General features: G+C 40.0%; 6 protein-coding genes across 7 annotated transcripts in view; 4 read left to right on the plus strand and 2 right to left on the minus strand.

The window, feature by feature from the left end:
• The window catches only part of LOC130924566 (mucin-2-like), a 14,645-nt gene extending 9,331 nt beyond the window's left edge, over positions 1–5,314 (plus strand). Inside the window, exon 5 of the mRNA XM_057851228.1 lies at positions 1,697–5,314. Within this exon, the coding sequence (XP_057707211.1) occupies positions 1,697–4,891 (3,195 nt within the window). The 3' untranslated portion in view covers positions 4,892–5,314. The remainder of the gene's footprint in view (positions 1–1,696) is intronic.
• Positions 5,315–25,587: 20,273 nt separating this feature from the next.
• On the plus strand, positions 25,588–29,079 carry LOC130922942 (zinc finger protein OZF-like). Its single transcript, XM_057848234.1, has 2 exons — positions 25,588–25,967; positions 27,689–29,079. Exons 1-2 carry the CDS (start codon positions 25,874–25,876, stop codon positions 28,918–28,920), a joined length of 1,326 nt encoding a protein of 441 aa, XP_057704217.1. The 5' UTR covers positions 25,588–25,873; the 3' UTR covers positions 28,921–29,079.
• Positions 29,080–38,317: 9,238 nt separating this feature from the next.
• On the minus strand, positions 38,318–53,049 carry LOC130916263 (zinc finger protein 771-like). Its single transcript, XM_057836893.1, has 4 exons — positions 52,835–53,049; positions 50,300–50,779; positions 44,904–45,014; positions 38,318–40,368 (listed from the first exon to the last, which is right to left on the minus strand). The coding sequence occupies exons 1-4, from the start codon at positions 52,932–52,934 to the stop codon at positions 39,449–39,451; spliced, it is 1,611 nt and encodes a 536-aa protein (XP_057692876.1). The 5' UTR covers positions 52,935–53,049; the 3' UTR covers positions 38,318–39,448.
• A 1,635-nt stretch (positions 53,050–54,684) lies between these two features.
• Positions 54,685–58,105, plus strand: LOC130922935 (oocyte zinc finger protein XlCOF6.1-like). The gene is made up of 2 exons (XM_057848222.1): positions 54,685–55,048; positions 56,806–58,105. The coding sequence occupies exons 1-2, from the start codon at positions 54,946–54,948 to the stop codon at positions 58,017–58,019; spliced, it is 1,317 nt and encodes a 438-aa protein (XP_057704205.1). The 5' UTR covers positions 54,685–54,945; the 3' UTR covers positions 58,020–58,105.
• Positions 58,106–60,512: 2,407 nt separating this feature from the next.
• Positions 60,513–94,751, minus strand: celf1 (cugbp, Elav-like family member 1). 2 transcript variants are annotated; one of them, XM_057848583.1, is made up of 13 exons: positions 94,494–94,751; positions 81,683–81,870; positions 75,241–75,323; positions 74,788–74,836; positions 74,086–74,220; positions 73,859–73,938; positions 70,686–70,847; positions 70,550–70,619; positions 68,444–68,563; positions 68,279–68,377; positions 68,042–68,221; positions 67,834–67,977; positions 60,513–65,384 (listed from the first exon to the last, which is right to left on the minus strand). In XM_057848583.1, the coding sequence occupies exons 2-13, from the start codon at positions 81,858–81,860 to the stop codon at positions 65,257–65,259; spliced, it is 1,428 nt and encodes a 475-aa protein (XP_057704566.1). In that variant the 5' UTR covers positions 81,861–81,870; positions 94,494–94,751; the 3' UTR covers positions 60,513–65,256. The 2 variants fall into 2 exon arrangements, with proteins under 2 accessions (XP_057704566.1, XP_057704555.1); XM_057848572.1 differs by having other exon boundaries at positions 68,279–68,563.
• Positions 94,752–101,096: 6,345 nt separating this feature from the next.
• Positions 101,097–121,408, plus strand: vps35 (VPS35 retromer complex component). Its single transcript, XM_057850176.1, has 16 exons — positions 101,097–101,207; positions 107,669–107,767; positions 107,827–107,923; positions 108,062–108,185; positions 108,428–108,610; positions 108,678–108,897; positions 109,088–109,171; positions 111,164–111,273; positions 111,337–111,433; positions 111,570–111,718; positions 111,779–111,986; positions 112,054–112,209; positions 115,897–116,019; positions 116,933–117,352; positions 117,422–117,565; positions 120,970–121,408. The coding sequence occupies exons 1-16, from the start codon at positions 101,205–101,207 to the stop codon at positions 121,147–121,149; spliced, it is 2,397 nt and encodes a 798-aa protein (XP_057706159.1). The 5' UTR covers positions 101,097–101,204; the 3' UTR covers positions 121,150–121,408.
• The last annotated feature ends 488 nt before the right edge of the window (positions 121,409–121,896 follow it).

Consider the following 121,896-nt stretch of genomic DNA (forward strand, 5'->3'; position numbering starts at 1 on the left):
CGGTTTGCCGATCCACTAAGACAATCGACAACTGGGTCGTCATGTCAAATAATCCAGGATAGTTATGTGTGATTTTCCACTTCGAAGACTTTGAAACATCACTCTGTTCGGGTTAGCATGTCAGCTAGCTGTCACGGCTTCTGGTTTGTTTACATTCTCCGAAGCCGGGGAAGGGAAATGACATATGTCCGATTTAGGTGTCATAAAATATCGTTCGGGAGGTACGACAGTAAAGGTGAAGTCGACATTTTTGACCATTATGGAGTAATTTTGCCATGTCGTCCTGAATAAATGCATTTTTATTATTTCATATTCCATTCAGCACAAGACTGTTATTTGTCATGAACATGCCATTTATTTAGCAATTGGGGAAAATACTTGGATAAAAAGAATATCCTGTAAAAATACTGAAGTAAAGAGACAGAAACAATGACATTTTGCCGCTCTCTTCGTCGCGTTTTCCTCGTTGTGAATAGTCCCCCCTCGACGGGCTGACTGGTCCTTCTCAAGCCATTTATATAGCTATTGGGGAAAATACTTGGATAAAAAGAATATCCTGTAAAAATATTGAAGTAAAGAGACAGAAACAATGACATTTTGCGGCTCTTTTCGTTGCGTTTTCCTCGTTCTGAATAATTCCCCCTCAATGGGCTGAATAGTAAAACCGATAAGCCCAGTCTACCGCTGACGTCATCCACCTGTTGGGGACGCTAAAGCCCTATAATGGTAGGCGTGGCTAACCGGCAGATTAAAAAACTAATTTCTCGTCATCTGTGCTTTTGTAAATTGTTGTATATAGTCGAATCGTCTCAAAATATGATTCTAATTCACATAATAATGCCAATTAAGACTTTTTTTTCTCGTGTCATATGCTCTTTAAAATCGACAGAAAATGACCTGAAATGCCCCAAAATCAAACTCCTTGGTTGCTATAGACGCCCAATCAGTTTGAAGTGGGAGGAATGGCAGCAAATGAACAAATGTTCATGCAAATGATTTGAATGTCTACTTCTGATAAACCTAAATCAATTCACAATAGAATGATGGAAAAGAGCTTGTTTTTCGGTTTATTACTTGCACAATAAAGTTTTGTAGAATTACTTCCTGACCCATGTATCGGTAATTTTTGTATCGCATTATTGAGATAATCGTTATCGTGCGACTTGTATTGCAAACAGTATCTTATCGTGAGGTACCCAGAGGTTCCTACCGCTTCTTTTAACTGCTGGTGCAGTAATTGTTTGAAAAATATATATTGAAAAGTTAACTTTTCTTTCTAAACAACACAAATGTAATTCCCTTTATCAAAAATAAAATGTAGCAGTATTTTCATTTATTAAGAAAATGAAATAATCAGGTTTACGGAAATCAAGAAACACATTTTCTGGGGAAAATAACATCTAAAATATAATAACATAACTGCAAATATTACAATTATAAACATTATGTTGGGGTTGTGGAAATATGAAAATACACAAGTGTTAATGGTCATATTAATGAACATTAACACTTGGTTTTAATGGCTTAACATAGGCTAATGTAGCTAACCGATTGTAGATGCGATTGGTGGACTAGAGGATTCCCCAAGATTTATTAAATCCGCCCCCTATTGGTGCACCTTTATGTTATGATTGCTTTTGAATTTCCTTCTATACAAACCTCAAACATAATGCTGTCTTATCCTATTTTGACAAAGGAGTCCACAGGTGACCAAAGTCCATGCGAGGGGATCAGTAGCGATTGCCAGAAAAAGGCACAGAGACTATCCATTGTAACCCGTCTCGGACTTCACCTGAAGAAGACGATGCTTGGTAAAAGAAAGAGAAACGCAGAGCCACCGACAGAAAGCCCCAAGAAAACCAGATTGGACAACGTGAGTACTGCTGATCAAGAATCGACCCAAGAGTCTGTTCCTGTTTGTGCAAATACAACCAGTCCCCAGAGTCTCACAGCAACAGAGTTTTCCCAAGGAAGTCCCCATAATCAACGGAGTAAAGAAATCAGTTACCCCACGATCAAGTCCGTTTCTGCCAACCCTCGAAAGCCTGTTGTAAGCTTGTGCAGGCTTGCTCTCAAAGGCTCTACCGAAAGCGCTCAGGTTTCCGCCTCGCTGCCACAGAATGAAGTCAACTCTGGTGATGTAAGCCCACCAAAAGATGCATCTGAATCTTGCGGCCTAATAGTTGGGGATACTACTGAACGTGTTTCAATAAACTCTGCAAGTGAAGCTGGTGCAAACAAACGTTTCGAGTCTGCTGTCAGTCTAAGATCAAATTCAACCACAAGTACAACTAGCGTAGCAAAGAAGAAATTATCAAAGCAGACACTTTCTACCGATAATGCAGTCTCTGATAAATCTGGAGATTCAAATCAGAGTCCCGGCTCAGGTTCAATCGAAGATACAGTTACCCAATTATCAACGCCCCCTTCTATGGTCAGCGGAAAGCCGAGGAAATGTAGACGAGAGAATAATCCGAATGAATTAAAAGCTACTACTGTGCGTCTCAGGTCAAGTACAACTAAGGATTACGGTCGCCCTGAGACTCGGTCTCTCAAGGCAAATTCTGGTGTTAAAAAGAACCGTAGTCCCAAAGGCCACTCTACCCATAAAAATATTGCTTCTCTTCCCATGAAAAACATAAGTAGATCTTTTCCCAGCCCTAAAAATTCCAGGTCATTGTCTGTCCGTCAGAAGGACACCAGTCCTGTCAAAGATCACACCAGCTCTAAACAGTCAGAATTACCGACTGTTAGTCAGGAGAAGTCCAATTCCGTTCAAAATGTTACTAGCAACGATCAGTCACAATTACCAACGGTCAGTCAGAAAGAATCCAGTTCTGTTAAACATGTTTCCACTCCCAAAAAGTCTCAATTACCAGCTGCCAGTCAGACTAAAAATGTCACCCATTTACCAGCCGCCAGTCAGAAAGAATCCAATTCTGTTAAAAACGTTACCACTCCCAAAAAGTCCCAATTACCAGCTGTCAGTCAGAAAGAATCCAGTACTGTTAAAAATGCTACCAGTCCCAAAAAGTCTCAATCACAAGCCGCCAGTAAGACTAAAAAGGTTACCCATTTACCAGCTGCCAGTCAGAAAGAATCCAATTCTGTTAAAAACGTTACCACTCCCAAAAAGTCCCAATTACCAGCTGTCAGTCAGAAAGAATCCAGTTCTGTTAAAAATGCTACCAGTCCCAAAAAGTCTCAATCACCAGCCGCCAGTCAGACTAAAAAGGTTACCCATTTACCAGCCGCCAGCCAGAAAGAATCCAATTCTGTTAAAAACGTTACCAGTCCCAAAAAGTCCCTATTACCAGATGACAGTCCGAAAGAATCCAGTTCTGTTAAAAATGCTACAAGTCCTAAAACGTCACCAATACCTGATGTCAGTCAGAAAAACTCTAATTCTGTTGAAAATGTTGCCGGTCCCAAAAAGTCCAAATTTCCAACTGCCACTAAGAAACAATCCCCATCCGCTAAAAAAGTTACCAGTCCCAAAAAATCCCAAGTTCCTGCGGCCAATCAGAAAGAATCCAGTTCTGTTAAGAATACCACCAGTCCCAAAAAGTCCAAATTACCAGTTGTTACTATTAAAGAATCCAGTTCTGTTAAGAATGTAACCACTCCTAAAAAATCGAAATTACCAGCTGTCAGCGAGCAAGAATCCAGTCCTGTTAAAACTGTTACAAACCCCAAAAAGTCGTCATCAACAGAGGTAAACCAGAAAGAGTCCAGTTCTGTTAAAAATGCTATCGATCGCGAGAAGATCCAAATACCGCCCGTCGGTCCCAATGGTCCCCTTTTATATCGAATTATTCCTCTCACTGAATTAATGGCTGCTCGTCAGAAAGAGGCCGAAAATCATAGCGGATCCAAAATTTCCCAATTACCTACCACCAGTCAAAACTTGTCCGCTTTGAGTCAAAATTCTCCCAGAGCGGAAACCTCGAACGACCACCCTCCCAGAAGTAGTAGTTCTTCAAAAAGAGAGAAATCCCCAAAACGGGCACATCATTCATCACCTGGGAAAACTTCTCCCCAGAGTCTTCGGTCAGCAAAGTTGGCCGCATCAAGTAAAACTGACAAAAGACCCCCCAAGAAAGCGAGAAAGGGAGAAAAGGATTTGATGGTAACGAATGCGACCAAATCCAAGGGCATGGCGCTAGCACAACAAAAGAGATCGAAGAAAAGACGGCAGGCAATGCAAGGTGCTTCTCCAAGTCAAATTGTTGTTGGTCCTGAGAAACCGGACTCTGCGAGCGGCGTTACCCCGCCGAAGCCGAGCCAGCCGCTTCTTAAGAACCAGTGCGGCTACTGCGGTCGCGTTCTCAGCGGCGGGTGCGCCCTGGAGGCTCACATCAGTCTCCACACGGGTTACCGCCCCTTCCGTTGCGTCATGTGCAACAAGACCTTCCCTGACGGCAAGGGTCTAAGACGGCACGTCAGGGTGCACAGCAGCGGGCGCATGCATATTTGCCAGCAGTGCGGGAAGGGTTTCGTCTACGGTTTCGGACTCACGAAGCACGTCCAGATGGTCCACGGCAAACTCAAACCCTTCGTCTGCCAGATCTGCGACAAGGCTTTCTTCACCAAGCGAGATGTGGAGACCCACATACGCAGCCATACGGGGGAGAGACCCTTCGCTTGCCACTTATGCGAAAAAAGATTCGCGAGGCGGATGGAACTCAACGTGCATCTGAGGTGGCACCGCGGGGAGAAACGACACTGGTGTCCGTACTGTGGCAAAGGCTTTTTAGACCAGAACAACCTAAAAAGACACAAGTACATCCATACTGGAGAGAAACCACATTCCTGCCCGCATTGCCCCAAACACTTTACACAGTCGGGACACCTGAAAAAGCATGTAAAAAATGTGCATAAAATTCAGTAAGCTAGAGTTTTTAATCGCGCTATTTCTAATAACATATCTTACGACAGGTTTTATATACGTGCAGTGAATTGCATTTAGATAATGGATGTAGATGTGGTCTTGTTTGTATTTTTGAGTGGTAATAACAGTTTTAAAAAATGTGAATTTCCCTCTTTGGTTTGTTCTAGAATAGGACTTCCACGGTGACCTCAGAATTGTCTAAATTCTCATGTTTGAGGCTGTTAACTGTCAATACTGGGTTCGTACGGGTCCTTGAAATCCTCGAAAATGCTTAATTTTATTGTTGTCTTTTCAAGGTTTGAAAAATGCTTTGCAAAGCCCTTGATGCTTGGAAGTGTTAGGCACAGTATTTCTCAACACCCAGTCTAAAAATGTAAGTTATTAAATGAAGAAAAAGAAAATAAATTTGCTTCATTGCTGATACATGCTCGTTCTGAAGTTTTCCTTTATTGTCCCACGTCACATCAAGTACAGAGCATTTTGAGTACGTGTGTGAGGTTTAATCAAGCGAACAGTATACAAATTGAGTAGTATTTAAGTGCATACATGTGTAATTGCTGTTTTGTATAATGCAGTACCTGTTTTCGTCACTTTTTTTTTTAAAAAATTTATGCGACCTCCAAACCCCCTCTGCCAGTCGCTGTTTAATCCGGCCGGGAGCCACTTCGTTCAGCTTGGTTGCCGCAAGTGTTTATAGACCCTACCCACCGACGTCACAAAATCACGTGCTCGCTGTATGGTTCCGCCCCCTTGTCCGTCATTTTGTGTCTGTATTATCAATGGTCTCAATTGATCGAGCAATTTATAATGCATTTCATGGAAGACCCGGTGCTTTCGGATGCCGTAAACTCACTTGATGCGTTGCATAAAAGGCGTTATGTGGAAAAGCTTCAGTTTATCCATTCGCCAGATCCATATTTGATGCCTAAATCGATGTTTTTCGACCCGCTGTCTCCGCCGTATTTGCCTGACATCTGCTAGCTACCCTGAACTGTACAACTATCTTGTCCACACAAAATCAGCCTATTCTCACGAAAGTTTGAAAGACTTTAAGAGCTTGGAGGCTTATAAATACTTCGTTGCTGGTTGGGTGAAACAGGTCCTCGTCCACGAAAATTCGGCAGGAATCTATCTTGTGCTTGGAAAGGTGAGTTACGAAATTTTCAATTCAAAATATTTTGTTATTGCTAACATCCACTGTCAAGTCTAATGTATTTCATGTCGTTTGTCAATGGAGTTAAGGCTTTTAATGTTTATATGGTTTAGCGATAACACTCTCACTACATACATACGTGTATGTTGTCGGCGATTAGCCTAGCAATGATCTTAATTGTGGTTGTCAGCCCAAAACCCTCTAAATATATATTAAATGCATCTTACCAGATATAAAATGACTACTACATAATCTGTGGTAATCGTTTGGAGCCCAGTTTTCTCGTCGAATTGCAGCAGCCCATCTCGCTCTCTTCTCTCCGGGTCTCTCGGAATCCGGTAGAACTTCAAGTCTCTCCGTCTTCTCAGTCTATCTTCTCTGTTATTGCAACCGACCGCCACACACGCCTTCACCATTTTGATTATTAATGTTAACGAGCAGAAAAACACGTCGTAAATAGGAGGAATGTACGTAGCCGTAACAGGTAAACATGATGTGTTGACGGACAATTGGGCGGCACCAGTCAGGAGGAAGGAGTTGTGACGTCACGTGGGTAGGGTCTATAATCTTACTTTAAAAAAAGTAATTGGTTAGTTACAAATGACTACTCCGAAAAAGTAATTGAATCAGTAACCCGGTTACTTCATTGTATGAGTAATTCGTAACTCAGCAAAGTACGTGACGTTACTTTTCATTTTCTACACATTATCACCATATACATTCTATAACATTTAACATCAAATATGTTTATAGTAACTGATTGAAGGGGAAAACTATATAGACAGTATGTTAGAGCATTGTGAGTTATTCCTATTATTCTGTTAAGAATGTAAATTGACCATTAACCAATGCAAATCTCAAACTGTATGATATCCCTACTGCACAATAAGCACAAAGTCCCCGCGGGTCCTTAAAAAGTCTTAAAATGTCTTAATTTACGACCTTGATTATACTGATTTTAGAATTTAGAATGTAATGGAAAATTGAGTAGGTATTTACCCCCCTCAGACCTAAGCATGCTACTGAACAGTGATTTTATTGGCAGCCATTTTGATTTTCGTCTTTTAGACGATAATACTCGGTCCTATTTTAGTCATTTCAAAATGTGTCATATGGTTTTTGTTGGTAAAAACTCGAGACAAATTTCGTGTAGTTTTAAATCTGCGTTAACATTTTTGTCTGTAAAAATCGAAAGTTTCACTCCAAAAATAAGTGGTTTCCAATGAACACTGGCAGACGAGCAAATATTGTAGTATCTAAAAATTTGTCACGTGATAATACACAGCAGGAAAATGGTAGGCTACACTTTATTATTAGTTAAATCCGGCTGGATGCCATAAACTATGTGTAAAAATAAAAAAATAGTCCGAGAGTTTAAGACACTCGCCGTTAGCAATAGCCAAATGCTAATGTGAATGCTATGCTAACGCCATGAGTTACATTAAGCACTCGGCACAGACCTTTAAAGGCTAAAACAACATTGCATATTCTCTCTTGCTGAGATAAGACATTATACCGTGTGTCTCAAAACGAGCAATAGGGAGACTGGAGCGGACCTTAGACTAGTGGGCGAGTTGGGGGGGGGTCGCAGTAGGGGTGGGTGATATGGCCTTAAGCACGTATCACGGTAAATTGAGCAGATTTACCTCGATAACGATAAATGACGATAGATTCGTCCTGGCGTACTGTTATATAATTTGAAAATCTGAATCAATGCATGAAATACAGATTAACCGTTTCTCGTTGATTTATTTACCAGCTTTCAATTTTATTTAACAATTGTATATGCAGTCTAAACATGAAGAATATAGAAATTTATCGTAAACTAAGAATTCAAGTATGAACATTTATAACAGCTTGTATGGCTTGAACAATGTACATTGTCAAAATCAATATGCCTGTGCAAACGTCATTGTAACAATTTACAGCTTGAACAGTTCACTTCAAAAAGACAACTTATTCTTAATGGCTGCTGTGACATAATTACTCAACACAAGTGTTTACTTAAGGTTTCAGTTTTTTTTTCCCCCAGTGCATTTTTTAATACATGAAAGCACACATGAAACCCCACACAGACACACACATTAAAGCTATATTGATCTTCTGCAAATGAAAGATTTAAGATTTTATGATAGGAGTAATGACACAGAATTAAGCACATACAGAATAGCTGGGGTCATTAAATGGTCATATTATAATATTCACTGTTGGATTGTACTTTATGCTGAATGCTTTACCATCACAAAAGCTACCAGAGAAATCACATACAGAGATACAAAATAACGCGACATACTAATTGCTAGATACAGTCCGTGCCCAATCCACTGATTAAGTTCAGTCTTTTTGACAAGGTTAGAGCTGCTATCCGACTCCCATCACGTTCATTTGTAGCGTTAGCCGCTAGCATTAGCCATTGGCCTGGCTACCAGTAGAAAGCACTGAAAGCACCCTCTCCAGAAATCGTGAGAACAAGGGAGTACAGCGGGTGAAAGCCCGTCTGGATGCCACCAAGAGTCTACATAATGTCGGGTGAAAGTTTGGCCTACCTCCCTTAAGCTGCACTCCATCACGATTGCTTGTAGCGTTAGCCGCTAGCGTGAGCCTACCGGGCTTCTGTTTGTTTGGCTTCCTGATAACCACGTGACTCCATACTTAAGCGCACTGACTGCTTTCTTAAAGGGGAATGAACACAGCCGAAGAACACAGCGTCAAAGCAGGATGAAAAGACTATATTTTTTTCTTTTATTAAATTACCAAATTTACCGACATGGTCAAAATTACGTCGGTCATCGTGAAGAATTCCGGTACCGGTAAATTTTCGGTTTACCGCCCTGCTCTAGGTCGCAGCTTGTCACATGAGTGACACAACCAGGCAGGCTAGCTACACTAGGGTGACCATATTTTGATTTCCAAAAAAGAGGACACTCAGCCCGGCCTCAAGATACTTGAATTTTACTCGAAGTTCACTCAAAGATGCCTATATAACTTTAATATATTTAAAGTGTGCCCCCTCACTCTGGATGGAAAAATGCAGTTTGAAAAAAAAAAAAATAAATAATGACTTTAAAAAAATATATATATATATATATATTATCTGTATATACTGTACATATGTATAATATATAATGCAGACCCATAGAAATGTAGTTTAGTCAATACACATACACACAGAAGGCTATGTGCCAACTAAACATTTTTATAAATTACTATCACGACAATTGTCCTTGACAAATTGTTATTCCCATTCAAGTGATATTCTCATTCAATGTTCTAGATTGCACAAAAACCGAAATAAACTGACAAACTATTCAACCAGCATGTTTCCAATCGTAGCAGTTCAAAACTACGTTTCCCATAATGCCTAGCGCGGTTTAGCTTACTGATAGCTAGCTGAGGCAAAAATCAAACTTTGCTATAAAAGTTTACAATCATCGGCAGCGCAATGATGCGACACCAAACGGGATTTTACAGTCAAAGCTCCGACAGAAGTCAACAGTTGCCATTATATACGTATTTATCGTAAAAAACTTCAGCTTTGTGGCCAAATCGTCAACCCAGTAGATGGCGGTAATGCCTCATGACTGCCAAGAAAAACAAGAAGAACTACTTCCCTGCCTACTACTAGGTGCCATATTATCGCAGGCAGGCGCCAGGCGCTGCCACCCAGCAACCAGAGGAATTCTCTTCAAATTGGTCCCGTGAAAAATCATAAAAAACGGACATTTTTATGAATTTATAAAACCCACCCGGACCACGAGGATACTACTTGAAAGTAGGACTTGTCCGGGCAAAAGAGGACGTTTGGTCACCCTAAGCTACACAAAATGTATGCTTTAACATGCGACGAAAGCCATAGCACATTTTCATCTTGTTCTTATCTTGTCAGATGAAAACTGGCATTTGTGTTATGTTTTTAGCTGGTTACCGTCTCGTCATCGTCATGAAAAAATTGTCATCGTTGACGAAAACAACACTGCTGCTGAAGGACATGACGCGTTCGCGTCTCTAAACCAATAAATACACTTGAATTTAGTTGCTATTGCCACTTCCAGGAGATAATTGGACGAAACATTACCCATCAAAATCAAATCATGAGGTTTAGCACTACCTCTTTGTTATTGTTGGCTCTTTGAAAATGGCTGTCAAAATGTGACTTCAAAAAGGCAAACGTAAGTGCTTATTTTTGATCAAAAACTTATTAATGCTTGTGCTGGTCACATTTAAAAAAACAAAGCATGAAATATCCCCCAAAAATGCACTTTCTTCTGTTGTTTGAGTAGAGCAAAAACAGTAAAAATCAGACTTTTTTTGCCCAGCAGAAAAATATGTGGGTCTGAACAGGTTAAATTACCAGAAGATATACTTAATGCCATGGTTGTTTACAAAATCTTCCATTAAAATAGTGTTAGCTCACTGGCTTCCTTTGACGGCGCAGACATCCAATTCATTTTAACCAGATTTGATGTCTAGTGCCGTCAACGGCACTGAAACCAGTGGGTTACCCAGTACAAAATGCAGACATTCCCAGTCAATTTCCTTTCCTTAATTGGGCCCCTGCCTCCGATTAGATCTGCTCGTTAGTCAGCAGTTAAAACAGTGCAGTTATCACACCTCAGAGGGCTGCTGGACCAAGTGGATTCACAAGTATCATGGCTCCAACAAAAGAGATGTTTCTTGAGACCAAGGAGAGGATTATCAAACTTCTTGAAGAAGGTTACGTTACACATATGGTTACCAAAGATGTGGACTGTTCACAGTCAGCTGTATCAAAAATCTGGACCAAGTACAAACAGCTGGCAAGGCGTACTGGTAGACCGAGGAAGACATCCAAACGTCATGACAAACAACTAAAGGCCAAATGTCTTGAAAACAAGATGTACAACAACACAAATTAAGACATGGGAGGAAGCTGGAGTCAAGGTATGTGACAGAACTGTGCAAAATCGCCTGAAGGAAATGGGATTTTCATACAGGAAAGCTAAAAGGAAACCATCATTGACGCTTTAACAGAAAAGAACAAGACTGCAATGGGCTAAGGAGAGGCAATCGTGGACTGTGAATGACTGGGTGAAGGTTATTTTCAGTGATGAGTCAAGAATCTGCAGTGGACAAGGTGATGATGCTGGAACTTTTGTTTGGTGCTGATCCAATGAGATTTACAAAGATGACTGCCTGAAGAAAACATCAAAATTCCCTCAGTCCTTGATGATTTGGGGCTGAATGTCAGGCAAAGCACTGGGCAGATGGCTGTGGTTAAATTTTCAATAAATGCACAAATTTACATTAAAATTTTAGGCAGCTTTCTTATCCCTTCAATTGAAAATATGTTTGGGGATAATTAAATCATTTTCCAAGTTGACAATACGTCATGCCACAGAGCTAAAACCGTTAAAGCAAAAAAAATGGTCTACAGTAAGGCTCCGACCTGCAAGGAGGATCTGGCAACAGCAATCAAAGAGAATTGGCACCAAATTGGTGAAAAATACTGTTTGTCACTCATCAAGTCCATGCCTCAGAGACTGCAAACTCTCATAAAAGCCAGAGGTGGTGCATTTAAATACTAGAGATGCTGTTTTGATTGTTATTTCTTTGTTTGTTTCTCATGATTCCATACACTTTTCCTCAGAATGGAATGATTTTATATTTATTTCCCTGCACTTGCTCTATAAAAGTAACATTTACTGACCACCACAATGTTTTTATTCATTTCTTTTAGTGTTTCTGAATGCCAAGGAGTTGCACTTTTGAACTAATTCATTATTTTTTCAAGCTTTTTATCTGAGTTTGTTCTACATAATAAATTGTTTGAGTAAGTGGGGTGTACTTTAGTGATCTCCCATCTCAGTTTTTTTTTTTTTTTTTTTTGCTCAATATATTTCTCTACTCAAAATCAATGATAGATTTTGCTCAAAATTGTGGCACAAATATAAGTGAGTGCGTGTTTAGTTTGGAATTTAATCAAGCATACAGTATACAAATAACGCAGTATTTAAATGCATAGATGTGAACTGCTATGGCAGGGGACTGCAACCTGTGGCCCTGGAGCAACATGTGGCTCTTTGAACCCATGTTGTTTTTGTCAATGATGACTATAACGAAAATATTTCTTCAACGAACAATTTTTTCATGGCATTGACGAGATAATAACGAGCTAAAAACATGTCTTGGGAGACCAAAACACAATGAGACTAATGCCGGTTTTCGTCTGACGAGACCAGACTGGTATATTATGCGCCATAGTTTCAGTCACATGTTAACACTGTGTGACATTTTATGTGAAGTTAGCCAGCATGCAAGTATTATTATCCAATAGGCTAAGATGAAAATTAAAAAAGTTGCCAAAAACACCGCTTTGAAACCTCTGATGCGGCTCAGTATAACATTGAACAAATTATAATTTGTTTCCAATTTATTCTGGCGCTTGCGAGATTTAAGTAAGAAATTTAACTTCCTTTTTGTAGGCAGATTAGAACAGGCTCACTGTATGTGTATTTGTTAACGAAACATACGAATTTGGGTCACTTTTTATACATTTTTGGACATTTTGAGGTCACACCCTTTATATTTTTGATCATTTACCATTTTAGGGCATTTCTTGCTACTTACTTGTTTCTTTTAGGATACTCCAGGTCACTTCTTATACATTTTGGGGTCTTCCGAACTCATTTCCTGTGTATTTTTGGATAATGTCTTGCTGATTTGAGGGCATTTCAGGTCACTTCCTGTTAATTGGTCACTTCCTTGTTTGCGTAAGGGTACCTCAGGTCACCTGTTGATTGTGGGTCACTTCCTGTACATTTTGCGGCATTCCAATGTCACTTCTTGTTCAATGGTCACTACCTGATTTATTTTAGGGTGCGTCAGGTCACTTTCTGTTGATTTTGGGCCACTTTTTATACACTTTGGGCATTCCGAGCCTACATGTTGTATATTTTGGATCATTTCCTCTTTAATGCCGGTCACTTCCTGTTCACTGGTCACTTTCTGTTGATTTTTGGTGCATTTCCGGTTGATTTCGTGTCACTTCTTTTTTTTTTTTTTTTTTTTTTTTTTTCAAGAAATGGCATTTTCTAGTTTCACAAGGAAATGTTGTGGGATGGAAGACAAACTTAATAATATGAAAGTAATTATCTATTAGAAGAAAAAAACAAGGACATAAAATGAATGCCCGTAACATGGAACATAAAAAAAACCCAACACATCCATTTATCCATTACCTACACTCTAAAAAATGATTCATGAGGCTAGTTGGTATGACTTGAAAACATGAGCTTTTTCAACATAAAAATGACTTTTTTGTACTATTCATTGTTTTATTAAGTTGGTAACTTCTTTTATTAAAATTAAATATTAAGAAAGACGTATTAACTTAAAAGTATATTGTTTTTTAATAAGCTTTTCTGCTTTCACGTAACAAAGGGAAAGATTAAGTGAGTGAAATTTAATTTCTATTCCTGTTAGGTTTTGTGTTTGGTTTCTCCTTGTGTGACTTGTCCCTGTGATTACCCATTGCTCTCACCTGTGTGTGTTTTCCCAGTGTATCCTGCAATCCGCATCCACCTGTGTTACCCAGCTGTTCCTCGTCTCGTTACCCCTTGTCTGCGTATATAATGACCCAGTTTCTTGTCACTCCTGGTTGCGTCATTGTCTACGTCAATGTCTATGTCAATGTCAGTGTCTGCGTCCAAGTTGAAGTCCTTTCCAAGCCCTCGTGTATTAGTCCCTCCGGTAAAGTAAGTTTTGTTTGAACCTTGCCTTTTTGATCCACAGTCCTTTTGTTTGTACTTTGTGCCTTTGGTTAGTTATAATTAAAATGTTTTTTGAGTTCACCTGCCTTGCCGCTTTTGTTTCCCTGCAATTGGGTCCACACAACCTGCCTGCCTGCCCGCGTCCCTGACAATTCCATTATTAAGTTGGTGCAACTTCCTAAATTCCCATCACGTGTGTATATTACCACGGGAAAAGAATTGGCCATTTTCTGCCTCGAGCTTGCGCCAGCCAACAGGTGGAAGAAAACCGCAATTAGGACGAACCTCGAATTCACCCTTGGATAAACTTCTCTCGGTGAGTAAATATATTTTTTATTTATTTTCTGAACTTTATGTACAACAATAACCATCAGTCCACCAGCACATATGCGAACATTGTCGTTTTGTGTGTGCGTAAAGATATTCTTTGTTAAATTAGCAAGTTTAAATCGTATAATTCTCGACTTCAGATATCACAACACCACACTGAATAAGTTACCCCTGACAATAAAATTAATGGAGTGGGCAAAATTGGCTATCGTTTGTTTGTTCATTTGTTTTATCCAGAAAATCGGTGTTCAAATGAATTTATCTAGTATTACAAAGAATTTCAATGTTCATATTTTTTGTTTGTGAAAGCAATGTCCAAAAAGGGTTCTCCATTATTGATCTTACCTTATTAAGTGAGTCAAACAGTGTTTGAGTGATGTAAATAAAGGGTATGCAAAGTTGTTTGAAAATAATAAAGCCACTTTGTTTAAAGATTTGTATAGATGAGAAAGGAGTGCTTTGCAATTTAAAAAACAAATGGGGGGAGTATCAACCTTTTGCAATAATTGTCTGTTATTCATCCATGTTTTCCGGCTCTCTGCTCAGTGGTGGCAGTGTGTAGCAGTTCTTTACCACAGTGTGTACTGTGTAGTAGGTTACGGACAACCTACAGACTACGGTAAAAGTTGAACAGTTAATATATTCTGCAAATAAAACTAGAGCAACTGCTGATTCTGCAGTGATCGCCTGTTTTTCCTCTTAACTGTTGGTCAACAATCTATTTGCATCATATAAAGGGACTAACTTTTTTTCCCCTTTTGCAGAAACAGCTGAAATGGTTTGAAACAACCTGGCAATATTTGCAGTCAACTGTTCAGAAAATTTTAGACAGTAAGTTATCACTATAAGACTGCTGCACTAGACATAGCTGCCCACCTGTGATAGTTGACAAACAGTTAGAAAAAAAACAAGCTATCTATTTGCAACATATAAGTGGACTAACGTTTTTTTCTTTTGCAGAAACTGCTGAACTGGTTTGAAACATCCTTAAAGAATTTGCAGTCAAAGAAAATGAAAACAGATTTCATTGCCATACATCAAGCAGCATACTCAAAAAATTACAAAAATGTTTACAACATTTAAATAAATTATCTTAAAACAGGAGTTACTTTTCAATCACCCTATATTGTTTGTACATTTGCAAACATTTTGTTGTACACTTGTTTTGCACTGTCTGTTGTTGTGCCATATCTGTGTATCAAAGTACTGGAAGTACACTTTTCGTTTATACCTGCACCTGAAGTGAACTGTTGACAATGTTTAGGATGTTTATATTGGTTTTGCTCTGCACTTTTATTTTGTCCATTCTTTTGAGTTTTGAAATATATATTTTTTTCCAAATAAAACTGGAGTTGCCATGTCCAATTTATTTTAGAAAAATAAGTTACTCTTACTCAATAAATTTAAGTACCATTTTGCATCAGCTTTTGAGTTGAGAAATTAAAATGAAGGAGTTATAGCAACCTAAATGAAGTAATTTTACCTCTTATTAATGCTTAAACTTGGACTTAAAAATTGAGTTGGTTCTACACAATAAAGCTTGTGGAGGACAATAAATAATGATGGTTCAACTATACTAATTGAGTTAGTCCAGTTATAAAATTTATAAGGGAAGTACTTAATCATGGCTTAGTTGAATTTACTTAAAAAATTAAATGCAAATTGTTACAACAATTTTTTTAAGTAGAGCCAGTGGATTTTTTTTTTTTAGAGTGTACCACTTAATCCGGAGTCGGGTTGCGGGGGCAGCAGCTACCTGGGGAAGCCCAAACACAACATAACAATTGAGAAAAATGACAACATATGAATATAAGTATTTTAAAATGGGCAATTTTCCTGGAGAGTCATTGTACATTATACTTGTTTACAAAGGTGTTGTTAAAGAAAATAAAATTTATCGCTTGTAGATGTCCAATCCATTTGAACTGAGACGGCTGCAACAAATGAAATGTTCATTAGCTGCCGACCTGTCAGTCCAAATGGATTGGACACCTAATGTCGTCAATACCACACAATCTGCAACTGAATCCTATTTTACGAGTTTGCGTTCTTTTAGTTCATTGCTTCTCTAGCATTTTCTACCCACAAAATGAGCAAGCAAAAGGTTTTCCCCCAGTGTTCTCGTAGCCTGGCATGCCAGATTGATTGTTCCATATATCTGCTACGAATATATTCCACATATTAGTCTGGAAAAGACCTAATCGAGACCTCTTTCAAGGGAGGAACCTCCAAAAAGAATACAGCTGTTGATTGGATGACGTCTTCTCGTCACACGTCACATTTCCCATCAAAAAAAGGCTTTTTTTTCACTTTCTTTGCTCTTTTGATGATGAAACAAAGTGTATTTCAGACAAAACTGAAATATCTTAAAAACTTTGCATTCCGCTATAGTATTCAAGCAGATAGTCGTTTCCTGGTCACGTCTGCAGTTCTCGCCTCGTTCTCCTGATTGGTTCACCATCAGAAGGCGACTAATCCGCATTAAACCAGAGAACGATGTAGGATTGGCTCACTATCAGATTGACTTATCCACATGAAGCCACAGAATGATGTAGTGATTCGTGGATGTGCTAAAACTTTGTTTCCCGTTGAGAAAAGCTTTTCGTGACGTTGTTTGCTCTTCTTTTAATAGGGGATGAAGTGTATTTCTGACAAAACTTCAGAAATTGAACTATCCACAAGAACCGCTTTGTACGCCGACATTGTATTCAAGCAGATAGTACTTCCTGGTCACGTCTGCAGCTCCCGCCTCTTTCTCCTGATTGGCTGAAACACCAAATGACTGGAGAAATGGTTGGACAGTTGAGGTTTGCAAGACTGTATTACATGATGACTCAATTAATCAACTAGTACCGTCTTGCTTGCAAGGCTAGTGTTTTCTCGTGGCTAGTAAAATTTGCCTTCATAGTGAATAGCGTACCACACGAATGCTATTTTTAGACCGTGACGTTGCCATCGTAATGCGAAACTGGGTCGTTATAGACATGCCCTCGCATACAATCCATGTTATTTCTGTTTTTTTTCCCTCCGGTAATCTTTCAAAAAAGAACATTCCAATCAAACACTGCTGCTATGGAACCTGTAGAAACGACTAGACAGTATGATATATGAAGGATGTTTTCTTCATACGTTTCCCGAAACCAAAAACTCAGAGGAAAAACATGAGAAGAATGTATCAACTTGCATGGACGTCCAAAAGACCAGTTTAGCGCCAGCAAGGTGAAACCATTCACATTTCATATACAGTAAACATTCTGTTGGGGGCCATTGTCCTACAGAGGACGAAGAGGCAAGCCATTTTGATATTTTTACTTATTTTTTAGCGTGGCGTTTTGCCGTGTTGCTTCTGTCTAATCATGAATGACCTGGGGAAAAAAATGATAAAATGGTATCTGACTGCCACTGTTACCTTTTCTGTTGTAAAAACAACTTTAGTATGTGGGAAGTGTAAATATATTTAGGGCTGCGGCAATCAAATATTTTAGTAATCGAGTAATCGACTGAAAATTCTATCGATTAATCGAGTAATCGGATAAAACATTTTTTTAGGTAAAGAGCAATTATAAATATACATGAGAAAAAAAGACATTGAATCCAATATTGAACCATTTTCAGTCAATCAATGTCTTTATTTTCGATGTACATAGTTAAAAACAGCCAACAATTGCATCTCAGATGTGACTAGAAAAAAAATTCACTGCTTTCAATCAAAAAACTTCTAGATCTTATAAAAAAAAATCTATTTCTTACCAAAAATGTAATTTCGCTTGATAACACACATCACTTGAAAGCCATGTGTTTTTCCCACGCGTTTCAATTGAATTTCCATTTCTGTCAAGCTATTTTTAAGTTTTAGTGAAGTTTTAAGTTAGTCTAAAACTGTAAGTACTGATATGATTTTGAGTTTTTGCCGTGTTCAAAATAAATGTATGATACCTGCTGTATTGGAGCACATTAGGGGCCAGTGCTACTTGGTGTTTTATCCAGCAATGACTACTGAGCTAAAACTGACAGTTAGCTTTATTATGTTTTAATTTTACACCCTCATCACTCTACAGCGCTGTGTTTTTACAGATTAAATAAAGCCTGTATGTAAGACACATTAGCCACGCGTCGACAGTGGTCATAATCAATAGAAACCTAGCCCTCCGAAGGGCTAACGTTACGTGTGCGAGGGACACTAACGTTATATTTATTAGCGCCGAGAAGTCTACTGCTTAAAGATGGCGTCTGTTTACTAACGCTTCCCAGATGTGGCCGAGTCTGTCATTTCGCATCTAGTTATAAATGCATTCAATATCTATGAGACGCATCGGACACTACCTGCTACCACACTAGCATCATGCGGACGTAGTTTTTAGCAACGTCGGCGTAGTTTGTAGCGGCTGTTGGCTGCAGTAATTTTTTTTTTTTTTTTTTATTAGTTGCTTCTTCCTCTACGCACGTGACGTCAGCGCGTTGTCCCGCATTAAAAGTCGTCCGGGCAAAACGTGATGCTTAGAGCTGGCAAAATTAAACGATTCCTCGAGGTGAATAAATTTACTCGGATCAGTTTTTAAACTCGAGTTACTCGAGTTCCTCGAGTATTCGTTTCAGCTCTAAATGTATTATAGAATTAAGATGTGTTATTAATGAGAATATAAAATGTGTTCGTTGGCTGTCACTGAGTAGCACTTGCGATCGCTACACAAAAATAGCAATGTAAATTGCCCCCAAGAACGGTCAGAGACGTAAGACAACCAGAGGATTTGATATATGAGAAAGACAGGGCAATATGGTGGTAAAGGATAGATTGTTGAAACAGGAGAATGTCATTGTCAGTGGCGTAAGGCAATGCACACAAGAAAAAGCTGTCGATAAAGAAACTAACTCTGGATCAGGTCGGCTCTTTTCCCGTCTTTTTCAGCTCTCGACACGCAAGCCATATTTTTAACTGAACATTTGTATTTTCTTCCACATCTTTACCAGTGAATTTGGCACCAGGGACATTTTCGGACAGAATTCGTAGGTTTAGCTCACTAAACATCTCCTTCGTATACTAATTCCACATATTTACTCTTCGAGACAAACAGGAGGTTGACCCGCCTAGCAACATTGCTAACGTCATGAATATGACTGAGCAAAAGGGACGTGTTGCTTGCGGTATGACATTTTGGCTACAAACTGAGCAGGAAAAAGGTTTCTCGTCGGAGAGAATTATGGTTTGTGTGGTATTTAATTAGAATGCACTTTGTCATTGTAACAAGTACAACGAATTTCAAAAGTCAACGAGTAAGTAAATGAGCAATAAAAATAAGCTAAGAAAAATTAACTAGAAAATGCTAGCTTGCTTAAAATGTTAGCTTTGTAGTGGTAGGTAAATACCTAAAACACTTCGTCTTGATTTAGGGGCATTTCAGGGTTACTTCCTATTGGTTCAGGTCACTTTCTGTTTATATCAGGTAACTTCCTGTCTATTTTGGGGACATTTTTGGGTCACTTCCTGTTTTTCAGGTTTTTTGTGAAGGGCTATAGACCCTACTCACTTACGTCACAAAATGACGTGTTGCTGTATCCGGCCGCCATATTGTCCGTATTTTTTAGACCTATTCTCATTGTTTTCAATTAGTCGTGCAAGTTATAGAGCAATTCATGGAAGCCCCGGTGTTATCTGACGCTGTAAACTCATTGGATGCGTTGCATAAAAGGCGTTATGTGAAAAAGCTTCAGTTTATCCATTCGCCAGATCCATATTTTATGCCTAAATCGATGTTTTTCGACCCGCTGTCTTCGCCGTCTTTGCCTGACATCTGCTACCCTGATATTTATAACTATCTTGTCCACACAAAATCAGCCTATTCTCACGAAAGTTTGAAAAACTTTAAGAGCTTGAAGGCTTATAAATACTTCGTTGCTGGTTGGGTGAAACAGGTCCTCGTCCACGAAAATTCGGCAGGAATCTATCTTTTGCTCATATTTTAGAGATGGTTTGAATTGCGATTAATTACGATCAATTAATTTTTAAACTGTGATTAACTCGATTAAAAATTTTAATCGTTTGACACCCCTAATTTTAAATACTCGGGTATACTACCCCGCGACTGGCTGGCAACCAGTTTGGTGTGTACCCTGCCCATTGTTTGCTGGGATAGGCTCCAGCACCCCTGCTTGAGGATAAGCGGTTCAGAAGATGAATGAGAAAAACAAATACTGTAAAAGCAGAGAGAAAATGCTAAGGAAACAAAACAAAAAAAATGTAGTAAAAAACTATATTCTGAAAAACTGAACAAAAAATGAAATAGAAATACTGAATGGTTAAAACAAATTAGTAAACAAAAAATATTTAGACAGGAGCACTATTCGGAAAAAAAAAAAAAAGAAATATTCAAAGAACAGAAAAAAACTAAGTCAGGAAATTTGAAAAATTATTATCATTGTAATAAATCTTATTCAGGAAAACGACCTCCCCATTCATTAAGAAAAAAAATCCCCCCATATTTCAACACAAAAAATACTGCCATACAAAGAAATACAAAGAAACAATATATTTTGGGAATAAGAATATCCAGGGGAAATAATGGGGTTGGAACTAAGGAAACAAGAAAGAAAAATTGAAAACAGGAAAAAAAATATTCAGAAAACAATATTCAGAAAAAGATCTTCAGGAAAAACTGAAAACATTACCACAAAGTACCCCCCCCCAAAAAACGGGAAAAAATCCATGTGTGTGTGTGTGTGTGGGGGGGGGGGGGGGGGGTTCTTAGGTTCTCAGGGAAAACCCCTCAAAACCCAAAGATTAAAATATACTGTATACACAGTGCTGGCCAAAAGTAATGGGACCCCTGCAATTCTGTCAGATAATGCTCAATTTCTCCCACAAAATGATTGCAATTACAAATGCTTTGGTAGTAATATCTTTATTTATGTTGCTTGCAATGAAAAAAAAAAATGCGAAAGAAAATGGAAAAAAAATTAAATCATTATCATGTTGCACAAAACTCCAAAAATTGGTCGGACAAAAGTATTGACACCCTTGGAAAAGTCATGTAAAACTTCTCTAATTTGTGTAATTAACAGCACCTGTTACTTACCTGTGGCACATAACAGGCGGTGGCAATAACTAAATCATACTTGCAGCCAGTTAAAATGGATTAAAGTTCACTCAAACTCTTTCCTGTGTCCTTGTGTGTACCACATTGAGCATGGAGAAAAGAAATAAGACCAAAGAACTGTCTGAGGACTGGAGAAGCAAAATTGTGAGGAAGCATGGGCAATCTCAAGGCTACAAGTCCATCTTCAAAGACCTGAATGTTCCTAAATCTACCGTGAGGAGTGTCATCGATAAATGTAAAGCCCATGGCACTGTGGCTAACCTCCCTAGATGTGGACGGAAAAGAAAAAATGATGAGAGATTTCAACGAAGGATTGTGCGGATGGTGGATAAAGAACCTCGACTAGCATCCAAACAAGTTCAAGCTGTCCTAATGTCCGAAGGTACAACAGTGTCAACCCGTACTCTCCGTCCGCGTCTTAATGAAAAGGGACTCTATGGAAGGATACCCAGGAAGACCCCACTTCTGACCAGAGACAAAAAAGCCAGACTGGAGTTTGCCAAAACTTACCTGAGAAAGTCAAAAACGTTTTGAAAGAATGTTCTGTTCGGTAGATGGCAATGTAGTGTAAAGCGTTTTGAGTGTCTTGAAAGGTAGAAAAGCGCTATACAAGTATAACACCATTTACAGGGGTGCCAATACTTTTGACTAGCACTGTATATGTGTGTGTGTATGTATATGGCAGAAAACACTCAGGTGACTTGAAGTTCCGCTCTGAGACCCCCAATTTGGAAAAATTGTTCGATATGCATGATATACATAATTGGAAAGCTTAAAATCTCAAATTTCTGGGGGGAAAAAAAATTTGAACCGGAGGGCTTTTTTTTTAAATTTTTTTTTTTTAAATGCTTTTCAAACGGCAAAACCCTATCTGGAGGTGAGAGCACGTGAGAGCAGAATTACAGACGACATGACTTTAATGAGATGTTAATGCGTTTTGAAACCTTGTTTTGATCCAAAAACTCCATGTAGCATGTATCACTGAGTGTCAAGCCACAGCTGTGAATGGCCACAGCCGGATTTGGGGGGGATTGTATGGGTGAAACATGGTAATATAACAAGGGTCGCGATGCAGAAATCGCAGACATCGAGGAATGGTCGAGATGTTCTTTTTCATATATTTACCATTTTAAACATTTTTTCCCCCCAATTTTTCTTTGTTTGGATCGATTATTTATCATCTAACATATTGAAAAAAATGTCACGGTAACAAAAAAAATACAATTAAGCGACTTTAAGTGACTTTTTTAAGGACGCCATTTTTTTCATTGTGACATTATTTGTTTAAAAGTTTAAAATATGCTAGTGAATCACTTTTGAAAGTCTTTTTTTTCTTAAATGAAATATTAGACATCAATTAATGATTCTAAGCTAAAAATGACAGACATTTTGAATAAAAAATATAATTAATTACCTTCGTTTTATGGCTGGGTTGAAACAAAAGCGGATGTGCGACGTCTGTAAAACGGACACATTAAAAATAGTTCGGGTACTTAATGTGCCATGAATCTGCTATGGCAGCATATAGACATTTTGTCAGTGGTGAACGTGGTTAGAATTTCTTGCCGGAACTCCCCGACGTTAAGGTCACCACAGAGCCAGAGATGTTTTTTTTTTTTTTTTGGGGGGGGGTCGGTCAAACCTACTGAAATGCAAAGAAAACTTTTTATTGTGGGGGGGGGGGGGTCAAAACTACTGAAATGCAAAGAAAACTGTTTTAGTCAGTTACTGTATTTCTATAACACATACAAACACTGATTTTCATTCAAAATTGTATTTTTTTTCAATGATTTGCAAAATAAAAGTTAACAAAAACAGCTATAACCCCAACCTCCATCTCCTAATTTCTATTTTCCCTCATTTCCTCACATACTACATGCCAAATCTCAATTTTAACTACTTAAGAACATAAGATGTATATTGAAATTGAACATAATGTAAACATTTACTTTTTGTTGTGTTTTTAATAATAAAGATATAAGTAACATACATTCAGAAAAAATAAGTACAAATGACTTATATTATGCAGAGTGAAATGGAATATATTTTGAAGATCGCACATTTACTTTTTTAAATCATAAGGAAATGAATAGGTAGCCTAACACAAATTAGCAAATATAAGTCCAAAGTGCACATTGACAGCTAAGATGTTCTGAACCTTCCCATCAGAGCAAACAAAACAAAATATGATAAATAAGCCACCTTAGCTCTTTCCTTGCTCTTAAACATTTGATCCAGTTTCTGTTGCATTGCCCTATTTTATTTTATTTTTTTTGCTGTTTCAAAAAAAATGCACATCTGAACCAATCAGAGCTAACTCTCTAGTGATCACATGTCAGTATGTCAGCCAATTGAACAGATAAAGGAGTCCAGGCGTTTTGCTTTGCTGCGTGGATTCGTCAGACTCAGGTAACTGCAGCAGTTGGGGAAACCTCCATGCCGTCCGTGGAATAAAATAAATAATAAATATCGGTGGAAACGGATTACCCCACACAGCACTTTATTATGCTTGTTGTTAACACTTGTGTATGTAAATTTGATGTTGGTAGATTGTTTTCTTCTTGGAGATGAAATGCATGTGTGGCAGCTTTGTATTTTTCCTTTTTTACATAGCGTTTTAACAGTTGCCGTCATATTTTCAGACTCAAAGCACCGTATACCGGAACAGCGTTCCTGCCCTGAATCTTATACCGGAACTGCGTTCCAGCCCTGAATCTTATACCGGAACTGCGTTCCTGACTGTCCCGCTCACTTTCACCCCTGCATATTGTTCTATCAAACACAACAGTTGTTTTGGCTTTAAATACAGCAGTTTCTTTTAAAGAGGAGTGCAAAAGCAGAAACTCCTTTTTCAGTCTTGTCTGGGTTTTCCGCCATATATATGTTTGTATGTGTATATATGCAGCTAATTTATATTTTTTGTTGGCTTGAAATGTCTATCGTCCTTCAAAAAACTTAAGTATTACATGTGACAATCCCCGGTGTATATTTCTATTTTCATTCATTTAAAATTAATTTAGTTAAGTGGTAGAGAAGATGAATATGGCGGAAAACACTCAGGTGACTTGAAGTTCCGCTCTGAGACCCCCAATTTGGCCAAATTTCAAAATTGTCCGATATGCATGCGTGATACATCATTGGAAAGCTTAAAATCTCAATTTTCTGGGGGAAGAAACATTTTGAACAGGAGGGCATTTAAAAAAAAATAATAATTTAAACAGCAAATCCCTAACTGGAGGCGAGAGCACACGAGAGCAGAATTAAAGACGCCACGATTTTAACGAGATATTATCGCGTATTTACCTTGTTTCGATCCAAAAACTCCATGTAGCATGTATCACTGAGTGTCAAGACACAGCTGTGAATGGCCACAGCCAGATTTTTTTTAAATTTTATTTTATGGGTGAAACTTGGCGATTTAACAAGGGTCGCGATGCAGAAATCGCAGACAACAAGGAGTTGTTGAGATTTTCTTTTTCATGTAGTTACCCTTTTAAACGTAATTTTTTCAATTTTTCTTTGTTTGGATCGATTATTTATCATCTAACATATTGAAAAAAATGTCACGGTAACAAAAAAAATACAATTAAGCGACTTTAAGTGACTTTTTTAAGGACGCCAAATTTTTCATTGTGACGTCATTTGTTTAAAAGTTTAAAATATGCGAGTGAATAATTTTTTAAAGTCGTTTTCTTTTTTTAAACTAAATATTAGATATCAATTAATGATTCTGAGCTAAAAATGACAGACATTTCGAATAATAAATATAATTGCTTACCTTCTTTTTATGGCTAGGTTGAAACAAAAGCGGTTGCGCGACGTCTGTAAACGGGGGTTTTCAGGGTAAAACTGACAAATTGAAAATAGTTTGGGGGCTTAATGCGTCATGAATCTGCTATGGCAGCATATAGACATATTGTTCTATCGAAAACAACTGTTGTTTTGGGTTAAAATACAGCAGTTTCTTTTAAAGAGGAGTGCAAGAGCAGAAACTGCTTTTTCAGTCTTGTCTGTTTTCCGCCATATACAAATACAATAATGATTCATTGAAAAAAAAAAAGGGACCAAAAATAGTCACTTATCCTATAAATGGTTAAAGGTCTTAAATGTCAAAATATCGAATTAATGAAAAGTTCATTTTAAGTGATCAAAATTAATTACTAAAGCGTTAAAAGGTCGTAAGAAAACCTTTGCATTGCTGTTCACTGTACTGACCACTTTCCCATAAAAGGGTTAGACTAGGTTTTGAGTATTTCATATTTAAGACTTATTTTGTCCTTCAATTGCAATTTGATAAAATCATCGACTGTAAAATTACGATCATAAACCCGCAAAGAATTGTGGGATATGCAAGTCAAATTTGTCCAAGTCATTTTGCCGTAGTAAAGACTCACATTAGTACAAGTTTTCCTTGCAAGCACATGAATTCCACTCGACTTTTTAACAGGATTCCAATCTAACACACTGCGGCGTTGGCACGTGACTACAAAATATCGCGGAGGAACTAAAACCACTTGAGCTTCTTATTTAACAACCTCGCTTATTGAAGCTTCTCGGGCTAACTTAGCCTAGCTTGCCGCTAACAAAGGAATCGTTGGTGCATTGCGCCGCTAATCGGAGCAAGAGCGTGAGGAGAAAGTGTCTTGATCATCCTCTGAAAATGTGTGCGAGAAAGACAATAGGGTACGTGGTTGAACTTTGTGGAACCGGAGAGAAGAAACGTCAACTGGCGGATGCTGCTTTGGAGGGAGCAGGTTGGTTCATCTATTTACGTCCGCTAGTTGTTTTCAAGCAGTGCTTTCAAGAGGTGACTGATCATATTTTCGGTTTTCGCAAGCTTTTCGGGAGAGCCGGAGGAGCAATTATAGCGCAGACTAAAACAAAACAAATCACGAGAAGTGGACACTGCCATCTAGTGGATGAATTGTTCTACTTGTTTCAAGCGGTGTTGAGGTTTTGCACAACAATGTCGTTCGTGTAATTCATTTTTAAAAAGGCAAAGAATTTTAATTCGACTATGATCAGGGGTGAAAGTGGGCCAGAACGGTCAGGAACGCAGTTCCAGTATAAGATTCAGGGCCAGAACGCAGTTCCGGTATAAGATTCAGGGCCGGAATGCTGTTCCAGTACACGGTGCTTTGATTAAGAAAATATGACAGCAACTGTCAAAACGCTATATAAAAAAAAAAATAATAACAATGCTAAGGTGCCACACATGCATTTAATCTCCAATAAGAAAACAATCTACCAACAACAGATTTACATACACAAGTGTTAACAACAAGCATAATGAAGTGCTTGTGTAGCGTAATCTGTTTCCATCGATATTTACTATTTATTTTATTCCACGGACGGCATGGAGGTTTCCACAGCTGCTGCAGTTATCAGAGTCTGACGATGATGAGTCACGTCAATGTGCGAATGCACGCAGCAAAGCAAAACGCCTGGACTCATTTATCCGTTCAATTGGGTGACATACTGACATGTGATCAGCAGAGATAGTTAGCTCTGATTGGTTAAAATGTGCATGTTTTCTGGAACAGCAAAAAAAAAAAAAGGTTGAATTGATACGACAAAAAAGGGCAATGCAACATAAAATGGATCAAATCTTTAACAGCAATGAAAGAGTTGAGGAGGCTTATTTATCATATTTAGTTTTATTTGCTCTGATGGGGAGGTTCAGAACATCTTAGCTGTAAATGTGCACTTTGGACTTATATTTGTTCATTTATGTTAGGCTACTTTTTCATTTCCTTATGGTTTGAAAAAGTCATTGTTTGCGCGATCTTCAAAATATATTCCATTTCACTCTGCATAATATAAGTCATTTGTACTTTGTTTTCTGAATGTATGTTACTTATATCTTTATTATTAAAAAAGAAAAGAAAATGTTGACATTAACTTCAGTTTTAATTCATTGAAAAAAACAATTTTGAATGAAAAAAATAAATATATAAAATTTCTGGCTCCGTGGCGACCTTCACGTCGGGGAGTTCTGGCAAGAAATATTAGCCACTTTCATCCCTGACTATGATGGAAATTAAGTTTACATAATTTAATTTTTGTAACGTACTTGAAGGCAGCCTACTTCAGTATAAAACAATTCTCATTGTCAAATGCTGTGTAGTGGAATTGATGTATTCCATTCACAGTCTTAATCATATTAACTAATTGCAATATAACAATTGGAAAAATTCATTTGATATTACTGTAAGTATATATACTTTTTTTAATCAAAAAAAAAATCTGTACATAATATTGCATAAAATATGTATCCATGTATATAGATTAAAACATTAATTTAAAAAAATATATATTGTAAATAAACATATTTTATCTTGTTCATATTTATATTTAAGTTAACATTTTAATATATCTTGTTTATTTTCATATTGAAGAAATAAACTTTATTTAATAATCTACAATATTCAATTTTTGATGTCAGTAATCAAGTTTCTCTTGTTTCACCCTGCAGATGTCAGTGAAGAGCCCCTTCGTACAGACTGCCGCTGCATTAAAGAAGAAGAGGAGGAAGAGCCCCTTTACGTCAAAGAGGAAGAGGAGCCAGAGACCCCCCGCATCAAGGATGAAGAAGAGGACGATCTCCCAGAGTTACCGTTGATCTTGCTGAAGAGCAAAGATGATGAAGATCAAGGTGATGAGAATGAATGGGTGGAGTATCCGAGCAGCAGCTCCGGTCAACACGTGACCACGGAACAGTCGGGCGGCCTCTTGGCTCCTCTATCAGAAAGCGACGACATCACCTCGCTGTCCCCCGACGACGACGACTACGACGTTGACTACCAACGCTCAAAAGATGCGACGTCGTCTCGTGTCGACCGAAAACATTGGGAATGTTCTCAGTGTGGAAAAACTTTAAGTTCCAAGCGGGTTTTGAAAGAACACATGCGAATTCACACGGGAGAGAAACCTTTTGCCTGCTCGTTCTGCGGTCAACAGTTCTCTTTTCGGGAAAACCTTAAAATACACACGCGGACGCACACCGAGGAGAAACCTTTTGTGTGCGCGGTCTGCGGAAGAGGATTCACTCAAAAGACAAACTTGACGAAGCACACGCGAACGCACACGGAGGAAAAACCTTTTGTCTGCTCGGTTTGCGGCAAAAGATTTACTCAAAAGACAAATTTGAAAACGCACGCCAGAACGCACACCGGGGAAAAACCTTTCGTCTGCGCAGTTTGCGGCCTGAAATTCTCCGTCAGGGGAAACTTGAGACGGCACACAAAAACGCACACCGGAGAGAAACCTTTTGTCTGCTCGGTCTGCGGCCTGAGATTCGCCACGAAGCCGAATTTAACGAGGCACGCGCGGACGCATAGCGAAGAGAAACCTTACGCCTGCTCGTTTTGTGACGAACGCTTTGCCCTGCAGGCCAATTTGATCACGCACGTGAGGATGCACACCGGACAAAAAACTTTCGCCTGCTCCGTTTGTGACAAAAGATTCTGCGTCATGGGAAACTTAAAAAGACATGCCATCACACACACGGGCGAGAAACCTTTTGCCTGCTCCATTTGCGGTCAGAGAATGTCCACCAAAGCAAATTTAACCACACACACGAGGAAACACACTGGGGAGAAACCGTTCAGTTGCAGCGTGTGTGACAAACGATTTTTGAGTAAGGCTTATGTTAAGAGGCACAAGTGTACTGGTGAGAAGTGCGACAGTGAAGAAATGAAGCTGTAAATTGACAACAATGGACGTCCAATGTGTTTAAACTGGGAGGGTTGGCTGTGATTGCTTGTCTCTCAAACCATTTACAAACGGACGTTCATTCGCCCTCTCCCAGTCCAAATGGATTGGACGTTTCGTTCGTCAATGGCAGTAAATGATCCATCATGTCAAATCAATAAATTTGGCGATGACGAAAAGAAAAAAAAAAGTGTGTGGTGTACTCTTCATATATCACTGACCTTTAAGAGATCATGGACAATTTAATACAGTACAAGTTGGGGTGTGACAATCAGTGTTGTTAATAACGGCGGTATTTTTTTCAGTAATGAGTAATCTAATTAATTACTTTTCTCATCTTGGCAACGCCGTTACCGTTACTGAGGCGGGAAAGGCGTGGGTTACTATACGTTACTAAGTTGGTTGAATAAAAAAAGTCTGAGAGAGACGGACTCACGGAGACGAGAGAGCAGAGCAGGAGTGGGGAAGACGCCGTTGCAAACACGATGCTAGGTGGCTCCAATAATACCTGACTGTAGCCATAGCCTACAAACTACGCCCACATGATACGGTAGATATCACATATTATAGAACTAGATGCAAATGACAGACACTGCTGCATTGGCAACATGTTTTAAGGACTACATGGGTTAGTAAACAGCCGCCATCTTAAAGCAGTAGACCTCTCAGGAAGGCTCTGATGTAGAGATCCTTCCTAGCGAACCTAAGTGTTTTTATCTAAAATGCTCCTAAATCTGCAAAATCTTGACTTAAATCTATCTTTAAACGATGATACAGTTTTAAAACTTACACATGTTGAAAGTAGACAGAAGGGAACTAATGCAATAACGGGAGCAATTTTAACTACTTTAACGGTTGATTCACAACTTTAAATGACTTCCACACATAGCAAAGGTTACTATCTAGTTATCGCAATAGACTTGTGTCGAGTTAAGTGGAGGATAAAGAATTGGGCTAGGGCCAATTGTCCCCAAAACCCTTTAAACTTCACATTGTGTGACCTGGTTTTTTTTTTTTTTTTTTTTTTTGAGAAAAAAAAAACATAAAAATTATCTCTAGTTACTTTGCCAAATAACTAATTACTCTTACATTCAGGTAACTGAGTTACTAACGCAATTACCGTAATTTCCGGACTATAAGCCGCAATTTTTTTCCTTCATTTTTGAATCCTGTGACTTATAGTCCAGTGCGGCTTATTTGTTGATTAATTTGGGTTAATAGGTAACACTGTATTTGACAAAGCATAAGACTGCCATAAGACCGTCATAATTATGACATGACATTATCATGGGCATTAATGAATGCTTCTGACAGACATCCGGCTAATTATGTCACTAACTCCCATTTGTGTCCAGGTTGGATCTTTTACATCCATTTAAAAGGGAGATAATTTGCCGGATGACACAAAATGACATCTGTCATACGCATTCATTAATGCTCATGGCAGTGTCATGTTATAATTATGATGACTTATGACAGTCTAATGGCACCACAATAATATAAAGTCAAAAAAAGTGTTAGCAAATACCACAAATAGCAATTAATGAAACAACTAGAACAGTAACTGCGGAAACAATTCGCACAGATCATGAATTTTGATTTGTTATTTACATCTCTAGCGTTGCAATGCATGCAAGGAGGCATGTTGGATGACAACAGCGTTGACAGCAGGTGGCAGCAGAGGTTTACTGTCTCCCCCAACAGTGATGGCCAAATGAAGCTTTTTGAGGCAATGAAACTTTGCAGCCAATTGGTTTAAAACTTTATGGTGGTTCATTTGGTCTTATGACAGTCTCATGATGCCGCTGTCAAATAAAGTGTTACCGGTTGATATGTTTTGGTGTAAATATCCCATAATACAGTGGGGACAGCTGCGGTTTATAGTCCAGTGCGGCTTATCTATGAACAAATGCCGTTTTCGTATCAAATTTGGTGGGTGGCGGCTTACAGTCAGGTGGGCCTTATAGTGCGAAAATTGGGAGAAGTAATTTGTAACTGTAATTAATAACTTTTTTAAAGTAAAATTAACAACACTGGTGACAATATACCGAAAGTGATATATCGCGATACTTTGTTGCCCAAACGGTTATCAATATGCTCCCACTAGGAATCAATATATCCTTTTAAAGAAGTGTCACTGTTTACAAAAAAGGAACCAAGAGGTTGCTCCAAAATTTTGAATACGTCTACATTAACTACCATTGACTGCGCTAGACATTACATTCATTTTGACTGGATTGGACGTCTAGCGCAATCAACGGCGCCGAAACCAGAGCATGTGTTGTGGTCATTTACAGGTCACTTCCTGTTAATTTTAGGGCATTTACAGGTTACTTCCTGATGATTTTGAGTCACTTCCTATTCATTTGGGGACATTCGGGAGTCGCTTCCTTTTCAGTAACCCCAAATCAACAGGAAGTCACCCGTAAATGCCACACAGTCAACAGGATGTGACTCAAAATCAACAAGAAATGACGTGAAATGCGACAACATGAACTAATTGCCTGCCGTTAGCTGCCACTGATGGCCATTGATGTCCAATATGTTTGAAGTGGGATGAATGGCAGCGAATGTGTCAATGAATTGGACATCTACTAGTGATAAACTAATTCCAATTCACAGCAGAAGGATGAAAATAACTTGTTATTCTGTTTATTAGCTGTTTTTTAGAATATCCTAGAAAGACTTTCTGACCCATGTATTGATCATTGTGGTGAGATCATCTTTATTGTGAGCCTTGTATCGCAAATCGTATCGCATCGCGAGGTACCCAGAGGTAAGTACAAGTATGTATTTTTCACTCTACAATGTTAACAAGAAATACAGTGTAGGCCTGTATAATAATTATGTATTCATTAGAATTCACCTTCATGAATTTACCTGGGGCCGTCGTTGTATGGGGGAGTCGGGTGGGCACGGCCCACCCAATCAAAATGTCGGGAATATCTATTGTAGCGTGGCACTGGATATAGAGAACGCACAGAGAGTTGGTCTCACCTACTATTTTATTACAGGATTAACGGTTACTGTTGGCCGCAACCACGCCGAACAAGCAATCACCAAAGCAAGCTGTTTTTCCAACCTCGTTTGTTATCCGCGCGCTTCCTCTCTCTCCTCCAGACACATTCTCACAGTCGGACATCCGGGCATTAATGACGTTACCAGCCACAATAAAGCGTCGCTGTATTGAAATGGGTGCAAAACACGGGTCACAAGCAGTTGCTCTGTCGTTCATTGTAGTACAAACGCGTTGAACTTTTGTCTTATTTGCAGTCTTTTTTTCCATCGGAATGACTAAAAGTTGCCGTGTTACGGGTTGTAACACAAGGAAGAGTTTGGAGCCGCATTTGAAGTTCTTCATTCTTCCTCGTGAGAAGAAAAGGACAAGCAATTGGCTGAAAGCAATCAATCAAGGAACGGTAAAAGAAGACGGTTCCATGGACCAGGCACATTTACGTTTGCAGCTGACATTTTATTACTGGTGAGTAAACGTTGATCGATTTTTTTGTTGTTGCCCCAATTAGCTGCTAGGATTCAATAGACTAGGCAGTGGTTATTATTACTAGGGTTGTTCCGATCATGTTTTTCTGCTCCCGATCCGATCCCGATCGTTTTAGTTTGAGTATCTGCCGATCCCGATATTTCCCGATCTGATTGCTTTTTTTTTTTTTGCTCCCGATTCAATTCCAATCATTCCCGATAATTTTTCCCGATCATATACATGTTGGCAATGCATTAAGAAAAATATGAATAAACTCGGACGAATATATTAATTCAACATACAGTACATAAGTACTGTATTTGTTTATTATGACAATAAATTCTCAAGATGGCATTTACATTATTAACATTCTTTCTGTGAGTGGGATCCACGGATCGAAAGACTTGGGACTTTGTATATTGTGACTAAATATTGCCATCTAGTGTATTTGTTGAGCTTTCAGTAAATGATACTGTAGCCATTTAACTGTTCTGCCCAAATGCATGATGGGAAGTGCAACCATGACTGTGCGGAGTGGCACCATTTGATATATCATCTCTGGGTTGGGAAGTAACATAGGGTGTTAAGGAAAAAATCAACCACTACCGTTCATCCCCACATTGCTTCCCACGATATTTGTAATTGTTCAGAGAGGGATTTTAAGGCTTTAGCCAATTAAAAAGAGGCTTCAAAGACTGCAAAAATTCTCTCTACTCATTTTACGCTGCCAGTTAGCTCTATATATAGGTAAAACGGCGCCATAATAGATTGAACGCGATAATGCATGAATGGGTCGTGCAGCGCATGCGTTAATTGCATTAAATATTTTAACATGATTACTTTTTAAAAAATTAATTACCGCCATTTACGCGATAAATTTGATAGCCCTACTTTAAGCCAAAACTAAAGACTCTGGATGAATGTAAGACATTTTGTCTGTAACGTTAAATACAATTAGAAAACGATTTAATAAAAAAATATATATATATATTAAAAAAAGGCATGTCCGATATTTTTTTGCCGATTCCGATACTTTGAAAATGACGTGATCAGACCCAATCGATCGGCATCCCGATCCATCGGGACATCTTTAATTATTACCGTAACCGACAACTCGCAAAGCGCTATTTTTCTTTTACCGTGAACTGCTCTGAATGGTCAATCGGTATATTATTGGCCTGGTGGGAATTGGTTATTTTGCAGTGACGTGTTCTCGGCTAAATAACGCTTGGAGGCGAATTACCGGTTACGGCAGTAATAATCACTCCATATATACTACCAGTTTTCTTAGTTCCACACAGTACATATTCCATATAATTGATAAAGGTCAACTTACTGGGTGACTTTATGAGGTAGTTGTAGATGTTTCCGAACTCCACTGCAGGCCATTCCTTTGGATTGTTTTTCCAGCTATCAGCTGCGACTTTGTATGGGCAGATTTGCAGGCCAATACACGCTAATTTTAAGTCGCCTCCTTGCGTCTGTCAGCAGTGACTCGTGATAATAATAAGTCATGTTTAAGACGTTTTTATGAAAAAGACGCAAAACACAGCTGAAATATATGAATTTCAGACGTTTGTCTACGGATGTTTACCTGTGCGTGCCCCCCTCTCAAAATGGTTGACACGTTGCTATGCGAGATGACGTCATCGTGACTGCGAGAATCGATATACTCCCACTAAGAATTGTAATATCATTTTAAAAAGATGTCACTGTTTACAAAAAAGGAACCAACAGGTTGCTAAAAAAATAGAATAGTGTCTACGTTAGCTGCCATTGACGGCGCTAGACATCCAATTTTGACTGGACCGGACGTCAATGGCATCGAAACCAGAGCATGTTTTGTGGGCATTTACAAATCACTTCCTGTTTATTTAGCATTTACAAGTTACTTCTTGTTGATTTTGAGTCACTTCCTATTCATTTAGGGACATTCGTGAGTCAGTTCCTTTTCAGTAACCCCAAATCAACAGGAAGTGACTCAAAATCAAGAAGAAATGAAGTGAAATGCGACAACATAAACTGCCTGGCATTGGTGACGCAATGGCGTACCGCAAGCAACACGTCACTTCCGCTCATTAATATTCATGACATAGCTACTGTTGCTAAGTAAGGACAAGGCACTGTTTGTCCCTAATAAGAAATGAATGGAAATCGTGTACGAAGGAGATGTTTACAGAGTTAAACCTACCAATTCTCTCTGAAAATGATGTGCCTGATGCCAAATTCACTGGCAAAGATGTGGAAGAACATAAAAATGTTCAGTTAAAGAGATGGCTTTAGTGTCGAAGGTTAAAAAAGACGAAAAAAACGAGCCGACCGAAGCATAGCTTTAGCTTTTTTATCGACGCGACTGACAATGACATTCTCCTGTTTCAACAAGCTATCCTTTACCATCAGCCCTGTCTTTCTTATATATCCTCTGGTTGTCCTACGTCTCTTACCGTTCATGGGGGTAATTTAGTTAGCTTTTTGTAGCGATCCCAAATGCTACTCAGTGAAAGCCAACGAACACTTTTAATTTTTTCATTGATAACACATCTTAATCCTATAATTTATTTACACTTCCCCCTTACTAAAGTTGTTTTTTTTATATATATATATAACAGAAACGGTAACAGTGGCAGTCAGATACCATTGTAATTCTTTTCAGGTCATTCAATGTCAGACAGAAGCAGTATGGCACAACGTTACGCTACAAAAATAAGTTAAAAATATAAAAATGGCTTACCTCTTTGTCCTCTGAAAGACCATGCAAACCCAACATAATGTTTACTGCATATGAAACGTGAATGGATTTGCCGAGCTGGTGTTAAAGTCTGCGCAAGTTGATTCGGTCTTCACATTTTTTCCTCTCGAGTTTTTGGTTTCCGGAAACGTATGAAGAAAACATCCTTCATGTGTCGTAATGTCTAGAGTCGTTTCTACAAGTTCCCAAAAAGCAATGCGTGATCGGCATGTTCGTTTTTGAAAGATTACCGGAGAAAAGTAGCACTTTTTATGTTGGATCTATGCGAGGGCGGGTCTATAATGTCCCACTTCGGCTTTACTTCCGCTTTACGATGCGACGTCACGGTCTAAAAATGGCCTGCGTGCGGTACACCATTGACGTCCAATCTGTTTGTAGTGGTAGGAATGGCAGCGAATGTTCCAATGAATTGGACATCTAATAGTGATAAACTCATTCCGATTCACAGCAGAAGGATGAAAATAGCTTGTTTTTGTGTTTATTAGTTGTTTTGCAGAATGTCCTAGAGTGACTTCCTGATCCATGTATTGATCATTGTTGTAAGATCCTCTTTATCGTTAGCCTTGTATTGCAAACCGTATCGTATCCCAGAGGTAAGTACAAGTGTGTATTATTTTTCACTCTGCAATGGTCACAAGACATACAGTGTATATAATAATTATGTATTCATAAGAATTCATCCTTCACGAATTTATCTTCTGTACCGCTTATCGTACTGAGAATTGAGGGGTAATTTATCATTCATTTGTATCCAGTTATGTATTTGTGCCAAATTCAAGATTGTACCAATAACGTTAATTGGCCATTATAAGAAAAGTAATTGTTTTTAAAATAGTGTAGGAAAATGCATCATAAACAGATGTGTGTCGGACACTGCAGTAAATTCATATTTTTGAATTTTAATAGCGATACATTTCATTACCATGCAAATTGTGGTTTCACGGAACACAAATGCACGAGAAGAGTTAAATGGCAAGTTTCAATGTTGTGATTTATTGCAAGAAACGTGACAACTAGTCATGTAACGAGGTGCGCCGAGCCTTCGAAGCGTGTGTCGAGTAATGAAGGGACGTTTCCAAGAAGCTTGTGCCGAGGCTGGCTTTATGTAGGGGAGATTTCGAAGACGGTGACATCCGAAGCCTCGCTGACCAGCTGTACCGCGTGATTTCATATGGGAGTGCTTTAGATTTTGCCACACGTTCTGACAGCTCGCTACAGTATATGAACACCTCTGGCAACATTCAAGATTTGGGTGTTTGAAGGAAAGTTGCGATCAGGTGAGAGTTTGGAGGTAGTTTCGAGAGTGAAAGGTTTATGAGTTAGGAGAGAAGGAGTAGGATGGAGCCTGTGTGGAAAACTTGTTTTTGAATGAACCCCGCATCCTGTAAATCAATGTTCAAGTTACACGTTTACTGTCCTCTGCCTGATTACGTTCTTGCTCATTTCAGAATAAATATTGCACAAACTGTCATATTATGGTAATACCATTTGGGGAATCACACGCACACACTATTTATTACAGTAATCCCTCCACTAATCTACTTCGCGGCTCAACTTTCGCTCAGTCAGTGTAACGCAGACTTTTAAAATCCTATTATAAGTATCTTCTTATGGGAATAAAAAGAGTTCTAAAAACATTTACAGTATGTACACTTGATTATCATCTACTCACACACACCACCACACATGTATCATATGAATGAATATACGGCATGTATTATTATACATTGGTATTTATAATATTTTATTTACATTTCAAACTATTCTTTAATGTTCTAATGATATCATTTGCATTTATAGGATTTTATATTTACTTACATATTATACACAAAAAAAATGTTAAAAATTTACCCTATTTATTTAGCAGTTTTTCCATTTTATGCGGTTTAACAGGCATGAGTGAGGGATCACTGTATATACATACACTCATCGGCCACTTTATTAGGTACACCTGTCCAATTGCTCGTTAACAATTAATTTCTAATCAGCCAATCACATGGCGGCAACTCAGTGCATTTAGGCATGTAGACATGGTTTAAGACAATCTTCTGCAGTTCAGAAACTGCTGATCTACTGGGATTTTCACGCACAACCATCTCTAGGGTTTACAGAGAATGGTCCGAAAAAGAAAAAATATCCAGTGAGCGGCAGTTCTGTGGGCGGAAATGCCTTGTTGATGCCAGAGGTCAGAAGAGAATGGCCAGACTGGTTCGAGCTGATAGAAAGGCAACAGTAACTCAAATAACTACCTGTTACAACCAAGGAAGGCAAAAGAGCATCTCTGATTACACAGTACGTCGAACTTTGAGGCAGATGGGCTACAGCAGCAGAAGAGCACGCCGGGTGCCACTCCTTTCAGCTAAGAACAGGAAACTGAGGCTACAATTTGCACAAGCTCATCGAAATTGGACAATAGAAGATTGGAAAAACGTTGCCTGGTCTGATGAGTCTCGATTTCTGCTGCGACATTCGGATGGTAGGGTCAGAATTTGGCGTCAACAACATGAAAGCATGGATCCATCCTGCCTTGTATCAACGGTTCAGGCTGGTGGTGGTGTAATGGTGTGGGGAATATTTTCTTGGTACTCTTTGGGCCTCTTGGTACCAATTGAGCATCGTTGGAACGCCACAGCCTACCTGAGTATTGTTGCTGACCATGTCCATCCCTTAATGACCACAATGTACCCAACTTCTGATGGCTATCAGCAGGATAATGCTCCATGTCATAAAGCTGGAATCATCTCAGACTTGTTTCTTGAACATGAAAATGAGTTCACTGTACTCAAATGGCCCCCAGTCACCAGATCTCAATCCAATAGAGCATCTTTGGGATGTGGTGGAACGGGAGATTCGCATCATGGATGCGCAGCCGACAAATCTGCACCAACTGTGTGATGCCATCATGTCAATATGGTCCAAAATCTCTGAGAAATGTTTCCAGCACCTTGTTGAATCTATGCCACGAAGAATTGAGGCAGTTCTGAAGGCAAAATGGGGTCCAACCCGTTACTAGCATGGTGTACCTAATAAAGTGGCCGGTGAGTGTATGTGATAACCTATGTACAAAGAGGATGATGTGCGGATGCTAACTGATACATGCTAATCTTTTGTTATTGCTGTATCAGCAGCTAGTTAAAAATGCAAATATGAATTACTGTTATTGAAGATGAGACTGATTTTCATTTTATTTTAGTTTCATTCTGCAAATGTTAATATGAGCAGCTGAATAGCGTCAGCAAACAACACGGACGTCTGACATCGTCATTTCAGAGCTTAGCTCACTGTCTTGCTAGGCGATGTTCATTCGCAGTACAGGCGTCAAAATCAGCGTTAAAAAATAGATAATGCAAACACTGAACTGCATTGAAAAGAACATTTATTGAATCACACACATAAAAACATATTAGCTCCAGAAGTGCCTAAATTTCCTCGACTCGGAAACCTCTCTTAAAAAGTTGAATAAAAGGTTAAATAAATTGCGCTCCAGAAAAAAAAAAAAAGTGTTGTCCTCCCCCCAAAAAAGTTTTAAACATGTTACTGTCCCACCGTGCCGCCGTCATATTGCAAATTATTTTTAAACAAGAACAATGCAGAAAAATGCTTTTCTTTATGAAACGCTTCATTGAGTGAATCCACTCACTACTGAGAACAGCCGCGCACACACACAATGAGTTTCCACAGCACACTGGTATTTAACAAGTTAAACGATGATTGACACATTCGGCATCTTTGAAGGTAGCGCTGCCAAGCTTCTCTGGCAAGATCAAAGCTTCAACCCCTGTCAATAATCATTAACTTTAACAAGCAAAACTTGCAGTGCATTGCTGACCAAGAAAAGCAACGGGAGGGAGAGTGAGGCTGTACGAGCATGAAGCAGAAAAACATTTTTTTTAATTAAAAATGGTGCGATCCCTAGTCCTTATCCCTAGTTTTAAATCGACTTTTTCATATTGGCCGGTTGGATTTAAAAAAAAAAAATACTGATACCGATATATGTCAAATTTCCAAATATCAGCCCGATATATCGGCCGGCCGATATATTGGTCTATTTCTGTAAGACAATATTAATTATTAGACAGGACTTACTAATGCAAATCGTGAATGTTTCCTCCCTTGAAATGAAGAAGCGATAGTGAAGTTTGGTTGAAGATTCAATTCAACACAAGCCTTTTTTCCTTATCGTGTCAAGCATCATTCAATTGCATCGCATCAACCAGCAGGTCCATTTCATAAAGTGTCTCAAGTACTGCACCATGTTCAGTGGTGATAATGTTCAGTGAAGGCAAATATCATCACCGGTTGCTGCTTTTGGGAGCAACACACCGGTGTCTCTTAACCTGGTTCCTCCACGAAAAGCTTTTGCCGCAACGTGCACAATAGAAAGGTTTCTCCCCGGTGTGGGTTCTCGCGTGACTCCTTAAGGTTCCCTTCTCAGAGAAGCGCTGCCTACAAACTGAGCAGGAGAAAGGTTTCTCTCCAGTGTGCGTTCTGACGTGGCTACTCAAAGTTCCCTTCCGCGCGAATCTTTGCCCGCAAACTGAGCAGCCGTAAGGTCTCTCGCCGGTGTGGGTTCGCGAGTGTATTTTTAAGTACGTATTTGTTGAGAATTGTTGACCGCAAACGGAGCAGGAGAACGGTTTCTCTCCAGTGTGTTTTCGGGTGTGGATGACCAAGTTTCTGTTCTGAAAAAATCCTTGACCGCAAAATGAGCACGTGAAAGGTTTCTCGCCGGTGTGGTTCATCAAATGCCTCTTCAAATTAGACTTGTTACGATAGTTTTTCCCACAGTGAGAGCATTTCCAACGTTTGTTGTAAACGGCCTGATGACCTCCAGTCCTTTCATTATCATCTTCATCAGTGTCAGATGAGTGTGACGTGGCGTCGTCGCTCTCTGATAGCGGCGCTATCAGGCCGTATGCTTGTGATCCTTCTGTTGAGCTGCTGCTAGTGCTCAGAGGCGCCGCCCCTCCGCTCACCTCACTCGGACTTTCATCTTCACTCTTCAATGGGTCAGAACTCAACTTGGTAATGTGCTTCTCCTCTTCCTCCTCTTTAATATCCAGCGGCTCCTCCTCCTTTTTTATGTAAAGTTGCTCCTCTGTCGTTTGTTGCTCAGGGGGTTCTGGCTCCTCCTCTTTGATTCGGAGGAGCGCCACTTCTATTTTGACGCCAGGACACTCTTGCCGCTCAGAATCGAGATTTTCACTGATGCCTGCACACAAGGAGGCAAATACTATTCATGGACTGACTTCTGAGCTCACGCAGACGGTGCAAACAAAACAACTGCATAAATGTAAAAATATCCGAGGCCATTTGCAAAAACATCTCCATTTTAATTAGAGCTATCAAACGATTAAAATTTTTAATTGAGTTAATCACAGCTTAAAAATTAATTAATCGTAATTAATCGCAATTCAAACCATCTATAAAATATGCCATATTTTTCTGTAAAATATTGTTGGAATGGAAAGATAAGACAAGACGGATATATACATTCAACATACTGTACATAAGTAACGTATTTCTTTATTATAACAATGAATCAACAAGATGGCATTAACATTCTGTTAAAGCGATGCATGGATAGAAAGACTTGTAGTTAAAAGATAAATGTTAGTACAAATTTTATATTAAAACTCCTCTTAATGTTTTCGTTTGAATAAAAATTGTAAAATTTTCAATCAAAAAATAAACTAGTAGCTCGCCATTGTTGATGTCAATAATTACACAATGCTCATTGTGAAGAAACCCATAAAATCAGTCGCACCCAAGCGCCAGCAGAGGGCGACAAAAACCCAAAAAACACAAGTAACAAGTTGACATGACACTGTGCTGTCATTTTAATCTGTTTGAGCGGGGCATGTGCGTTAATTGCGTCAAATATTTTAACATGATTAATTTAAAAAAATAATTACCGCCCGTTAACGCAATCATTTTGACAGCCCTAATTTTAATACATTTCCGTCCTCAGATAAAGCATGTGAAGATGTTTTTTTTTTTTTTTTTTTTAAATTTCCACTTCATATTTTTTTTTGTCAAAATAATGTAGCACCGGTGCTACCATTCTATTTTGCTACTTACCAGAGAAAGAAGGAAAAGGAAAAATCTATGTGAATAAATGGGACCCAGAGATGTAAAAATTAAGAAAATATAACTAGTTTAACTATTGACACTATTTACAAACAGTGAATATATTAACTAAATCTTAAATCTGTTCTCTCGAAATAACAAATATGCCCGGTAAATTGTCTTGTAAATGTCAAAAATTCAGTTAACCAATAAACACATAACTTCAAATACACAGCACAAAAATTACACATTATAAATGCAACAAGATGCTCAGTAGCTACAAATTTGTTTGTTTGTTTTTTAAGGAGCCCCCCCCCCACACACACACACTCACTGTCTGAGTACAGTATTTTTCGGACTAGAAGTCGCACCTGAGTATAAGTCGCACCAGCGATAAAATGCCCAACGAAGAGGAAAAAAACATACATAAGTCACATTAGAGTATAAGTTGCATTTTTGGGGGAAATTTACTTGATAAAATCCAACATATGGAACAGAAATGTAATCTTGAAAGGCAATTTAAAATAAAAATACAACAGAGAACAACATGCTGAATAAGTGTATGCGAATTAGGGGTGTGAAAAAATATCGAAATGGTGATAAATCGTGATACTTTGTATCCTGATAGGTTATCGATATGCTCCTGTCAAGAATCGAGATATCGTTTTAAAAAGGTGTCAATTTAAAAAAAAAAAAACAAGGCTGCCATTGACGGTGCTCGACGCCCAATCCATTTAGACTGGGAACGTTCGTTTTTTTTTTTGTCAAGAATCGAAATATCGTTTTAAAAAGGCGTCAATTAAAAAAAAAAAAAAAAAAAAGGCTGCCATTGACAGTGCTCGACGCCCAATCCATTTAGACTGGGAACGTTCGTTTTTTCAAAACCAGAGCATTCAGTCATTTAGGGCATTTACAGGTCATTTCCTGTTGAGTTTGAGTCACTGCCTTTTCATTTGGGTGATTCCCAGGTCACTTCCTGTTCTGTAACACAAAATGAACAGGAAGTGGCCCATGAAATACCCCAAAATCAACAGGAAGTAACTTAATATCAACAAGTAAATGACCTAAAATGGCCCAAAATTAACTCATTGCCTGGCATTGGCTGCCACTACCAGCCATATACGTTCAATCCGTTTGAAGTGGGAGGGATGTTCATTCGCTGCCAACCTCCCAGTTCAAATGGATTGGGCGTCTACTAGTGATAAACTCATTCCAATTCACAGCAGAAGTTTGTTTTTCTGTTTATTAGTTTTTTGTAGAATATCGTAGAATGATTTCCTGACCAATGTATCGCTATATCGTCAGATCATCGCTATCGTGAGCCTTGTATCGCAAATCGTATCATATCGTTAGGTACAAAGAGGTTCCCACTCCTAATGCGTATGTGGCCGGTATGTTAACGTAACATAGCTATTAAGAGTTACTCGGATACCTATAGCATAAAGAACTTGCTAACAAGTTTACCAAACCATCAGTGTCACTCCAAAACACCAAAATAACATGTGAAATGATATCATAATGTGTTAATAATTTCACAGATAAATCGCTCCAGAGTATAAGTCACACCCCCAGCCAAACTATGAAAAAAACTGCGACTTATAGTCCAAAAAATACTGTATTCCAAGCAACAGATCTCCTCATTGTCTCTATGGTAATGCCACTTAAGCAATAGCATGCGCGTATGCTTAAATGTCCATCATTTCACATAGAAAAACAAATGCATCGACAATGCATTAACAATAAATACAAAATACAAACAATGTGTGCCTTACACCTAATGGTCATCCTAGCATTTATTATTATTATTAGTTTTTTTTTTTTTTTTTGTAACCTGACAGTTTGTTAAAAGAATAAGTTAAAAAAGTGTAAAATTAACTCAAATAAATCACAATTTAATATTAATTATCAATCTCCCTGACATTTGGGCAAATGTTTGTAATGGAAACATTAACCCATATTATTTTGGAACCTGTGGTTTATGCATAAACATACAGTGGGGCAAATACGTATTTAGTCAACCACCAATTGTGCAAGTTCTCCTACTTGAAAAGATTAGAGAGGCATGTAATAGTCAACCATGAGAGACAGAATGTGGGGAAAAAAACAGAAAACCATATTGTTTGATTTTTAAAGAATTTATTTCCAAATTAGAGTGGAAAATAAGTATTTGGTCACCGCCAAACAAGCAAGATTTCTGGCTGTCAAAGAGGTCTAACTTCTTCTAACGAGGTCTAACGAGGCTTCACTCGTTACCTGTATTAATGGCACCTGTTTTAACTCATTGTTGGTATAAAAGACCCCTGTCCACAAACTCAGTCAGTCATACTCCAAACTCCCCTATGGCCGAGACCAAAGAGCTGTCGAAGGACACCAGAGACAAAATTGTAGACCTGCACCAGGCTGGGAAGACTGAATCTGCAATAGGTAAAATGCTTGGTGTAAAGAAATCAACTGTGGGAGCAATTATTAGAAAATGGAAGACATACAAGACCACTGATAATCTCCCTCAATCTGGGGCTCCATGCAAGATCTCATGTCGTGGCGTCAAAATGATAACAACAACGGTCCGCAAAAATCCCAGAACCACACGGGGGGGACCTAGTGAATGACCTACAGAGAGCTGGGACCACAGTAACAAAGGCTACTATCAGTAACACAATGCGCCGCCAGGGACTCAAATCCTGCACTGCCAGACGTGTCCACCTGCTGAAGAAAGTACACGTCCAGGCCCATCTACGGTTCGCTAGAGAGCATTTGGATGATCCAGAACAGGACTGGGAGAATGTGTTATGGTCAGATGGAAACCAAGATAGAACTTTTTGGTAGAAACACAGGTTCTCATGTTTGGAGCAGAAAGAATACCCAATTGCATCCGAAGAACACCATACCCACTGTGAAGCATGGGGGTGGAAACATCATGCTTTGGGGCTGATTTTCTGCAAAGGGACCAGGACGACTGATTTCTGTAAAGAAAAGAATGAATGGGGCCATGTATCGAGAGATTTTGGGGGAAAATGTCCTTCCATCAGCAAGGGCATTGAAGATGAGACGTGGCTGGGTCTTTCAGCATGACAATGATCCCAAACACACAGCCAGGGCAACAAAGGAGTGGCTTTGTAAGAAGCATTTCAAGGTCCTGGAGTGGCCTAGCCAGTCTCCAGATCTCAAACCCATAGAAAATCTGTGGAGGGAGTTGAAAGTCCGTGTTGCCCAACGACAGTCCCAAAACATAACTGCTCTAGAGGAGATCTGCATGGAGGAATGTGCCAAAATACCAGCAACAGTGTGTGAAAAGCTTGTGAAGAGTTACAGAAAACGTTTGGCCTCCGTTATTGCCAACAAAGGGTACATAACAAAGTATTGAGATGAACTTTTGGTATTGACCAAATACTTATTTTCCACCATGATTTGCAAATAAATTCTTTAAAAATCAAACAATGTGATTTTCTGGGGTTTTTTCCACATTCTGTCTCTCATGGTTCAGGTTTATCCATGTTGACAATTAAAGGCCTCTCTAATATTTTCAAGTGGGAGTACTTGCACAATTAGTGGTTGACTAAATACTTATTTGCCCCACTGTACCACTGGGCTACAATAAAATCAATCACATTTTATCGCAACAACAGTTAACTCCATTTCATGTCTTAAATATTAACTCAAAACACGGAAAGCCTCAACCTTGCGTCGTGGCCTCCTCTTTGCTTTGTACTCCTCCACGTCGTTCTGGCATTGGCATTCCGTTATTTTTCCAGTACTTTGCAATATTGCGTAGTCGATCTTTCTTGACACCTGCAATCACATTAAATTTTTAAAACATCTCAAACTATCAGCAAATATTCACATTTAACATCATTTCTGCACTATAGAGCGAACACGATTATCAGCCACCCAACCCAAATTACTTAGAATTTAAGAAAATTATTTACACGCCGCACCTGACTATTAGCTACATTGGCCCATGTCTTAATATGGGCTATTTACATAGAGAAATGTAACAAAGAAACTTTTGATTGACCAAATATATATTTATTAACCTAATAACCACACATTAACATGCCTAGTTACATTCATTGATATGCACTAGATTATCGCAACTAGACATGTGCCGATTATCAGTTTCAAAGTATATCGTGGTATGAAAACGGTTTCAAAACCGCAAAAATTTTCCGTCATGCCATCCCTACGGTATTAGCGATTGTTTATGTCCCAAAAATGCAGGTCAAATTCCCTCGCTTGCAGCTGCAAGGGTTGCTGCTCAGTGTCAGTGACTCAGCTGTGCGACACGATGGCTGGAGGAGGAGAAACTCTTGATCTTTTTTCCTCTTTGAAGAAAACAAAATCGCGGGTATAGGAATACTTGAGCTATAGAAACGTTACAGACGGCCACAGCGCTTGTATAACACTACGGCACGTCTTCAATCCTGCAGCTCAACTGAAGGCACCCCGTTTACTCCGAGAGCGGAGACGCGATACTCGGGAAAAGGTCAAATTAAGTTAACATAGTGCTAATAAATAAGATTAACCGTACTGTACCTTGCTAACGTAACATCTGCCCTGCGGAGGGCTAGGTTTCTATTAATTATGACTACTGTCGATGCGTGGCTAACGTGTCATTCATACAGAATTTATATAATCTGGGAAAACACAGCGCTGTAGAGTGATGACGATGTAAAATAAAAACACAATAAAGCTAACTGTCAATTTTAGCTCAGTAGTCATTGATTGATAAAACACCAAGTAGCACTGGTGCCTAATGTGCTCAAATACAGCAAGTATCATACATGTATTTTGAACACTGTAAAAACTCAAAATCCTATCAGGACTTACAATTTAGTCCAGGAGTGGGCAAACTATTCCACAAAGGGCCGCAGTGGGTGCGGGTTTTCGGTATAACCTGTCAAGAGGAAACTTTTTCACCAATATGGTGTCATACAAGTGCAATCAGTTGATTGCAATCAGGTGCATCTTGTTTCCCCGGACCTATTATTGGTTAAACTGCCTGTATTTGATCATTTGTAACAAAGACCAGGACCCACTGCGGCCCTTGAGGACCGGTTCGCCCACCCCTGATTTAGACTTTACTAGAACTTAAAATTAGCTTGACACAAATGGTAATTCATGTGGGGAAAAACACCAAACTTCTAAGTGATGTGTGTTATCAAGTGTAATGACATTTTTAGGAAAGATTTTAAAAAAAAAAAAAAATTTTTTTAATTTTTTATCAGATTTAGAAGTTTGAGTGAAAGCAGTGAATTTGTTGTTTTTTGTTCTAGTCCTATCTGAGATTCAATTGTTGGCTGTTTCCATCAAGTTACATCTAAAATAAAGACATTCAATATTAGGTGAAATGTCTTGTTTTCCGATTAATATTTATAATTGCGCTCTACCGAAATAAAATATTTTATCCATTTACTCGATTAATCGATGGAATGTTCAGTACAATACTCGGTTACTTAAACATTCCATAGCTGCAGCCCTTGTTTATAATGTCGTATTTACTCAAAGTAATGTCAATCAATTATCAGAGGAATAGAATGACATTAAAAATTGAGTTATTATGTTGTGTATACTGTAATTTTAAAAATTGAGCTTCATAAGCGAACCAACCTTCTAGTGGACGAAAAACTTCTGCTTGCATTATTTTGTAACCAGTCGAGCATCCAAAAAGTTCCTCTTGGAACTAATTCCCTTATGTTGTAGGTGTCCTTCTTTAAGCACTCGGTTTCGACGCGCAGTTGTCTTTTCGTTAGCAGCTAGGCATGCTATGCTAGTTTAGGCTTTAATGCGCATCCAGACGAATTGAAAATGGGCCGGGTTATGTTTTAATCCATAAATTAGTGCTGGACGCGTCAATATTACGGTTTACTCAAGGCTAATTAAAAATGGTTTAGCGAAGGGAGTGGGATTTAGGGGGAAAACAAGACGCGTTTGGGGAAAAAGTCAATGGTTTTCTTCTTTTCTACTTCCGGTATTTTAGGCGTAATACTGCCACCCACCGAGTAGGTATAGTTTGACCCCTCGAATGATTAGCTTGTACTTTATTATGGGAGAGATTAGTCTCAATAAAAAATTTTCTAGACTAATCTCTCCCGTAGACCCCATTTTTTGGTTATTATATTTATTTTTTAAACATATTTTAATTTTCTTGTTATTATTTTAATTTCTTCTCGATTGAAATTGAGTGTGCATTATATTTAAAATTAGTGATTTATTCTTTTTCGTTTCTTTTATTTCAAATGCATTTTCATTTTATTTCCTGTGTAATTTTGTTACAAAGACAAATAAAGTCTAATTTATGTATTTCTTAACCCCTTCTTTCCAAATGTATCACATTTGATACACTTAGAATTTCATGATTTTGAGACGAATTCAGAATTTTGAAATATCTTTCCTAAAAATTTAAAAAAAAAAAAAAATTTTTTAATTGATGGATGCAAGTCAACTCATGCATCTGCAGGTTCCATGAGGTAAAAAAAAAAAAAAAAAAGGATTTGGCAAGGGTTATAGATATTAGAGCGCTTATTACACGTATTTTTTCTTTTTTACAAATTTGAAAAAAATGTTTCATTATGACCTTATTTTTCAAATTTTGTGATTCTCTGACAATTGCTTCATATTGCAGGCATTATTAAGGATATTTTTAGGCTTGTTAGATTTTCTGTATAATAATGTATAATATCATGATGTGTTGTATACAAGTTACTGAAGGAAAGATATTTTAATGCAAATATAGCAACTTCGCAATGGATTCAAATGATGAAAATGCATCTCCATATTAGACATGTGCCGATGACCTATTTCAAGGTATATCGTGGTATGAAATGTCACGGTTTCAAAATCACATAAATTTCCCTTCATTCCGTCCTTACGGTATTAGCTATTTTTTATGCCCCAAAAATGCAGGGAGAAATCCCTCACTTGCAGCTGCAAGGCTTAACCCTCCCCTGCCGGTTGTTGTTCAGTGTCAGGAATACTTTGGCTACAGAAAAGTTGCAGACGGCCGCGGCTTAGAGGAGGTGGGCCAACCGACATGTAAAACATGTTTGCGGATGGTGGATGCCGAGGAGGCAATATCTCCAATACGATTTCGCATTTATACAAATTAGTAAACACTGCCATGAACGTTTCCCACCAGCTACGAGAGTTAACTCCAGCGTGTTTAGTTTGTCTAGCAGTGGTAAAAAAGTGTTTTTTTTTTCTGTGGCAATATTCTGTGTTAAGAAACGGAGTGTGTGTATAATGTAAACATGATACGAGTCATACACACGCTTTTTATGGAAAATAATTCATTTATTTTTTTTCTGATGGTAATATTGTTGAGCCGTGGGTATACGCTCACGTAAAGGACAGCATTTATTTCAACTTCATTTAAAATATTTCAGTCATTTTTTGCTATATTTTAAATCTTAATTTAACATTATACTTATTTTCGAATTTGCTGATGTGTGTTGAAAAATAAAAATCCTGTTTTTTTTAACCCAGATATCTCCAAGTAACACATTTTAGAGCTGTAATTGCTATACTGTGATACCGTGATATTTTTGCTTAAGGCTATCATACCATCAAAATCTCATACCGGCACATGCCTATATAGGTACATACAAATATATCAGTGGCAATTGCTTTAAAACTCCAAGGGAAGCTCGCTTCCTCCAAAATGTCAAAAAATAATAAAATGTACACTGTTGCATGTACATTTCATCCACTAAATATGCGCTACAACGCGCTCAAATTTGTTCAGATATAGCTTCCCATCACTGGTTAAGATGCGGTGGTTTGCTTTTCATTCATTCTCGCAGCTTCACAGTCCTCGAAACAGTGGAGGACGCTGTATGACTCCAGGGTTGAGAGTGTATTATTTCACTACAGCAAAATGGCGGGCTTTATTCCTTCCATTGAACACTGTGTCTTTCTGAGGGTCTATTGGCAGTGGGCAGGGCTCGGCTAGCCCGGACGCTCCGTTTCTCTGCATGATGATTGGATCATGTCTGAGGCTGAATCCTTTTTTGATTGACAGCGAAATGAGTCAATCTGTCATCTTGTCGTAAGAACATCCATGGGAGGCATTTTTCAATTTTCATTCCGTTGTTCTCGGTTGAACCAGAGACTTTCATAATCAGCCTGTCGACACTTGCTTTGTTAAAAACGACTCGCGAAAAATTGAGCTTCTATTTGTGTTGTTGTTTTTTTTTGGTACCTGCTTGTGTTTGGAGACTTGACTTCTGGCACTCTCGTTTCTTTCCCTACTGAGAAGCGGGTGCCGCTGAGCCCCTCAACCATCACAAAACACTCACAGGTGGACACATTTTGAGCTTCCCCACATTGAAAGACCAGCATCCACCACCGATGTATATAGATTTGTTTTAAGTTGAGTCTTAAAAATGGAACAAATGTTCATTCAACCCGCATCCACACAGTCGAAATGGATTGACTTCTAGCGCCATGAATGGCAGTCAATGAGTTAGACTCAGGCATCAAGGGGTTAAAAGAAGCGAAAAGAACTCCACAACAACATTTAATGAATATTTAATCAATCACTTAACTGTTAAATGTCATTTAATCCGAGTAAAATCTTAAGTAAGGTCCAATCAAAATTTCCTGCCTAAAATGATGTTTTTCAGATGCCGGATTGCAAATGAATTCAACACAGATGTTTGAAGTTCAGCTTCATCGACTCTTGCTCTTCTCACCAACACACTTGTGCCTCTTGACGCCGCGCTTAACGTGGAATCTTTTCTCGCACACGCTGCAACTGAACGGTTTCTCTCCAGCGTGCGTTTCCACGTGCGTCGCCAAATTCGTCTTCCTGTTGAAGCGTTTGCCGCAAACCGAGCAACCGAAGGGCTTCTCCCCGGTGTGCGTCGTCATGTGTCGCGTCAAATTTGTCTTTTGAGTGAAGCGCAGGCCGCACGTCGTGCAGGCAAAAGGTTTCTCCCCAGTGTGCGTTCTTTTGTGCGTGGTCAGTATCGTATTTCTCGAGAATCTCTGGCCACAAATGGAGCAGGCAAACGGTTTCACCCCAGTGTGTGTTCTCGTGTGGATTTTTAAATCTTCCTTGATCGAGAATCTCTTACCGCAAACGGAGCAGACAAAAGGTTTCTCCCCGTCGTGTCTTCTCGCGTGTCTTGTTAAATTGGTCTTGATGGAAAACCCTTTGCCGCAAAGTGAGCAGGCAAAAGGTTTTTCTCCGGTGTGCGTTCTCGCGTGCCTTGTCAACGTTGACTTATTGTAAAAGGTTTTGTCACACTGACAACATTTCACACGTTCTGTGTCACACTTTGAGTGTTCATCATCGTTGTCTTTGTCGTCATCGTCGGCTACAGGAGTGTGCGATGTGACGATACCGCTATTGGAGAGCGGTGCTGAAAAAATCTCAGACCGGGACCCTCCGCGGTGATCTTCGTCACTTTTTTCGTCTTCACTCTTCACAATGACAGTTAATGGAAAGTCGGTGATGTCAGCTTCCTGCTCTTCCTCTTTAATGTAAGGGGGCTGTTCTTCAACGTGAGGTGGCTCTGATTCCTGCTGGTTAAAATGAAGATCTTTACCAACATCTGCCGAACACAAGAAGACAAACACACAGGCTTATGTTCTTGTTCAATCAAGTCTAATGTGATGTTCATGTTCTTATTAACTCATGACGGAAATAGACGTCCAATCCATTTGAACTGGGAGGACGACCCCCACTTTTCCAGTCTTATTTCAATGCAAAAAACACCGTCTTAAATTCGGGCCAATACGGATTTTGAGGGGAAAATAAATTTAACTCTATTATATAAACTGCACACTGACTACTTTTCATTGTGTCAAAGTGTCATTTTGTCAGTGTTGCCCCATGAAAAGATACAGTGCCCTCCATAATTATTGGCACCCCTGAAAAAGATGTGTTTTTTAGCTTCTAATATTTTTTTTTATTCAAATAATATGGGACCTTAATGGAAAAAAAAAGAGAAAAATCCAACCTTCAATACAAGTGCATTCATTCAGTGGGGAAAAATCCCCCATAAAGAAATAATTATTTGACATCAAATAATGTGTGTCACAATTATTAGCAACCCTGGTGTTAATACTTTGTACAACCCCCTTTTGCCAACAAAACAAGGTCTGGGGACTGAGATGGCCGTAGGAGGAGCTTGATTTTGTGTCTGGTGAACCATTTCTTAGTAGATTTGGCCATATGTTTAGGGTCATTGTCTTGCTGAAAGACCCAGTGACGACCCATCTTCAGCTTTCGGGCAGAGGGCAACAGATTTTGATTTAAAATGTCCTGGTATTTCAAAGCATTCATGATGCCATGCACCCTAACAAGGTTCCCAGGGCCTTTGGAAGCAAAACAGCCCCACAACATCACTGACCCATCCCCATACTTCACACAAAAATACACACGGTCCCAGGCTTCAGCTGGGACCGTGTGCTTTGGTCAGATGAGACCAAGATTGAGCTTTTTGGCAACAAACACTCTAAGTGGGTGTTCGGGGAAAATTTGTTAAAATCCAACACCAAGAACTGACATGTAATCTTGAAAGGCAATTTAAAATAAAAATAGAATCGAGAACAATGGGCTGATTAAGAGCTCGGTTTGCTAGTCTTACATGATGCATAGACAACGAACTGAGAACGTGCCCGGTATGGTAACGTGACATAGCTGCTATTCAGGTAACTATAGCATAAATAACATGTGAAATGATATAATAAAGTGTTAATAATTTCACGCATAAGTCGCACCAGCGGCAAAAGTATGAATAAATCTGTGATTTATAGTCCAAAAAATGCAGTATATGTGTGTGTGTTGAAATCAGTACAAACCAAAATAAAATATATTCCAAACAAATACTAATTGAAATATAGAAAAATGGAAAGGAATGAAGGTTAAGAGAGTTGAACTAGCTTAATGAATAGATACTGAAATAATAACCCAGATAGCAGACCAACGTTGAAAAGATCAACATTCCGCCGTCGATATGGTATCGTGGAATCAACGTTACTTTTGCACCCTCGATTAATGTTGTTTCAACATTGAAATCCTTTCAAAATCTAAACGTCGTTTGGATCATTAATATTGGAAGAATGCTGAATCAATGTTACGTTTTCGACCAAAACGCCCGCTCATCCATAATTCAATAACTTTTCAATCATATTTCCCGGTCGATCATAAATCAACTATTTGTCAACATTAGTTCATCAACTATAAAACAATGTTCACCCAACCATCGCCTGAAATAACATAGAACAACGTTGTTTCAACGTCACAAGACGTCGAAAATTTCGATGTCAACCATACTGATGATTTTGATAGAAAACTAAAGTTTATTCAATGTCGGACTGCTGTCTGGGAATATATTAACAAATCAAACTATTCATTTAATGATGCATTTAGAAAAATGTGGCACTCTTGGTCCTCCCTAGTCTTCTTCTATAATCTGTATAAATACTATTCTTGTTTGGTTGTTGTCCACATTATTATTATTGGAGAAGCTATCAAGCTAGCTAGCTAGTGGTTCACTTTTGATTTGTAAGCCTCGACTAGCTATGTTTTCTTCCATCACGACGTGATAACTTCTTCCAAGATTCACAACGTGAAGTGGATCATGTCGTGATGCGATACTGACCTTGTTCATCATCTTCCAGTTGTTGACGTGGTGGCTCGCCCTCCTCTTTTATCGCACGAAGTTCCTCCAATGCATTCCTCGCAGTCGATTTGGCGCACATTTTCACACGATCGATCGATGGTCTCTACTCCATAAGATCAAGGTTGAGATCTGCGAAAGCTTCTTTTGTTTGCAGTGGTGACGAGAAGCTTCGACGTGCAACGAGAAGAATTAACCCGACGACTTCCGGTGTTCTGTCAAAATTTTCTCCCATATAAAATTTTGCTCCCAAAGCTTTTGTGGCGCTGAAAAAGCCCTCTTTTACATTCAGTCGGACTCACAATGTTATCCAAAGGTGCTAACTAAACTAGATACATCATAAACGTACATGTGCAACACGAAAATGGCGTAAATTAATACTTAACAACACGGCGAAGTCGTTAACAGTGAGAGCGCGGTGTGCAGATTCTGTGTGCAGCTAACATGGTAGGATGTGTCTGAGAACTTTTGTACATGTCTTTCCATGATCAAACTTAAGTAAATATTCCTTTCTTTAAACAAAGTTTGTAGTGTTTACTTTGGAATCGCCGCATTCGCGGCTATTTTTAACGTTACGTGCACGCTTGATGGGTTGTAAAATTTGTCAGAACACCTGGTCGGGATTTTGACGTTATGAAATAAATAAATAAACACGCCAAATAAACACGTGACAATGAGAAACCTATCCTTTCAAAGTATACAAGCAATTAAAAAATATATTCATTTCAATTCATACATTCAAATAGAGACTGCAGATACAATTTACAGAGATAGACGTCCAATCCATTTGAAGTATAATTTTTTTCGTTTTGTTTTCTATTTACATGTTAGACTGGAAGGCCAAATTTTTCTGTCATCAATTTCAGGTCATTTTTCCAAGTGCTATCGACAAAAATTTAACAAAAAAAAAAAAAAAAAAAAAAAAACAAAAAAAAATCCGTCATCGCCAAATATAAATCAATATTTTCCAAGTGTCAATATGTCATCCGCTAGATTTTAAATTTGTCATCAAATTAACATTTTATTTTCAGAGTCAAAAAATTTTTTTTTAAAAATCTGTTTTTACTAAGTGTCATCATCTCAAATTCATTTTTCCCCAAATGTGCTTTTAACTTATTGGCTGCCACTGACGACGTTTGACGTCCAATCCATTTTGACTGGGAGGGTCAAAGATAGTTTAGACGTCTAGGGCCGTCAATGACACTGAAACACAGCATTCGCAGGCAATCTTCCAGTTTAAGTAAATTTGACATCTTTTGTAGGCATTGGCAGGTCACTTCCTGTTGATTTTGAGTCACTTTCTATTCATTTGGGGACATTCCCAGGTCACATCCTTTTCAGTAACCCAAAATCAAAAACAACTGCCCTTTAAATGCCTCAAAATCAACAGCAAATCACCCGTAAGTGCCCAAAAAGGAAAAGGAGGTGACCGAAAATCAATAGGAAATTATGTCAAATGCCCCAAAATGAACTCTGGCATTGGGGTTGGGGATCACATTTTTCCCTTTGCAAATCACTTGTGCAGCACAAAATAAGGTTGCAAACAAACTACGTATAAATATTTTGTTTCACATTAATAAACTTGTATAAAAAGTTTAGTCAAATGATTTTTACTTTTTTTTTTTTTTTTTTTGCTGTCGCTGGACATTTTCTCTTTGTGTTTAGAGTCAGGCTGGCCTTGACCATGTTTCCTTGCCAAATTGGATTGGACGTCTTTCGCCGTCAATGGCAGCCAAAAGAGTCATAATAGTTATATGAATAGGCCGACATAATGGGACAGAATATTCTGACGAATACCCTGCCAAGCAACAGAGCGCATGCGCCCTCTTGTGTTCACATATTATACACACGCTCGCGTTTCGATTTGCGCGACTTCTGTGTTCATTTTCCGTACTTTGTGAAAGGACTTCATGAAAGAAAGTCCATCTCAATGTAACCGGATGAAGAAAAACATTTGAACAAAGTTGGCGTTGGCACTCATCTCGTTGCACGTCGAGCCGTCACCGCCTAGCTTAGCTTAGTTTAGCTTAGCCGCTAACAAAGAGACGCCTTGGTTTTTATCGAGTTTGAGTGGGGGCGTTATTTAGTGCAATATGTCTGTGAGACTTGTGAAAGAAGAACATGAGGAGGAAGTGTGTGGAGTAAAAGACGGGCGACGACGTCAGATCTCGGAAGTGGTTATCGAGCAGCTAGCAGGTGGGTTGTTATGTCTGAAACCTTCCAAGCTTGCGGCTGTGTGGTTTGCGCGTGTTTATTTTTACTCGGGGACAACGTTCAGTTGAATGAACTCGAAGCTATGACCTCTAAATTTTAGAGAATATATATTTTTTCTTTCGATGGCCTCAACTGCCTGCAAATCAGGACAATGCTTATAGGCTAGCTAGCTAGCTGCCCTGTTCTTCCTCTTTGCAGATTCGTCACAAAATTTACCGTGTTCAACTCCGTGTCAAGCTTGATTTTTTAAAAAGTTTAAAGCTGTTTCAATGTGTTTATAAGAAATTTTATTTGAACTAAATTCTCAACCTAAATTGAATAAGTTGCAGTTGTTTTCATTTATGCACAAAGCTCAAAGCTGGTCTACTGTTGTAACTTCAACAGTTAAAGCAACACTAGGTAACTTTGCAAACTTTTAAAAATATTTTCTTAGCCAGTTTTTCGCGGCCATTTTAATTTTCGTCTGTTTTTTGGACGAAAAAACTTTAGTCTTAGTCATATTTCAGTCATTTTAAAATGTGTTCTTCTTGTTCTAGTTTTGTCACCGAAAACAAATTTCGTCTAGTTTAAGTCGAAAATTCTCAATGTTTTCGTCTATAAACTTCAGATGTTTTAGTCCAGGAATAAATAAAAGCTTTGCAACAATTTCGAATGAACATGACAGACAAGTACATCATCATTTTCATGATGATAATACACTCAGCAGGAAAATACCACGTTATCTGCAATTAATTAAACTCACCTGGATGCCATGACCTGTATGTAAAATGTTTTCCAAGAGTTTAAGAAGAAGAGTTACTGCGCTAAATGCTAATGCTTACACGAACGCTATGCTAACGCTACAAGTTAGTTAAATGTGTGATGATCACTCAGAACAGACATTTAAAGGCTAAAGCAACATGGCATAGCCAAGATAAGAAAATAAAACTTACTAAGCAGCACCTGACACATGTGTTTCACAAAGGGGCCTGGAGTGGGCACATGCTTAATCCTGTGTGTGGGGCGGGGGGTCAGGGGGAGGCGGAACACGTCACATGAGTGACACTACACCTACAATAAGAAAATATCACACATTGTGAATTTATGACAGAAACTATAGCGAATTTCATCTCGTTCTCGTGTCGTTACACAACAACTGGCATCCATCTCGTTATGTTTTAGTCACCCAAGACACGTTTTCAGCACGTCAATGTGACGTCATCGTCATGAAAAAATTGTTCGCTGACGAAAACACTGTTCTTAACGTTTGTGATATGTCAAATGACAACTGGTTGAATGACACCTCTTTTAATATCTTGAGGGGGTCTGTATTGCATCACCACCACTAATTAAATTAAAAAATATTTTATAAAAGTTGAAAAGTTACCTAGTGTTGCTTTTAGGATAATTTGAAGCGGCCAATCAGCTTATCATGCACATTTTGGGACACAGGGACAAGGAGAACTGGGAAACTCCTCACAGGAAGGCCAGAGTTGAACCCTTGAGCTCAGAACTGTGAGGCGGACATGCTAACATGCTAACCACTCAACCCTCATGCCTTTTTTTTTTTTAAACACAACGGAAAAATCTGGTGCATAGACAGAGAGAGCTACTCCATCGCCATTTCATCCCTAATTAAAATTTGTGTTCTTATGCTTGTAGTACTCCCTAATAACTGCTGCTCTAACCTGAATTTCCTCTCTGGTTATCAAGAAAGGAGATTAGACTGAGCTTAAACTTTTTCTTTTTGTGTCATGCAGACATCAGGGAAGCACATGTTGAATTTCAGCTGCAAGAACCACAGTCGCCGTGCCTTAAACAGGAGGAGGAGGAGGAGACTGAGACGGTTCAGATTAAAGAGGAAGACGAGGAGGACCAAATCACCGCGTTTACATTGACTGATGTCTTTGTAAAGAGCGAGGGACACGACGAAGACGAGCTTTCGGCTTCACCGTCGAATGGCGACAGCTTAACGTCACACTCTTCTGACTATGATGATGATGATGATAGTGATAAACAGCAACACTCCAAAAGTCATAAGACGTGTCGCCCAGGCTTCAAATGTTCTCAATGTGACAAAAGATTTTTCAAAAAGAGTTCACTCAAAAGACATACCTCGAGCACGCACGAGGGAGAAAAACCGTTTGCCTGTTCATTTTGCGACATGAGATTCATCGAAAAGTCCGGTTTAATGAAACACACCAGAACGCACACGGGAGAGAAACCTTTTGCCTGCTCGGTTTGCGGTCAGAGATTCGCGAGAAATTCCAGTTTGACCATACACGCGAGGAGGCACACTGGAGAGAAACCGTTTGGCTGCACATTTTGTGGGAAACATTTCTCAGTCAAGACGTATTTAGCAAAACATACAAGGACGCACACTGGTGAAAAACCCTTTCCTTGCATGGTTTGTGGTCAAAGATTCTCTGTAAAGGCATATTTGAAAGAACACGCGAGGACGCACTCTGGGGAAAAACCGTTTGGCTGCTTAATTTGCGATCAAAAATTCTCTCATAGGGCAAATCTCACGAGGCACGCCAAGACGCACACTGGGGAAAAGCCTTTCGCCTGTTCGCTTTGCCCGGAGAGATTCTACACAAAGTCATGTTTAACAACACACGTGAGAACACACACCGGGGACAAACCTTTTGCTTGCACGTTTTGTGGCAAAAAATTCTTTAGTAAATCGCATTTAAAGCGCCACACAAATACACACACCGGAGAAACTTCTTTCGCCTGCTCCGTCTGCGGGAGACGATTTGTGCAGAACGGAAGTTTAAAATTACACATGAGGACGCACACAGGGGAAAAACCTTTTTCCTGCTCACTCTGTGCTAAAAAATTCTCCAGAAAGTCCCAACTAACAGCGCACACCAGAACGCACACTGGAGAAAAACCATACGCCTGCCTACTTTGTGATAAAATATTTTCCCGAAGGTCACATTTAACGAGACACACGCACACACACAGGTAGGAAAGTAAAGCAGAGCAACAAATGAATCTGTGTGAGCAATGCACTGTATTAACTCTGTGTTTTACTTTCCTAACATTAAATCTCATTTTGATGGATAAAGCTCTCTTGTTTTAACCCCAGGATCCGTGACCTAGCTATACCTGCAATCTTCCATGAGTGGGGTCAAAAGTGACCCCATTTATTGACGAAAGTCTTGAGCAATTCCTTTTAATTTTGGTTGAAGGTTAGGATTTTTATTGTATTTTCATCAACAAAAGACTAAACATATTGTCTTTCCTCGTCTCCAACCCTTTAATGCCAGCAATATGAAGCAATTATCAGAGAATCCCAACATTTGAAAAATAAGGTCTTAATGAAACTTTTTTTTTCAAATTTGTAAAAAGAAAAGTCAAAATGAATATGTGTAACAAGCCCTCAGATATCTATAACCCTTGCCTGTTTTTTTTCCCTCATGGAACCTGCAGATGCATGTGTTGACTTGCAGCCATCTTTTTTTTTTTTCCAAAAAGAAATGTCAAAATTCTGAATTAGTCTCAAAATCATGAAATTTTAGGTGTATCAAATGTGATACATTTGGCAATATAGGGTTAAAATGAAGCCAAACACTTACATACGCCTCATCATATTTCCATATGCCGTAGCTACACTGTCGCTCCGACGCAGAAGCATAAACCATGCTTTAGGGCTTCATGTCTCGTGCTTTGCTGTGTGCTCGTTTGGTTCAAAAATACTGGGCACACTCTGAAAATGAGAGCGCCACTGCCACACACTGAGTGGATGTGCAACTACACTGTAGTAGTACGGCAAAAAAGAATGTTCCCCGAGGCCACATGCGCCCGCCCCCTCCTCCAGGTATCACTTTGGGCGTGCCCCATTATTTGAGAAGGACTGCTGTAGCACAATAGGTTATCAATATGCTCCCATCAAGAATTGATATATCATTTTAAAAAGGTGTCACTGTTTAAAAAAATGTAAATGAACCAACAGGTTGCTACCAGAATCTTCCATTAGAATAGTGCACCGTCAATGGCACTGAAACCAGAGCATTCACAGCCAGTCTTTTGTGGGCATTTGCAGGTTACTTGAGGTTGAGTTACTTAGTAGGGGTGTGACAAAATATCGAAATGGTGATATATCGTGATACTTTGTATCACAAAAGGTTATCGATATGCTCCTGGCAAGAATTGAGATATCGTTTTAAAAAGGTATCAATGTCTAAACAAAAAAATAAAAAGGAACCAACTAATTGGTACCAAAATCTTCCACCATAATAGTGTCTCAGTTAACTCCAAGCCTGCATTGACGGTGCACGACCCCGAATCCATTTAGACTGGGAACGTTAGTTCATTGGAAACCAGAGCATTCACACTCATTCTGTCCGATTTTCAGGGCATTTACAGGTCATTTCCTGTTGAGTTTGAGTCACTGCCTATTCATTTGGGTGATTCCCAGGTCACTATCTGTTCTGTAACTCAAAATAAACAGGAAGTGACCTGTAAAATACCCTAAAATCAACAGGAAGTAACTGAAAATCAACAGGTAAATGATCTTAAATAGCCCAAAATGACCTCATTGCCTGGAATTGGCTGCCACTGACGGCCATAGACGTTTAATCCATTTGAAGTGGGAGGGTGGCAGCCCTGCCATTGGACGTCTACTAGTGATAAACTAGTAAGACCAATGTATCGATAATCGTTGTATCGCCTTATTGTCACATCATCTTTATCGTGAGCTTTGTATCGCAAATCGTATCGTGAGGTACCTAGAGGTTCCCACTCCTATTACTTAGTGTTGATTTGGAGTCGCTTCCTAATAATTTGAGGACATTCTTGCGTCACTTCCTTCTCAGTACCCCAAAATTAACAGGAAGTGACCCGTAAATGCCCCAAAATTAACAGGAAGTGACCCGTAAATGCCCCAAAAGGTAAAACAAGTGACTGAAAATCAGCAGGAAATGACGTGAAATGCCCCTAAGTTAACTCATTGCCTTGCACTGACCACCACTGACAGCCATGGACGTCCAATCCTTTTGAAGTAGGAGGGCCTGTCGGTGCCCTCCCACTTCAAACGTATTGGACGTCTGCTAGTGATTAAATAATTTCATTTCATGGCAGAAGCATGAAAAGACCTTTCATCGACCCAACAAAAATGGCTTTAGGGCGGCCATGTCGGTAGGGGCAACGTTCCCATCAAAGTCAATGTATTGACAATAAAATTAAGTCATAAGTAGCTTATTTCTCAACCGATATTAAAAATATTTTTTTCTCGACGTCAAAGCATCTATTTGCTCATTGTCTGCCATTGACGGCCCTAATGAACAAACTTTCATTCGCTGCCACCCTCCTACGTCAAACTCATTTAAATTCACAGATAATTGGACGTCATATCATCTCAGGAAAGGCGGCAATGTTACATCGGCGTGCGTGGCCGGCAAACATCTTGGGTATGTCCACCAAGCGGAAAGAAAGCAGTGAAGAGCAAAACATTGTGGTTGAGCAAAACATTTTGGCACAAGTTTATTTGTCATTTTCCGGAAGTGAATACAAACCAGCTGATTTTTGTCAACCAACTGGGTGCGGATTTAAAAAAAACAAACAAAAAAAACATGCATCCTAAAAAGAGCCACAAACAAACAGAGCGTCTGTCAAACAAGAGACGCCGCATTGTCCTAGCGTAGCCTAGCCTTGCATTCAATAACAAAACGCCCACAAAAAAATCACTCCTTTGTTCCAAAAAGTTGATTGATTGTTCGTTTTGCAGCTCAGATATGACACGAGGCGGGAAAATGTTTCAGTTGTGGCCACAATATTTGTAAAACCTGCACACAAATGGATTTTGGGCCACGAAATGGGGACGAAACAAAAAAAAAAAATGGCAATTTTATTCAAGTAAGGCAACTTTTAGAATAGAAACAAATCAACGTTCCAATAATGAAGTGACAATTTTTTGACGATAGTCATTTTGGGGATGAAATTCATTTGCATACAAAAAAAAGTTAGCTAACAAGAAAATAAATTGCATGAGTTTATAACAAAATTAGATGTATTTCGTCACCTTTTAAAAAAAATTCCAACAAAAAAAAGTCATTTCAATACAAAAAAATTGAGCGGTAAAATAATTACTAAAGTTTAAATTCATAATATCACAAGATTCATTTCTACAGAGCCAACCAAGTGCCAGGGTAGAAAAAAAATATTTTTCATTGCTAATCTCTACCCACTGTTTAGTGATCTGTGGGTACAGTTTAGTTATGTGTACAAGCAGTTTAGTAATTTGTAACCACAGTTTACTAAACTGTAGCAAGTTTAATAATCCACTTCAGTATTCCGTACCCACAGTTTAGTATTCTGTACCGAGTTTCATAATCTGTGAGTACAGTTTAGTAATATGTACCCATAGTTAAGTAATCTATGGGTGCAGTTTATTATTCTGTACACAGTTTAGTAATCTGTGAGCACAGTTTAGTAATCTGTACCCTTAATTTAGTAATCTGAGGGTGCCGTTTAGTATTCTGTACCAACAGTTTAGTCATCTGTACCTACAGTTTATTCATCCGTGAGTACAGAGATAATATTTTGTACGAAGTTCAGTAATCTGTGAGTACAGTTTAGCATCCTGTACCAACAGTTAAGTCATCTGTCACCACAGTTTACTAAACTGTACCCACAGTTTAGTAATCCAGTTTAGTAATCTGTACTCACAGTTTGGTAATCCGCCACAGATTGCTAAACTGTATCCACAGATTACTAAACTGTACCCACAGTTTAATAATGTTGTCTTTGGTAGCCGTGAACAATGTCACTTTCAGGTGTTATCATTTGCACACAGGCTGGTGTCACATACACGTCACAAGTGACATTGTTGAATTTTGTCCGTCGATATTTGGAGTCTCCACCAAATTGAATTGGTGACTACCATTTCCGGGTCATTGCTAAATTGTGGGTACAGATTACTAATCTATTATATTTTAGTAATCACACAGTTTAGTAATCTGTGTAGATTACTGAACTGTGAACTGGACCTAAAGATAAAAATTTGTAGGTACAATTCGGCAATCCACACAGATTACTAAATTGTGGGTACAGATTAGCTGTGAATTTTTTTTTTTCTACCCTGGCACCTGGGGGGCTTCATACATTTTTTTCTCCCCTGTAAAAAAATGTTGTTTGTGATCATTTATTTAAGAATTAAGAGAGAAATTCACACATTTCTGAAAGTTAGTGTTTTTTCGAGAAAAAAAATACACCCAAAAGGATAAGAAATATTACAAAAAAGGGTGATAATTCTATGAGATTTGACAATATGGCAAAAAATAAAAATGTATATTGTGACCACCATGAAATGTTTCCCTTTTGTCAAGTATCTGCACAGTAGTATTCGTGACTTTGAATGCGTGTGGCCGGGACGATACCGACAAGTATTCGGGCCACACTAGAAAGGGCTTAATTCTATGGCTGCCATTGATGGCGATAGACGTCCAATACGTTTGAATTGCCAACAAACAATCTTCAATCAAGTTACCATCAATAAATTTGATTTGATGTGGATTGGAATAAATTTATCACTAGTTAGACGTCCCACTTCAAATGGATGGGACGTCTAACTAGTGATAGACTCATTCCAATTTACAGCACATGAACGATCTATCATCGTCAACGGCAGCCATTTTCATCCGCATATTCATTCCCTTTTTCAGTGTGGCCTTTAAACTCTTTGGTAGGACGGGTCTGACCCTGCGCATGAAATGAGATGACTCGGAAATAATCCAACATTTTCTTTGCGTCTAAATTACGGAGGCAATAAATAATTCCCCAGCACACAGGAGAAGTAGAAAACCTTGCTTTCTTTCGGAATATATAAAAATAGAAGAGGCGGCGCCCTTCCTGATACGTACGCGTCGCCGCCTCACCTTTACAAAAAAAGCCACCACGACAGGAAGCGGGTCACGTGACACGGACGCTCCAATCGGAGAAGAGGGCTTCCGCCGGAGATATGTGAGGGCTTCGGTATATAAAAAAGAAAAAACTAAACATAACACCACCACAACTCACTGAGTGATCGATATACGACTATAAATATATATCAAGAATATACTGTACAATTTTTCAGCGAGACACCTTCGGTAAAAGATCATTAGCAAAAGCGGATTGAATAAACCGAGTACAAATGTAGCCACGATCCTACGAAGGACCAGAATGAAATCATTACATGGTTAAATGAATCATTTTTTGTGTCATTTTTCTCAGTATTTATTTATATGTATCAATTTGTATAGAGCTGATTAAGTTTTAGGGTAAGGAGGTCAAAGAGGTCAGAAAAGCAATTGGCGCCAAATAGGGTAATCCGTTATCAGTTAACGGAAATTTTGTAGGCAATACAATGGTTCCAATGGATATGATATGAAGGGGTCAAAGGTCACGGAGATCAGAGTGGTGTAACGTGGTGATAAATCGGCTAATCTGTTAACGCAAATTAGGTAGGAAATATGATGGGTCAAATGAATGAGATAATGTGAAGGGTCAAAGGACACAGAGTTCACAAAAGGAATTTGCCGTTAACGAGGCAAATCCATTATCGAGTTAACGCAAATTAGGTGGGTTGTATGATGAGTCAAATGAATATATGGTATGATATAAAGGGTCAAAGATCACAGGGGTCAGAAAAGTAATTTAGTGATAAATGGCTAATCCATTACCAAGTTAACACAAATTAGGTAAGCAATATGATGGGTCAAATGACTGATTTGACAAGAAGGGTCAAAAGTCACAGAGGTCAGAAATATGGCAATGCTTTGAATGAGTGCTCTTCCAGTCATTATACAGTATACTTATTTCAGTTTATTTATTTATTTTTAATTTATTTCAATGTGTATTTATCTTTATCGAATGGTGTATTTTTAATGGATAAAATTTATAGTAGGCCACACATGTAATAAAAACATGTTGAAGTAAATACCAGCCAACATGAATATATTTGATTAAAAAATCAAAATGAATAAAACAAAAAAAAAAACTAGAAATATACGAGTTCTTATTTATACATACTAATTTTTATTCCTTTTGTTTTGTAGATACACATTTTGGTTTTGATTGATGTTCGAAGTTTTATTTTGCATTTATGTCAATTTATCTTTTTTCCTTTTTCAAATATTTGTTTCAACAATCATTTTAATTGGTATTTACTTTTATAACCAATCAAAAATCAAATAAATGCCAATCAAAATGAATAAATACTTTATTTTTGAAAAATAAAATCAAGATTTATTTAAATGATTTTTATATATCAAATCTTTTTTCATATTTAGCTTTGTATACATTTTATTTGCGTTTCACATTTCAATTTTAATCGCTTGTTTTCATTTCTTTCAAATCATTTGTTCTAATTGTCATTTACTTCAACATTTATTTCACTTTGTATTCATTGTCACCTTCATAAAATGATTCCCAATGTCAATATTTACAAATGGTTCCTTTTTTTGTTCTAAACAAATCCCTAAATATTTGGATTTTTTTAATATAAATCAATTAACACATTTTTAAAAAAGAATGTTTTATATCATTTATATCAAAAATGCAATAAATGTTGAAATAAGAGATTTAAGCGGGTGTCGATAAAAAAAGCAATAATAAATAAATCCATGAATAAAATTTTAAAAGTAAAAAAAAAATAATAATATTTAAAAAAATATCTAAAATGTTTTAAAAAGAGGGTGTCGATACATATCCTTTATACTATATCAAAAATGCAATAATTGTTGAAATAAATAAACATTTTAAAAATGTAAATAAATACTGACTGATACATTGTGCTTCGATTTGATTTTTTGACTCCTGGTCCTCCGTACGATCGGGCCGACGGTCATAAATGTTAAGCCTTAGTCAATATTCACCCTAGCAAATCCTCGACGGCGCGTTCCGAGGCCCGGCTGACGTCCGGCGCCCAATGGGTCGAGCGTATAAATCGGGTGACTTTCGTCAACTAAAATAAGAGGTTTGTTCCAGCGGAGAACAGTGAAGCACAAAACACTCCCCAAAACAAAAAAGCACCAAGAAAACAATTTGCCGTCCGTGTGCAACGTGTGGTAACAATGGAGGTTCAAAAGGTAGCACGGCAAACAAAAGAGTTCAAAAGAAAACACGGCAGTTTGTGAGAGAAGACGTGAAGGATCCGGTCCGTCCGCCGGCTCGGCCCGGCCCGGCCACCCTTACTGTACCGGTACCGAAGTCACGGCGGGCCTTCAGTACGGCTTGCTGTCGTTCTTGGAGCGCTTGAGTTGCACCTTGAGCCGCTTCATGCCAATCTGGAAACCGTTCATGGACTGGATGGCGGCCTGCGACGACACCGGGTTGTCGTAACTCACGAAGCCTAGGGGCACACGTGCGTTTTAGTCATCAACTTTTCCAATGTATGAGTCCTTCTCAAAAAGTTTGCATATTGTGATTAAGTTCATTATTTCCTGTAATGTACTGATAAACATTAGACTTTCATATATTTTAGATTCATTACACACAACTGAAGTAGTTCAAGCCTTTTATTGTTTTAATATTGATGATTTTGGCAAAAAAGTCCAGAAAAAACAAAAGTCTCTGTTTAAAAAAATTAGCATATTTCATCCGACCAATACAAAAAAGTGTTTTTTAATACAAAAAAAGTCAACCTTCAATTAATTATAGCAGCTATGCACTCAATACTTGGCCGGGAATCCTTTTGCAGAAATGACTGCTTCAATGTGGCGTGGCATGGAGGCAATCAGCCTGTGGCACGGCTGAGGTGTTATGGAGGCCCAGGATGCTTCGATAGCTGCCTTAAACTCATCCACAGTGTTGGGTCTGGTGTCACTCAACTTCCTCTTCACGATATCCCACAGATTCTCTATGGCGTTAAGGTCAGGACAGTTGGCAGGCCAATTGAGCACAGTAATGTCATGGTCAGTAAACCATTTACCAGTGGTTTTGGCACTGTAGGCAGGTGCCAGGTCGTGCAGAAAAATGAAATTTTCATCTCCATAAAGCTTTTCAGCAGATGGACCCATGAAGTGCTCCAAAATCTCCTGATAGCTAGCTGCATTGACCCTGCCCTTGATAAAACACAGTAGAGTAGACCAACATCAGCAGCTGATATGGCATCCCAGACCATCACTGACTGTGGGTACTTGACACTGGACTTCAGGCATTTTGGCATTTCGTTCTCCTCAGTCTTCCTCCAAATTCTGGCACCTTGATTTCCGAATGACATGCAAAATTTGCTTTCATCTGAAAAAAGTACTTTGGACCACTGAGCCCAGGTCAGGAGGTGCTTCTGCCGCTGTTTCAGGTTCAAAAGTGACTTGACCAGGGGAATGAAGCACCTGTAGCCCATTTCCAGCACACGCTTGTGCACGGTGGCTCTGGATGTTTCTACTACAGACTCAGTCCACTGTTTCTGCAGGTCCCCCAAGGTCTGGAATCGGCCCTTCTTCACAATCTTTCTCAGGGTGCGGTCACCTCTTCTGGTTGTGCAGCGTTTCTTGCCACACTTTTTCCTTCCCGCAGACTTCCCACTGAGGTGCCTTTATACAGCACTCTGGGAACAGCCTATTCGCTCAGAAATGTCTTTCTGTGTCTTAGTCTCTTGCTTGAGGGTGTCCATGATGGCCTTCTGGACAGCAGTCAGGTCGGCAGTCTTGTCAATGATTGCGGTTTTGAGTAATGAACCAGGCTGGGCGTTTTTAAAAGCCCCAGGAATCTTTCGCAGGGGTTTTGAGTTAATTCGTTGATTCAGATGATTGGGTTAGTGGCTTCTTTAGAGTACCTTTTCATGATATGCCATTTTTTGGAATAGGGATTTTTGGTTTTTCTTGACTTTTTTTTCCAAAATCATCAATATTAAAACAATAAAAGGCTTGAACTTCTTCAGTTGTGTGTAATGAATCTAAAATATATGAAAGTCTAATGTTTTTCAGTCCATTACAGAAAATAATGAACTTTATCACAATATGCTAGTTTTTTGAGAAGGACTACTATAGTATACTTTCAAACTAAATAACAAATGCATAAACAAACATATTAGCTCAAATAAAAACTAACATCCTTATGTTGGTCTTCACAGGGAGCAGCTGATAGACAAGTTAAGGCATAGTCAGTGTTGCCACTAGAGGGCAGTGTATCCACCCAAATCAATATAACTAAATGCAACATTTTCAAAACAAACCATGACAACGTCCCTCTAATTAAACGAATCCTCGAAGCAGCAAAATATGATTCTAAGCTTTTTTCTAATTGAATTACTCGAGTTAAATTGCTAATCGTTGCAGCAATAACATTGGGTCAATTTCTGCTGATTTTGAGGCATGTCAGTTGCATGTCCTGTACATATTGAGTCAATTCCTGATTTTGAGGAATTTGAGGGTCATTTACTGTTGATTTGGGGACATTTATGGGTCACCTCCTGTTGATTTGGGGCATTTATGGGTCACTAGTGACCTGGGAATTCCTCCAAATATATAGGCACTGTCAATCGATAATCTCTATATATCGGGTCACTTCCTGTTGATTTTGAGGCATTCCAGGGTCACTTCCTGTTGATTTGGGGGCATTGTGGGATCACATCCTGTTCATATTGGGTAACTTCCTGTTTATATTAGGGATACACGTCCAATCAATTTGAAGTGGGAGGGTTGGCAGCGCATGAACGAATGTTGAACGAATGCTGACTGCTGCCACCCTCTCAGTTCAAATGGTTTGGACGCCAATCGCCGTCAATGGCGGCTAATGTTAATTTTTGTTAATTTGATGATAATTTGTGAAAAACTGAACCGATAAGAGTAAAGACTGACCGAAACACTTGCTAAGGTTGGTCTGCTTGTCGATGAAGACCTTGGCAGAGATGACGTTGCCGAAGGGCACGAACATCTGGAGAAGGTCTTGGTCGCCGAACTCTTGCGGGAGGTGATAAATGAACAAGTTGGCGCCTTCCGGACCTGCGTACAAACAGTCTCGGATGTAATGCATGGAGTATTATACGTCACAGATTGTCCAGCTCACCTTCCTTTTGGCTTCCCGCGGCCGAGACGCTCTGTTGCGATAGAAGGCTCTGGTTGTAGAGTCCAGGAAGCGCCGCGGCGGCAGCAGCAGCGGCATACTGCTGGATGCCTGAGTAGGCCTGACTCAGCGCCTCGGCAGTGCCGCCGCCATTGGACAATCCGCCGTTGAGAGCCGCCATCCCTGCCGGGCGCAAAGGTCAGCGCCCGAGCGGAGTCCGGACGCCACGACGGTCAGTACCTGCGAGCGAGCTCGCGTTGCCGGCGGCAAGAGACTGCAGCGTTCCCAGGGACGCCACGGGGTTGACGGACGACGCGCCGCTGGAGGTAGGGGAGGAGCCTGGCGCCGTGGGAACGTCGGGGTCAGAACGGCCGGAGCGGCTCCAAAGCCAAAGCGGACCGTTACCTGAGCTGGTAAGCGCGCTTAACGGACTGCTGGACGCCGTCGCTCCGCCGGAGCCGCCTGCCGAGGCCTGCCCGGCCGTTGCCGCTGCCAACGCGGCCAAGTTTTGCATGGCATTGAGACCTGAAGCACACACCATAGGTGTCAGCGACACTCGTCCGCCGCCATCGACGGCGATAGATGTGCGATACGTTCAGAGCGGGAGGGTGGCAGCGACTCCTCCCACTTCAAACGGATTGACGTCTATCGCTGTCAGTGGCGGTCGCACTGGGTGAGAAAAGGCTTTGACATTGAGAATATAATAAGATCGTTATGACATAATTTTTGATGTGTGATGAAAACATCGCCCCTACCCGATTTTAAGCTTTCCAATGATGTATCACACATGCATATAGGACAATTTTGAAATTTGGCCAAATTGGTGGTCTCAGAGCGGAACTTCAAGTCTAGTGCTGCAACGATTAATCGATTAACTCGAGTATTCGATTAGAAAAAAAGATTCAAATTAAATTTTGCTGCTTCGAGTATTCGTTTAATTAAAGTGGCGTTGTAATGTCTTTTTTTTTAAGTGTTTGCATTTTGTTTTATTGATTTGGATGGATACACTGCCCTCTAGTCTGCCTCATTTCACATGGCTGAATCCAGCTGCTCCTTGTTTAGACCAACATAAGCCAAGTTTTTGTTTGAGCTAATGTTTTTTTTGATGCATTCGTAATTTAGTTTAAAAGTATATCTAGCCAATTTTTGTGGGAATATTTGTCTGAACCATTTGCTAACATAATTTGTTATTTGAACTAGTTCATCGACTAATCGACTACTAAAATAATTGATAGCTGCAGCCCTATTCAAGTCACCTGTTTTCCGCCATATATATACACATTTTATATATATATATTACATTGAAATTTAAAAAACCAGAAAATTACAATGGTAGCTTTGCTTTGGCAGGTATACTCTTTGGGGGTCACTTCCTGTTGATTTGGGGATTTTTAGCGTCCCTTCCTGTTGATAGCAGATCGCTTCCGGTTGATTTGGGGAACTTTCGGGGTCACTTCCTGTAGATATCAGTTCACTTCCTTCCAGATGACTTCTTGTTGATTTTGAGGCGTTTTAGCATCACATCCTGTAGGAATTAGGCCACTTCCTGTTGATATCAGTGCACTTCCTGTTGATATTAGTTCGCTTCTTGCTGATTTAGGGGCATTTCAGGGTCACTTCCTGTTGATTTTGAGACGTTTTAAGGTCCCTTACGATTGATATCAGATCACTTCCTGTTGATTTGGGGGCATTTTAGCGTCACATCCTGTAGATACCCGGTCAGTTCATGTGGATTTTGTGGCATTTCAGGGTCACTTCCTGTTCAGTCACTTGGGTTGGAAATCAATTTGGAGTGAATGCAATTTTTTTAAATGACTGGCAAATCGGACCATTGGAAATCACTGGGAAATTTTACCCATTACAAATGAATGGGTATGTTTTTGGCATATTTGGCATATCATATCACATTTACACATCCAAAAATTCAGGAAGCTAAGGGGCAAAAACGTTTTATACAATTTCAGCCAAAATTTGCCCAAAACCTTCGCATTCATTTCTAATGGCCAAAATCCCATTGATTTCCCATGGCCCTATTTGCCATTCATTTCGATGGCAGAAAAACTTTCACTTTCACCGTTCACTCCCCATTGATTTTCAATGGAAACACCAGCGAAACTCTACATTGTCACACCCCAAAACGTATCTCTATTGGTAGTTGTGATTCTTGATCAAAAACTTTCCATTGCCATTTAACTGGACATGCCTTTGACGCCCATGTACACACATTCCAATGAAGTCCAGAAACCTTGATGCTATTGACGGCCGTAAACGTCAATTCATTTAAAAGGAAGTGATCTGTATTGAACAGGATGTGACCCCAAAATGCCCCTTAATCAACAGGAAGTGACCCTCCAATGCCTCAAAAGCAACAGATAGTGACCCGATATACCAACCATCACAGCAAAGCCACCACTGTAATTTCTCCAGAAATGGTATTTTCTAGTTCCCTATCTTCGTTGTAACTCAATTAACACATTGCAAACTATCCATTCCATTTTTGTGCGCATGTACCTGAAGCGGGGTGCAGGTTGCCGAGCGCGTTCCCAGTGGAGGCTGACTGCTGCAGCAGCTGCAAGTAAATCTTCGCACGGCCAGCAAGCGTCAGTCACTGTAGGGAACACTGTGCGTGCGGTCGGAGGTTGCTTACCGCCAGGTACTGTGGTCCCAGACTTCCCAGCCCGGTCAGGTTACCCCACACGGACGCGGCGCTGAGTTGCTGCATTTGTTGCTGCAGCTGCAGCGCCATGCGCTTCTGCTCCTTGTCCTTCTGCGTGTCGGCAAACTTCACCACGATGGGGGACGAGCAGCCCTGAAGGTTACACGCAAGCGCGGTAGTTGGTAAGAGGGAAATTGATTTTTTCCCTGAAGCGATTTGGTGCCCAGACCCGGCGGCATGGGCGGGCATTAGGGGGCCGTGCCCGCCCTGAGGGACGGCTGTGCCCGCCCTAGCTCGATTAAACTGTACGGTGTAATTTTTAAATTTTTTTATTTTACATCTTTCACAAAAACACACACACACACAGGGAGAATGAACCCTATATTCCAGTGTTTTTCAATCGATTGTGCCGCCGCCGCGAGAAATTAGCCAATGTCGCTTTTTTTTAACATCGTCGGGCAAAGTTGCAGTAGGAAGGAAGGAAGGAATGTGGAAAAAGTTTTCGGTTGTGTGCAGATGAGTCGTGTTGCGTTCAAGAACTGCTCGGATTTCTAGCCGTCAGCCACTTTGCTCTCCGTAACAATGTGGACCCCAGCACTTCTACTGTTCATTATTTGACTCGTCAGTGTCGATATATACAAAAGTGTCGTTTCCATTTTATCCATATGTGACGACCGTTAATCCTCCCTCTTTGTTTTATTCCAACACATTATCGAAGACAGCTAGGTGGGAGATACCTAGAAATCCGAGCAGTTCTTGAACGCGACACGAGCGGCTATCTAGCGCCATGGCGCCATACAAGCTTAAACTCATCTCCAAATGAACCCCCGTCGCTTCAGAACAAGTCGATGGATTCTTTTGTACGCCTTCGTGAAAACACAGAAAAATGGGCAACTTTTTTGAGGAAAACAACAAAGGTAAATAAGAACGCCCTGACAGCCAGTTACTTTGTTGCTAAATCCCAAAAGTCCCAAACTGTGGCAGAGACGTTAATACTACCTGTCTGCAAAGCCATTGTCAGCGAGACGACCTGCCCTGATGTGCTTAAATGCATTGCTCAAGTCCTCTGTCTGATAGTTTTTCAAGCCTAATTGCTAAACGTTTCACACTGAGTAAGTATAAATACTGAGAAATTATTTTATAATTAAATATACTATACAGAAAGTAATTTAGGAACATTTTGGTGTGGTGTTCCGCGAGATTTTTTCCAACGTAAAAACGTCCCGTGACTCAGACAAGGTTGAAAAACACTGCTCTAGTCATCCTACCTTGATCTGTCGTCACAATCACAGCAGCGAATGTAGTCATTTTCTAGCCAATCACAGATAAGGGGGGCGGGCTGAGTAGCCGGTGCTGTGCCGAAAAATAGCCGCCCCGCGTGAAATGTCCCCCTCCAACGGGAACGCTTATTTATAACGCTTTATTGAGCGTTTATTTGATTTATTTGTTTATTTATTTTATTGTTGAGCGCCCACACGTCACTCGTACAGCTTTTTCTTACCAATCGATGGACATGGAAACAATTTTCTTATACCGTGAATATATGTATTATTTTACTCTGCTTGAACTAAATGTCATAACTGTGTGATTGTCATTGAGATATGGTCGTGAAAACCTGTAGACTAATACATTTCTGTTCAAAGATGGTTATGTGGCCCAGTCCACAATTTGTTAGTAAAATAAAGTACTAGTATTTTGTCTAATTTATTTATTTAAAAGTGATTTTACAGTCGTAAATCCATTACTGTAACGAGTCCATGAAAACATCTGATGTTTTCACCTCAATAAAGCGTTATAAATAAGCGTTCCCGTCAGGGGGGGACATTTCACGCGGGGCGGCTATTTTTCGGCACAACACCTGCTATTGTGTACTGCGATTGGATAGGGATTGCTCCAGTTACAGAAATGGCGATTGAGCGGCTCCTCTGTTGCTAATTCAAATTGGAATGGACATCCGTGTTTTTTTTTTTTCAAGAAACTAAAGACGAACTCAAGCCATGACAAACACGCGGCCGAAAGTCAACATGAAGGGATAGCGCTGCCACCTCCTGCAGTTTCACTGACTGACACTATCATCAGAAAATATAACGGGTAAAAACGCCACTGTTACGGCTAAATTTACATTGAAGTAGTGTCCCCCCCCCCAAAAAAATGTAATGCCCCCCCGTAATTTCTTTCTGCAGCCGGGTCTGGTGCCCCCCCCAAAGGATGGCACCCTAGGCAACACCTAGCTGCTTATGCCCAGGGCCGACCCTGGGTGTTTGGCGGGGCTATAGTGAGCCATTTTCGGGGTTTAAAAAAATGGTTAAAGAAGGTTCTTATTCGCCCGGAGGTTGTGACGTTTGTAGTGGGCTTTGGGTGCTCTCAAAGTGGGTAAAAACATTGAAAAGTACAGCTGAAAATGACCCGGGAGGTCCTCTTGTTGAAATTCTCATGTTAGACTGGAGATACAACAAGGTAAGAGGCTGTGATGTCGGCAGCCAATCAGCTCACCAGATAATAAGAACAAATGAGAGAGGATTTGTTTGTTCATCAGCATAGGGGAGGCTGCGATAGTACGCAGCCAATCAACTCATCGGATAAAGCCACTCTAATTGGTGGACTCGTTCGTCCATCGTAATGGGGGAGACTGCAATGGTGCTGATTGGGGCCCTGATATGTCAATCTTACAGCAGGAACCAATAAAACACCTTGTATGAGTGCCCGTGGGTTAGGGTCAGACGGTTAACCGAAATTTACCGTTACAGAGATGGTTCATGATTACCGACTTAATTTTGACCTTGTGAATAAATTTGTTTTTTTAATGAAACAAACAAAAAAAATAGTCTTTTCAGCCCACTTTGGTAATGGCTATGATTATTCCCTGGTAAGAAGGCACAGCCATCGCTTATGTGTGAAGTCACGTGGCTAAAGTATGTATCGTCCCTATCATTGTTCAGACCAAACATACGCCCTTGATTACGCTGCGACTTACTGTGTAATGACGTTTTATGGCGACTCCAATTCTGTTCCCTGCTTATGTAAAACCAAACCAAACCGGTTCTTGGGAAGTACACGATTGGAACTGACAAAGCACGGCTGGAGCGCTAGCACCGAACGGGCACACTGGTGTAACTTGGTGGAAAAGGGACCTGTGCCCCGGAGTAAGTAAGTGCGCTATTCACCTCCATAGTCTGGGACTGGTGCATGGACTTGATGGCCGCTTGGGCCATCTGCCTGGCTGTGAAGGTCACAAAGGCGCAGCCTGAAACACATAAACATGCCTGTGTCTACAACAGAAGTGGACTGACACCAGGACAAAGAGAGTAGACGCTAGCTGTTATTCCAGCACTGTTTCAGGGTGCGGAGCATGCCGTCTTTCATCCGCCGAATTCCGGAAGACTGCGCTCACCTCGGCTCAATCCATCGGGGCCTCGTAGTATCCGACACTCTTCAATTTGACCGTAAGGTGAGAACATCAAGCGCATATCGTTCTCGTTACACTTCTTGGAGATCATGCCGATGAACAGCTTTCTGTCCTCTACCGCTGCAAAAAAAAAAAAAAAAGAGTTAATCATAGAAATATGTTTTGGTTTCTTTCAGAGGACGTCTGCCAACTGGCTGCCACAACTAAATGTCAACTCCACTTTATTTCTAAAGCACTGTGCTGGCTAGAGTTGCCAGTGCGAAGAACCAGTTGACATTTTACAGTATGTAACCGCCACCTTGCAGTCAGGAAGTGACCTGTAAATGCCTGAAAAGGAAGTGACTAAAAATCAACAGGAAATGACCCGAACTTGATTTTAAGACACATTGTTTGCTTAAAAAGAGCAAAACTGTTTTTTTTTTTTTTTATATAAAATAAAAAATAAAGTAAAAATATTCTTCAAATCTTAAGAAATGTTTTTTTCTTTCAGAACAGTAAATATTGTATTTACTGTATGTAGTCGTCAATCATTCGTTGGAATCCTATGATGAGAAACATTCAGTCTATGCACGTGACTTACTTTCGCGGGCCACACAAAATGACGCGGCGGGCCGGAGCTGACCCACGGGCCGCGATTTTGACCCCTGTGTTGTCACGTGAATGATCATGTGACGGCGTCATCCTCACCGTTGTTCTTCTCGCTGTCGGCCGGCTTCATCTGGATTGGGTGGTGCATCTGGAGGCGGCAAAAGAGTCAACAAAAGTCATTGCCCAAGTCAAGTTGGGGCAACACAACATCCTGTCAAAAACCCACGATTCAAAATAAAAGCATGACGCTGATACGGCGGTTTCCTCGCATTTCGTTGCCTGTTTACTCGGCAGACCGTTGCACTGCATTCCTTTTACTATGTTCTAATAATGAATGATTGAAATGTGTTTGGCTCTTGTTTTATTCTAGTCATATTCAAATTATAACATTTAATGTGTTTTAGTACAGCTTGGAACGAATTAGGGGATATACACGTAAAAAGCCATTCAATATACGAAAAAAAAATCATGATACGAAAGCCACTCTGGAACAAATTTATTTGTAGTAATTAGTATTTTGAGATACCACTAAACAAGGCTGCTGCCACTCACCCCTGGAAGAATCTTCATGTTGTGAAGAGCGTTCTGTGCTTCCAAGGCTGACTTGCGGGTGTAGTACGTGATGAAGCAGCATCCTGCCACCACACAACACGTGCAGTTAGTGACAAAGGAAAATCTGGACTCTAACGAGATTTTTCTTTTCCCAGAAAAAAATGGTTTCTACCTTTATCCAGGTTTTAGTTAGCCCTCCCATTCCAAATTGATTGGACGTCTATAGAGCTGCAACTAACTATTATTTTCGTAATCAATTAATCGTTTAGTTAATCGTACGATTAATTCACAAATCTCACTTTTTTTCAATGACCTTCCCAATTTAACTTGAAGTTACAGTGCCTTGCAAAAGTATTCGGCCCCCTTGAATCTTGCAACCTTTCGCCACATTTCAGGCTTCAAACATAAAGATATGAAATTTAATTTTTTTGTCAAAAATCAACAACAAGTGGGACACAATCGTGAAGTGGAACAACATTTATTGGATAATTTAAACTTTTTTAACAAATAAAAAACTGAAAAGCGGGGCGTGCAATATTATTCGGCCCCTTTACTTTCAGTGCAGCAAACTCACTCCAGAAGTTCAGTGAGGATCTCTGAATGATCCAATGTTGTCCTAAATGACCGATGATGATAAATAGAATCCACCTGTGTGTAATCAAGTCTCCGTATAAATGCACCTGCTCTGTGATAGTCTCAGGGTTCTGTTTGAAGTGCAGAGAGCATTATGAAAACCAAGGAATACACCAGGCAGGTCCGAGATACTGTTGTGGAGAAGTTTAAAGCCGGATTTGGATACAAAAAGATTTCCCAAGCTTTAAACATCTCAAAGAGCACTGTGCAAGCCATCATATTGAAATGGAAGGAGCATCAGACCACTGCAAATCTACCAAGACCCGGCCCTCCTTCCAAACTTTCTTCTCAAACAAGGAGAAAACTGAGCAGAGATGCAGCCAAGAGGCCCATGATCACTCTGGATGAACTGCAGAGATCTACAGCTGAGGTGGGAGAGTCTGTCCATAGGACAACAATCAGTCGTACACTGCACAAATTTGGCCTTTATGGAAGAGTGGCAAGAGAAAAGCCATTTCTCAAAGATATCCATAAAAAGTCTTGTTTAAAGTTTGCCACAAGCCACCTGGGAGACACACCAATCATGTGGAAGAAGGTGCTGTGGTCAGATGAAACCAAAATTGAACTTTTTGGCCACAATGCAAAACGATATGTTTGGCGTAAAAGCAACACAGCTCATCACCCTGAACACACCATCCCCACTGTCAAACATGGTGGTGGCAGCATCATGGTTTGGGCCTGCTTTTCTTCAGCAGGGACAGGGAAGATGGTTAAAATTGACGGGAAGATGGATACAGCCAAATACAGGAACATTCTGGAAGAAAACCTGTTGGTATCTGCACAAGACCTGAGACTGGGACGGAGATTTATCTTCCAACAGGACAATGATCCAAAACATAAAGCCAAATCTACAATGGAATGGTTCAAAAATAAACGTATCCAGGTGTTAGAATGGCCAAGTCAAAGTCCAGACCTGAATCCAATCGAGAATCTGTTGAAAGAGCTGAAGACTGCTGTTCACAAACACTCTCCATCCAACCTCACTGAGCTCGAGCTGTTTTGCAAGGAAGAATGGGCAAGAATGTCAGTCTCTCGATGTGCAAAACTGATAGAAACATACCCCAAGCGACTTGCAGCTGTAATTGGAGCAAAAGGTGGCACGACAAAGTATTAACGCAAGGGGGCCAAATAATATTGCACGCCCCACTTTTCAGTTTTTTATTTGTTAAAAAAGTTTAAATTATCCAATAAATTTTGTTCCACTTCACGATTGTGTCCCACTTGTTGTTGATTCTTGACAAAAAAATTAAAATTTTATATCTTTATGTTTGAAGCCTGAAATGTGGCGAAAGGTTGCAATGTTCAAGGGGGCCGAATACTTTTGCAAGGCACTGTATTTTAGGCATGCTGTAAGTAAGGAATACCCATTATGTCGATCGCGATCGACTAGTCAATTGCAAGGCTAGCGTGGGTAGCTCACAGCATCAAAATACAGAAAACAAAAAAAAATATATACTGTATATTTTTTGTAAATGCACAAAGTTAAAGCAACACTAGGTAACTTTCAACACTTTAGAGTGGAAAATAAGTATTTGGTCACCTAGAAACAAGCAAGATTTCTGGCTGTCAAAGAGGTCTAACTTCTTCTAATGAGGTCTAACGAGGCTCCACTCATTACCTGTATTAATGGCACCTGTTTTAACTCATTATCGGTACAAAATACACCTGTCCACAATCTCAGTCAGTCACACTCCAAGCTCCACTATGGCCAAGACCAAAGAGCTGTCAAAAGACACCAGAGACAAAGGCTGGGAAGACAATCCGCAATAGGTAAAACGCTTGGTGTGAAGAAATCAACTGTGGGAGCAATTATTAGAAAATGGAAGACATACAAGACCACTGATAATCTCCCTTGATCTGGGGCTCCATGCAAGATCTCACCCTGTGGCGTAAAAATAATAACAAGAACGGTGAGCAAAAGTCCCAGAACCACACGAGGGGACCTAGTGAATGACCTACAGAGAGCTGGGACCACAGTAACAAAGGCTAATATCAGTAACACAATGCGCCGCCAGACGTGTCCCCCTGCTGAAGAAAGTACACGTCCAGGCCCGTCTGCGGTTCGCTAGAGAGCATTTGGATGATCCAGATGAGGACTGGGAAAATGTGTTATGGTCAGATGAAACCAAAATAGAACTTTTTGGTAGAAACACAGGTTCTTGTGTTTGGAGGAGAAAGAATACAGAACTGCATCCGAAGAACACCATACCCACTGTGAACCATGGGGGTGGAAACATCATGCTTTGGGGCTGTTTTTCTGCAAAGGGACCAGGACGACTGATCTGTGTAAAGCAAAGAATGAATGGGGCCATGTATCGAGAGATTTTGAGTGAAAATCTTCTTCAATCACCAAGGGCATTGAAGATTCCTTTGCCTAACCCAAAACATCACTGCTCTAGAGGAGATCTGCATGGAGGAATGGGCCAAAATACCGAGCAACAGTGTGTGGAAAGCTTGTGAAGAGTTACAGAAAACGTTTGGCCTCCGTTTTTGCCAACAAAGGGAACATAAAGTATTGAGATGAACTTTTGGTATTGACCAAATACTTATTTTCCACCATGATTTGCAAATAAATTCTTTAAATATCAAACAATGTGATTTTCTGTTTTTTTTCCCCCACATTCTGTCGCTCATGGTTGACGTTTACCCATGTTGACAATTACAGGCCTCTCTAATATTTTCAAGTGGGAGAACTTGCACAATTAGAGGTTGACTAAATACGTATTTGCCCCACTGTATCTTGAGGGGATCTGTATCGCTTCCACCGACACTAATTAACTTTTGAGGAGGTAACAGGAACCCTGCCACACACAAAAAATAAAGCCTACAAATGTGCTGACTGCTTTACAGCATACGTCACATCCCCCTTTCTCCATTCGTTATAAAGACGGAAGACGCTGTTAATGCTCTGGCGCAAATACTGCGAAGACGGCAGAGCAACCAAAAGAGAAAAAGTTTTGTCTGAGGAGGAAAAAGAAAGGGAGGCTACCAGACTAAACACACTACACTAAGCCACACGGTTTCTAACCATCATATGCTATTGTTTAACCACAACTGGATTAATTAATTTATTACTTTTCATCTTTCACACAGCCGCTGGAAACAGAAATGTTGTTTAATCCATCTGCAGGCGACCATCATGATTTTACGACACTATGCGGGTCTGCACTGGTCCTCATGGGAAACGCAGCGCTGGTCCTCATGGGAAACACATTCTTCCTTAAAGTGCCCATGACAGCAAAAAGCAAGTTTATTTCATATTTCACACGTTATTTTATGCTCCTGAATGAAATGGACTGCTTGGATGTGTGTGGAAAAAAATCGATTTATTTATTCAATTTTTTTAATCCCGCGCCATGAAAATGAGTGACTTCCTGGATTGAGGAAGAATGCGAATATGACGTCAGCTGGGTCACCATCCCACAATAAAGCCATTGCTATATAGCATGCAGATAGACTGCGGATTCATCTGATTTTACGGATTAATTTGTTAATTTTTCGCATCATGCCAGCCCAATGTGCTGCAGGCATTTGTTGCTGCACCAGGGAGAGGCGTGTGAGCCTTTTTGGGTTTCAAAAAGTTCCCGTTCACCACGGAGAATGGCCAAAATAAGTCAGACAACTGTGGGACCATTGAACCGACGAGGAAGTGAGTAAACTACGTGTCTTGTATTATGTCCAATACAGGGATCATTGAACACGTTTTAACAAGGAGGTGGCTTGCATTTTGTGGGTGACTATGCTCCTTGTCCACTGAGAAGGCCACTCGGCCGATGACCTGTGGCTAGTCACACACCATGGTCACTTCCATCCCAACGGTCCTCTTCGTGTGGCCACCAATAGACCACAATCCACGGCTTGGCCATGAGCAGCCCCCCGCTCTGACGTCAGCTGGTTTGTCCACCGGGAATGGGCTATTTTCGGCGTTCATTCCCAGCGATGAGCACTGCCAGCCCGCCGAGGACGCAGCAGAATGACGTGCCTAAATTTGCTCGCTGCGGGGGCTGGCCGATTGGTGAAGATAATCAACCCCACCGCCGTGTGTGACATGAGTCGGGCTAGTTTTGTGTGATTTTGCGTTTTCGAAAGACTTGGAAAAGCTGCTCAGTTCGGGTTAGCATGTTGGCTAGCTGTCACGCCTCCGGTTTTGTTTAAGCTCTTTCCTCCGTCTTCGAAGCCAGGGCAGGGAAATGACAAAAGCTGAACTAACTCCGGTGGCATAAAATACCGTTCGGGAGAGAAAGAAGTCTGCAGTTTTGACCATTATGCAGTATTTTTTCCCTGTCGTAGTGAATAAATGCATTTTTAATATTTCATATGGCATTTACAAGACTGTTCTTTGTCATGGCCATACAATTTAGCAATTGGGGAGATATAAATAGATAACTAGAACATTCTGTAAAATATTGGCATAGAGGGATTGAAACAATCATGACATTTTGCTGATCTCTGTCGTATTTTCCCCATTCTGAATCTTCCCCCTTAATGGGCTGAATTCTAAATCAGATGAAATATTGACCCTGCCGTCGTCATCATCCAGCTGGGGACGCTAGAGGGCTACAATGACAGGCGGGGCTAATCTGCAGATTAAAAGACTAATTTCTCATCATCTGCGCTTTGCCAAATTGTTGTATATAGTCAAATCCTCTCAAAATATGATTTTAATTGACATAATAATGCTATTTAAGATTTTTTTATGCTGTCACAGGCACTTTTAGGCAAAATACTACCGCTTTTGTTCACCAGCGTCGCTAAAATCAACCAAAACTAAAAATTTACCAAGTGTTATGTTATGTTATTATTATGTTGTGGGGGCAACATAACCTCATATGTTGATCACACAACATACTTAACTATGTACATTTAAAAAACAATGAATAGGAGGTTGTGTTGAAAGGAGACTAAGATATTTTGTCAATGGGTTTATGTGTGTTTTTTTATAGAAGAAATGAGACAACTTTACTATTTAACAATAACTCTAGTGCTAATATGCTTCTCCAAAATACAATACAAAAAGACACTTTAGACCAGCGGTCTCAAACCGACTCCACAAAGGGCCGCAGTGGGTCCTGGTTTTTGTTCCAACAGATCCAGCACAAACAGTTCAACCAATGAGGTTTCTACTAACATAAGCAGCACCTGATTGCAATCAACTGATTACACTTGTAAGAAACCAGATTGGTGAAAAGGTATTTGTCTCGTTTGGTTGGAATGAAATCCAGTACCCCCTGCGGCCCTTTGAGGACCGGTTTGAGACCACTGCTTTAGACACTGATTATCATTATCGCCAATTAGTTTAGCGTTCTGTGCTAAATAGTAACATTTCATCAACAAAGTACACAAACAATACAATTGGATTTATTTACTCATCTCTGACGGAGGCAAACTGGATCTAACAACACAAAAGACAATCTAACTCTCGACACTGCCTGTTATTGATCAGCAACCTGACCTGAGTGTAGCAGTGAACTCTAGCTCGCTCGCTCTAATCACTGGCGCGCGTGCGTAGTCTCACATTACACACAAACAAGGACTCAAATGGAACTGCTCATAGCTTCTGGCAAAAATCGATTATCAAATTCGTTGGCAACTAATTCATTTATTAACTGTTGCAGCCTTAGAAGTCTACTATTAGTAAACTCATTAAAATTCACAGCAGAGGGTAGAAAAGACCAACATTATTGGATCATTGGATGTCCATCCTCGTTAACATTTTGGCAGTTTTACCGCACATAATCAACAAGTATCAATGAGGACCCAAAAGCAATCCTGACCTCAAATACAGACTATGACAACCAACAAGGCTGACCTTTGCTCTGCGGCGGGTTCTGGCTGCGGTCCCTGAGAACGTTGATCTCGTAGACAGCGCCGTATGGCTCAAAGAGCTCACGCAGTTGCTCCTCGGACCAAGAGCGCGGGATCTGACCCACAAACATCTTGATGGCGTCTACATCCGGTTGGTCGGGGTGGTCTAGAGACCCATTCATCTTCTTGCCGCTGCACAGAAACAAAAAGACTATCGGCAATCAAAACAGTGCATATTTTCCGCGTCGACTGTACCGCTGCCGGTTTTGGATGAGAATCTGCATTTATTCCATATCAATTTCCTGTAACATTTGGTTTGAAACAGTGTTGCTATCGTCAATGATTACTTGTTCATGACGATGACAAGATGATAACTAGCTAAAAACATGTTTTGTGAGACTAAAACATAACGAGACAAACGCTTTTTGTCTGATGAGAACCAGACGAAAATGCGCGATAGTTTCCGTCACCTGTTCACAATGTGTGACATTTTATGTATAGTTAGCCTGCATCTTAGACCGTCTTGTCAGTAACGTGTTAGTAACGCGTTACTGTAATCTGATTACTTTTTTCAGTAACGCGTAATCTAACGCATTCATTTTTCTACACCAGTAATCTGATTAGTTTCCTTAGTCTCTCTACGTTACTATTTTTTCATTGCCTCATAACGTATGTAGAATGAAGAATATTGTAGTCATGTACGAAGAGCATTTTGAATAGAAATGCTAAAATAAAAGGTTCCCGGTACGTGTTTCCATGACAACCTTTTAGCTATTTCCTGTTTTGGTCCCGTGTCACATGTGTTGTGGACTGAAGGCGTGGGCCAGGCGGGCTGACATTCGAGCAGAGTGTTGAGACGTTGCGAGGGAATGCTGATCTGTGGATATCCATGAATGAAGGTGAGTATTTTTCCTTCATTCTGGAGGGTATCAGCAAAAGGTTGTACACCCAACATGCGCGGCCGTTTCGTAGCTTTGCCGTAGCAACGACGGGCAGTCATCGCTCCAAGTTGGCAAGATTTGTTTACATCATATGCATGTTGCACAATTATACCGTGAGGTGATGTGTTCGTTTAACATCTGTGGGATGTGTTGTAAGTCCGATTGAGTGTAAAGTGCTTAGTTGCCGCCACGTTTTGTAGCCAAATTGACCGCGTGTGCGTTGAGAGGAGTACTTCCGGGTTGTGCACGCGCATCCGCGCCCGCCACCACCTTTGCAATTTTGTGCAGTCAGTTTGCATTGTTTTACATTGGCACTGATATGCTGTTAACCATAACCCAAAATTCAGAAGTTTTGACATTAGGCTTAATCTTAGAGTTAGTGGGGTTTAATTGGTCGGTGGAGTTGATTTCAACAAATTCCAAGCAGTTTGTCAGATATTTGTTAGTTTCAGGGCTCCGGAGTGGCCAAGCTAGCGCGAAATTCTGATATTCCCCTTTAAATTCAATCATCGGAAAGTCAGTTACATGTGATGACATTTTTCTTTTGTCATTCTTTTGTTAAGGCAGCAAAGGGAGAAAAATGGGTAAAAAGTAACTGATAGATTACTTTTAAAGTAACTTAGTTACTTTGATAATGAAGTAATCAGTAAAGTAACTAGATTACTCTTTTGAGGCGTAATCAGTAATCAGTAATTAAATTACTTTTTCAAGTAATCCGTGACAACACTGATCTTACAAGTCTCTGGTTATGTCACTCAGGACCTGCTGCTCGCGGTCTAGCTAGGATTTAGCTCCAACGTCTACATTTCAATATTGCCCCCCGTGGTCGTGTTTCTGGCTAGCAGTCGATTGTTTCATGGGTAAACAACTTCTGGGAAACGGGTGATGTGAAGAAAATGAAACCTGGCTTTCCACAGCAAGGTCACCCCAAAACATTGACGTGGTGAGACAATCTGTTTTGCGATCTCCCCGACAGTCTGCCCGCAAACACGCATCTGATCTTGGGTTGTCTGCTCGTTCTCTGAGACGAATCCTCCATGAAGAATTGAAATGTCATCCCTACAAATTAGTTACGGGGCAGGAACTTAATCCACGCGATGTTATTGCTCGTGAAAATGCATGTGAGGCGCTTTCGGGTTTGCCTGATGACACACTTATTTTCTTCAGTGATAAGGCTCACTTCCATCTTTCGGGATCTGTAAATAAGCAAAACATGCGCTAATGGAGTCCTGAAAACCCCAGGAACTTCATTAACGTCCTCTACACGTACTACGTGTAACTGTTTGGTGTGCACTATTGTGAGTAGCCATAATTTGCCCATGGTATTTTGAAGAAAACAAACAGGCAGTATCAGTGACATCTGATCATTACGTCGTCATGATCAATGAGTGTTTCCTGCCAACAGATGGGTGTGGACCGGGGGGCAGTAATGAAATGTCTACGGAATGCATGTTGCGTTGCGACGATTGAGCGACCACTTGAAAAAAATGCCTCAACAGCGAAAGTGCATTCCAACTTTGTCCACCCCATGATGCTAACTGGGGTTCCTGAAAAATAAACACAAAATAAATAATGCGCGTTAAGAATCAAACTTTAAGCCCCACTTTCTCAAATAAGTCGATCCCTACCATCCTCAGAGCAACCATCGCTTCAGGGTGCCAAATTTAAATAAGCAAGTTGCTCTGCCCCACTCTGTATCATATGTGTTTTTGGATAAATTTTATTTTTAATTGAGAGGGTTTTAGAGGTATTTAAAGGGTTAATTCCGTTTTACGCTGAAATCCAGGTTACATCGCCAGCGCAGGAATGGAACTCGTCCGTAAACCGGGGACTAACTGTGTTAAATTTTTCTTTTACTAACATTAATTTCAGTAGTAAATGACTGTAACTAGAGATGCCCCCAATCTGATCACATCATTTTCAGAGGATCAGAATCTGGCAAAAAATAGATCGGGTTATTAAAATGTAAAGTTATTTTTAAGCATTAACTCATTGAATTCCATTGACGGCGAACGATTCCTGTTAGCCCCCTCCCCCCAACCCTCGTCAAAATGGATTGGACATCTATCGCCATCAATGGCAGTGAAACATGATCACTCGATGCCAAGTTTGCCAGTTCGAACATATTTAACCTCGATTGCTGTCAATGTCAGTGAATAAATTCAGGACTACTAGCAATATACAGTACAATCCAGAGGTATAACAATTAGGAATGTCCCCGATCTGATCACGTGACCTGAAATCTGGCCCGATTCGGTTTTTAAGATATCTTTTTGTAAGTTTTTTTTCAAGAATATTGTAAAAAGTAACAAAAAAATCTGTATTTTTTACAACTCAACATCTTAAAAGAATTGGGAGGAAAATGGTCATGCATTTAAAAATTTATGTATTTAAAAAAAATTAAATGGCTACAAATCAACAAAATAATTCAGATGGACAAGGGTATTGTCAAAAGAAACAACAAATATTTTGTAACATATTTTTACATAAATTAACAAATTCCAGAAGTATCTGATCAGTACTCTGTACCGGCAGATCCTCAAAATCAGGTGACTCAGAGTCAAACTCAGGTGTAAAAATATGTGACTGGTATATAGAACTGTAACCTTAACAACGCAAAAAAAAGTCTGTATTTTTAACAGATTTATTACGTTCTTGGTCTTGAGGTCTCGGGCAAGTATTGTTCTCAAATTGTGGTCTTGACACGACTGGAATGCAAACCCAAAAACTGAAATTTGGTCATCTTTGCTCGCGGATTTTTTTCCGATCAGAACTTGTGGTCCAAAACGGAAGTAGCCTTTTGAATTCAAGTTGTGTCCATTCATGATTTGCGTAAGAAATTATCAACGGAAGCTACAGAACCCGATGAAAGCGGCGCAAATACGAGAAAGTGCGACTTACACGGGACTGGAATTCAAAGAGCAGTGATCCACCATCATTTCCGGGAGAAAATCCAGTTTGAAAGACGCCATGACGAATTGGGACGAGGACGCTAAAAAGACGAACGAGGGCGAGCCGCCGGCCGGGAGCTCTACCAGGAGTGGATCCGCGCGTGGACCGGCCGCCCTCCGCGAGAAGCGCGCTCAAAACATGAGGCCCGAGAAACGCAGAGTAGAGGACGACGGTAGAAAATGGATCGAGCCGGCGGGATGACGCGGGGGCCAGAGGGCGTGATGGCCACAATCAAAATGCTGATGACCCGTGGCCTTTGTCAACGTTTCTCCTAGGCAAGCAGATCTGGCTGCAGCGTCAGATAAACAGGGTGTCAGATTGATGGCGATAAGGCCCGCTGGGCAGCGGGAATGAAAAGAGTCAGTCAATGCAGTCGAGCGGCCGGCCCGTAATCCCCGGACCAGCGCCGCCGCCACCGCCCGACAGATCAGTTCCGGCTGCGCAAATTTGGAGTTTAACTCATTGGACTAGGAACTAGGCTTGGGAACCTCTGGGTAGCTCACGATACGATTTGTGATACAAGACAACGATGACCTCACGATATGGCGATACAACAATTATCAGGAAATCATTCTAGGATATTATACAAAACAACTACCGTAATTTTCGGACTATAAGGCGTGCCTGACTATAAGCCGTCACCCACCAAATCTGACACAAAAACGGCATTTGTTCATAGATATGCCGCACTGGCCGATAAGCCGCATCTGTCCTCACTGTATTAGAGGATATTTATACCAAAGGATATTAACAGGTAAAACTTTATTTTACAGTGGTATCATAATACTGTCATAAGATCAAATGAACCACCATGAAGCTTTGAACCAATTGGCTGCAAAGTTCCATTGCTTCAAAAAGCTTCATTTGGCCATCACTGCTCCCGTAGGGGAGACAGTCAACCTCTGCTCCCACCTTCATTGTTGTCGTCCAACATGCCTCCTAGTATGCATTGCAGCGCTACAGATTCATGTTCTGTGCTAATAGTTTCTTCAGTTACTGTTCCAGTTGTTTCATTAATTGCCTGTCATTGTATTTGGTAACACTACCGGATGACACAAAATGGCACCTGTCATTAGCATTCATTAATGCTCATTGCAGTGTCATGTCATAATTATGATGGTCTTATGACAATCTTATGATGCCGCTGTCAAATAAAGTGTTGCCTATTAACCCAAATGAATAAACAGATAAGCCGCACTGGACTATAAGCCGCAGGAGTCAAAATGAGGGGGAAAAGTAGCGGTTTATAGTCCGAAAATTATGGTAATAAACAGAAAAACAGGCTATTTTCATCCACTAGCACACATCCAATCTGTTTGAAGTGGGAGGATGGCAGCGAATGAACGTTTGTACAGTCGCTGCCATCCCTCCCACTTCAAATGAATTGGACGTCTAAAAATGTACTTCTAAAAGTAATTTTACTAAGCCATACTTTTTACTTTTACTTGAGTAGATTTATAGAGAAAAAAACGCTACTCTTATTCTGCTACTTAGGGCTACACAAGAGTTGTTACATTTTTCCTCTTTATTCTACATATTAGAGGTTGTTGTTTTTTTTTTTTTTGCTAGCGATGCTATTGCCACGACCAATGAGATGTCACAACAATAATCACATGACTCCATTACACTAATAGGACGGAAGCTTGCCACTCTATGATCACGCAAGCCTGTTCAATTATCTTCTTTTGTTTCTGTTCTTGATTATGGGGACATCCTGTACTGTCATGCAGCTCCATCAACTCCAACAGTTAAACCCGGTCTATCACAGTGCAGTACGTTTCATCACCAATGACAATTTCTACACTCATCATTGTACCCTTTATCAAAACGTTGGTTGGTCCTCACTACAGTCAAGAAGAAATATCCATATCATGTTATTCATCTATAAGGCTTTACTGTACAAACTTCCGAACTACCTCACATCTCTACCGTCATTCAAATCCAGTAACTACAAAATACGATCATCCAACTACTTAACCCTAAACATTCCATCCACTCGCACTAATGTTGGCAGAACTGGCTTTAGCTACTATGCTCCTCTTAAATGGAACGAATTGCAAACCACTCTTAAACTACAGTCAATCATTCATCTTGGTGATTTGAAATCTCTTTTGTCTGATGGTTTTACTGATTATTGTAACAGTTTCCGTTAGTGTATTTTGTGTTGTTTGATATTTGTGAATGTTTCTTTGTGCTCAGGCCTCTCTTGCAAAAGAGATATTAATCTCAATGAGAATGCCTGCTAAAATAAAGATTAAAAAAAAAAAAAAAATTATGTGGCGTCTTTAAAGCACCGTAACAAATGAAGTACCGTATTGGCCCGAATATAAGACGGTGTTTTTTGCATTGAAATAAGACTGAAAAAGAGGGAGTCGTCTTATATTCGCGGTCTAGACATTATATCCATACACGACGCTAGATGGCGTCAGATATCATTAGCCTCGTTTACATGCTGACTTTTATTCATACCGATTCAAATCATTCCGAATGGAAATTTCACATTAGCTGTTCACATGTCACTTCATCTATTCCGATCCAGCGTTTACATGTGTCTGCCTTTATTCCGAAAGGACGTTTGACAACTGCCGTCTGACATGCGCAGATTAATCAAAACAAAGCGTCACGTTGCAAAACATGGAGATCGATCGTCAGATCAGCTGCTGTTCCAACTTTTCGAGTGGAAACAAAACTTCAGAATGACACGCCGTTCATTTAAAAAGTTGCGTGGGTGCGCTGTGCGTGTGCTTGGAAGCCATGTTGCATGTGACGTTACTTATGTCACCAAGTGACGTCACCACGTCAGTACGGAGCATGCGCAGAAAGAACGCAACCAGACACCATTCCGCTTTCCCTGTTTACATGATATAATTTTACTTCTAATCGGTTTGGGAAAAGGAATATTCCACCCCTGTGAATCGGAATGAAATTCCATTCGGTTTGGGCCTGTTCATTCCGAATGAGGTGTTTATATGGAACACATTTATTCGGTTTGAACAAATATTCCGATTGTATTTGGAATATTTGGATCCATGTAAACGTGGCAATTGAAGCGATGTTCTGTCATGACAGATCTCAGCTACTCTCCCCATTCACGACGCTAGATGTCCCCAGATATCATTGAAGTGATGTTCTATCATGACAGATCTCAGCGACTCTCAAGTTTAACCATTTTGCATTATTTTATTGCAATGTTTTTCCTTATTCATATTTGTTTCAAGACTACAGTTACAGTTAGACTTCACTTTGATGGTTAATCCAATTATTGCATTTTTGTTGTTTTATCACGATAGATTTGTTTATTTACATTTCAAAAACCAGACGCCATTCATTTACGAATGTGATTGCACTTTAGTTTACATATTTAAATGTTCAGATATTAAGATTTGAATGAGGCAAACAACAAAAACATGCTTTTTCTCTTAAATATGTTATAATCATTTGTTTCAGATGTACTGTAATTATTTTCTGTATAAAAAATAATTTGGTGTTCTTTTTTTCAAACTTGAGTCTTGAAAAAGAGGGGGTCGTCTTATAATTAGGGCCGTCTTATATTCGGGCCAATATGGTATTTGACATAGAGCGCTGCCCTCAACATGAATCGAAAGCGCGGATTTAAAACTCTCTCCCAGTTTTTATTCAGCACCGATTGACCACAGAACTACCATAGGCGGAGTTTGACTTTTGGGGGGGGCACAACATGTTGATGACCCCAAAACGCAGTGTCAGCAATAAAATTAACTTACAAGAATATTTATAATAATAAGATGATAATGAGCGCTTATTGTTTCCCATCATTCTTGAGGGGAATTCTAAATCAGGCTGCTTAGGCAATACTTTTCGCCAAGATCGTCATCCATTGAATTTGGTACGGCTGCCGGTGTCGTGCCAATGTCGTTACCCCAGTCAAAAATTGTATCCCCTGGGCGGAGGCATATGGAGGTAGATTTGTGTCTTTATTATTCAATCAAAAAAAGTAACCCTAAACCCCCAAAAAGTCGCTTCAAACAAAAAAAATGTGTTTGAATGCAAAAATAAATTTGAAACTCAAAAAAAAAAAAAAACTCAAAAAAGCTATTTTTCTTTGATTAATTTTTTAATTATTTTTTTGGATTGAATTTAAGTTTTTTTTCATTGAAGCAACTTTTTGATTGAAGTAATGTTGATATGTGTTTGGGTCACATTTTGGCTTGGACATTTTTCTCTATTATTCAATCAAAAAATAAGTTGCATCTAAAAATATATACTTTCAAAAAGGAAAATCACTTCAATCAAAAAAAAGAAAAATTTCAATCAAAGTTTTCTTTGATTGAAGCAATCCTTTTTGTGTTTGGACCATATTATGATTAGGACATTTATGTCTAAATTAGGGCTGCAGCTATCGAATATTTTAGTAATCGAGTAATCGAATGAAAATTCTATCGATTAATCGAGTAATCGGATAAAAAAATATATTTTCAGGTGAAGAGCAATTATAGATATACATGAGAAAACAAGATATTTTATCATTTTCAGTCAATCAATGTCTTTATTTTTGATGGATATTGTTGAAAACAGCCAACAATTGCATCTCAGATGTAACTAGAATGAAAAAAAATGACTAATTCACTGCTTTCACTCAAAAAACCTTTAGATCTTATTTTTAAAAAGTATATACATATATATATATATTATATATATATATAAACACACCTAAAAATGCCTTTACGCTTGATAACACACATCACTTAAAAGTTAGGATTTTTCCCCACGTTTTTCAATTGAATTTCTATTTGTGTCAAGCCATTTTTAAGTTCTAGTTAAGTTTTAAGTTAGTCTAACCTGTAACTCCTGATAGGATTTTGAGTTTTTGCACTGTTCAAAATAAATGTATGATACAGGCTGTATTGGAGCACATTAGGGACTAGTGCTACTTGGTGTTTTATCTAGCAATGACTACTAAGCTAAAATTGATAGTTAGCATTATTGAGTTTTTATTTGACACCCTCATCACTCCACAACGCTATGTTATGTTAAAGCCTGTATGTAAGACACGTTAGCCACGCATCGAAAGTGGTCTTAATTAATTTAAACCTAGCCCTCCGCAGGGCTAACGTAAGGTGAGCTAGTAGTGACAGTAACGTTAATCTTATATATTAGCGCTTAGCACTCTTTATTAGCGCTTAGCGCTCTACTGCTTTAAGATGGCGGCTGTTTGCTAACGCTGCCCAGACGCGGCCTAGTCTGTCAATGTGCATCTAGTTCAACATACATGTGATCTCTATGAGACTCATTGGACGCTACCTGCAACTAACGTAGCATGTGCGGGCTAGTATTTAGCAACGTCGGCGTCGTTTGTAGCGGTTGTCGGCTGCAGTAAGTTTTTTTTTTTTTGCTTCTTCCTCTACGCACGTGACATCAGCGCGTTGTCCCGCATTAAAAGTAGTCCGAGCAAAACGTGATGCTTAGAGCTGTCAAAATAAACGATTACTCGAGGTGAATAAAATTACTCGGATCAGTTTTTAAACTCGAGTTACTCGAGTTGCTCGAGTATTCATTTCAGCTGTAGTCTAAATCATTCAATCCCCCCAAAAGTTAATTCAATAAAAAATATATATTTTCAATCAAAAAAAAAAAAAAAAACATTTTTAAAATATTTTTTCTCTCTAATATATATATATATATATATATATATATATATATATATATATATATATATATATATATATTACATGCAAAGCAAATGACTGTCTAAGGTGCTCGAAAAATAGTTTTGACCCATTATAAAAAAATTTTTTTTGTTCATTCCATTTTTGTTGCAAATATATTACATGCAAAGCAAATGACTGTCTAAGGTGCTCGAAAAATAGTTTTGACCCATTATAAAAAATTTTTTTTTGTTCATTCCATTTTTGTTGCAGTTTTATTGCTTTACAGCTTATATATATATATATATATATATATATATATATATATATATATATATATATATATATATATATATATATATATATATATACAGTGGGGAGAACAAGTATTTGATACACTGCCAATGGGAAAACCCATTGGCAGTGGCCCCTTAAAATCCGGTTATGGGAACAACGGAGATATGATCCTTTTAATTTCATAATAGTAACTATGAAGGAACTACAATATTCACTATTCAAACTACGAACTATTTTCTCTACTAGAGAGCAGGGCACTCATGCTCTTTGGACGAATAATGCTTCACTACTTTCTTTTTCCCTCTAATTTAATGATTTTTTTTTCTTTGGCCTGATGTGGTCATGTAATGGGTTATTGTACAGTATCATTATAACAACAGTTCATATAAAAAATAAATAAGCAGTTATTCAAAACGTTACTCATTACTTGAGTATTCTATGCATTGGATACTTTTTTACTTGTACTTGAGTACATTTTTTGGATGACTACTTTTACTTTTTCTTGAGTAATATTATTTTGAAGTAACGCTACTCTCATGTAAGATTTTTGGTTCCTCTACCCACTTCTGCTTCCTGTTGATTTTGTGCATTTACGGTGTCTTCCTGTTGATGTTGGGGCGATATAGGTCACTTCCCGTTGATTTTCAATCACTCCCTGTTGATTCTAGGGCACTTACTGTACAGGACACTCCCTGTTGATTTCGGGGAACTTACAGGTCGCGTCCTGTTGATTTATGGGTATTTACAGGTCACCTTCCTGTTGATTTTGGGTTACTGAAAAGGAAGTGATTCAAGAATGTCTCCAAATGAATAGAAAGTGACTCAAAATCAACATGAATTAACCTGTAAATGCCCTAAAATGAACAGGAAGTGACCTGCAAATGCCCACAAAGGATGCTCTGGTTCTAGTGCGGATGTCTAGCACCGTAAATGGCAGCCAGTGAACTAATGCGAAAGCTATTCTCATATAAGTTTTGGTAGCAACCTGCTGTTGCTGCCGCTCCCAACCCTCCCAGGCCAAACGGATTAGATGTCCATCTCTGCCAATGGCGCCGAAACATGACCATTTACTGCAATTGCAAAAACTTTGGATTGTAGAGAAACATTTAAGAAATCCTCATTGATGTGCCACTACTTGGAGACCCCCTCATCTAAATGGTCTAAAATTAGAAATCAAAATGTTCTCATTTTATGTGATACATGTTTTAATATATTAAACAATAAATAAATAAATAAATAAACGGGAGAAAAAGTATTGTACAGTATTATTAATTTTTAAATACAGTAGTTAAAAAAAAATACATATATATATAAAATGTCATTTCTTTTTATTTGTATTTTTTCTTATTTAAAACTATGTATAATCTGATTCCTACATATAAACCGATTCCTGCTGAGCTCAATTTTCTTTTTTAATAACTCCAACTGAGATATAAGCTACAGTTTCTATAAAACATTTGATTATTTTACAATATTTTAAACATTACAAAGAACTAATTTTAACTTTCCATTTACTTTTAAAACACCAAAAACTGAACATTTTGTTTTTCATTTTGTTTTATCAATCAATCAATCAAATTTATTTATATAGCCCTTTACAAAACCCGAAAGGCCCTCAAAGTGCTTTACAACAAAACATGGCTCAAGATAAATAAAAGGCAGGAAAATATTATACAATGACATTTAAAAAATAAAGTAAAACAAAGAGCGCATCACAATAAAAGTCCAGCAAGTAAAACAATAAAACCGATAAAATCGAAAAACATTAAAAAAAAGCCCTTAAGCTAATAAAACCAGGCTATCCTAATCTTTGTAAAAGGCGAGTCTAAAAAGGTGCGTTTTTAGCCGAGACTTAAAAAGACCTACATCCGTGGTGGTGCGGATTTCGGGGGGAAGGCTGTTCCACAGCCTGGGGGCAGCAACCGCAAAGGATCGGTCTCCCCACTGTTTAAGTTTTGACCTCGGAACATCGAAAAAAAGCTGGCCGGTCGAGCGAAGAGTCCTGCCAGAGTTACGAAAAGTTAAAATTTCCGATAGATAAGATGGAGCCTGGCCATAAATAGAATTAAAAACAAACAGTAAAAGTTTGAAATCAATTCTAAAATTGACTGGAAGCCAGTGGAGGGATGATAGCACGGGGGTAATATGCTCATGTCTAGGTGTACCTGTTAAAAATCGAGCAGCAGCATTTTGAACAAGTTGCAGCCGAGAAATCGAGGACTTGGGTAGGCCAACATAAAGTGCATTGCAGTAGTCCAGCCTTGAACTTATAAAAGCGTGAATTGCTTTTTCAAGGTCGTGGCGACTAAGAAAAGGCTTCACTTTGGCTAAGAGACGGAGCTGGAAAAAACTTGCTCTTACATACATCTTTATACTGTCATTTGAAAGCAGATTATTTGTAGTGATACACAAAAGATTTGTTTTTAAAACATTTTAAATTAAAAACATAAAAATTACAAAAAAGTGAACAATCTCTTTTTCTTAAATTAAAAAGGAGTTTTTCGGAAGTGTCTCGTCCTCTATGAAAGCAGATAATTTTCTTTGCGGTGAATGCTTGTGATATTTGCAAACATCTGCTTTTTCAGTGGAAACGACAGACAGACAATATTCATTCTGAACATTTCCAGCAAAATATAGGACTCGAAGCAACACAACTGCAAATAACTAGCAAAAATAATGTGCGATGAGTACAATCGTTTGCGGAATTGTCCGCTGACATCATGCCAGTTTGCAATAAAGTTTGCCCACCCTCTGAACACACTTCCGCGTTACTAGGTGACATCACGTGGACCCTCCAATCTTATATGAATAGTGAGCAAAAGCCAATTTGTCAATGGTGTTGAACTGTATTGGGCATAAACGTTAAAAGTCGCCTACTCGCCGTCACGTTGGCGACAAGTTTTGACAGTCAGCTGCGAGCTGCGCGCGCACCTCGCAGAGGCTAGGCTAGCACGCTAGCTCCCACCAACAAGCCTTTCTCAACTGTAAACGAGCAACTTACCCGTCTTTTACGCCACTGTTTATTTGACCTGTTTTGCCTCAGAGCAGGGCGCCGTGTTGGACGTTGGCCGCCAAATGTTATGTTATGTTGTACTGTACACTTTCAAGTTTAAGCAGCGTTATTCTCTCCACTTGAGGGATTGTGACAGCTAGCTGTGGTAAAATGGCCGTCAGCCTCCTCAGGTCGGGCCGCCACTATTCCAACGCTCCTTTGGGGGGTAGGGGGGTACATCTCCGAGACAACTTTGGACTGCTTTATTTGTTCTCAATGTCTTTATTTTATTTAGGAACGATAATTCGTTTAAATAGTACATTAATTGGGGTTTTAAGAGTCTGGGTGGAAGTGGAATATTCCCTCCTCATAAGCGGCAGGTGGTATGATCCACTGAACGGCACCAGATGTTTTGACGTGTTTTGATATCATTTTTTTAAGAGGCAATTGTTTTTTTTTTTTTTAATTCTTGTAAAATATCGTCACAATATTAATAAACTATCTAGTTCATTAAAATCGATTAACAATCATTTAAAACATAAATTATAATGTTTATTTTACAAAACAAAATTCCTACTAAATTGGTATCAGAGGTGGAACAAATGTGAACAGGGCCCAGGTGCGATAAGTTTAAAAGGGCCCCCTGAGGTCAAGGAGGGGATGAATATTTGCGGGCCCCCTTCACTCTTGCGGACCCTTCAAGACAATCCAATATGTGGAGCAGGGGTGGTACTAAAGGAAAAATTTCTGCAGGCAACAACCAGTCACACATGGGTGGTGCTGGTGTACTAGAGCAGTGTTTTTCAACTGGTGTGCGTGAGAGATCGTCAGGTGTGCTGCGAGAAATTATCCAATATTGCATTTTTATTTCATTTTTTTTAAGTCATCGGGCAGAGTTGCAGTAGGAAGGAAGGAGGAGGTAGAAAGTAGTGCTCGTTTGCAGATGAGCGAGGTATTGTTCTTGTCGCGTTCAATAACTGCTCGGATTTCTAGCCATCAGCGACCTCGTTGTCCGCGACAATGTGGACCCTAGCACCTCTACTGTACATCATTTGATTAGACTCGTCAAGAGTCAATGTTCACGAAAGTGTCCTTTCCATTTTATTCATATGTGATGACAGTCAATCCTCCCCCTCTGTTTTATTCCAACACATTGTCAAGGGCAGCAAGGTGGCTGACGGCTAGAAATCTGAGCAGTTCTTGAACTCGAGCAGCTATCCTAAACGTCATCCCCAAACGAAACACCCGTTGCTTCAAAACAAGTCGATGGACTATTTTGTTCGCCTTCGTGAAAACGCAGAGACACTGGCAACTTTTTGGAGAAAAGCTACAAAGGTAAATGAGAAAGCCCCCAAAGCCAGTTACCTTGTTGCTGAACTTGTTGCTAAATCCAAAGTCCCACACTGTGGCAGAGACCTTAATACTAGCTGCCTCCAAAGCTATTGTCAGCGAGCTGCTCTGCCCTGATGCGGTTAAAGACATTGCTAAAGTCCTTCTGTGTGATAATTGTGAGCTTTTCAAGCGTAACTGCTATAAAAATTAAAAACAAGAGACTGAGAGCTGTTAATGAAGATTCCAGCCAGGATATCAGATTTGGGTTCATCCAAACAGGCTTAAGTTTCACACTGAGTAAGTATGAATATCGAAAAACTATTTTATAAATAAATACACTGTACAGAAGGTAATTTTGGAACATTTTTGGTTTGTGGTGTGCCGCGAGATTTTTTCCAATGTGAAAACGTGTCGTGACTCAGAAAAGTAACTGTAAAAAACACTGTACTAGAGATATTTTATCACTTAAACACTATAGTACAGCTCTGTGCATCATTGTACTATTCTGTTTGACCATAGGCGGGGTTTGACTTTTGTGGGAGTGGGGGCAAAACATGTTGATGACCCCGAAACGCAGAGTCAGCAATAGCCATGTGCCGGTATGAGATTCTGACGGTATGATACCCATTAGCCAAAATATCACAGTTCCGTGGTAGCACAGAATTGCAATTATAGCTCTAAAATGTGTTGCTTTGAGACATCTGAGTTTGAAAAAAAACTTTTTTCCTTTGAGCAAGATTTTTATTTTTCAAAACATATTCGCAAATTGGAACATAAGTATAATGTTAAATTAAAATATATAAAAAAATAACAAATATTCTAAATAAAATAAAATGCAGTCCTTTGGGTGAGCGTAAACTCACAGCCACACTTTGACATTATTATCATCAGAACAAAAGTAATTACTATCGTTTGTATGACTCGTATCATGTTTACATTATACACACACTCTCTTGCTCAACACAAACAGTTGCCAGAGAGAAAAAAACCATGTGTTTTACCACCGCTAGACACACTAAACACGCCGGAGTTGACTCTCGTGGCTGATTGGAAACGTTCATGATAGTGTTACTTACCTTTATGTTTTGTATCAATGCAAAATCATATTGGAGGTAATGCCTCCTCAGCATCCACCTTCCGCAAACATGTTTTATATGTCGGTTGGCCCTCCTCTAAGCCGTGGCCGTCTGTGACTTTTCTGTAGCCGAAGTATTCCCATACCAGCCATTTCGGTTTCTTGGATGGGGGAAAAAGTTCAGGAATTTCACCTCCTCCAGCCATTGTGTAGCACAGCTGACTCACTGACACTGTGTTTTTGTGGTTTTGAAACCGTGACGTTTTCATACCACGGTATACCTTGAAACCGGTTATCGACACATGCCTAGCCAGCAAATTGCTGCCTAGGCATGCCGCACTAAAAACAGCGACGGCATGATGTCCCCTTCCTGATTATCGAAATGTTGTTCGGAGACAGCAGTCCATATTGGGCGGTGCGTAGGCGGTGAGCAACATTACCCGTCTATTCTCGCTCCCAGAATACGCAGCGCTTGTGACGTAGGACAATAACAGGACTGGTTGCTATGGGAACGTACGCATACCCAAGAAACCTTGCTAAAAGGAGTATTAAAATTGCTAATAAAATGGTTTAGGATTATTTTAGATGCATATATGTTATATTTTTCTTATAGAGTATTCGACGAGGAATACGATAGACCCATGAATAGACTTTTGGGGAAAAATCACCATTTCTTTAAGTTGTCACATGAATAATGAGGTGGCCTGTGAAAATCAATGGTAATCAACTAGGCAAGGACTTTCCAGAGAGTACTTGGTGAGTCACTCTTTAAACAATCATGTGGGGCTAATAACTAATTGGGCTTTCTGAAACAAGTATAATAGTCAATGCTGATGGGGATTGACAATGGAGTCTTTAGATCAGCGGTCTCAAACCGACTCCACAAAGGGCCGCAGTGGGTCCTGGTTTTTGTTCCAACAGATCCGGCACAAACAGTTCAACCAATGAGGTTTCTACTAACATAAGCAGCACCTGATTGCAATCAACTGATTACACTTGTAAGAAACCAGATTGGTGAAAAGGTATTTGTCTCGTTTGGTTGGAATGAAATCCAGTACCCCCTGCGGCCCTTTGAGGACCGGTTTGAGACCACTGCTTTAGATAATCTGCCAAATGATTCCATGATATTGTAACACTCCCTACCCTTATCGCTGCGACAGTGTATTAAAACTGCGTGTACAAAATCTCTTGGCCCTCTTGGGGCCTCTGCTGGCTGGGGGCCCAAGGCAATTGCCTGGTTTGCCTAATGGGATGTGACGCCTCTGGCAGCAATAAAGTTAACTTACAAGATATATGCTCGGTTAATAGCCTTGCCCATGTTCATAAATACTGGCTTACCAGCTGCATGTGTGAGCGCGTGTTTTCTGTCTTGCTTAGTGTAGAAGTAGACGTCGTTTTTTTTGCATTCCGCGTAGATATCCATCACTCTCATGACATCTTGACATCTATACCACTTCCAATATGCAGAACTGCAAGCGATTGTCATTGTTCAGTCCGAATTCCCATTATTTTTTAGAGGAATTTGAGAGGAATTCTAATAAAGCAGGCTGCTTAGAACAACTCTGCTGTACTCTGTTGTACAGTTAAGGTGGAGCAAAATGAAACTCTGCTCAGCATTCACATGCTGCGCTCTGGTGTTTCATGGTCCACATCTTGACACTGTTCGTGTTCAATCCTCGGGGCAAGTTCAGATGTTGTTAGAGCTTTTGAAAGATTAGGTTTAAAGAAATTCCAAATATCTGTCTTGCCTCTTCAGGTGTAGTTTTGGCCCAGGGAAGCAAATTACCGTCTGTAAGGTACTAGTCACATAATATTTGAATAATAATTTTGACCTATTTGAAATACTTTGTAGGATTCTTGTTCATCACAATAATTTTCTTTTCTTTTTTAAAAAAAATTATTTACAACTTTTTTAGACAACATTTTACCAGCTAGGTCTTTATTTTAAATTCATATATAGAAAAGTCAATTACTTCCAAGACATTTTTCGACAACTGGGGATGGCACTGCCCCACCTGCCTCAACTCAATCTCCGCGTATGCGTTTGACTCTCCGCTCACCATACCATGCCCCTTGTTACTGCCGTAAACTGGGCCCACTAGAGGCCTGGGCCTGGGTTCCACTGCACCTCCAGCGCCCCCTAAGATCCGCCCATGATTGGTATAGACCCTACCCACCGACGTCACAAAATCACGTGCTCGCTGTATGGTTCCGCCCCCTTGTCCGTCATTTTGTGTCTGTATTATCAATGGTCTCAATTGATCGAGCAATTTATAATGCATTTCATGGAAGACCCGGTGCTTTCGGATGCCGTAAACTCACTTGATGCGTTGCATAAAAGGCGTTATGTGGAAACGGTTCAGTTTATCCATTCGCCAGATCCATATTTGATGCCTAAATCGATGTTTTTCAACCCGCTGTCTCCGCCGTATTTGCCTGACATCTGCTAGCTAGCCTGATATGTACAACTATCTTGTCCACACAAAATCAGCCTATTCTCACGAAAGTTTGAAAAACTTCTAAGAGCTTGGAGGCTTATAAATACTTCGTTGCTGGTTGGGTGAAACCGGTCCTCGTCCACGAAAATTCGGCAGGAATCTATCTTGTGCTTGGAAAGGTGAGTTACGAAATTTTCAATTCAAAATCTTTTGTTATTGCTAACGTCCACTATCAAGTCTAATGTATTTCATGTCGTTTGTCAATGGAGTTAGGGCTTTTAATGTTTATATGGTTTAGCGTTAGCACTCTCACTACATACATACGTGTATGTTGTCGGCGATTAGCCTAGCAATGATCTTAATTGTGGTTGTCAGCCCAAAACCCTCTAAATATATATTAAATGCATCTTACCAGATATAAAATGACTACTACATAATCTGTGGTAATCGTTTGGAGCCCAGTTTTCTCGTTGAATTGTAGCAGCCCATCTCGCTCTCTTCTCTCCGGGTCTCTCGGAATCCGGTAGAACTTCAAGTCTCTCCGTCTTCTCCGTCTATCTTCTCTGTTATTGCAACCGACCGCCACACACGCCTTCACCATTTTGATTATTAATGTTAACGAGCAGAAAAACACGTCGTAAATAGGAGGAATGTACGTAGCCGTAACAGGTAAACATGATGTGTTGACGGACAATTGGGCGGCACCAGTCAGGAGGAAGGAGTTGTAACGTCACGTGGGTAGGGTCTATATTTGCTCAATTTTTATTCATTTATGTATTTTTTAGGGCTGTCAAAATTATCGCGTTAACGGGCGGTAATTAATTTTTAAAATTAATCACGTTAAAATATTTGACGCAATTAACGCACATGCCCCGCTCAAACAGATTAAAATGACAGATCAGTGTCATGTGAATTTGTTACTAGTGTTTTTTGGTGTTTTTTCGCCCTCTGCTGGCGCTTGGGTGCGACTGATTTTATGGGTTTAAGCACGCTGAGCATTGTGTAATTATTGACATCAACAATGGTGAGCTACTGGATTATTTTTTGATTGAAAATTTTACAAATTGTATTCATATGAAAACTTTAAGAGGTGTTTTAATATAACATTTCTATAACTTGTACTAACATTTATCTTTTGAGAACTACAAGTCTTTCTATCCATGGATCGCTTTAACAGGCCATCTTGTTGATTTATTGTTATAATAAACAAATACAGTACTTATGTACAGTATGTTGAATGCATATATCCGTCTTGTGTCTTATCTTTCTATTCCAACAATAATTTACAGAAAAATATGGCATATTTTATAGATGGTTTCAATTGCGATTAATTACGATTAATTAATTTTTAAGCTGTGATTAACTCGATTAAAAATTTTAATCATTTGACAGCCCTAGTATTTTTGTTCTTTACATTAATATCCAAGCTATTGCTGATACTAATATTCTTATTTGTGTTAAAGTATCGTTGCCTGTAGTGTTGTTGTTTCTATCTTTTATTATTGCTGCTACTGTCATAGCGATGTTCATTCGGTGTTGTAAACATAAAAATAAGAGTACTTCAATACATATCGGAAGAACACATCTTAATCCCAGACAGAAGGATCACGTTTCAATGGCATTGACCAAACGAATTGGACGTCTATCGCCGTCAATGGCAGCACGAATGGAGCTGTTCGAAGGGTTTGTCCTTTAACCAGTGGAGGGCAGCGATGCACGAAACTGCCAGAAAAAGCGAAGAAAAAGATTGACAGCACCCACCCGCCTCATTTGTTGACGTCACGTGTCTGAGGCGTCCGTGAACGCATCTCGGCAAGTCACATGACAGGCAGGCGTCGCTCTCGGTCTGCTCTGACACCAAGCTAACTTGGAATCATGGTAAGTCGCACCTAACGGCCAAATCGCACAGACACAGCCGCTTTTCAGTTGCGTGCGGACTATTTATGTACTCGCGCAAGGTTTAAAAAGGTCGACGAACATTTTATTTTCGTATTTAACTAAAGGCTTCCGTCATGGAGAAGGAGGCTAGGCTAGGCTATGCTAGATGCTGAGTTAAAATATGCTAAGCTAAGCTAACAGCGAATACAAACTCAAAGCCAAAATTTTGAAATACAAAATGTGAACACTGTGTCCTGCGCTGTGCTCTTTTGTTGTTGTTTTTCTTGGCTTAGAACAGGGGAAACGGGTTATTGGTGTCATTTTGGTTGTAACGTTAAATATTCTCTTCGCAGGATGGATGCTGTCAAATGTTATCGTTGTGTTTGGGCAAATGTCAGGAATTGTCATGTTCAAGTTGCCGCTCACGGTAAAGAGTATGATTACCAACAACATATGTAGACTATACAAACATGGCTTATGGTGGTAAAATTGAACAAGTGTTTGATGTATAGCAGTCATTATCGAATGAAGGCGTTCGTCCATTGGTTGGAGTTTTGTAGGTGCAGTATTTGCGTCAAACCTTCAAGATTAATTGATGAGACTGAGCTGTCGAAAGGCATGGAGTAGAAAGTTGCATTTTTATTTCAGCCCTGGCCAAATGTTGGGGCTGGCACGATTCATCATTTAAAAAAATATTTTTTTAAACAAAAGTTCCAAACATGTTGCAGTACTGTACTGTTTACCGTACTTCCTCTTTTTCTGGCAGTGTTGCCGAGTATAAAACGTATAGATTCTTTTGGCAATGCCATCGTATTTCTGGATTATCTTTTTATTTACTTTTCAGCCCTTAAAACAGAAAATCTATGTATAAAAGTCAAGGACGTAGATTTGCATAGGGATGGTAAGGTCATGACAATAGCAACTTTTCAGGATGCTCAAATTGTCCCCACCAACTTTTAAGCAACCTTATTGGCATTATATCATAAGTTCAGTTATATAGGTAATTGAGATATTGTCTTTCCATATGTTGTATGGCTAGAATTGACCCTACCGTTATTAAGTGAATTACTTTCATTATGTTCCGGCTGACATTTACCACTTTTCACTTGCTGAATGTGCCAGTCCATTGTTTGCCCTCAAACACACGTTTGATTGGCTGATGACATGACCCCCCCCATACACACACACACACACACACGCACTCACACCCCAGACAGAAATGCAACATGTCGACAACATGCTAATATTCGCATAGGCACTAAAGTTATACAACATAAAATATACAATATAAATGAATACTACATCACATTTGTAAAATACAAACACATAATAAAATAAATAATAGCCCATTTAAATAAAATAAATTGAAATGCGCTAAAACACCTGTAATTAAATAAGAAGAATAACACACAGATCCTGCTTACACAATTAAATTTATTAATTTCTGTGTGGCGCTTTAACTTGAGATAATCCACCAATAAAGCTTTTGAAAACCGTTCATAAGAAAAAAATATTCATTGAGGCATTTCATTTGTAAAATACATGTTAAAATCTTTGTCATTGGGATTGCTTTTCTCTTTAGCACAGGACTTCTTTTTTCTTCTTTCTTTCAGAAAGAAAGCTGAGCAATACGCTGGGCCTGAAAGGCAAATTGTTGTTGGATTATTTAAATACCCGCTAATTTTTGAGCAGAATTCTAGCTTTGTATAGGCTACTGTTCCTATTGTTGAAAGCACAAAAGTGTGTAATAAACAACGAGCACATTTATATTTTGTTATTATTATATTATATTGTTATTATTATATTATATTTTGTTTTATTACTGTACCGAAAATGAACTGAACCGTGACCTCAAAACCGAGGTACGTACCGAACTGAGATTTTTGTGTACCGTTACACCCCTAGTTAACGTTAATTCAGAGAAATGTAGTGAAGCGATGTTTAACCCCTTCTCCTCAATTTTCATTTTACGTTTATTTATGTGGTCTTAAAGCACCCAGAAGAAGCTTTCATGTTTTTTTGGAGTTTGGTTGTGTTTGTGGACAAAAGCAGTAGTGTTTTACCTGAAGAAAGGTTCCATTTTTTTTTTTTTTTTTTTTTTTTGGTTATTCCCTAACTAAGATGTTTTTACAATTGTATTTAATTTCTTTATTTAGACAATGTTGAGTGGTCTGAAGACAATTGTTTATTTTTTGCATTCCTGGATAGCTAAGATATTATTGTGTATGTTAATATAATTTAAATTCTGTATAAATATTGCAATTTAAATTTGCTAAACAAAAAAAAAAAATCCAGGCATTTATTCTGGAAGTTTTCAAAATGTTTCTTTAGTAGTTTTTGAAAACAAAGGTTTGAATCGAACGATGTATCACTTGAACTAATACATATGTACGTTAGTATGAGTCAATACAGATTTATTTTGCATTGATCATTTAGCCTATCAATTAAATAGGTTCATATTTGTGAGAAATGTGTCCCTGACCCCCCAATCTGTTTGGTCATATTAATGTCCCGTCCCCAGCAAAAGGTGTAGATGCAGGTTATGCTGTTATATCGTCCCTACCAATGTTGAGACCAAACCTAAGGCCTTTATATAAGTGTACTGCCCAAAACAGATCATTTCCTTGTCACTGCCTGACAAGCAGAATGTCCTCCAATAAAACACAAGGCTTGGTCTTTTCTTGTTTTATATGAAGTAATTTGCTTAAGTTTGTGAAACTGTAACAAAAAAATATGCATGCATGCATTCAACATAACTGCACAATACACACCGGTATACACATACAATGTAGACACCACACTTCATTTGAGCTACAAGCTATAAATATAGGTTAATAACAAATTTCATTCATATGCAGTGGGGCAAATAAGTATTTAGTCAACCACCAATTGTGCAAGTTCTACTACTTGAAAAGATTAGAGAGGCCTGTAATTGTCAACATGGGTAAACCTCAACCATAAGAGGCAGAATGTGGGGAAAAAAAAAACAGAAAATCACATTGTTTGATTTTCTTTGCTAACATAATTGCTGCAAGAGTTACGATTTGGGAGACTTGACAGTTGAGACCACCGCCACATTCTGAAAAAATGTGGCCCGGATCAGTTATGAAATGGTCCACTTCTATGCGACTTGTCCCATTCAGACCGTCAAGTTAATGCTTCACTCGAGTCGGAAAAACACGAGACAATCGGATTTCTGCATTAAGACCTGCGGTATGAACCTAGCCTTATTGTACCTCACAGTGTCTTATTTTTTACTTTATTAATATGACGTGTTCTGTCCTCACTAAACATAAAGTTGTTCAGCTATACGAACATCAAACAATTGTGCTTTTTGAACCTTTGTCCTTCACTTTTGACAATTTAAAAAGCTGTAACATGGGTACATATGTACACTTATGTTCAAAACGACACGCATTTTAACAATAAATCACTTGACACAAAACAATGTATTCGAACGTTCATCTAGTCTGATCAATATGTAAGTTTAGTAAATTAAATTAGCCATGTAACTCCACAAACTGTAGCTGTAAACTTATAAATGCATACACAAACATATATTAGCTGAAACAGCTTACAGCCTTATGTGGGCCAAACCGGAGAGCAGCTGTCCTTTATCCATGTCAGACCAGTCTGCTCCTCAGTCATAAGGCGACAGTCCAGCTAGACCCAACTCTGCCTCCAGAGGGCAGTTTATCCTCCATCATTAAACAAAATACAATACTTTTGGACTTTTTGGATAGTTATTTTGAGTTACCTAAAGGGTTCATTTCGATTTACGCGGAATTGGGTTTACGTCACCAGCGTAAGAACGGGACTCATTCGTAACCCGTGGGACTATCTGTATTCTCAAAATCAGCTGACACGGATTTTGGTGCAAAAATATGCGATGGGGACATCCTTAATTACAACGTGACGAGGCTTCAAAGAGGACATGTGGGCGCGTACCTCAACCGTATAGGGTTAATACTGGTCCTTCTCAAAAATTGGCATATTGTGATAAAGTTCATTATTTTCTGTAATGTACAGATAAACATTAGACTTTTATATATTTTAGATTCATTACACACAACTGAAGCAGTTCAAGACTTTTATTGTTTTAATATTGATGATTTTGGCAAAAAAGTCAAGAAAACCCAAAAATCCCTATCTAAAAAAAAGATAGAATATGATGAAAAGGTACTCTAAAGAAGCTACTAACCGAATCATCTGAATCAACAAATTAACTCAAAACCCCTGCGAAAGATTCCTGAGGCTTTTAAAAACTCCCAGCCTGGTTCATTACTCAAAACCGCAATCATGGGCAAGACTGCCGACCTGACTGCTTGTCCAGAAGGCCATCATTGACACACTCAAGCAAGAGGCTAAGACACAGAAAGAAATTTCTGAGCGAATAGGCTGTTCCCAGAGTGCTGTATCAAGGCACCTCAGTGGGAAGTCTGCGGGAAGGAAAAAGTGTGGCAGGAAACACTGCACGACCAGAAGAGGTGACCGAACCCTGAGAAAGATTGTGGAGAAGGGCCGATTCCAGACTTTGGGGGACCTGCAGAAACAGTGGACTGAGTCTGGAGTAGAAACATCCAGAGCCACCATGCACAGGCGTGTGATGGAAATGGGCTACAGGTGCCGCATTCTCCAGGTCAAGCCACTTTTGAACCCGAAACAGCGGCAGAAGCGCATGACCTGGGCTACAGAGAAGCAGCACTGGACTGTTGCTCAGTGGTCCAAAGTTCTTTTTTCAGATGAAAGCAAATTTTGCATGTCATTCGGAAATCAAGGTGCCAGAGTTTGAAGGAAGACTGGGAAGAAGGAAATGTCAAAATGCCTGAAGTCCAGCGTCAAGTACCCACAGTCAGTGGTGGTCTGGGGTGCCTTGTCAGCTGCTGGTTTTGGTCTACTCGACTGTGTTTTATCAAGGGCAGGGTCAATGCAGCCAGCCATCAGGAGATTTTGGAGCACTTCATGCTTCCATCTGCTGAAAAGCTTTATGGAGATGAAGATTTCATTTTTCAGCACGACCTGGCACCTGCTCACAGTGCCAAAACCACTGGTTTACTGACCATGTCATTACTGTTCTCAATTGGCCTGCCAACTCTCCTGACCTGAACCCCATAGAGAATCTGTGGGATATCGTGAAGAGGAAGTTGAGAGACACCAGACCCAACACTGGATGAGCTTATCGAAGCATCCTGGGTCTCCATAACACCTCAGCAGTGCCACAGGCTGATTGCCTCCATGCCACGCCGCATTGAAGCAGTCATTTCTGCAAAAGGATTCCTGACCAAGTATTGAGTGCATAGCTGATATAATTAGTGCTGCAACGATTAATCGATTAACTCGAGTATTCGATTAGAAAAAAAGATTCAAATTAAATTTTGCTGCTTCGAGTATTCGGTTAATTAAAGTGGCGTGGTAATGGTTTGTTTTCGAAAGTGTTTGCATTTAGTTTCATTGATTTGGGTGGATACACTGCCCTCTAGTCTACCTCATTTTACATGGCCAAATCCAGCTGCTCCCTGTTAAGACCAACATAAACTAGGTTAAAGGTATATTTAGCCAATTTTTGTGGGAATGTGTTTGAACCATTTGTTAAGAGCATTGTAAAAAAAAAAAAAAAAAAAAAGTTAGTATTTTATAGCATTTAAGCTAGTGGACTTTTGCTATGTAAGTTAGCCAATTGCTCTTTTGTTGTAAATATGTAAATCCTTATTATTATTTTTCTTTATACCGTTTGAGGCCCAGCTCAGGTATTTTAATTTTTTCATGTTTATCCAATTACTCGATTATTCGAACTAACTAGTTCATCGATTAATCGACTATTAAAATAATCGATAGCTGCAGCCCTAGTGTGTTATCAAGTGTAATGAAATTTTTAGGTAAGAAATAAGATTTTTTTTTTTTTATAAGATATAAAGTTTTTGAGTGAAAGCAGTAAAAAAGTTTTTTTTTTTCTAGTCACTTCTGAGATGCAATTGTTGGCTGTTGGTTCAATATTAGATTAAATGTCTTGTTTTCTCATGTATATTTATAATTGCTCCTTACCTAAAAGTTTTATCCGATTACTCGATTAATCAATAGAATTTTCAGTCGAATACTCAATTACTAAAATATTCGATAGCTGCAGCCCTAGATATAATTAATTGATGGTTGACTTTTCTTGTATTGAAAAACACTTTTTTTGTATTGGTCGGATGAAATATCCAAATTTTTTGAGATAGGGATTTTTTTTTTCTTGACTTTTTTTGCCAAAATCATCAACATTAAAACAATAATAAAAGGCTTGAACTACTTCAATTGTGTGTAATGAATCTAAAATATATGAAAGTCTAATGTTTATCAGTACATTACAGAAAATAATGAACTTTATCACAATATGCTAATTTTTTGAGAAGGACTAGTATATTAACGTGATACTTTTTAAGTTTTTTTTTTTTTTTCTCTCTCCCTCTCTCGTTTGGTAGCCGACGACACAGCAATCTCCGCTGGATGAGCAGGAGAAGCTTCTGGATGAAGCCGTGCAGGCGGTCAAGGTGCAGTCGTTCCAGATGAAGCGATGCCTGGTAGGCTCATGTTATCTCATCTTCTGTTGGGCTTTCCTTGACTGCGTCATTGCTTGCAGGACAAGAACAAGCTGATGGATGCGCTGAAGCATGCTTCCAACATGCTGGGAGAACTAAGGACCTCCATGTTGTCGCCCAAAAGCTACTATGAGCTGTGTATCCTCAATTTCAAGTGCTATGGCGCCCAAATATCCCAGTTCATTTGAACTGGGAACGATTGCTGCTTGCCCTTCCCAGTTCAAAATGGATCATCGGACGTCCATGTGGTTGTTCCTTAGCTGACATGACGCGCAGACATGGCCATCTCGGACGAGCTGCACTACCTGGAGGTCTATCTGACGGACGAATTCGCCAAAGGCCGCAAGGTGGCCGACCTGTACGAGCTGGTCCAGTACGCGGGCAACATTATTCCCAGGCTGTGAGTTGAAAATAATATCAGGAGCCTTTTTTTTTTTTTTTTTAGGGAAAATCATACTTACTTATGACGTGAAAAATACACAAATATTTAAAAAGATATTTGAAATGGTAGAAAATGGCACATATATCCTCAATTCTTATACAAACTTCGAGAGGAAAAATGCAGAATATGTGACTAATCAATATTTCTAAGTAGCTAGTCCAAATTTTGTAAGCGGCGTTTTGTTTTTGTGTTTCCTTTAGCTACCTGCTGATCACAGTGGGCGTGGTGTACGTACGCTCCTTCCCGCAGTCTCGCAAGGACATCCTGAAGGACCTGGTGGAGATGTGCCGTGGCGTGCAGCACCCTCTCAGAGGCCTTTTCCTCAGGAACTACTTGCTGCAGTGCACCCGCAACATCCTTCCCGACGACGGCGAGCAGACCGAGTGAGTCTCCCCGCCGCCAAAACGCCCCGGCGACTTCTCCATTTTTAAATTTTTTGCGTCCGGACAGAGGGTCGGAGGAGATGACGGGTGACATTAACGACTCGGTCGACTTTGTGCTGCTCAACTTTGCCGAGATGAACAAGCTGTGGGTGCGCATGCAGCATCAGGGCCACAGCCGAGACCGGGAGAAGCGCGAGAAGGAGCGGCAGGAGCTGCGCATCTTGGTGGGCACCAACCTGGTCCGCCTAAGCCAGCTGGAGGGCGTCAACGTGGACAAGTACAAGCAGGTCGGCCCGCCTTTGTCCTCCTTCGTATCGGTGTTGTTCTTTGTTTGCGCTGTAAAATTTTCCTTTGTGTTGCAACGTTTTTGTAGATGCTTTACTTTAAATTTGTAGTGTTGATGTCACGCAGACCCCCCCCCCCCCCACCCCCCATCTTACCTTAGTACTTCATGTTTTATGACATTTCTTTGCACAGGTCGTGCTTCCCGGTGTGCTGGAACAAGTTGTCAACTGCCGAGACTCGCTGGCGCAGGAGTACCTGATGGAGTGCATCATCCAGGTAGAAGATGTGGCGTCCAATTATCCTTCTGCTGTGGATTTGACGATGATAGGCATCCAATTTTGCTGTGAATTCTAATGTGTTTATCACTAGTAGACGTCCAATCCGTTTGAAGTGGGAGGGAATGAGTTAATTCGCTGCCATCCCTCCCAGTTCAAAAGGACTGAACGTCTATGGCCGTCAATGGCAGCCAATGCCAGGCAATGAGTTGTTTTTGGGGCATTTCACGTCAGTTCTTGTTGATTTTTGGCATTGACAGGTAACTTCCTGTTGTTTTTTTGCCGTTGACGGGTCACTTTTTGTTGAGTTTCAGGCGTTGATGGGTCACTTTCCATAGATTTTCTTCCCGGCATTGACGGGTCACTCTCCGTAATTTTTTTTTTTTTTTTTTCTTGGCGTTGACGGTCACTTCCCGTCAATTTTTGTTTTTCGGGCGTTGACTGGTCACTTCCTGTTAGTTTTTTTTCGGCGTTGATGGGTCACTTCCCATTGGCTTTATTCGGGCATTGACGGGTCATTTCCCCTTGGATTTTTTTCGGGCGTTGACGGGTAAATTCCCGTTGATTTTTTTTTTTTTTTTTTTTTACCCCGGCGTTGACAGGGTCACTTCCCATTGATTTTTTTTTTTTTTTTTTTTTTTTCTGGCATTGAAGGGTCATTTGCTGTTGATTTTATTTTCGGGCGTTGACTGGTCACTTCCTGTTGGTTTTTTTTTTGGCGTTGATGGGTCACTTCCCATTGGCTTTTTTCGGGCATTGAAGGGTCATTTCCCCTTGGATTTTTTTCGGGCGTTGACGGGTAAAGTCCCGTTGATTTTTTTTTTTTTACCCCGGCGTTGACAGGTCACTTCCCATTGATTTTTTTTTTTTTCTGGCATTGAAGGGTCATTTGCTGTTGATTTTATTTTCGGGCTTTGACGGGTGGCTTCCCGTCGAGTTTTCGGGCATCGACGGGTGGCTTCCCGTCGAATTTTCGGGCGTCGACGGGTTGCTTCCTGTCGAGTTTTTGGGCATCCACATGTCATCTCCTGTTGAGTTTTTGGGCGTCCACATGTCATGTCACCTTGATTTTTTTTTTTGGATGTCGACGGGTTGACTACTGTTGTTTTTTTTCGGGCGTCGATGGGTCGTCTACTGTTGGTTTTTTTTTGGGCTTCGACAGGTGGCTTCCTGTTGATTTCTTTTGGGCAGGGACGGGTCGCTTCCCCTTGATTTTTTTTGTGCGTCGACCGGTCGCTTCCCGTCGTGTTTTCGGGCGTCGACCGGTCGCTTCCCGTCGTGTTTTCGGGCGTCGACCAGTCGCTTCCCGGCGAGTTTTCGGGCGTCGACGGGTGGCTTCCTGTTGAGTTTTCGGGCATCGACGGGTGGCTTCCCGTCGAATTTTCGGGCGTCGACGGGTTGCTTCCTGTCGAGTTTTTGGGCATCCACATGTCATCTCCTGTTGAGTTTTTGGGCGTCCACATGTCATCTCCTGTTGAGTTTTCGCGCGTCGATGAGTCGCTTCCCGTTGATTTTGGGTTACTAAAAGGAAGTGACTTAAGAATGTCCCCAAATTCAATAGGAATTGACTGAAAATCAACTGAAAGTAACCTAGGAGCGATGGTTTGCAGTTCGAATGCCCTCAATTTAACTGGAAGTAAACCGTAAATGCCTCAAATTTAACAGTAGGAGACAAAAAATCAACAGAAAATCAACTCGTTGCCCTGCATTTGCTGCCGCTGACGGCCTTAGACGTCCGATCCGTTTGAAGTGGGAGGGATGGCAGCAAATGAATTAGTTCCCTCCTGCTTCAAACGGATTAGATGTCTACTAGTGATAAACTCAATCCAGTTCACAGCACAAGGAAGAAAAAAGCTTGTTTTTTCTGGTATCGATCATTGTTGTATCGCCATACCGTGTGATCATCACTGTATTGTATTGTGAGCTCCCAAGAGGTTCCTATTCCTATTTAACACATGTGGCTTAGCCTCTCCTCTTCTTATCCTCCCGCCAGGTGTTCCCGGATGAGTTCCACTTGCAGACCCTCAACCCGTTCCTCCGCTCCTGCGCCGAACTCCATCAATACGTCAACGTCAAAAACATTATCATCGCCCTCATCGACAGGTCAGTTCTAAAAGACACTGATCGTGCCAAACAACTTGACGGAGAAAAACTTTCCTTTTTCAGACTGGCATTGTTCGCTCACCGAGAAGACGGACCCGGGATTCCGGCCGAGATCAAGCTTTTTGACATCTTCTCGCAGCAAGTGGCCACCGTGATACAGGTACTCAGTACACACGCAGTACACAGTAAACCTGAGAGCAAGTAGCAAAGCATAATTTATACATGAACCGTTGAGTCACCTAATAGCAATGATTGGTCAACTATCAAGTTAACACATTTTTGCTTTTGAATTTCAGTCGCGGCAGGACATGCCGTCTGAGGACGTGGTGTCCCTGCAGGTGTCCCTCATCAACCTGGCCATGAAGTGCTACCCTGACCGCGTGGACTACGTGGACAAAGTGCTGGAGAGCACGGTGGAGATCTTCAACAAGCTCAACCTAGAACAGTAGGTGACTCGCCGCCGCCTTCCCGAAGCGCGCGCTGAGACGCCGGCTGTTTCCTGTAGCATAGCCACGAGCAGCGCCGTCTCCAAGGAGCTGACGCGTCTGTTGAAAATCCCGGTGGACACGTACAACGACATTCTGACGGTGTTGCGGCTCAAGCACTTCCCGCCGCTCTTTGAGTACTTTGACTACGAGTCTCGCAAGAGCATGAGCTGCTACGTGCTCAGCAACACGCTAGAGTACAACACCACAATCGTGGCGCAAGAGCAGGTGAGATGGACATTTTGGACTTTTTTGCCAAAGTTGTAAGTCCTCACCCTCCCTCTTTTCCCGGCAGGTGGACTCCATCTTAAACCTAGTGTCCACGCTGATCCAGGACCAGCCTGACCAGCCGGCGGACGACCCGGACCCCGAGGACTTTGCCGAGGAGCAGAGCCTCGTGGGCCGCTTTATTCACCTGCTGCGCTCAGACGACCCCGACCAGCAGTACTTGGTGGGTTGCCGTCACGTACCTACGGAGCCATTGAAGGGACATCGACAGAAACAAAATAAATTTAAGCAATCTGGGGCAATCTGGTGAAACTTTCTGGTAAACATTAGCGCTATATAGCATTTAAGCAGGCAGACTTTTGCTATGCAAGTTAGCCAGTTGTTGTAAATATTATCATTTATAGCATTTTAGTTAGCAAACCTTTGCTATGCAAGTTAGCAAATTTTGTAAACATTAGCATTATATAGCATAGAAAGCTAGCGGACTTTTACTATGCAAGTTAGCCAATTACAACAATGCAACAATTGGCTAACTTGCATAGTAAAAGTCCTCTAGTTTAATGCTATATAAGGCTAACGTTTACCAGATAGTTTCTGGTGACGAGAAACAATCTGGTGCGCACCAGACTGCTTAAATTTATTTTATTTCTGTCGATGTTGCTTAAAGGGCTCCGTACGTACCCGCTGATGGTGACCCCATTTTCAGGACTTTTTTCAGTTTTTTTTTTTTGCTTTCCCTCATTAGTCAAGTGTTTATTTAAAAAAAATAAAAAATGACTGACGGTAGAATGGGGTTTGCACATCTTAAGACATCGTAACCTTCTCTTGGATGGCTAAAGCTAAGCTAGCCTGGACCAGGAGATGTCTCATTTCCAACCGAACATAAACAACTCCTAAGGGGGAAAGTTTTCTGTCGCAATGATGGAAATCCGTCAACAGGGGGCACTGGTGGGTGGTCATGCGAGACAACAGGGGCCTGTGATTCACTTCACAAGCATCAGGGATTGTTATTGAATCTTGTCATATTTTTGTATATTACGTTTAATGTGCTCTAAACAAATACAAGAAGAAAAAAAAAACAAACCCAGCAAACCCAATGCAAAAAAATTCACAATAAAAAAACTTGAAAACGACAATTATGAAAAATGAAAAAAATCACAGAAAATGCGGGAAAATAAACTGACCTCAGGCAAAAACCCTGCGAAAACAGCAAAAAAACACGCAAAAACAATAGATGCCAAACTGTAAATTACAGAAAAAATGGCAAAACTGAAAAACTAAAAAAAAAAAAAAAAACAAAAAAAAAATGTAATAACCCCCAAAATGGACAAAAATGACACTTTTTTAATGTTTTCGTTTAATCATTATGAGGCACTCATTCGCTGCCATGGACAGCCCTAGCTGTCCAATTCCTATTGACTGGGAGGGGGCAAATGGACAACAAAAACGCCAAACTGCAAAATAAAAAACATAAAGAAAAATTGGCAAAATAGCCAAAAAAATGCAACAACATTTATTTTTAGCAAAGCTGAAAAAAACACCAAAAAAAACAACCCCGACCAAAACAAAATGGTAATTTATTTGATCTTTTAGTCATTATAGGGCACTCATTCGCTGAGGGTAAATGAACAACAAACGCCAAACTGCAAACCCCCCCACACACACACACCAAAATCCGGAAAAAAAAAAAAAATTCTTTGTTTTAGTTGTTATACACCACTCATTGGCTGCCATGGACTGCACAAGTCGTCCAATCTATGTTGACTGGGAGGTGCAAATGAACACACATTCATTCATTCATTCGCTACCACCCTCTCACTTCAAGCAAATTAGATGTATACTAGTGATAAACTCAGTCCTGTTCACAGCAGAAAGATGAAAATTCAATTCAATTCAATTTTATTTGTATAGCCCTGGATCACAACAGCGTTGTCACAAGGGGCTTTGCAGAGGCAATATGATACACAATCAGAAACAGCAAATGAAGCAAGAGATATCAATAAATAAATTCAAGTCCTGGGTTTCCCCCATCCTTAGACCCTACATGTCGGCAAGGAAAAACTCCAAAAACTCCAGAGTCTTCGGGAGAAAAATGAGAAACCTTGGGGAGTACCACAGTCAGGAGAGATCCAATCCCAGGATGGATAGACAGGAAGCCCCAGGATCGCTAATGGGAATTAGCAGGCGAAATTACAGTCCGTAAAGATGCAGTGGAGTAAAGGAACAAGAAGCGGTCCATCTAGCCAGATGAGACGGGGGTAGCAACGAGGACGTCCATCCTGCTTGGGGTCCGGACAGTCAGAAGGCTGCAGCTGAAAAATAGCCCCTCCCCAGAGGGGAGGGGGGAAAGGGGACACCAGGTGACTAGTGATGAAGAGACTAGACAACTAGATATTAACACTGGAAAATAGAGATAAAGTAAGAGAAGTGGTAGGTAGAGTGAGAAAAAGGAGATAGAACTCAATGGCTGTACTTCCCCCAGCTTTATAGCTTCTAGTGCAGCTTAGACTAAACTTTGAGTCTACTCAGACTTCAACTAGCCTGACCATAAGCTTTGTTGAATAGGAACGTTTTAATCTAGTCTTAAATGTGCAGACTGTCTCGGCTTCTTTAATATTAGCTGGAAGCTGATTCCATAAAACGGGCTTGGTGGCTAAAGGCTCTAGCTCCGACAGTACTTTTAGAAACCCTGGGAACTACCAGTAGACCTGCATTCTGAGAGCGGAGTGTTCTGTTGGGGCGGTATGGAAAATGGAGCATCGGTGAGATAAGATAGCCCCAACCCATTAATGGTCTTAAATGTAAGAAGGAGGATTTTAAATTTAATTCTAAACTCGACTGGAAGCCAGTGAAGGGCCTGGAGCACAGGGGTGATGTGCTCTCTTCTATTGGTTCCTGTTAAAAGTCTTGCTGCTGCGTTTTGGACAAGCTGAAGACCTTTTAGAGAACTTTTAGGACAAGCTGCAAGTAGGGAGTTACAGTAATCCAATCTCGATGTAACGAACGCGTGAATTAATTTTTCTGCATCACTTTTAGATAAAATATTTCTAATTTTGGCTATGTTGAGCAGGTGAAAGTAGGCCGTTCTGCAGGTTTGTTTAATGTGAGCTTTAAACGATAAGTCAGGGTCGAATAAAACTCCTAGGTTTTTAACTGTGGTGCTGGAGGCTACACTTACATTGTCCAGAGTGACTATCTGGGCAGCTAAAGAGTTTCTCACACTTTTCGGGCCTATTATAAGGACTTCTGTCTTTTCAGGATTAAGTAGAAGATAGATAGTGCTCATCCAGGTATTTATATCTCGGACGCAGGTGCTTAGTTTGTCCACCTGCCTGATCTGCTCAGGTTTAATTGATAAATACAGTTGTGTGTCGTCAGCTTAACAATGAAAGTTAATGCTATGTTTTCTGATGATATTACCTAGAGGAAGCATTTACAGCGTAAACAAGATGGGCCCGAGGACCGATCCTTGCGGCACACCATAACTAACTCTAGAGTACGGTGATGATTGCTGGTTTACATTGACAAACTGGTACCTATTAGATAAATATGATTTAAACCAGCAGAGGGCTGCTCCTCTAATTCCTATGTCACATTCTAATCTAAATTAATAAATAAATAAATATGAATATGAATAAATAAATAAATATGAAAAGCTATCATTACACCAGCACCTCTGTTATTGGACAGTTTGCCACAAAACGCTCACTGCCGCCAGGAACGCATCCTCCTAGGGGATTAGGAATCGGCACCTTCAATAACGCTGAAAAATTACTAGAAAATTGTTCTTGGAAGTCTTTAAAAAGTGGTTGAATTTGGCCATAAAAAGGTGTATGACACCTGTATTTAAAGGTCACTTGCCCAGGCAATTAGTAAACACCTAACGTCGAGCCCTTGTGTTTGAATGCAGATCCTCAACACGGCCCGTAAGCACTTCGGCGCGGGCGGGAACCAAAGGATCCGATACACGCTGCCGCCTCTAGTCTTTGCCGCCTACCAGCTGGCATTCAGATACAAGGAAAACTCCTCACTGGTAAGGGTCTTCACCTATTCTTAACCCAGGCTTTTCCAAATTACTGGCGGTTTTATTGGCATGCAACAAATTATGACAATAACATTGAATCATTCCTGCATAAGAAGCTTGAATTCAGCCGACATTCTGTTGTGCTTCTGAATTATTTGGAGCTAGTCACGTTAACAGTGCTTCACCTGATATGTTGACATTTTTGGGGTCCTGATACCGATTTTAACACCTAATGCCAATACTGTCCTGCTACAATTTTGGAAAAGTATACTTTTTTAAACATCTTCTAGTAGTTTTGTTTTTATTTTACGTCTATTTAATTTCTGTCTGTCTTTTGGTCAAAAATACTACTAGTCATATTTTTCCATGCTAAATGCTAATGCTACGAGTTAGATTTAGTGTGTGATGATCATTCAGTACACATCTTTAAAGGCTAAAGCAACATTGCGAGATAAAACAAATCTTACCATTTGTTTCAAAACAAGCAAGCCTGGAGAGCACACTGGAGAGTGTTAGTTAGCATGTCACATGAGTGACACAACCAAACACCGCTACGATGCAGGCTAACTACACATATAATAAGAAAATGTCACAAATTGCGAACATATGACAGAAACCATAGCACATTTTTGTCGGGACAAAAAACGGCCTTCGTCTTATGTTTTAGTCTCCCGATACATTTTTGTAATATGAAATATTCATGTTGAAGAAAACAATGATACTTATCTATTTGAAGTGGGAGGGTTAGCAGCGAATGAACGAACCATCTCACTTCAAATGGATTGGATGTCCACAAGTGATAAACTCATGTCTATCATCGTCAATCGCACTGAAATACTAAAGTCTGATGAAATCTGACTGCGATACTCGGATAGCCAAGTACTGTTTGGTAATACTTACGTTTTTTATCTCCCTCCTTCAGGATGACAAGTGGGAGAAAAAGTGTCAGAAGATCTTCTCGTTCGCCCACCAGACCATAAGCGCGCTGATCAAGGCCGAACTGGCCGAGCTGCCCCTGCGACTCTTCCTGCAGGGGGCGCTGGCGGCCGGCGAGATCGGCTTCGAGAACCACGAGACGGTGGCCTACGAGTTCATGTCGCAAGCTTTCTCGCTGTACGAGGACGAGATCGGCGACTCCAAAGCGCAGCTGGCCGCCATCACGCTGATCATCGGCACCTTCGAGCGCACCCGCTGCTTTGGCGAGGAAAACCATGAGCCGCTGAGGACGCAGTGCGCGCTGGCCGCCTCCAAGCTGCTGAAGAAACCCGACCAGTGTCGCGCCGTCAGCATCTGCGCGCACCTCTTCTGGTCCGGACGCAGCAGCGACAAGAACCAACAAGAGGTGACTCCGCCTCCTCTACTGTTATCTCCCTCGACGTCTCTTTGAGGGTGTCGGCTTTTCGCTCCTCAGATCCGAGATGGCAAGCGCGTGATGGAGTGTCTGAAGAAAGCGCTCAAGATCGCCAACCAGTGCATGGACCCATCGCTGCAAGTGCAGCTCTTCATCGAAATCCTCAACCGATACGTCTGCTTCTACGAGAGGGAAAACGACGCTGTAAGAACCGCAAAAGTCAAATCAATACATCATAGCTAAAATGGAGACATAAAATGGAAATCCTAATAAAGGGGAAAAAAACTCTACTAAGGTTAAAATGAAATGTTGACATTAAGTACATTACATTTCATGTATTGAAATAAAAATTCATGTTGGCATAAATACTTAAAGGGAAAGTACATTTTTTACATCAGGCCATAGAGTTCATAACCTACTGACATGACACGGAAAACGGGGCCGATTCGGAGGGGGCCTATTTTCAAAAACTTGAAATTAAAATATTTTCAAAACCAAACCTGCTACCAACCTAAAACCAAAACAGGCACCTACCTTAGCCATATATGAGTTTCCATGAGACTCTCCCGTTCCCTTATAAAATCCCGATTACCGTATTGGCCCAAATATAAGACGGCCCTGATTATAAGACGACCCCCTCTTTTTCAAGACTCAAGTTTGGAGAAAAAGACTTTTTGAACACCAAATTAATTTTTATACTGAAAATATTTACAGTACATTATAACAATATATTTTAGAGAAAAGGCATGTTATTTTGCCCCATTGAAATATTAATATCTGACCATTTAAATATGTAAACTGAAGTATCATCAATAATAAAAGAACACATGCACATGTGAAAATCATCGAGGACCCTTACAATCAATTGTCTTGACTATGTTTTCAGGATAAAGTTATTAAAACTTACCATTGAATGTCAATAATTGCAGTTTGAACAGCAACATTTAGAATCCAGCAGCTCTGCAGAGGAGCGTAGCCGAGTGATATCACATCAGCCATGTATGTCTATTCTATTAACGCCAATGTACTTGGATTCCATTGACGCATATGTATGTCAATGCCATTGACGGCCATGTACGTCCAAATTTCCCATTCATTTTCAATGGCAAAAAAGCCTGTGTCCCGAAATGAACATGATTTCCTGATACATCCTGATATCGACAGGAAGTGTCCCCCAAATGTCCCCAAATCAACAGGAAGTGACTTGATATTAACAGGATGTGTCCCCAAAATGTCAGCAAATCAACAGGAAGTGTTTCCCAAATGCCCCCAAATCAACAGGAAGTGACGGGATATCAACAGAACGTGTCCTAGAAATGTCCCCAAATCAACACAACGTGTCCTCGAAATGTCCCCAAATCAACAAAAAGTGTCCCAGAAATGTCCCCAAATCAATAGGAAGTGTCCCAGAAAAGTCCCTAAATCAACAGGAAGTGAAGTGATATCAACGGAACGTGTCCCTGAAATGCCCCCAAATCAACAGAGTATCCCAAAAATGACCCCAAAACAACAGAAAGTGTCCCCGAAATGTCCTCAAATCAATAGGAAGTGACCTGATAGCAACAGGACGTGTCCCCTAAATGTCCCCAAGTCAACAAGAAATGACCTGATGTCAATAGGAAGTGTCGCCCAAAAGTCTCCAAATCAATAGGAAGTGGCCTGATGTCAACAGGATGTGTCCCAGAAATGTCCCAAAATCAACAGAATGTAATGGTAAATGGTGTTACGCTTGTATAGCGCCTTTCCACCTTTTAAGGCACTCAAAGCGCTTTACACTGTCTCGTGTCCCGGCAAAGTCCCTAAAACAACAGGAAGTGAAGTGATATCAACGGAACGTGTCCCAGAAATGTCCCCAAATCAACAGGTAGTGACCTGACATCAACAGGAAGTGTCCCCGAAATGTCCTCAAATCAATAGGAAGTGGCCTGATAGCAACAGGACGTGTCCCCCCAAATGTCCCCAAATCAACAGGAAGTGACCTAATATCAACAGGAAGTGTCGCCCAAAAGTCCCCAAATCAACAGGAAGTGACCTAATATCAACGGCATGTGTCCCCAAAATGTCCCAAAATCAACAGGACCTGATATAAATAGGAAGTCTCCCTGAAATGTCCACAGATCAAATGAAAGTGACCTGATATCAATAGAGAGCATCCCCGAAATGTCCCCAAATTAACGGGAAGTGAGCCGCTGTCAGTAGGAAGTGTCCTGAACTGTCCCCAAATCAACAGGAAATGACCTGATGGAAACAGGACGTGTCCCCCAAATGTCCCCAAATCAACAGGAAGTGACCTGATGGAAACAGGAAGTGTCCCCCAAATGTCCCCAAATCAACAGGAAGTGACCTGATGTCAACAGGATGTGTCCCCGAAATGTCCCCAGATTAACGGGAAGTGACCCGCTGTCAGTAGGAAGTGTCCTGAACTGTCCCCAAATCAACAGGAAATGACCTGATGGAAACAGGACGTGTCCCCCAAATGTCCCCAAATCAACAGGAAGTGACCTGATGGAAACAGGAAGTGTCCCCCAAATGTCCCCAAATCAACAGGAAGTGACCTGATGTCAACAGGATGTGTCCCAGAAATGTCACCAAATCAACAGGATGTGACCTGATATCAACAGGATGTGTCCCAGAAATGTCCCCAAATCAACTTGAAGTGACCTGATATCAACTTGAAGTGTCCCCCAAAGGTCCCCGAATCAAATGGAAGTGACCTGATATCAATAGGAAGTGTCCCCGAAATGTCCCCAAATCAACAGGAACTGACATGATATCAATGGGACGTGTCCCCAAATCAACAGGAAGTGACCTGATATCAATAGGAAGTGTCCCTGAAATGTCCCCGAATCAAATGGAAGTGACCTGATATCAATAGGAAGTATCCCCGAAATGTCCGCAAATTAACGGGAAGTGACCCGATGTCAATAGGAAGTGTCCTCGAAATGTCCCCAAATCATCAGGAAGTGACCTGATGGCAACAGGACGTGTCCCCCAAATGTCCCCAAATCAACAAGAAGTGACCTGATGTCAACAGGATGTGTCCCAGAAATGTCAACAAATCAACAGGATGTGACCTGATATCAACAGGAGGTGTCCCAGAAATGTCCCCAAATCAACAGGAAGAGTCCTGATATCAACTGGAAGTGTCCCCCAAAAGTCCCCGAATCAAATGGAAGTGACGTGATATCAGTAGGAAGTGTCCCTGAAATGTCCCCAAATTAACGGGAAGTGAGCCGACGTCAGTAGGAAGTGTCCTCGAAATGTCCCCAAATCAACAGGAAGTGACCTGATGGCAACAGGATGTTTCCCCCAAATGTCCCCAAATCAACAGGAAGTGTCCCTGAAATGTCCCCAAAGCAACACAAAGTGACCTGATATCAGCAGCATGTGTCCCAAAAATGTCTCCAAATCAACAGGAAGTGACCCGATATCAACATGAAGTGTACCTGAAATGTCCTCAAATCAACCTGGACGGTTCTTAGATCTGTATCTCGCACAGCAAAGCCCCATAGTAATTTCTCCAGAAATTGCAATTTCTAGTTTAAAGACCATTTCCCGGCCTACTAATATCTCTTTAGCTCACCCGTGGCTTTGTTTTGGGCCGGCAGGTGACGGTGCAGGTTCTGAACCAGCTGATTCAGAAGATCCGGGAGGACCTCCCCAACCTGGAAGCGGGCGAGGAGAGCGAGCAGATCAACAAACACTTCCAAAACACGCTGGAGCACCTGCGCCTGCAGAGGGAGGCCCCCGAGTCCGAGGGGCCCGTCTACGAAGGACTGGTCCTCTAAAAAAAAGCCCCTTTCGATCCGCTCGCTCTTCCGTCTTGAACCCGCTTGGTGTCCGCTCGTGTGTCGTCTGAGCCCCGCCTCCCCGATCACGTGACCGCGCGAGAGCCCCTCCCTCACTTGTAAATCTCCCCCCGTGTTCAATCCCAGGCCATAGGAATTCTGCTCGTCATTTATGAAAAATATCTTCTTAACAATCGACTTGCTTTTTGTTCATTTTGCATACGCGCTGTATGGAGAGAATAAAGGATTATGCTTAATATATCGAGCGTCCCGTGTTGTCTCCAAGAGAACGAAATTGGCTTTTGAACTGGCCCTGATGGCGAGAGAAGTCCAATCCATTCGGAGATTCGATGTCTTATCTAGTGACAAACTCAAACTCATTCCAATTGAGTGATTTGTTATCACTAGAAGACGTCCACTCCGTTTGAAGTCCCACTTCGAACGGATTGGACGTCTATTGTCAGTGGTAGCCAGTGCCGGGCAAGGAGTTCGTTTGGCGGCATTTCACGTCAATTCCTGTTGACTTTCAGTCACTTCCTGTTGATTTGGGGTTACTGAAAAGGAAGTGACACCAGAATGCAGGGCTGTCAACAGACCTGGGGACAAGAGACCATTATAGGACACCCCCACCCAATCCCTGCCACTGGCTTGTCACGATAACACGAATTAATTTTAACACTTTGCAAGCAATGACAGTAAATTTTCAAATTATTTGAGATGGACAGTTAAATTTAACAGACTGTAATG

The sequence above is a fragment of the Corythoichthys intestinalis genome, chromosome 1, assembly GCF_030265065.1.
Source record: "Corythoichthys intestinalis isolate RoL2023-P3 chromosome 1, ASM3026506v1, whole genome shotgun sequence".
NCBI classification, from domain to species: Eukaryota; Metazoa; Chordata; class Actinopteri; order Syngnathiformes; family Syngnathidae; genus Corythoichthys; species Corythoichthys intestinalis.

What these genes read in the sequence shown, in the direction of transcription:
- LOC130922935 (XM_057848222.1), top strand. Translation starts at nt 54,946, where the DNA reads ATGTCTGTGAGACTTGTGAAAGAAGAACATGAGGAGGAAGTGTGTGGA. An exon ending in GGTTATCGAGCAGCTAGCAG is followed by an intron (nt 55,049 to 56,805) that starts GTGGGTTGTTAT and finishes TGTGTCATGCAG; the next exon opens with ACATCAGGGAAGCACATGTT.
- vps35 (XM_057850176.1), top strand. An exon ending in ACCCCGACCAGCAGTACTTG is followed by an intron (nt 112,210 to 115,896) that starts GTGGGTTGCCGT and finishes GTTTGAATGCAG; the next exon opens with ATCCTCAACACGGCCCGTAA. An exon ending in ACAAGGAAAACTCCTCACTG is followed by an intron (nt 116,020 to 116,932) that starts GTAAGGGTCTTC and finishes TCCCTCCTTCAG; the next exon opens with GATGACAAGTGGGAGAAAAA.
- celf1 (XM_057848572.1), bottom strand. Translation starts at nt 81,860, where the DNA reads ATGAATGGGTCTCTAGACCACCCCGACCAACCGGATGTAGACGCCATC. An exon ending in ACCAGTCCCAGACTATGGAG is followed by an intron (nt 70,848 to 73,858) that starts GTGAATAGCGCA and finishes TGTAACCTTCAG; the next exon opens with GGCTGCTCGTCCCCCATCGT. An exon ending in CGCGGGAAGCCAAAAGGAAG is followed by an intron (nt 67,978 to 68,041) that starts GTGAGCTGGACA and finishes GTTTGTACGCAG; the next exon opens with GTCCGGAAGGCGCCAACTTG.
- LOC130922942 (XM_057848234.1), top strand. Translation starts at nt 25,874, where the DNA reads ATGTGTGCGAGAAAGACAATAGGGTACGTGGTTGAACTTTGTGGAACC. An exon ending in TGCTGCTTTGGAGGGAGCAG is followed by an intron (nt 25,968 to 27,688) that starts GTTGGTTCATCT and finishes TTCACCCTGCAG; the next exon opens with ATGTCAGTGAAGAGCCCCTT.
- LOC130916263 (XM_057836893.1), bottom strand. Translation starts at nt 52,934, where the DNA reads ATGTGCGCCAAATCGACTGCGAGGAATGCATTGGAGGAACTTCGTGCG. An exon ending in ACTGGAAGATGATGAACAAG is followed by an intron (nt 50,780 to 52,834) that starts GTCAGTATCGCA and finishes TGTGTTCGGCAG; the next exon opens with ATGTTGGTAAAGATCTTCAT. An exon ending in AGAGGAGGCCACGACGCAAG is followed by an intron (nt 40,369 to 44,903) that starts GTTGAGGCTTTC and finishes CCTTGTGTGCAG; the next exon opens with GCATCAGTGAAAATCTCGAT.